The following is a 144,179-nucleotide window of genomic DNA, read 5'->3' as shown; positions in this document are numbered from 1 at the left end:
AATTATGGTTTTCTCTGGGTATATGCCCAATAGTGGGATTGCTGGGTCATATGGTAATTCTATTTTTAGGTTTTTTTTTTTGCGGTACGCGGGGCCCTCACTGCTGGGGTCTCTCCCATTGCGGAGGACAGGCTCTGGACGTGCAGGCTCAGCGGCCATGGCTCACAGGCCCAGCCGCTCCGCGGCATGTGGGATCTACCTGGACTGGGGCACGAACCCATGTCCCCTGCATCAGCAGGTGGACTCTCAACACTGCACCCCCAGGGAAGCCCTATTTTTAGTTTTTTAAGGAACCTCCATACTGTTCTCCATAGTGGCTGTATAGATTTACATTCCCACCAGCAGTGCAAGAGGGTTACCATTTCTCCACACCCTCTCCAGCATTTGTTGTTTGTAGATTTTCTGATGATGGCCATTATGACTGGTGTGAGATGATAACCTCATTGTAGTTTTGATTTGCATTTCTCTAATAATTAGTGATGTTGAGCAGCTTTTCATGTCCTTCTTGGCTGTCTGTATGTCTTCTTTGGAGAAATGTCTATTTAGGTCTTCTGCCCATTTTTGGATTGGGTTGTTTGTTTTTTTAATATTGAGCTGCATCAGCTGTTTATATATTTTGGAGATTAATCCTTTGTCTGTTGATTCATTTGCAAGTATTTTCTCCCATTCTGCGGGTTATCTTTTCGTCTTGTTTATGGTTTCCTTTGCTGTGCAAATGCTTTGAAGTTTTATTAGGGCCCATTTGTTTATTTTTATTTCCATTACTCTAGGAGGTAGATCCAAAAAAATCTTGCTGTGATTTTGGTCAAAGAGTGTTCTTCCTATGTTTTCCTGTGAGAGTTTTATAGTTTCCGCTCTTACATTTAGGTCTCTAATCCATTTTGAGTTTATTTTTGTGTATGGTGTTAGGGAGTGTTCTAATTTCATTCTTTAAAATGAGGCTGTCCAGTTTTCCCAGCACTACTTAGAGAAGAGACTGTCTTTTCTCCATTGTATAACCTTGCCTCCTTTGTCATAGATTAGTTGACCATAGGTGCGTGGGTTTATCTCTGGGCTTTCTATCCTGTTCCATTGATCTATATTTCTGTTTTTGTGCCAGTACCATATTGTCTTGATTACTGTAGCTTTGTAGTATCATCTGAAGTTAGGGAGTCTGATTCCTCCAGCTACTTTTTTTTCCCCTGAAGACTGCTTTGGCTATTCGGGGTCTTTAGTGTCTCCATACAAATTTTAAGATTTTTTGTTCTTGTTCTGTAAAAAATGCCATTGGTAATTTGATAGGGATTGCATTGAATCTGTCGATTGCTTTGGGTAGTATCGTCATTTTCACAATATTAATTCTTCCAATCCAAGACCATGGTATATCTCTCCATCTGTTTGTATCATCTTTAACTTCTTTCAACAGTTTTCTGCATACAGGTCTTTTGTCTCCCTAGATAGGTTTATTCCTAGGTATTGTATTCTTTTTGTTTCAGTGGTAAATGGGAGTGCCTCCTTAATTTCTCTTTCAGATTTTCCATCATTAGTATATAGGAATGCAAGGGATTTCTGTGCATTAATTTTGTATCCTGCAACTTTACCAGAATAGCTCTAGTAGTATTTTTTTTTTTTTTTTTTGATTAGCTCTAGTAGTTTTCTGGTGGCGTCTTTAGGATTCTCTATGTATGGTATCATGTCATCTGCAAACAGTGACAGATTTACTTCTTTTCTAATTTGGATTCCTTTTATTGCTTTTTCTTCTCTGATTACCGAGGCTAGAACTTCCAAAACTATGTTGAATAATAGTGGCAAGAGTGGACATCTTTGTCTTGTTCTTGATCTTGGAGGAAATGCTTTCAGTTTTTCACCATTGAGAATGATGCTTGCTGTGGGTTTGTCGTATATGACCTTTATTATGTTGAGGTAGGTTCCCTCTGTGCCCACTTTCTGGAGAGTTTTTATCATAAATGGGTGGTGAACTTTGTCGAAAGCTTTTTCTGCATCTATTGAGATGATCATATGGTTTTTATTCTTCAATTTGTTAATATGGTGTATCACATTGATTGATTTGTGTATATTGAAGAATCCTTGCATCCCTGGGATAAATCTCACTTGATCATGGTGTATGATCCTTTTAATGTGTTGTTGGGTTCTGTTTGCTAGTATTTTGTTGAGGATTTTTGCATCTGTATTCATCAGTGATATTGGTCTGTAATTTTCTTTTCTTGTTGTATCTTTGGTTTTGGTATCAGGGTGATGGTGGCCGCATAGAATGAGTGTTCCTTCCTCTGCAAATTTTTGGAAGAGTTTGAGAAATATAGGTGTTAGCTCTTCTCTAAATGTTTGGTAGAATTCACCTGTGAAGCCATCTGGTCCTGGACTTTTGTTTGTTGGAAGATTTTTGATCACAGTTTCAACTTCATTACCTGTGATTGGGCTGATCATATTTTCTATTTCTTCCTGGTTCAGTTTTGGAAGGTTACACCTTTCTAAGAATTTGTCCATTTCTTCCAGGTTGTCCATTTTATTATTCATAGAGTTGCTTGTAGTAGTCTCTTAGGATGGTTTGTATTTCTCCAGTGTCTGTTGTAACGTCTCCTTTTTCATTTCTAATTTTATTGATTTGAGTCCTCTCCCTCTTTTACTTGATGAGTCTGGCTAATGGTTTATCAATTTTGTTTGTCTTCTCAAAGAACCAGCTTTTAGTTTTATTGATCTTTGCTATTGTTTCCTTTGTTTCTATTTCATTAATTTCTGCTCTGATCTTATTGATTTCTTTCTTTCTGCTAACTTTGGATTTTGTTTGTTCTTCTTTCTCAAGTTCCTTTAGGTGTAAGGTTATATTGTTTATTTGAGATTTTTCTTGTTTCTTGAGGTAGGATTGTATTGCTATAAACTTCCCTCTTAGAACTGCTTTTGCTGCATCCCACAGGTTTTGGGTCGTTGTTGTTTCATTGTCATTTGTCTCTAGGTATTGTTTGATTTCTTCTTTGATTTCTTCAGTGATCTCTTGGTTATTTAGTAACATATTGTTTAACCTCCATGTTATGTGTTTTTTACTTTTTTTCCCTGTAATTGATATCTAACCTCATAGCAATGTGGTCAGAAAAGATGCTTGATATGATTTCAATTTTCTTAAATTTAATGAGGCTTGATTTGTGACCCAAGTTGTGATCTCTCCTGGAGAATGTTCTGTGCGCACTTGAGAAGAAAGTGTAATCTGCTGTTTTTGGATGGAATGTCCTATAAATATCAATTAAATCTCTCTGGTCTATTGTGTCATTTAAAGCTGTGTTTCCTTATTAATTTGCTGTTTAGATGATCTGTCCATTGGTGTAAGTGAGGTGTTAAAGTCCCCCACTATTATTGTGTTACTGTCAATTTCCTCTTATAGCTGTTAGCAGTTGCCTTATGTATTGAGGTGCTCCTATGTTGGGTGCATATATATTTATAATTGTTATATCTTCTTCTTGGATTGATCCCTTGATCATTATGTAGTGTCCTTTCTTGTCTCTTGTAACATTCTTTATTTTAAAGTCTATTTTGTCTGATATGAGAATTGCTACTCCAGCTTTCTTTTGATTTCCATTTGCATGGAATATCTTTCTCCATCCCCTCACTTTCAGTCTGTTTGTGTCCCTAGGTCAGAAGTGGGTCTCTTGTAGACAGCATATATACAGGTCTTGTTTTTGTATCCATTCAGTGACCCTGTGTCTTTTGGTTGGAGCATTTAATCCATTTACATTTAAGGTAATTATTTTTTATTTTTTTTATTTTTTTTAAGGTAATTATTGATATGTATGTTCCTTTTACTATTTCCTTAATTGTTTTGGTTTCTTTTTATAGGTCCTTTTCTTCTCTTGTTAGAGAAGTTCCTTTAGCATTTGTGGTAGAGCTGGTTTGGTGGTGCTGAATTTTCTTAGCTTTTGCTTGTCTGTAAAGCTTTTGATTTCTCTATCGAATCTGAATGAGACCCTTGCTGGGTAGAGTAATCTTGGTTGTAGGTTCTTCCCTTTCATCACTTTGAATATGTCATGCCACTACCTTCTGGCTTGTAGAGTTTCTGCTGAGAAATCAGCTGTTAACCTTATGGGAGTTCCCTTGTATGTTATTTGTCATTTTTCCCTTGCTGCTTTCAATAATTTTTCTTTGTCTTTAATTTTTGCCAATTTGATTACTATGTGTCTCAGCATGTTTCTTCTTGGGTTTATCCTGTATGGGACTGTCTGCACTTCCTGGACTTTGGTGGCTATTTCCTTTCCCATGTTAGGGAAGTTTTCGACTATAATCTCTTCAAATATTTTCTCTGGTCCTTTCTCTCTCTCTTCTCCTTCTGGGACCCCTGTAATGCGAATGTTGGTGCGTTTAATGTTGTCCAAGAGGTCTCTTTGGCTGTCTTCATTTCTTTTCATTCTTTTTTTCTTTATTCTGTTCCGCAACAGTGAATTCCACTATTCTGCCTTCCAGGTCACTTATCTGTTCTTCTGCCTCAGTTATTCTGCTATTGATTCCTTCTAGTGTATTTTTCATTTCAGTTATTGTATTGTTCATCTCTGTTTGTTTGTTCTTTAATTCTTCTAGGTCTTCGTTAAACATTTCTTGCCTCTTCTCGATCTTTGCCTCCATTCTTTTTCCGAGGTCCTGGATCATCTTCACTATCATTATTCTGAATTCTTTTTCTGGAAGGTTGCCTATCTCCACTTCATTTAGTTGTTTTTCTGGGGTTTTATCTTGTTCCTCATCTGGTACGTAGTCCTCTGCCTTTTCATCTTGTCTATCTTTCTGTGAATGTGGTTTTTGTTGCACAGGCTACAGGATTGTAGTTCTTCTTGCTTCTGCTGTCTGTCCTCTGGGGGATGAGGCTATCTAAGAGGCTTGTGCAAGTTTCCTGATGGGAGGGACTGGTGGTGGGTAGAGCTGGGTGTTGCTCTGGTGGGCAGAGCTCAGTAAAACTTTAATCCCCTTGTTTGCTGTTGGGGGGCACTGGGTTCCCTCCCTGTTGGTTGTTTGGCCTGAGGCGACCCAACACTGGAACCTACCCAGGCTCTTTGGTGGGGCTAATGGCGGACTCTGGGAGGGCTTATGCCATGGAGTACTTCCCAGAACTTCTGCTGCCAGTGTCCTTGTCCTCATGGTGAGCCACAGCCACCGCCTGCCTCTGCAGGAGACCCTCCAGCACTAGCAGGTAGGTCTGGTTCAGTCTCCTATGGGGTCACTGCTCCTTCCCCTGGGTCCCGATGTGCACACTACTTTGTGTATTCCCTCCAAGAATCGAGTCTCTGTTTCCCTCAGTCCTGTCGAATTCCTGCAATCAAATCCTGCTAGCCTTCAAAGTCTGATTCTCTAGGAATTCCTTCTCCCGTTGCCAGATCCCCAGGTTGTGAAGCCTGACGTGGGGCTCAGAACCTTCACTCCAGTGGGTGGCCTTCTGTGGTATAAGTGTTCTCCAGTTCGTGAGTCACCCACCCAGCGGTTATGGGATTTGATTGTATTGTGATTGTGCCCCTCCTACCATCTCACTGTGGCTTCTCCTTTGTCTTTGATGTGGGGTATCTTTTTTGGTGAGTTCCAGTGTCTTCCTGTTGATGACTCTTCAGCAGTTAGTTGTGACTCTGGTGCTCTTGCAAGAGGGAGTGAGAGCACATCCTTCTTCTCCGCCATCTTGAACCAATCTCCTCCATTTCAGTTTTTGAAGGAATAAATATTGTATAGCTGTTAACCAAAGATAAGACACTAATTGGCCTGACTAGTCATCTTTCATTTCTTATTTTGCCACATTTATCGGACATAAAAATGTGCTAAGCACCTTGGGAAATTAAGAAAGGAAGGTGAAGGTCTTATCCTGGAGTATAAGTGAATGGAGTTGTCTCTGGGCTTCTGTTACAGACTTTGGCCTGTCTTGGGCTCCTGGATCATAAGTTACTTGGGAAGATTGTCTCCCATCTCCACCAGCACTTACCCTGTGCTCTATAGAATGCCACTTTCCCCAGGAAAGTCAAGCTATCCATTCTTTCTTCATTGTGTAGTAGCAGCAGATATGTTTCTCCCCATTTTGCTGATAGCAAAAGTGAAGCTAATTAAATTGTAAAGGTCACTTGAGATAAATTCGTCTGACTCTGAAATTTTAAGATTTCGCTGCAGGAAGGAAAAGGGTTATAAATGTCAGGTGCAAGGTGTGTCCTATATTAGGTTCTCTCTTATCATAAGCTGTGCTTCCTGGGATAGTGTTGAGAACGTGCAGGGTGGTGTTTCTGTGCAGGTAGGAAAAATAGAAATGTTAAAGAAATTGGTGAGACCGCACATCTCTCCTGCAACAAAAGAGAGTCCCCTGACTTATCAAAGTATGTTCTAAAAAGTCATGTATGTGCTATCTTGAAGGCTGTAGTAAAAGAAAAAAAATCAGCCCCTTCAGACACTAGACATATTTGGTGGTAATTTTATAACTGAGAAAACAAACATAAACATTTAAGGAATGATAAGCTCTCCCAGTGGAAATCTCTTCCCCTTCCCAACATGGCACGCAATTGCCTGTAGGCTTTTTGAGTCAAAGAAGCCACCTGCATCTCTTACCCAGTGAATCTTCAGGAAGATTTTCAGTACTTCTGCTAATTTATGTCTGTGTGACTCAGGTCTTTATTGGAAAATTGTGCAATATCAGGATCAATACCCGGGGACTCTGGAAAGCTAGCTGGTATACACTCAGAGACTCCTCTGGTGGATGAATGTGCAATTTGAAGGGAATGCACATCCCTCTGTCAATTAGGTTTTTAGGTTCATGAAAACAATGAAATCAGCCAGGTATTTAGCAAGGGGGAATATGAGACAATAAAATCTCTCATGATGAATTTAGCGCAATTCACTTGGAAAGCAAAGGGTAGAGGCCAAGAGAAAGAGTGAATGGTTTTAAAGCTCAGATCACTCCAAGAAATGATAAATGGACTTATTGACTATGTTTCAGAACAGCTACCTAGAATAGTTCCTTCCAATTGAACCATAACCAACTTCTTCAAAAATAATTGGCAGTATTTGGATGTAAAAGGAAAAAAACCTCTCACATATATATTTACATTCATTTTTTTCAGGACATCTTTTTGTCTCTTCACTTATTTCTGGCTTATCTTGTTCTCTGAGAAAGGCTGTGTTTACCTCCAACTGGAAGAGAGGGTGAGGGAGGACTTGGAAAATGTTTTTTCGTTCCTTACACTTGAAACTGCTCTGCCTCTGAGACACTTGCAGGATAGAAGAAAATCCTTTGTATAGACTCGTAGACTAGACACTGCCTCACCTGCCTCTGACAGGCTCCCTTTTACCCTCAGCCAGTCGCTTCCCACCACCCTACTTGCACTGGCAGTAGGTCTTAAAGTGTTGCTTTGGCCTGACCCTTATAGCAGAGTCCGTTTTGTTGAGTGGCTATAAAATGGAAGTGGAGTAATGCTGGAAGGGCCCCCAGGGGAAGTTGAGATTTCTATAAGAGGTCTGCTCAGAAGCCCTAACTCTTGCTTTCTGTTGTTTCCAGTTTCTCTGTGCAGCACAAAAGCAGTTTTGAGTTTAGAGTCTTGAGGTATTTTTACTTCTAAGAGTTATATTCGTACAGGTTACCAGGTTAGAGGCTTAAAGTCACCATTTTAGCACTATGAATGGATAGAGTCAGAGTATGTGACCATCTGTGCTTCCAAGCAGATCCAAACAGAAGTTGGGGAGGTGCTATCAGGCTGACCAGCCATGGTGGCAAACAGTGTAGATGGGGCTGGTACACATTCTCTTGAGTCCAAAAGGCTGAGCAGAGGCTGATGAGATGTCCTTTCCTTTATGGAAGGGAATACTAAGACTAGACGTGGGCCAGAGAATTGCAGACAGCATGCAGGGAAATGCAGTGCTAAAAATAGGCCAAGTTCCCTATGCTGTGTATGAAGGCAGCACATCCAGTATTGATGTAGCTGCTTTGTGCTTTGTGTCAGCCCATCGCCATCTTGAAAAGCGCTGTTTGGGAGCTACTGAAATCTGGCTAAATTTAAGCAATAGGTATCAGAGGTTTTGACCCAGTGGTGTGCTTGAGCTAACTTGCAGGTGCTTGGGGAGAGTCAATTTTGTGTGTGTCTTCCAACTCTGTGTTTGGTCATAAGCTGGTAGCATGAAATGGGCCTTGGAGGGAGTACTGACACCATGGATACTGGCAAAGTCTACAAATCAGTGCTAGTTGTCCAACATGTCCCACTGCACCACTGCAGAGAGGAAAGTGACTTGAAAGGCATATTAAAATAACTTAAAGTCCGGGGGTAACACCCATTCAATATAAATGATATGGGGGAGGATTTTGCGGGTCTCTTTCTGAAGATATTCCTTCCTTCTGAGGCTCAGTTAATGATTTGCTTTAGTCATCACTATTGGTTCCCAGTCAAAACTATTCAAAGAGTAGCCTTCTCTATGGATAGGAGAGGAGACTGTGCAAGAAGTAAATGGGAGCAGGAAGCTATCAGTATGCACTTCTGCACGTGCCAGGAGGGCCTTCAGGAGAGTTCTGGAATGGAAAGGAGGAGGGAGGAGTAGCCAACTCTAACAGCTCCTGCTGTGTACCTGCCATGGGTCTGTTAGCAGGAGGCTTTCCCCTTAGCTTCTTATACGCCCCTCTCCTCTCTGTCCCACTCCTGCAGGCATTTGGGGCCTTTTCTCCCTGGTGCCCAGAGTCCTGGTCGGTTCTAGCTCCCCATTGTCTGCTTCCAGATTTTACGATCTTCTTTCCCGGGAGGCCTTCTACTGGAGAGATCCCAGATAAGGGTGACCCTTCAGAGAGGATCATACATCTAGTTTACAGAAGCAATTTCAGAGTGGGCCCTGGGCCCTTGAACCCCGATGGGGGAGGTCCAGGCAAGTACGAGATGGGCAGCAGGCCCTTTGAGTTACACTAACAGACTGTGTCAGAGTCCGGCTTTTCTGGTGGGAGGTGGGTTTTCTCAGACTGTGTGAGCATGACTGTGTAGCTGGGTGTGGGGTGGAGGAGATGTTTGGGAGAGGCGAGGGGAATACGGGTTCAGTGGCCGCCCTGGGATGGCCAGTCTTTGCTCACTACAAGCACTAGAAGAGTTTGCTGCCTTTGTTCTGCTTCCTGGTCATACTGCCTGGATTAACCAGGGATGCACTAGTTGCACTGACACGTCAGACTCTGAAGACAAGAAGATGAGTGAGGGCAAGAGTAATAATAAAAAGGTGAGGATAGAGGAGCAGGTTTATTTTAAACACATTTTTGTTTTGTCTACCTGGAACATATATCCTTGTCCTACACATGTGGTATTGGGGATTTTCAAGCAGAGCACTGACCGCTGTGCAATGTAAATGCCTTTCTACGTCACCACGTCGACATGTCAGTAAATTACATCGCTTGCCAGTGCTCTTCTGTGAGTGGAATTGTGCTTTGAAAATACTCAGAAGAGGATGAGAAGGACAGTTGACATGTGGGTTATAAACAAAGACATTTTCGTTTTTCATTGGCATCAAATCAGCTTTCCCCGCCTCCATTAAGCAGACGCTGAACACATAATAAAGGCATATTGGTGGGAGGGGTGCTGGACCCTTAGCCTGTTCAGGGGACCCACATGTTTTGAACTGACCTTGTCAGTGAATGAAGGAAGGAATGAATGAATGGTGCCTTGGAATAAATATCACTAGTGTCAGCTATTCTAGCACCAGACCTAGAAGAGAAAAATCCCTGGACTTTGAGTTAAAGAGGTAAAATTGTGTGTGTGTGTGTGTGTGTGTGTGTGTATGTGTGTGTGTGTGTGTGTGTGTAGGGGTAATAGACCTAAATAGTGGCTCCTCTCTTTTAAAAAAACCTTGGAAACTCTGCTTAATTTTGATTTAGTTTAGTCCTTTACATCTAGCTGGGCTCGTATCACCGACATACTTTTAAGTGCCATGAAATCAAGATTTGGAGGAGCCTAATTCTCCACAAACACAGATTCTCTACTCGTATTTTCCCTTTTGTCTTTGGGTGAAAGCAAATGCTATTTCAGGGGATCACAGTCCTAGGAAAACGACTAAGGGTTGTTTTGTCTTTATCCAGGCCTCTGGCTTTTAAACACTGTTAAAGCATGTCCGGAAGCTTAGGGTGTGATCAACACAGGAGTTTTTGACATCAGGACTTCCAATCCTGTTCCTGCATGCTCCCCATAATTGGACAGCAAACAATGCTCCTTTTCTTCCTTTTAACAGTCTGTAGTGCCGTGGAAATCTGTGCAAAATTGGGACGATTGCTGTGATTGTACACTTGAAATTCCCGAACTCAGCAGTGATGAGGAAAGGGTGGCAAGGTCGTTGTGGTTTTTATGAAATCAAGGAAAACCTGAGAGAGACAGTGGCCGGCTTTAGTGGTTGGTATCAATACCAGGTACAATACAGTTAAATTTTTGAGAAAACAATTTCTCCCATATTGACACATTTAAAGTATCTGTTTTATCTGCATTTGTTGGAAAGGGGCACATCAGTGCCCTTTGGGCTTCATCACTTGTGGTGTTGTCACCAGGCAGCCCACTTCTATGAGAAGAGGGTACAGGCAAAAGACGCTAACTGTAGTTTGAATGGCTGCCTCTCCCTGCCCTAAACCTAAAGCTCTGTCCACAATCAGATATGACATTTGCGGGGCTCATTGCAAAATGAAAATACAGGCTCCCTTGTTAAAAATTTTATTAACAATTTCAAGGCAGTGACAGCAAAGCAGTAAATCCAGCATGGGACCCTTCTGAGCAAGGGGCGCTGTGTGACTCACAGGTCACAGGCCCTCGAAGCCACATCTCGCTCTGAACTTCCTAAATAAGAAGATGAGATAAGAAGGAAGTACCTGATTTTTTGATGATGGCCATTCTGACCGGTGTGAGATGATATCTCATTGTAGTTTTGATTTGCATTTCTCTAATGATTAATGAATGATGTTGAGCATTATTTCATGTGTAGAAACAATAAATGCTGGAGAGGGTGTGGAGAACAGGGAACCCTCTTGCACTGTTGGTGGGAATGTAAATGGATACAGCCACTATGGAGAACAGTATGGAGGTTCCTTAAAAAACTAAAAATAGAATTACCATACGACCCAGCAATCCCACTACTGGGCATATACCCTGAGAAAACCATAATTCAAAAACAGACATGTACCACAGTGCTCATTGCAGCACTATTTACAACAGCCAGGACATGGAAGCCACCTAAATGTCCATCGACGTGGATAAAGAAGATGTGGCACATATATACAATGGAATATTACTCAGCCATAAAAAGAAACGAAATGGAGTTATTTGTAGTGAGGTGGATGGACCTAGAGTCTGTCATACAGAGTGAAGTAAGTCAGAAAGAGAAAAACAAATACCGCATGCTAACACATATATATGGAATCTAAAAAAAAAAAAAAAGAAAATGGTCAGAAGAACCTAGGGGCAAGATGGGAATAAAGACACAGACCTACTAGAGAATGGACTTGAGGATACAGGGAGGGGGATGGGTAAGCTGTGACAAAGTGAGAGAGTGGCATGGACATATATACACTACCAAACGTAAAATAGATAGCTAGTGGGAAGCAGCCACATAGCACAGGGAGAACAGCTCGGTGCTTTGTGACCACCTAGAGGGGTGGGATAGGGAGGGTTGGAGGGAGGGAGAAGCAAGAGGGAAGAGATACGGGGATACATGTATATGTATGACTGATTCACTTTGTTATAAAGCAGAAACTAAGATACCATTGTAAAGCAATTATACTCCAATAAAGATGTTAAAAAAAAAAAAGAAGGGAGTACTCGAATCCTCCCGGGCACAATTTAGAGTGTGTGCCATCTGGGGAAGAGCACAGGGATGAGGTGATGTTTCACCGAGGGCCCAGGGATCCGTCCTTCCTGCCCTTGGTGGACAGGAGACAGAGAAGCCTGGAGTGAGTGACTGGGGTGACTTTAAAGTCCCTTCTCATCTTGAGAGTCTGTAACTTTGAAGCCCTTGTCCCGAGGGGACTCTAATGCGAAGATGCTGTACTTTTCTTCATTACTCTTCACAAAGAGTAATCTTGCAGCTTTACCACTTATCAACAATGATGACCCGGGGCTGGTGCTCTGTCATCTCTGAGCTTCGGTTTCCTTGTTTGTATAACAGAGATACACTTACCTCACGGACTGGTTGTGAAGGTTGAATTCCACGATGGGTGGGGAGTGCTCAGTAAGGTTCCGGGCACATGGTCAACTCTCAGTAACTGCGATGACGATCACGGTGATTCGGGTAAGCCTTGCTTTTGGCAAAATGTGTGTGAGAGAGAAAGCCCCCCTCTGTGTACTGCCCACTACGCACTTAGGCCCCGGGTGACAACTTGGTTGAAGGGTTATGCTATCCCAGCGGGCTTCTTCTGACTCCTTTTTTCCCAGCTTCCTTCAGCTTAACTTCTTTCAAATGTAGACTCTTTTGAGTATGATGAAAGTCCACGCACTAACAAAAGCGCTGCCGGCAGCAAGGTCACCCAAGGAGAGGCAGTCTTGTCCTCTGGGCGCACAGCACAGCATGCATTTATTCGGAAACTCTGAAAGCTGGCCCGCTGTGCTGAGCCCCAGTGGCTGTTGCCTCTTGCAGCCTCTTTCCAAGCCAGGCAGAGGGAGGCTCTTCCTCTCTGGACTCAGCTTGGAGGGGTCGTCAAGGTCCATTTGCTGGTGGTGCTGGTGGCGTTAGACCCCTTCGCAGATCCTGTAGGTGGTCCCAGAAGTGGGGAGGCACTAGCTCGCCCTTTCTAGGGGCGCGTGGGGCACTTGTCGGTGTTACTCCCTCCTTTTCCCCACAGGCTGGCCTAAGTCAAGGTCAGTGCAGCAATTTAGGGCAGTGGGCCCGCTCTGTCTGAAGCCTTGCCCGTAGCCACACTTGTGCCCTCGGACTGACAGAACCTCTTAGATCTGGCAGGCCTCCTCCTGTCGCACCCCTTCAACTTCCACTGCACGTGGAAGCCTAACTCAACCCCTACCCCGGTGCTCTTTGCAGGATCTGACTTCTCTGCCACCGAAGTGTTCAGGATGCAGTCCTCCTCTCCGGGGTAGAGTGTTTTATTTCAGCAAATGGAGTGTGTTTTTCATGATCTGCACCTTTGCTTTAGTCTTGGAGCAGATGGCTGAGTATAGCCTTCTGGGTTCCCAGCATTGCATAGGGTTGCTGTTATTTATTCTTGGAAGGTGGACATGATTATCTCATTGTTTTGGCCGATGAAGAAACTGAGGCTGTTTCAGGATGGTGCCCAATTGCACGTAGCGGGTACGTGGCAGCACCAGCATTTATATCCAATTCTGATTCATGTTTCTCTCAGCAGCTGTTTGCTGCCTTACCAGACTAGCATCCTCAGATGGGAACACTCATCCTAACGCGTGGGCCTCAGCTGCGAGGCAGACACACGCTCTGCACACACAGGCAGGGCAGGGCAGGGCAGGGCTTGAGGGGGTGTCTGCTCTAGTAACATGGGCAGCATCTGGAGGACACAGAATCCCCGGGGGGCTGCCCACTGTGCCTGGCTCTCCTTAGAAGACAGAGTGAGCATGGGGCCCAGAGAACCTTGGCTACTGCCTAAATGTGTAGTTTCCCCCATGATTAGCTATAAGGAGAGGAACAACTCAAAGTAAATATCAGGATAGTAATACCCAGCTTCATGGTAGAAAGACTTCCATAGGATCCTATAGCACATGGACTCAGGGAAGGTATAAAACCCAGCTCTTTAAAGACCTGAACTTGGGCATATATCCAGAGAAAACTCTAATTCGAAAAGATGCATGCACCCCAATGTTCATTGCAGCACTATTTACAATAGCCAAGACATGGAAGCAACCTAAATGTCCATCTACAGATGAATGGGTAAAGAATATGTGGTATCTATAGACAATGGAATATTACTCAGCCATAAAAAAGAATGAAATAATGCCATTTACAGCAACATAGATGGACTTAGAGATTATCATACTAAGTGAAGTAAGTCAGACAAAGACAAATATCATGATATCACTTATATGTGGAATCTAAAAAAATGACACAAATGAACTTATTTACAAACCAGAAATAGATGCAGACATAGAAAACAAATTTATGGTTACTAAAGGGGAAAGGGGGTGAGGAGGGATAAATTAGGAGTTTGAGATTAACAGATACACACTACTATATATAAAATAGATAACCAACAAGGACCTACTGAATAGCACAGGGAATTATAGTCAGTATTTTGTAATAACTATATAGGAAAGGACTCTGAAAAAGAACGTATATATGTATGTATAACTGAATCACTTTGCTGTACACCTGAAACTAACACAACATTGTAAATCAACTATACTTCAATTTAAAAAAAAAAAGACCTGGGCAAAGAGTTGAGCCAGATACGCCACTGACATCTCTGGCAACATTACCTCTGAGGCATCCTAGTAAATGGGGCTGGGACTGCTTGGTAGAGAGACCTTGGACAACTTGACGTGGCAACAGGTAGACATCATGGAAGACCTGGATGTGTCACTGTGAAACAAGGTTCACTGTGCTTTAGAAGAAGCCCTAGACAGACTCCACATACCTGCCACTGATGGGAGTGGTTCTCCTGATATCTCAGAGGGTGGGTGGGTTTGACTGGGGACCTGACAGGGCTACTGTAGGTGGAGGTCCCTAGCACTCAGCAGCTCAGGGCTACAAGCAACAGGGCTAACGCTTTCATTTTATCTGTTCTACATTATCGCAGGGCAGGGTTGAGCTTGGTAGAGGGCGGGAGCATTAGTGCAACTTAAGGGTGACAGAAACCTATCCCTGACCTCACTGATTATCACTATCTCCCTATTATACACCCTCATATTACAAGGAAGCCGGTATCCCAGTGTGTTATATCCCATTTATTTGTGTAAATCTTTGTGTCATGTATCTTTTAGTCCATCTGTTTTTGCTCATCATTGTCCCCAGTGCTTCATACAGTGCCTGCCCCATACAGCAAATGTTCAAATAAATATTTCTTCAATGAATTCATTAATGAAAAGAAGTTCTGGAAGTAATAGAAGATAAGAAAGTGCTTCAGAGATAGTTTAGTGCTGCCTTTCTTGTCTCTGCTGATTAAATACGTGACAGATACCATAACTATCAGAGTTCCAGATAAGAATCCAGAGAATGCTATCTTTTACAGTGTCATAGAAATACAACCTTTGTTCCTTCTCAATTACTGGAAATACACTTGTCTTTGAATGAAATGAGGCATTGGGGCAGTAAATATGCCCTTTTGCCCTAGTCCTGAATTTCTCAGTTACAGTTCCCACATTGAAGGCATGAGAGTCGTCAGGGAAAAGCCAAAGAAAGGAAAATAGATCGTCAATCTCTGCCTGGGGATCCAAGGTCAAGGTAAATGTCTAGGGGAGGCTAAGAGCAGGAAGGTTTGGAGGTTGTCTGTGTGGTCTGAGGGGATCTGAAAGGCTAGCTTGACCAAAAGGACGCCCTTATTAGCTTAATTGGAGGGTCACAAACTTCTATCTTTAGGCATTTCTCTTTGGATTTAGATTTAACTATAGCGTTCTATAACTGTGTAACCATTTTCCTGGGTGAGGTGGACATGAAGCCTTTGAGCACCCTGGAAGCATGGAAGCACGAATTATTTTGATAAATAACTGCAGTTAATGACTGAGCAGAGGTCTTCCAAGGAAAGCACTAGGTAAAGTTGAAAGGAGATTGGAGTGTGGGGAGTATGGGGGCTGGTGGGAGTTGGGAGGAAAGGTCCTGAGGAGGGTGGTCTCATGGGGTATTCCCGTGTGGGCAAAGAAGAACTTGACAGAGAAACGTTGCCAGGGTCCCAGCAAATACCTGGGTACACTCCAGCTGGATATTTTGAGGGGGAGTTTAGTAAAGAGACTGTTACAGATGTGTGATCAGGGTTTGGGAAACCAGGGGTGGTGTAACACCTTGGGCAAGCACTATCAGGGAGCGAGCTGCTCCACCCCCGGCCTGAGGGAGCAAGGGAGGAGACCAGTTATTGGAACCTGGAGGGAATAGCCATAGGAGGGGCACTTATAAAATGTAGTGGATTAAAGATAGATAAAATTCTCTGATACCCTTTTCATCAAGAGTGGGGTCTATGTTCTTTCTCCTTGAATCAGAGGGGCCTCTGCAACTGCTTTGACCAATAGAACATGGCAGAAGTGGTGTTGTATCTGTTTCCAGGCCCAGGTCTTAAGAGACTGGAAACTTCCATTTCCTTTCCTTTGGACATTTGCTCTTGGAACATGGACACCTTGCTGGGAGGAAGTCTAACAGCCCCAAGTAGAGGCCGACCTAGAGAACTGAGGCCTCTGCTAACAGTCCTGACTAAGCTTGCCCAGACCATAACCTACACCAACTTGCTAGCCATCTTGGAAGTGGATTCTCCAACCCTAGTCAAGCTGTCCCAGCTTATGCCACGCGGAACAGAGATGAGTTGCCCCACCAAGCCCTGTCCAAATGATAGCTTCATCAGTAAAATAAATGTTTGCGGTTGTTTTAAGCTAGTAAGTGTTGGGGGTAGTTTATAACCACCAGTGGTTACTAGAATATATGATAGAACGTATGAGTTGTGGCCTCAGTGGCGGGACACAGATAATCCATGGTAGCCTGGCAGGAAGAGAGCCAGGGGACAACCCCCTTGGCTTCTCTCACCTCCTGCCTACTTATTTACTGCCAGTGACCTCCATCAAATGGATCCAACGAAAGCCAGAGGATAAGGAACCCATTGATGTGTCCTTGTAGGCCAGCCCCCTGGCACACACACAGAGCAGGTTGGAGAAGTGTGAAGGGAGCTCTGGAGTGACAGATGGGAGACAGCCAGCACAGGCACCAGGCGATTTAAAGTTGGGGTCATGGTGTCGATCCCATTTGATACAACTCAACCGCTCAACCTAGCAGAACATGAACCTTAAAAGACAAAGGCCAGAATCTCTTTTGGAAGGGAGCCAGCTATGTGATCAATAAGCCAGAAAGGAGAAAAATCTGCCTGAGATATTTCTTAATCAAACAGCTAAATGTTTGATTTAATCAACGTTTAATCAACGTTAATTCAAATGGAAAATGCAGTAACACCCTATGGATGCTGGCCCCTCAGAGCAGCGCTGCGGTTGAGCCAGGCTTCCCAATTTCCTGAGTGGCCGTCCAGGGGGAGCCCTGGGGAGCCTGACACCCAGTGAAGGAACTGGCTCTGCCTTTATGTCCCGTAAAATAAACATTTGTGCTTCCAAGGAAATAGGAATAATCTGGCTAAGGAGAGAGGGACACCTTCCCAGGTCTGAAGCCCCACATCGACAAACCCAGGCGACGGGGGCAGAATCAAGACTCAGGTTACTTTGCTAGTCAGCAGTGGCAATGAACCCACGGGCTCCTGGGGGGGGATCCCTGGAGCAGTGTGCGGAGGGCCAGGTGCCCCTTCACATCTGCCTCTGGGAGGGCAGGAGGGCCTCTCCCTGGGCTCTGGGTTGAGCCGCAAAGCCAGAGTGGTGCTTGCCAACATCCAGCAGGAATTTTGCAAAACCTAGTGAGTGGGAGCATTGGAAAACTGCCCTGGCTTAAAGGGAGGTGGTAGAATGTGATGATTAGAGCTGGGATCCAGGAGTCTAGCTACCTGGATTCAAATTCTGGCTCTGCCTCTTGCTAGCTGTATAACCTTCTTTAGCTCCTCTATGATTCTGTTTTCTCATCAGTAAAATGGGAGTGCTAGGACATACTATGTGCAGCTTTTATGAAGGCTCAGTGAGCTCTTAGCACATACTGGAGGAAACCACAGGGTGAAGTGGTTTAAGAGCACCAGCTCTGAAGCCAGATGGCCAGGGTTGGATCCTGACTCCACCCCTGGCAATATGCATGATGCAGATTATGTAATTTCTCTGTCTCAGTGTCCTCTTTTATGGGGGATTAGCTGTACCTCCTTCATTTGGTTGTCACGAGGACTCATGAGGTAATCTGTATGAAGGGTTTAGAGTGGGCGGCAGCTCTCCTTTAGCTGCAATGAGCACGATACCTGCTCCATCCTGCGTGTTTGGCACATAGTGACCTCGCAATAGTATTTTCATTCTGCTGGAAGCACGGGTTAGAGGGAGAAACCCACACGCTCAGTTCAGATTCAACAGGAGCTCCCCGGACTGCCCTGCCTCCGGGGTGATGGCTCTGAGTGTAGTTGAATGGTCTGTTCCCACAGATGTGGTCACACTGGGTTTTGTTTTGTTCTGTTTGTTTTTCTTGCTCTGCTCCGGTCACATCTTAGCTTCTGGGCTGCCCACCAAGGGTATTTTCCCGCCGCCCCGTGGTGCTCTCAGACCCAGCCGGGCAGAACGGGGCTGCCACCACCAGTGTGGGGTGACTGATGGCTCGTCGGGAGCTGGGCTTCCCTTGTGCCCTGGGGCCTGGTTTTGAAAGAAAGCAAATGAAAAATGGTGGCGATAAAGAAGGCTGCTCCTGGTAGACAGCACCTCTTTGTTTCCAGGTAAATGATAGGGCTTGGGCCTAAGATTGCAGAATCTGGAATCGGAGCCACCTGGTTCTCTTGCCAGCTTCTGGAACCCACTTGTGACACGGCACTTCCCTGTGCCTCAAAGTGTACCCTTCCTTAAGATCTTGCTCTTCAAAGGTCTCGTCACGGTTTGCTGGTTGAGAGTGGCTTGCTCTGATAGAGTGCGGGGCGGAGGTGACTGAGACCACGGGCTGCAGGTAAATATCAAAGCATCATAACCCGGCAGGTGAGAAAACTCCAGGCTTGGCCTGCGCTGGCAGGCTGGGTGACGTCACATTTGTCCTTAACCTCGTGGGACCTCTTTTTGCAAAATGAAGGCAACCTGAGCTGACTTTGGGGACTCTCTTGAGACTAATAAAATCCTTGGAGAAGAACGAGCTAAGGAAAATGAGGTGCGGGCATTTATCGTGTTGACAGAACAGTTATGCTCATCAGCTCCCCTGACTTGAGGGCCTGGGGCGTCATCCTCAGGTGGAGAGTTTTCCTTCCTGCCTCTCTTCCTCTACGCTCCCTCCCGTCCCTGCCCTTGCCCACAGACCAGGACGATTCTCAGGAATGGCTGCCCCTAGGACCAGCGGAGGAGTGGGAACTCTGGGAAGAATGCAGTTCACGCCTGGCCTGCTCCGGGAATGCAGTGGCTTCTCCTTCAGGGCTGAGTCCTCTGAGAGCCCAAGGAAGTGCTACCTTCATCCTCCCCACCCAGGCTGATCTGGAAAAACTGCCCCCACAAGGAGGCCCTGTGTCTTAGCTCTGCCCTTTCTATAAGGTGCCAGTCCTTCTGAGAGGGCAGAGCCACGGTTCCAGCCGTGTATCGTGTGATGAAAGAGGTGGTACAAAGTACAGCGCATAAACTCACAATGTCCACCATCCAGCCACAGAGCCTGACTGCCAGATAAAGCCTTCCCAGTTCAACTATATTTTTTGCAGGTAAAATTTTCGGTCAGCCACCAGAGGGTGCCCACAGAGCTCTCTGAAAATGACCCAAACCTGCAGAATTAGAAAAAGAAAATTTCCAGTGCATATAAGCCCAAGACCAGCTACAGCTCCCTCACACATGAATGGGACCGATGCACAGGCCAGCTAAGGAGCTGCGAGTTTGCAGGGGAAGAAGGGCCAGAGCAGGAGTGACAGAAATTACCTGAATTTTAGCTAAACAAGTTGCATCTTGATTTTAAGTTGGCAATTGCCATAGCACTTTGAGGATGGGCCCAGGGTGCATTTCCATTCCCTGGCAAAACTCCCTTCCCCACCCATTCTTTCCCCTTCCGTGTGTACAAAGGAATTGCAAATACATGTAAATATTAACCAAAGCCACAGGCTTCTTGGAAGGCAAGGCTGCTGCTGCTATTTTTTAAAAAATCCTATAATGCAAGTGAAAAGACAGAGATTTTCTGAGCTGCTGCTCCTGCACGAGGGTGAGGCCTCAGGAAGGAGAAATGGAGAAGCCGTGGTTCTCTGAAGAGCTGGCCTGGTGTGGAGCGTGCCCTGAATGAGAGGAACAGAGGGACGGCTCCCTCCCTGTCCCCAGCAGGGCTGAGAAGCAGGCTGTGTCTGGCCTCCCTGTCTCTCCAGGGCCTGGCACATTGACTGACACACAGTGGGTGCCTGTTAACGTTTGCTGAATGAGTGAGTGAATGGGAAGTGAGCTAGGGTGGGTGGGACACTGCCTGTCAGCTTTCAGCAGGGTGAGGGGAGAATTGGGAAAGGGGTGGGTGTGGTGGAAGGGTAATTTTCCAGGGAGAAGAGATCCCAGGTTCAGTGTTGGCTGCCTCTGGCTAGACCATTTCTGTGGATGTACAAGACTCCAGATGAGGTGCTTTGTCTTTGTCTTAAGGCTAGTCAAACTGCCCAGTGGCCCCATTTGTTCATAAGGTCCACGCATTCACAGTTACTGGGTACCTGATGGGGACCCTGGCACTTGTTCCCACGCCGCGGACCCCAGCGTCCCTCAGCTTTGGCTTTCCGGAAATCCAGTCGCCGTGGAATTGGGTACTGGTTGCGGGGTAATTGGGCCATTCATCTCTCTGGACAGCTGCAAGCATTTTGTGTGTGTGTGTGTGTGTGTGAATATGTGAGCATGAGTATGAGCGCCATATGCCTTGCATGTGTGGGGTCTACCATCTACACATCCTTTTTTTTTTTTTTTTTTTTGTGGTATGCTGGTCTCCCACTGTTGTGGCCTCTCCCGTTGCGGAGCACAGGCTCCGGACGCGCAGGCCCAGCGGCCATGGCTCACAGGCCCAGCTGCTCCGCTGCATGTAGGATCTTCCCGGACCGGGGCACAAACCCGTGTCCCCTGCATCGGCAGGCGGACTCTCAACCACTGCGCCACCAGGGAAGCCCCTACACAGCCTTTTAAAAAAAAATTTAATTAATTTATTTTTTATAGGGCAGGTTCTTATTAGTTATCTGTTTTATACATATTAGTGTATATATGTCAATCCCAATCTCACAATTCATCCCACCACCTCTATCCCCCTGCCCCCCGCTTTCCCCCCTTGGTGTCCATACGTTTGTTCTCTACATCTGTCTCTCTTATTTCTGCCTTGCACACCGGTTCATCTGTACCATTTTTCTAGATTGCACATACATGCGTTAATATATGATATTTGTTTTTCTCTTTCTGACTTAACTTCACTCTGTGTGACAGTCTCTAGGTCCATCCACGGCTCTACAAATGACCCGATTTTGTTCCTTTTTATGGCTGAGTAATATTCCATAGTATATATGTACCACATCTTCTTTATCCAGTTGTCTGTTGATGGGCATTTAGGTTGCTTCTGTGACCTTGCTATTGTAAATAGTGCTGCAATGAACATTGGGGTGCATGTGCCTTTTGAATTACGGTTTTCTCTGGGTATCTGCCCAGTAGTGGGATTGCTGGATCATATGGTAATTCTATTTTTAGTTTTTTAAGGAATCTTCATACTGTTCTCCACAGTGGCTGTATCAATTTACATTCCCACCAACAGTACAAGAGGGTTCCCTTTGTTTATAGATTTTCTGATGATGCCCATTCTAACTGGTGTGAGGTAATACCTCATTGTAGTTTTGATTTACATTTCTCTAATAATTAGTGATCTTGAGCACCTTTTCATGTGCCTCTTGGCCATCTGTATGTCTTCTTTGGAGAAATGTCTATTTAGGTCTTCCACCCATTTTTTGATTGAGTTGTTTGTTTTTTTGCTGTTGGGTTGCATGAGCTGTTTATATATTTTGGAGATTAATCCTTTGTTGATTTGTTTGCAAATATTTTCTTCCATTCTGAGGGTTGTCTTTTCGTCTTGTTTATAGTTTCCTTTGCTGTGCAAAAGCTTTTAAGTTTCATTGAGTCCCATTTGTTTATTTTTGTTTTTATTTCTGTTACTCTAGTAGGTGGGTCAAAAAAGATCGTGCTGTGATTTATGTCAAAGAGTGTGCTTCCTATATTTTCCTCTGAGAGTTTTATAGTGTCTGGTCTTACATTTAGGTCTCTAATCCATTTTGAGTTTATTTTTGGTATGGTGGTAGGGAGTGTTCTAATTTCATTTTTTTACATGTAGCTGTCCAGTTTTCCCAGCACCGCTTATTGAAGAGACTGTCTTTTCTCCATTGTATATCCTTGCCTCCTTTGTCATAGATTAGTTGACTATAGGTGCCTGGGTTTATCTGTGGGCTTTCCATCCTGTTCCACTGATCTATATTTCTGTTTATGTGCCAGTACCATACTGTCTTGATTACTGAAGCTTTGTAGTATAGTCTGAAGTCAGGGAGTCTGATTCCTCCAGCTCCATTTTTTCCCCTCAAGATTGCTTTGTCTATTCGGGGTCTTTTGTGTCTCCATACAAATTTTAAGATTTTTTGCTCTAGTTTTGTAAAAAATGCCATTGGTAATTTGATAGGGATTGCATTGAATCTGTATCTTGCTTTGGGTAGTATAGTCATTTTCACAATAGTGATTCTTCCAGTCCAAGAAATGGTATATCTCTCCATCTGTTTGGGTCATCTTTGATTTCTTTCATCAATGTCTTATAGTTTTCTGAGTATAGGTGTTTTACCTCCTTAAGTAGGTTTATTCCTAGGTATTTTATTCTTTCTGATGCAGTGGTGAATGGGATTGTTTCCTTAATTTCTCTTTCTGATCTTTCATTGTTAGTGTATAGGAATGCAAGAGGTTTCTGTGCATTAATTTTGTATCCTGCAACTTTACCAAATTCATCAATTAGCTCTAGTAGTTTTCTGGTGGCATCTTTAGGATCATATATGCATAGTATCATGTCATCTGCAAACAGTGACAGCTTTAGTTCTTCTTTTCCAATTTGGATTCCTTTTATTTCTTTTTCTTCTCTGATTGCCGTGGCTAGGACTGCCAAACCTTTGTTGAATAATAGTGTCGAGAGTAGACATCCCTGTCTTGTTCCTGATCTTAGTGGAAATGCTTTCAGTTTTTCACTGTTGAGAATGATGTTTGCTGTGGGTTTGTTGTATATGGCCTTTATTATTTTGAGGTAGGTTCCCTCTATGCCCACTTTCTAGAGAGTTTCTATCATAAATGGGTGTTGAATTTTGTCAAAAGCTTTTTCTGACACGCGAGCCCGTGGCAAATGCGGCAAGGACTGCGTGACTCAGCCCAGCTCCCCGCCCGCCTGCCCGAGCCCCTGTGACCCCGGCTGGGATCCCGCCTGCCAGCTGGCTGGCCCCCTCACAGGGATCGTGCTGCTGACCCACACCTGCGACCAGGAGGATGTGCAGCCATGGGCTGCCTGGCCAGGAGTGTGGCTGCGCTGCTCCTTGGGCTGCCCGTGGACTGCACAGAGGCCCAAAATCATTGCTGGTATTTTGAAGGACTCTATCCAACATATTATATGTCTTTGATCATCCAGTTACAGGGCCTCCCCAGAAGGAAACCACTGTAATTCTGCCCACAGGATGTGTAGCAAACAGATGCCGCCCTTATGAGGACTGCTGTGGCTCCAGGTGCTGTGTGCAGGCCTCTCCATACAGAGGCTGTGGTACTTTTGGTACCTCCTGATGATGGGCATGCTCTTCTGCTGTGGTGCTGGCTTCTTCATCCGGAGGTGCATGTACCCCCTGCCACTGATCGAGGAGCTGACATTCAACGTGTCTTACACCAGGCAGCCCCCGAACCCCACTCCAGGAGCCCAGAAGCTGGGGCTGCCGTTTTACACTGACCCTGGAGGACCAGGGATGGATCCTGCTGGGAATCCTGTGGCGATGGCTTTCCAGGTCCAACCCAACTCACCCCAGGGAAGCACAGCCTACCCACCGCCCCCTTCCTACTTCGACACACCCTGCCCCCATATGAACAGGTGGTGAAGGCCAAGTAGCCGGGAGCTGCCTGGCACTTGCCTGTGCAACTGGCCGGGGAGGCCGGAGAGGCTGTCACTCGCCCTCCCTGGCCCCATCACTGTTCACTTCCAGGAATGGTCTTATGAGCCACTAAAGGGCAAATTCCTTTTTGATATCTTCAAAGAAAGCATAGCTTCCTTTCAGGTTTCCCTTGGAGGACCAGTATTTGAATTCACCCCGTGTCTCCTCTGTTGCTTCTGTTTCCAATGTAATCTGTGCTCTGGCTGAGTGGAGAGTCCCAAGGGTTAACCCCCTAGGGTGGTGTGCCCAGACCCTCAGGGGAGAGACCCCGGCGGAAGGTGAGGCAGGGCACATGCAGGTGAGTACGCGTGAACGCAAGGAGGGGCCTGGGCCACCCGGAAGGCCCCGCACATGGCAGGCAGCCCATCTGAAGCAAGGCCCCACAGGGCCAGCTGTGTGAGCCCCATGCTGGACAGTCTTCCTCTTCAAAAAGCTGTCAGAGAAACAGGCATTGGTGGCACATCCTCTGAGCCTTCTCTTCTCCATCCCCTTCCTGAAGACCAGAGCTGCCCTCTGCACAGCCAGGGCTGGGAGAGCCCTGGGTATGGCTTGCACCTCAAGGAGATGGGGATCCGGAATGAGGCTAAATTGATGTCTATAGTTATCTGAAAATCACTAAAGAAAGTTATTTAAATTCATGGGAAATTGCCCCCTGCCTCAAACTGGACATTGCATTTGATGAGCTCTTGGTCTGACTTGGGGGAAAAAATGTTCGAGCCCTTTTTAGTGTGTCCTGTGGAAGGTGGTGTGGAGTCCTGTCCTGAGGTCGGACTCGGAGTCCTTCCTGGACGTCAGCAGCTCTCTGGCCTGTGATCACGGCCAGGCACCTCTGTGCCCTCCCCTGAGGTAGCTCTGATGGTGGGTTGTGATGGACACTTTCAAAGCAGAGAGGCACATCCGGCTGGGAAGCCACATCAGCCCCTGGAGAGAGGTGTCCCAGCAGGGCGCAGTCTGTGGCTTAAGCCTGGGTTGGGAAGCCCTGGGCCCTGGCTGACTGATCTCCGCAGGTGTACGCCAGGCTCTGAAGAGGAAGAGCTTGCTAAGAAAAAGACGGGAATGCAAAACCCCAGGACTGCAGAGAGATCTCTTCAGAAAGGACTGAATAGATTTCACTGAGGAGTTAATAAAAATTAGAATAAAGAAGATCTGGTTGGAAATGCAAACCCTGGCTCAGAAACCTCTCTGGCCCTGGGATCACAGGTAGTCCTGGGGTTGTTAGGGGGCCCGAGTCCTGCTCTTCTACGTGGTGAGTAATGCCCACGATCGTGTATTTAAACCCAGATTGAGACCTGACAGGTCATGTATAGGAAGGGCAAAGCCGTGTAGCCAGACATGTAGGTCCCTGTATGTGTAGTGGTGGGGGGTGGGGGTAGGGTGCTTATTTTTGAAATGAACTAAGCAGAGCCTCTTGCGAAGTTGTCACTCATTGAACTTGAGCATCAGGGCACCTCACTGGAGTGGATACTGAGGGTTTTCATTCCCTAGCCCTAGTCACCCTGTCCCTGCTCTACTGGGACATGTCTATGGAGTAGGAGTGAGGAATCAGGATGGGGCGATGGTGACTTACCTTTTCTAAGGATGGAAAGTCTGGAGGCCTCCCCGGGAATTCCACGGGATGCTCTTGGAGCCAGATGAACACCATGGAAACAGTCTGTGAACACGGATGCTGCTGCTGGTGTCTTTGACCACCGAGTGTGACCTCTGAACTCCTGTCCCCAACTTCAGTACCTCCCGCACTCAAGTCCTTGATTCGAATGAGATAACAAAGTGCAACATTTGCTGTTTACAACCCAGGACAACTACATGGGTCCAAAAGTTCCTCTTCCTCCAGGTCATTCGTTTTGCATTTTCAGGTCCAGTTTCTCCCTTTACTGTTCTGATGAGGAAGCACCCAAGAGCTGCCCCTGGAGTTGGATTGGGTGCAGCTGAGTAGGCACCCAAATGTCCATGATGAAATTTTGTTTATCTTTTTGATAGCAAATTATCTTGAGACTGAATGATTTAGGTAGCACTCAAAGATTTTATATTCATGTTTGTGTGAGATAAATTTTGTTTTCCCTTGAACCTGAGTGAGAATCCGCTACTGTGGGCACTGACACTGTGTGTGGAAATTCCACTCTCAGTGACATTTCCTGCCCACTCTGTTTCCCCCCGTGCTGTCAGTGGACAGTGCCCACCGCTTGGAGCCATTCCAGCTCCTGGTGTGTGAAGTTCCATAGAGTTCCGTTGAGTGTGTGGCTAGGAGTGAACTGGGAGCAGATTGGTGCATGCTTTTCCTCTGGTAACACTTGGCTCATTTCCCTTTTTTGTTCTTTTCATAGGGTCATGTTTCCTATGTATGCAAAATAAAAATAAATTTGGGTGTGAAAAAAAAGCTTTTTCTGCATCTATTGAGACGGTCATATAGTTTTTATTCTTCAATTTATTGATATGGTGTATCTCTTTGATTGATTTGCGTATATTGAAGAATCCTTGCATCCCTGGGATAAATCCCACTTGATCATGGTGTATGATCCTTTTAATGTGTTCTTGGATTCTGTTTGCTAGTATTTTGTTGAGGATTTTTGCATCTATATTCTTCAGTGATATTGGTCTGTAATTTTCTTTTTTTGTAGTATCCTTTTCTGGTTATGGTATCTGGGTGATGGTGGCCTTGTAGAATGAGTATGGGAGTGTTCCTTCCTCTGCAATTTTTTGGAAGAGTTTGAGAAGGATGGGTGTTAGCTCTTCTTTAAATGTTTGATAGAATTCACCTGTGAAGCCATCTGGTCCTGGACTTTTGTTTGTTGGAAGATTTTTAATCACAGTTTCAATTTCATTACTTGTGATTGGTCTGTTCATATATTCTATTTCTTCCTGGTTCAGTCTTGGAAGGTTATACCTTTCTGAGAATTTGTCCATTTCTTCCAGGTTGTCCATTTTATTGGCATAGAGTTGCTTGTAGTAGTCTCTTAGGATGCTTTGTATTTCTGCGGTGTCCGTTGTAACTTCTTCTTCTTCATTTCTAATTTTATTGATTTGAGTCCTCTGCCTTTTTTTCTTGATGAGTCTGGCTAATGGTTTATCAATTTTGTTTGTCTTCTCAAAGAACCAGCTTTTAGTTTTATTGACCTTTGCTATTGTGTTCTTTGTTTCTATTTCATTTATTTCTGCTCTGATCTTTATGATCTCTTTCCTTCTACTAACTTTGGGTTTTGTTTGTTCTTCTTTCTCTAGTTCCTTTAGGTATAAGGTTAGATTGTTTATTTGAAATTTTTCTTGTTTCTTGAGGTAGGATTGTATTGCTATAAACTTCCCTCTTAGAACTGCTTTTGCTGCATCCCATAGGTTTTGGATTGTTGTGTTTCCATTTTATCATTTGTCTCTAGGTATTTTTTGATTTCCCCTTTGATTTCTTCTGTGATCGCTTGGTTATTTAGTAACGTATTGTTTAGCCTCATTGTGTTTGTGTTTTTTACGTTTTTTTCCCTGTAATTGATTTCTAACCTCATAGTGTTGTGGTCAGAAAAGATGCTTGATATGATTTCAGTTTTCTTAAATTTACTGAGGCTTGATTTGTGACCCAAGATGTGATCTATCCTGGAGAATGTTCCATGTGCACTTGAGAAGACAGTGTAATCTGCTGTTTTTGGGTGGAATGTTCTGTAAATATCAATTAAATCTATCTGATCTTTTGTGTCACTTAAAGCTTGTGTTTCCTTATTGATTTTCTGTCTGGATGATCTGTCCATTGGTGTAGGTGAGGTGTTAAAGTCCCCCACTATCATTGTGTTAGTGTCGATTTCCTCTTTTATAGCTGTTAGCATTTGCCTTATGTATTGAGATGCTCCTAAGTTGGGTGCATATATATTTAAAATTGTTATATCTTCTTCTTGGATTGATCCCTTGATCATTATGCATTGTCATTCCTTGTCTCTTGTAACATTCTTTATTTTAAACTCTAGTTTATCTAATATGAGTATTGCTACTCCAGCTTTCTTTTGATTTCCATTTGCATAGAATATCTTTTTCCATCCCCTCACTTTCAGTGTGTATGTGTCCCTAGGTCTGAAGTGGGTCTCTTATAGACAGCATATATACAGATCTTGTTTTTGTATCCATTCAGTGAGCCTGTGTCTTTTGGTTGGAGCATTTAATCCATTCACAATTAAGGTAATTATTGATATGTATGTTCCTATTATGATTTTCTTAATTGGTTTGGGTTTGTTTTTGTAGGTCCTTTTCTTCTCTTGTGTTCCCCACTTAGAAAAGTTCCTTTAACATTTGTTGTAGAGCTGGCTTAGTGGTGCTGAATTCTCTTAGCTTTTGCTTGTCTGTAAAGCTTTTGATTTCTCTATCGAATCTGAATGAGATCCTTGCTGGGTAGAATAATCTTGATTGTAGGTTCTTCCCTTTCATCACTTTAAATATATCATGCCACTCCCTTCTGGCCTGTAGAGTTTCTGCTGAGAAATCAGCTGTTAACCTTATGGAAGTTCCCTTGTATGTTATTTGTTGTTTTTCCCTTGTTGCTTTTAATAATTTTTCTTTGTCTTTAATTCTTGTCAGTTTGATTACTATGTGTCTCAGCCTGTTTCTCCTTGGGTTTATCCTGCCTGGGACTCTGTGCTTCCTGGACTTGGGTGGCTATTTTCTTTCCCATGTTAGGGAAGTTTTTGACTGTAATCTCTTCAAATATTTTCTCTGGTCCTTTCTCTCTCTCTTCTCCTTCTGGGACCCCTATAATGCGAATGTTGGTGTGTTTAATGTTGTCCCAGAGGTCTCTTATGCTGTCTTCATTTCTTTTCATTCTTTTTTCTTTATTCTGTTCTGCAACAGTGAATTCCACCATTCTGCCTTCCAGGTCACTTATCCGTTCTGCCTCAGTTATTTTGCTATTGAGCCCTTCTAGTGTATTTTTCATTTCAGTTATTGTATTGTTCATCTCTGTTTGTTTGTTCTTTAATTCTTCTAGGTCTTTGTTAAACATTTCTTGCATCTTCTCGATCTTTGCCTCCATTCTTTTTCCAAGGTCCTGGATCATCTTCACTATCATTATTCTGAATTCCTTTTCTGGTAGGTTGCATATCTCCATTTCGTTCAGTTTCTTTTTCTGGGGTTTTATCTTGTTCCTTCATTTGCTACATAGTCCTCTGCCTTTCCATTTTGTCTATCTTTCTGCGAATGTGGTTTTCATTCCACAGGCTACAGGATGGTAGTTCTTCTTGCTTCTTCTCTGTGCCCTCTGGTGAGTGAGGCAAGAGGCTGTCTAAGAGGCTTGTGCAAGCTTTCTGATGGGAGGGACTGGTGGTGGGTAGAGCTGGGTGTTGCTCTGGTGGGCAGAGCTCAGTAAAACTTTAATCTGCTTGTCTGCTGATGGATGGGGCCGAGTTCATCCCTTTTGGTTGTTTGGCCTGAGGCAACCCAGCACTGGAGCCTACAGGCCCTTTGGTGGGGCTAATGGACTCTGGGAGGGCTCACACCAAGGAGTACTTCCCAGAACTTCTGGTGTACTTATCCCGCAAGTGAGCCACAGCCACCCCCCACCTCTGCAGGAGACCCTCCAACACCAGCAGGTAGGTCTGATTTAGTCTCCTATGGGGTCACTGCTCCTTCCCCCTGGGCCCTGATGCACACACCACTTTGTGTGTGCCCTCCAAGAGTGGAGTCTCTGTTTCCTTTAGACCTGTTGAAGTCCTACAGTCAAAATCCTGCTAGCCTTCAAAGTCTGATTCTCTGGGAATTCCTCCTCCTGTTGCCAGACCCCCAGGTTGGCAAACCTGACATGGAGCTCAGAACCTTCATTCCAGTGGGTGGACTTTTGTGGTATAATTGTTTTCTAGCTTGTGAGTCACTCACCCAGTGGTTGTGGTTAGTTGTGATTCTGGTGCTCTCGCAAGAGGGAGTGAGCGCATGTCCTTCTACTTCACCATGTTGAACCAATCTCTACGCAGTCTTTTGACAGCACCCATGGCTGCCTCTTGCTGGTACATACATGGAAGAGAAGAGATGATTGACATTTAAATTTAGAAACGGCTCCAGTTTGGGAACAAAATATTTTACTTAGTTTTCTGTACTTCTGATTCATCACAGAAGGAATCATGATGTCAATGCCTTGCAGGGTTTTAAAAGGTCCCTACATATGCTCCCTTTCCAATATTTCTCCTTTGGGGCAGCTTTAATGACAATTTGGGGGGCCTTCAGTTGAGCCAGGAGGGCTGCTGGACTTGGAAGAAAGAGAATGGTTTCAGGAATTATCCCCTTTCTCTCCTTCCCTGCCTCAGCTAAACCTGTCCATCTGATTAGCACAAGAATGATCAGCTTTTCCCCACCTGACTGAGAAGTATGGGTTCCAGGATGATGATCCTTTTGGTTTGCAAATCTCATGCAGATGACGCCCCTGAGGATTCCTGCGCCCTCTCTGGATTGGCCCAGCTGGGTGCCCCATACTTTGCGAGATCTGCAGTGACTGAGGTTATGTCTTCTTCTGGTCCTTTTTTATTTCTGATCTCCACCAGGCCCTGGCCCAGAACTGTGTACTTGGGGAAGTTTAGACCCAAGGGAGAGGCTATTAGCAAAAAGGTCTCAACAAACTAGCTGTAGCTAAAGCAAAGGAAAAGTTTCTAGAAACTAAGCAGTCTCCTGAAAGAATGTTACACCAGATTGTGTTGTCAAAATAAGATCTCTCTGTCTCTCTGTCTCTCTCTGTCTCTCTCTCTCTCTATATATATATTTTTTCTTTTTTTTGCTGACTCACTTTGCTGTACACTTCAAACGAATACAACATTGTAAATAACTATACTTAAATTTTTAAAAATTTGGGAAAAAAGATCTCTGTGGGGAAAAATCCATTTTTTTAAAAGGGAAGAAAAGAAAAGGAAAAAGAGGCAAAGGATGGCTCAAACAACCTCTTTCCCTGAGCTCTCTGTCAAGAAGGATCATAGCACCAGCCAAAAGATTAGGGAGTTTGGACGCCAATGGAGAGAGAGAAAGAGGTAAGGGAACTGTTTACCTTAGATCCACTGATCAGGGACCGCAGTGAGGTTGTGTGGCTTTGTGAGTGCCATTTTATCAAATATCCAGAGATAGTCTCTTTGCTATTTCTGAGAATGAGGTAAGGAAAGGAAGTCAGCTTTAAAATGACCACTTTGTCAAGAAAGAACAGAGAAAGCGGTATAAACATTTACCTTTTTCTTGCAGTTCTACAAAGCTCAACTAATTCCTTTGCATTTAACCGACTCACCTTGAAAATCTACCATGTCCCAGGCACTGCGACCTATATTCTTGCCCTCTAGGGGTTCATAGTCTAGTGAGGGAGGGAGAAAAATGACCAGATTGCACCAGAGGGGCCAAGTTTTGCCTGCACGACTGTGACCTCTGCAGTGGGAGTTCTGCCCAAAGGCTGGAAGGCACAGCACTCATGCCACGGGGCTCCACCTCTCATGTGCTATAACTGGGCCAGCGATGGGCACCGGATGGCTCATCGGGGGTCTAGCCCTTAGGTAACTCTAAGTTGAGCCAACCCAGTTTCTCACATGACAATTTGTAATTGGGCTGCTGAGAGACAAAGTCAGTTAGATGTGGGGAACAAACTTGAAATTTACAGAGACTGGGGCTGAAGTCACCTGGAAGAGCCACACGCACCCAGAGAGTGATGAAGCAAAGGAAGACAGCCAGGGGACAGCATGGGATGACTCCCAGAGGGAGCAATACGAGAGAGTTTATTAGATGACTTTGAGTGATGGACAGTCACTTTCCTTCCCCGCCCTGGTTCCCAGCTCCAAAAGCAGGAGGCTTAATTTCTCGTCTCTGTGTCCTGTGAGATTGCAGTTCTTTAAAATAAATTCCTCTCTTCCTGAGTTTCTTATAATCAAAAGTTACCTGATTTTAATTCAGATTGTTACGGAGTAATGTATTAGTTGCCTAGGACTGCCGTAACAAATTACTACAGCTGAGTGACTTAAAGCAACAGACATTTATTCTCTCACAGTTCTGGAGGCCAGGAGTCTCAGATCAAGGTGTCAGCATGGTTGGTTCCTTCTGGAGGCTCTGAGGGAGAATCTGTTCCATGTTTCTCTCCTAGCTTTGGGGGTTTCAGTAATTCTTGGCATTCCTTGGCTGGTAGATGCATTGCTCCAATCTCTGTCTTCATCTTCATGTGGTGTTCTCCCCACATGCCTCTGTGATTCTCTGTTTCTTTCTCTTAAATCCAAATCATTGGATTTAAGGCCCACCCTAATCCAGGATCATCTGTCTAGAGATCTTCCCCTTAATTACATCTGCAAAGGCCCTTATTCCAAATAAGGTCACATTCTGAGGTTCTGGGTGAATATATCTTTTGGGGGGGACGTCATTTAACCTACTACAAACAAGGTATGAATATCTTTATTGCTGAATTACTCAGCTGGTGGGCATATGCTTAAATAATCAACAAAGCAGGGGTCCAGAGAAAGATTTTTTTTGAAAGAATATGATTTATAAAAAAAGGAAGCCCTTATGGAAAAAATTATGATTTAGGATTGCTTTTAATTTTATACTGCAGTGGGAGAAAGAATTCATACTTTCAGTGCCCGGGGTCTCTAAATGTATTAACCAATGTAATTTGTGAATTATAAATAGTTCATGTGATTGGAAGGTAGGATGTAAGAGGGTTTATTGTTGTTGTTGTTGGTTTTATTCTATTTTGTGTCTTACAGTTTATTGAGGCCTCTGGTGACCTTAGCAGGAACAGCCATCATATTGCTAACCTCAGTGGGTTGAGGTTAAGGAATGAATGGAGGTGAGAAGAATGCTAGTATGGATATCGTTTGCAAGAAGCTTGATTGTGAAGTGAAAGGAAGATGTAGGGGTCTCTGAGAGGTGGTCTGTCACCTCAGAAAGTTGATTAATAATCTGCTCTTTGTGTTTGAATGCTGCAATTCGCTTTAACCTCTCTCAGAACTTCTTAGGGATGGTATCCACTGATGATGTCTCTTAAACAGTAAAAACCAAAGTTGCAAACCAGGCCTCTAAACTCCCCCCAGGCACCTTCATTCTTTGGGTAAAACGGTGCCTCACTGCCATGTTCACTTAATAGCTTGACATAAAGAACACATATAGTAACCTGAGCATGCCAGGCCAATGCCTTCTTGGTCCTTGGTACTAGCTAATTTCCCTGCCTGAATGTTCTTCTTCCTTGATTACCTACTTATCTTTCAAAGCTCAGCTGGAATATTCCATTTGTTTTACCATGAAGTTCCCCGTGAAGTTACTCATTCTTTAGAACTCCCATAGCGCCCTTAAGTTATGTATCAATACATAGCACCTATCACTGTACTAAGGAATTAAGGAATTCCTTAATTTTCTGCCTCTCCCATTAAATCATTGAGATCAGGATCCCTGTCTTTCCTTCTTCTAGTCCTCAGCTCCTCACACATTTTGGGCGTATAGTATGAGTTCAATGAGTCTTTATTGAATTTTTCAGTTTGCAGTTAATACATGACCAAACACTAAGTGTGTGTGAAGGGGGACATTGTTGGATGTCTTGCAAAGGAAACCAGTCAGGAGAGAGAAAGAGGGAGAGGGATGAGGCAGACTCATTATCAGCAACCATTACCCACTTCCATTACTATGAGAATCCCGGTTTTGTGCCGATGTTCACCCTCTTCAAGCAGCCATGTGCCTTGGAGGGAACTCACCCTTGCCCAGCCCAGGGGTGGGTCTGATTGGCCTTAAGCTAATCACATTCCTGTTGTCAGTGATTGATTTGGGAATGGGAATGTCACCCAATTCTGGCCAATCACACATGGGAGACTTCAGGGAAATGTTCCCTTGCTCCTAAGAAAGAGAACAAAACGAGCTGCTGTCTCTTTCTCAGGGTGTTTTCATGTCTGGAGAGGATACCTGGAAATGCCAAAGCCATCTTGCCATCGGCCTGAGAATGGACCCAATGACTGAGGATGGAGGAACACAAAATGGTAAGAGGCTGGATCTGTAATGACATGGCCAGGCTACTGACACTGCCTGTCCAACCCCCTACTCCTTGAGAACTGGTTACCGCAGTTCATGCATTTCCTTATTGTGAAAGGTTGTTTGAATCTGTTTCTATGACTTGAAGCCAAAAGCACCCTCACCGAAGCAACTTGCCGTATAGTAAATATTCATTAAGTACACAACTTTATTTTAAAGCGATGACCACAGGAATAAAAGAGCCTGTTCCTTGTGACCCTGTTATGCACCAGGATTTGGAAAAGTAAAATATGCTGTTCCTCTGGTCATCTCATAAGCCCAAGGTTATGCCATTCATTTGACTATGCCACTCAGATGGTAGAGGCTAAATTTCATTTCCTGGAAGATTAAGAAAAATCTAGTCCTGAGCTATCTGAGGGAAAGTAAACAATGTTGTAAGACACAGACAGGAAACCTTGTTTCCATGGATCACTGACCCAAAGGAAGAGTTACTTTAAGGAGATACATAAAGTTTAAAAAATTGAAGTACAATTCCTTTTAGTTATGTTCTTAAAAATCAAACTAGGATGCCACTGGCACATGAATAGAGAGATAAAACAGAATAGAAAATCAAGAAGTAGACCCCAAAACAAATAGGAATTTAGCATATGATAAAGGTCTCATTACAAATCACTGGGAACACTGGATTTTTATCAATGATGTTTGGACAACAGGGTAGTTAGCTGTAACAATAAATACATAATTAAAATTGGAGCCGTACCTCAAATCTTACCAGATAAATTCCAGATGGGTTACAGATTTTAAATAGAAAAATATGAAACCATAAAAATAGGAAAAAACCATAAAAGATTTTCTTGTTGTAATTTATGACTGAAGAAAACCTTTAAATATATGACACAAATTATAGCACTCATAAAAGAAAAGATTGAAAAACTCAATCATGTTTTTAAAAATGTATCCATGCAAAGACAATCATAGCTGAGCCAAAAGTCAATGGACAAATTAGGAAACATATTTGAAGTCATTGCTACACAATCAATAAAAAAAAATCCAATACTGCAATAGAAAAATGGGCAAAGGATGTTGTGTCAGGTGACATGTATTTGCAATTTGGCAATATCTATCAAAATTACAAATACATAATCTTTGATTTAGCAATTCTATTTACAGGAATTATTTATAATAATTCTATTAGTAGCAATTCTATTAAATTACAGACATACTCCTATATGTGGAAATCACTCATTGACAGGTTAATCATTACAGCACTGTTCGTAGTATCAAAAAATTGGAAATAATGGAAATGATCATTAATGGGAGAGTGGTTAGACAAATGAAGATACGTTAACATAATGGATTACTATTTATTATAAAAAAAGATTGAAGTGGTCTTTGTGTACTGGTGTGGAATGATCTCTAAGATATATTATGTGAGAAAAGTATAGTACAGAACAGAATAGTGAGTTATCATGTGTGTAAATAAAAGATGGTGAGGGGATGCCTTATACAAATTTGCTTATATATTTCTGCAAGGAGAAGTAGGAAGTTGATGATGCTGGTGCCTCTGAAAGGAGAACTGAGTGGCTGGAGCATGTAGGTGGGAGGGAGTCTTCACTGTATATTACTGAATGCTTTTTGAATTGTGAACTATGTGAATGTATTACCTATTCCCGTTCCAAAATAAATAAATTACACTTAAAAAGATATTTGAAAAGAGAGAGAAATAGAAAACGCTTAATGCTTTAAAAAATGAAAACTAAAAATGAATAACTGTAAATTGGATTCAATAAATGCAGTACACCCATATCCAGCATGAGTAGAGCCTAGCATCTCCGCCACCATCTTCAGCCCTCTACCAACCTCAGGTAGACTGGGCCTTGATTTGCCAACCTCAGCCCCATCTCCACCACTTCCCACTCCTCCCACCCCAGGTCAAGCTGTCTGCCTGGGATTTGCCTCTAGGCTTCTGTCTTCTTCGCACCCAGGGCAGAGCACTAAGCCGAGGGCATCCTGAATTTCTCTGATGGGAGACCACTGATGGGAGTAGTTGTTTGTCTGAAGGGTGGAAGAGTAGTTGAGACTCTTAAATTTGGCCAATTAGACTAAGGCAGAAGAAAACAAAGCAAGGGAGGAGGTTTTCACCTGTAGAGTAGTGTAATAGGGTGGGTGAGAGGAAATGGTAATAAATCACAGGAAGGAGGAGAACCACATACTTGTCACACTTCAGCTGAATTTTTCTCTTCCCAGAGCTCCATAGTTGATGCCTTATTAACATCAGAGGGGATTTGATGTCTTGTCATATTCAGTCCTGACTATTGAAATGAAAAGGAGAGAAAATGAAAAATATGGAAAATGAAAACCAATTGCATTCTTTAATTTTAGTCAGCCCATTCCTGGAGCATATTGAATACTACTTTGGGTTCTTTCATTGTTCAGGTTATAAATAACAAAGAGTGGAAGTATTTCACATTCCTAAAGAGTCTTTCATCTCAAAGGAACTAAGGTAATTCACTAATTCAGTTACCTGAACTACATTTGGTAATTATTTGAGGATCACTTCACCCAGGGGTGAATATCAACGAGTTGTGTGACACAGCCAACAGTCACTTCATTCTCCAGTCAGTGAGGAAGAAAAATGAATAGCTAATGGGGATGTCCTCCTGAAGGATTTGCCCAGTGAAAACTTCAGGGAGATGGATGCTAAAAGAATGTAATTAACTGCCCGAAATTAATACCTCCAACCTTACTCAAGGTTTCCTGACCTCTTTACTAGAGTCAGGGTGGAGAGCTCTCTAGTAGCCCGAGAGACCTGTGAACAGCAGTCACTCCATTGCTGTATTTTTTGAGTGATAATAAATGGTTTTGTGTTTTTAATTTGTTCCCGTGTATTCACTGTTAGGATATAGAAATACAATTAATTTTTCCATTGTTACAATTGATTTTTTATGTTGATCTTGTTATCAGTGAACTTGCTGAATGCACTTATTAGTTCAAGGAATTTTTTTTTAAGATTCCTTGGGATTTCTACGCAGACCATAATGGCATCTGCAAATACGGGCAGTTTTAGTTCTTCCTTTTGTATCTGTGTGCCTTTTATTTCTTTTTCTTGCCTTATTGAGTTGGCTAGATCATGGCTGAATAGTAGTGGAGGGAGCAGACATCTTTGCAGGCATCCTTACCTTGGACCTGAGCTTAGGAGGAAAGCATTCAGTCCTTTACAATTAAATATAATGTTAGCTGTAAGTTTTTTGTAAATGTTCTTTATCAAATTGAGAAAGTTTACTGCTATCTTACTTTTCTGGGAATTTTTATCATGAATGGGCATTGAATTTTGATCAAATGCTTTTTCTATATCAGTTGATACAAACAGGTGACTTTTCCTCTCGAGTTTATTAGTATGATGGGTTACATTGATTGATTTGCGAACAGCAGTCATTCTAATACAATCTCATTTTAAAGTTCATTTATAAGAAATAGTGTCTCAATCATGTGACCCTATTTTTGGGGGGAGAAAATGTGGGTGTAAGAAGCTGGAGCTCTTCCAGCCAAGGGCGTGCAACTCAGTCCACCTCACTGAATGCAGTGCCTTCCTTCTCTCTTCTGTCTACTCTCTACTATCACCCAGAGGTCAGGAAAATGCTGCCAGCATGACAGCTGCCCAATACCCATTAGGTTGGTCATCAGACAGTGTACCGTGGAGGGTGGCCACTGCAAAAGCTTGTGTTTGTGGGAGCATGCTCACCGGTCACCACTGCCCAGAGAGAATGACCCTACTTCTTTTCTGCACATGAGTGCATTTTATCAGCAGAAGCTAAATCTCATCTAGAACCCTAGCAGAAAGGGAATTGGGAAAATAGGGTTTTATGCCTTTCCAGTCCCTGTGATCCAGGGGGGAGCATAGAAAAAGGTGGAAGTAGAAGCTGAGGACCAAGGGGCAGTATCTAGCCCTCCTCTCTGCCTCACTGAATCTGATAGAAGCCAGAGACCTTCCATCGTCTCTTCACAATTACTCTCTCTTAATTTCTCTTAATTTTTTTTTTTTTCTTTTGTGGTACGCGGGCCTCTCACTGTTGTGGCCTCTCCCGTTGCGGAGCACAGGCTCCGGACATGCAGGCTCAGCGGCTATGGCTCACGGGCCCAGCCGCTCCGTGGCATGTGGCATCTTCCCGGACCAGGGCACGAACCTGTGTCCCCTGCATCGGCAGGCGGACTCTCAACCACTGCGCCACCAGGGAAGCCCTGCTCTTGCCCTATCGATCGTGTGATTCGTGTCTGGTTGTTCGTAGGAAAACCAGACAAAATCAAAATTGTCATAGGGTAAAGAACTTTTCCAAAGGAAAATACAGGATCCAGATTGCTCATTGTCTATTCATGAGTTCACTTATTAGCTCATCCAGTCAATCAAAAAACCTGGGTGCCTGTTATGTGCAAGTCACTGCATGGAAAAAGTGGGCTCCCACGCTGACCTGATCTATGTGGCCAATAAAAGTGCCCCCATGTGCTAGGCCCTGTCCCATATGCATCATATTCTTGTCTGATCTTCACAACAACCATATGGTGTAGGCATTTATCATGCGATTCTAATGCTTTCGTCTGCCCCCTCTTTTGACTGAAGAGGTTGCACAATACGCCCTCCCCAATCATTTATTTACCTAATTTGGGGGACACCTATTATGTGCTAGGCCCTAGGGTTATGGCCAAACAAAACAGAAAGGATTTATCTGACAGACCCGTCAATCTATTAATCATAGTGCCCTGCTTACTCCCAAGCACATGACCTAAGCCTGGCCCATCGAGAAACTTCGTGTCTTTTTTGACAGTGATTGGGCTGGAGGGTTGGGAGCATGACCCAAGTAGGGCCAATTAGCATCATTCTATGCCACATGATCCAATTCTGGTTGCTGAAAAAGAGAGGGCTTCTCTTTATTCATTTGAGCCTTAGATTCAGATGTTGTGTGCTACCTAGAATCACTGTTATAGTTGCCAGCTTCATAAGCCAATAAAATCGTTTTTAGCTTAAGCTGTTAGTTTGAACCACAATAAAATTGCCATTTTTGCAGATTGGATGTCAACAGTTTCATCTGGTTTAATTTAATGACTTGATTTTCTGCTGCCTGCAATTGAAGGAGTCCTGACAAATATGGTGGTATTGTTACCTCCAACTTAGATGATGAAAGTGAGGCTTGGAGTATTCATTAGCCCAAGGTCATTCAGCTACTCAGGACAGTGAGAACTGAAACCCAGGTAGCTTCAAAGTCTATGTTCTTTTTTTAAAAGCTTTTTTTAAAAAAATTAATTTTATTTTATTTTATTTATTTTTGGCTGTGTTGGGTCTTTGTTGCTGTGTGCAGGCTTTCTCTAGTTGCGGCGAGTGGGGCTACTCTTTGCTGCGGTGCGCAGCCTTCTCATTGCAGTGGCTTCTCATGTTGCAGAGCACAGGCTCTAGGTGCACGGGCTTCAGTAGTTGTGGCTTGTAGGCTCAGTAGTTGTGGCTCACGGGCTCTAGAACGCAGGCTCAGTAGTTGTAGCGCATGGGCTTAGTTGCTCCATGGCATGTGGGATCTTCCTGGGCCAGGGCTCAAACCCATGCCCCCTGCATTGGCAGGTGGATTCTTAACCACTGCGCCACCAGGGAAGCCCAAAGTCTATGTTCTTGATTGCTCTGGTATGAGTCCCATAAAGTCAGGCAAGGGCTGAAGAGAAGAGACTGCTATTCAAGGGTGGTCCACAAATTGTTCACTACTGGTCCATGAGGAGGTGAGACATGCTGCACCAGGATATAACCCAGCTTTGTCACTAGCACACTGTTTAGTTCAGCTGATGAGTTTTTAATGGCAAGATTCTCTCAATGAAGTAAGCAATGTGTTGATTTAGATTCTGGTGCCTGCTCCTTATACAGTACCCTCCTGGATTGACATCTGACATTTTTGGGGACCAGCACTTGGAGGAGCACTGGTATAGAGGACCCTTTGGTTTGCTGCCCATTTGACAACTATCCTCCAAGTCTCTGGGGACTTGCACAGAAGCCATGTCTATGCCATGTGACCCTGACCGCCCCCCTTTGTTAGTCATAACTGATTTGTTCAGGTCATTTGTTTGAGCGCAGCTGGACCAACCAGATTTACTTGTCTAAGAACATAGAAGCTTAAAAAAGAAACAAAGGAACCAGGAGATGTTAGTCTCAGAGCTACAAAAATAACAGAATAAGCCCAGAAGCTCTTGTTTTCACGTCTCCGGAATTGCTGTTGTTCTTGCGCTTCTGAGGCACAGCTATTCAAGTCATCCTTGCCTTTTATAAAATTGCTAATATCCTTTCAAGTAAATTCCCTTTTGTCTTAAGCTAGTCCAGAATTGGTTTCAAGAGAACCTTAAGTAATACTGTCGAAAAATATAGGGAAGACCACATGTTCATGGCTCAGGATTCTGTTTATAAAATCAATTATTTGCTAGATTATATGAGAGTGTCCCTAACAATTCTAGGTCTCAGTATTAGCTGAAAACGTTGGTACCTGAGTTGGGGCCCACTGTGACGTGGAGACAAAGATGTACATCATCAATTACCCCTGGTAACTAAAGACTCTGATGCAGACTGAACATCTAAATTAAAGCACATAAATAATCAACCTTTGTCGGTTTAACTGTAGATGAATAGAACTCAGATGAATGAATCGACTCATTGCTAACATTAGAAACATTACTACTTTAGGGCTACAGCACTGTCTGCCATCTAGTTGGCTTTAAAAGAAGAAAGACCATTTGCTCTGGGAAAACAAGCATCATCTCAACCAGCTAAATTCAAACAACAGGTTCTTGAATTCAACTCGGTTTCAGGGGAAAAAAATATGATGGAGACACAAGCTGAATCCTCTTATGACTTGGCCATAACTTTTTAGATATAATATTTGATTTTTTAAAAGAAATAATGTTTGGTTGTCTTCTGAGACCATCTCACTATTTGAAATTGCAAGTCCTGATAGAGGCAGCTCCTTCAAGCTTGGTGAAGGAAGCAGTGAAAATGGAAGTTTGAAGATGCATCTTTAGCAGCTGGAAGGGGTCTGCCTGGAGTGATGGCAGAAGGAGAAAGGGAGCAGGCACAACACGCCTGCTGCTTTTACCTCAGTTGAGGAAAACCAGTGCTGGATGGCGTTGGGAGAGGCTTCACAAGCTTGATACTTCCATCATTTTTTTCGGAGTCCAGACAGCTGTCTGCTACATGTTTACCTAGACCCTCTGTGATCTTGGTTTTGAATGGCTTAATCTATTTTTAAAGGGTATCCAAATGTGATTAAGATAACTCTTACATTCTTTTGCTCTTTCTATTTAAAAATTAAAGTGCTTATAGTAATAGATATCTCTGCCCGTATAGCCAAGAGGATCATCTACAAATGCTTTCTGAATAGAAAAAAAACTTGAACCTGAGATTCAAATATCTAATTCTTCACATTTAAAACCTCTTCTTAGACAGTCTCTGTTTAAAATCTAGTGATTTATGTGCAGAGTTCTTTTTTCTTAATTGTATTGCTGTACATATATTAGATATAATCTGTAAGACTCTCAACATGATATCATATATCCAGTATTTTTTATTGTACTAAATTTCAGAGCTAATTTAAGTCTAAACTCTTTATTTTAGAAAATCAGTAACAGCAACTAATTAGCACATCTCATTCTGGATGTATTTGCCAACCAATTTCAGAGACTCATTTGCCTGTTAAGGGATTTTATTGAACACCAGCACCACAGACTCTCCTTTTTTTGTAGTAAACAGCTCATGCTTATTATCTTATTACAGGAATGCCACTGGTTAAATCAGGCTCTGAATATAAATAGCCATATTACTGCCATCAGGCATCAATGTTTATTTAGTGGCTGTGAGTCATGCATACCTCTTTGATCGGGTTTGGAATGAGCCGTTGCAGTTTTTGTTCAAAGAGGTTATTTGCAAAGGCTACAGAAGTATCAGTTAGATTAAACATGAAATTAATAAGTGTGGAATTTTATCAGCCATTTCTGCCACCAAACACCAGGTGTCAAGAGCATGTGCAAATGAGGGCTGAACATAATGAAGCTGGGGGACAGCTTGGTAGGGAGATCAGAAAGGATTCCAAGAGGTCTACCATGCTCAGGGAGGAAAGATGGAGGGAGGCTGGAAGGAAGGAAGGAAGGGAACATTGAAGGCTTAGTGTATCACCTGGAACTCCTTGGCAGTTTCACATGGCATATCATATATCCCAGTATAGCAAGTCAGGTGACCTGAGTTAGCCTGAGCTCTGCCCTGCCCTTCCTAGTGATCTTTGGAAAACTACTGAATGCATACATGCATTACACAGCAAACATGCATTACAAAGCGTACATATATAACATATAACAAACTTGCACAAAAGCAGAGGAAAGCGCATTTTCCATCTCAACATGTCTTTAGACTAAAAATATCAGAGAGAGATAGACCCAAGATAGCTTTCTAATGGTTTTAGTTGATGAAACTCTGTTGGTGGAGGAGATGTGGCCCTTCAATTGGAGGGCTCACTTAAACTGGGTCCATTCATTTATTCAACATTTAGTGGATACACCAGGTTGTCAGGCACATGTGCTGAGAGAGGCCTGTGAATAATTATAACATACCATGTTTAGTACTATGATGATTGCCACTATAAATTCCTGGTGACTGCGTTCTCAACCTGGACTTCATCACTGCTCAGCAATTCTATGGCATTCCACTGGGTGGTTCTCCCAGCCACTGTCCCCACTGCCTATTTCTAACATTCCCCACTGTCTTCAAGCTTCTGACTCCCAGCTTCCAGTTCCTCTTACTCTCAGTAGATGATCTAACCTTCCCTACAGTGAAAATAAATTTTACCTATATTCACACTCATTCTCTCCTTCTCCCTCATTCTCATCACAGGGAATGCCTTTCCTCTTATAACAGACAATTGTTCTACCTGTGATTTGGATTCCATTTCTTCTCAAGGTCTTTTTATCATCCAGAATCTTCCATTCTTCCCTCTCAACTAGCTCTTTCTCATCAGCATATAAAAATGCTTAGTCTTTCCAAATTTAGAAAATCTTCCTTTGAAGAACTACAGAATCAACTGGAAAACAAGGTGAGGGGACTGAAAGTGAGGGGATGGAAAAAGATATTTCACACAAATGGAAACAACAAGAAAGTGGGGGTAGCAATACTCATATAATAAAATAGGCTTTAAAACAAAGGCCATAAAGAAAGATAATGAAAACCATAATTCAAAAAGAGTCATGTACCACAACGTTAATTGCAGCTCTATTTACAATAGCCACAACGTTAATTGCAGCTCTATTTACAATAGCCAGGACATGGAAGCAACCTAAGTGTCCACTGACAGATGAATAGATAAAGAAGATGTGGCACATATATACAGTGAGTATTACTCAGCCATAAAAAGCAACAAAATTGAGTTATTTGTAGTGAGGTGGATGGACCTAGAGACAGTCATACAGAGTGAAGTAAGAAAGAAAAACAAATACTGTATGCTAACACATATATATAGAACCTAAAAAAAATTAAAAATAAAAAAATAAAAATGGTTCTGAAGAACCTAGTGGCAGGTCAGGAATAAAGATGCAGATGTAGAGAATGGACTTGAGGACATGGGGAGGGGGCAGGGTAAGCTGGGAAGAAGTGAGAGAGTGGCATGGACTTATATATACTACCAAATGTAAAATAGATAGCTAGTGGGAAGCAGCCGCATAGCACAGGGAAATCAGCTCGGTGCTTTGTGACCACCTAGAGGGGTGGGAGGGAGATGCAAGAGGAAGGAGATATGGGGACATATGTATATGTATAGCTGATTCAATTTGTTATAAAGCAGAAACTAAAACACCATTGTAAAGCAATTATACTTCAATAAATATGTTAAAAAGAAAAAAATATAATGAAGGACAGGTTATAAGGTAAAGAAAGACAGTATATAATGATAAATGGGTCAATACAAGAAGAGGATATTAGACTTGTTAACATCTATGCACCCAATATAGGAGCACCTACATATATAAAACAAATACTAACAGACATAAAGGGAGAAATTGATAGGAATACAATAATAGTGGGAGCCTTTAATGCCTCACTGACATCAATGGACAGGTCTTCCAGACAGAAAATCAATAAGGCAAAAGAGCTTCTAAATGACACAATAGAACAGACTTAATTGATATCTACAAGACACTACATCCAAAAAAACTCAGAATACACATTCTTTTCAAGTGTGCGTGGAATGTTCTCTAGGATAGGCCACATACTAGGTTACAAAACAAGTCTCAACAAATTTAAGAGGATAGAAATTATTTCAATCATCTTTTCTGACCACAATGGTATGAAACTAGAAATCAACCACAGAAAGAAAAACGGGAAAAGAACAAACACATGAAGACTAAGCCACATGCTACTAAAAATCCAATGGGTCAACAATAAAATAAAAGGAAATCAGAGAATACCTTGAGCCAAATGAAAATGAAAACACAACCTTACAAAACCTGTGGGATGCAGCAAAAGCAATTCTAAGAGGGAAGTTCATAGCGATACAGGCCTTCCTCAAGAAACAAGAAAAACATCAAGTAAACTGCCTAACCTACTACCTACAAGAATTAGAAAAATAAGAACAAACAAAACCCAAAGTCAGCAGAAGGAAGAAGATACTAAAGATCAGAGAGGAAAAAAATAAAATAGAGGACCCCCCCAATAAAAAGGCAATAGGAAAGATCAAGAAAACCAAGAGCTGGTGTTTTGAAAAGTTAAACAAAATTGACAAACTTCTAGCCAGCCTCACCAATAAGAACAGAGAGAGGACCCAAATAAACAAAATAAGAAACAAAAGAGGAGAAATAACAACTGATACTGAAGAAATACAAAAAATCATAAGAGAACACTATCAACAGTTATATGCCAACAAATTGGACAACCTAGAAGAAATGGACAAGTTCCTGGAAACATAGAGCCTGCCAAAACTGAGTCAAGAAGAAACAGATAATTTGAATAGACCAGTCACTAGGAGTGAAATCTGCTGTAATAAAACACTCCCTGCAGACAAAAGTCTAGGACTGAATGGCTTTACTGGGGAATTTTACCAAACATACAAAGAAGAACTTACACCTATCCTTCTCAAATTCTTCCAAAAAATTGAAGAAGGGGAAACACTCCCAAATTCATTCTATGAAGCCACCACCCCCACCCTGATACCAAAACCAGACAAAGACACTACCAAAAAAGAAGATTATAGGCCAATATCTTTGATGAGTATAGATGCAGAAATCCTCAACAGAATATTAGGAAACCAAGTCCAACAATGCATAAAAAGGATCATACAATATGATTGAGTTGGATTCATTCTAGGATCACAAGGATGGTTCAACATATGCAAATCAGGGACTTCCCTGGTGGTGCAGTGCTTAAGAATCTGCCTGCCAATGCAGGGGACATGGTTTCAATCCTGCTCTGGGAAAATCCCTAATGCCACGGAACAACTAAATCTGTGAGCCACAATTACTGAGCCCACGTGCCACAACTCCTGAAGCCCACATGTCTAGAGCCTGTGCTCCACAACAAGAGAAGCCATCACAATGAGAAGGCCGTGCACCACAATGAAAAGTAGCCCCCACTTGCCGCAACTAGAGAAAGCCCACACACACCAGCAAAGACCCAATGCAGCCAAAAATAAATAAATAAATTTATTTAAAAAATACATATGCAAATCAAGCAATGTGATACACCACATTAACAAAAGGAAAGACAAAAAACACATGATCCTCTCAATAGATGCAGAAAAAGCATCTGACAAAATTCAACATCCATTCACAATAAAAACTCTCACCAAAAGGGGTATAGAGAGAACATATCTCAACATAATAAAAGTCATTTATGACATACCCACAGCCAACTGAATACTCAACAGTGAAAAGCTGAAAGCCTTCCTGCTAAATTCAGGAACAAGACAAAGATACCACTCCCACCACTTCTATTCAACAAAGTAATGGATGTCCTAGCCACAGCAATCAGATAAGAAAAAGAAAACGTATCCAAATTGGAAGAGAAGAGGTAAAACAGTCACTATTTGCAGATGACATGCAAATATATAGAGAACCTATATGGTTCTATATAGAGAACCTTAAAGTTTCAACCCCAAAACTATTAGAACTAATTAATGAATTCAGCAAGGTAGCAGGATACAAGATTAATATACAGAAATCGGTTGCATTTTTTTACACTAATGATGAAAGATCAGAAAGAGAAAGTAAGAAAAAGCAGTCCCATTTAAAATCACATCAAAAAAAGAAAATATCTAGGAATAAAGGAGGTGACAGACCTATATGCTGAAAACTCTAAAACACAGATAAAGGAAATTGAAGATGATTCAAAGAAATGGAAAGATAATCCCATACTCTTTTAACCATTGTTAAAATGGTTACACTACCCAAAGCAATCTACAGATTTAATGCAATCCCTATCAAAATACCCATGACATTTTTCACAGAACTAGAACAAATAATCCTAAAATTTATATGGAACACAAAAGACCCAGAATTGCCAAAGCTTTCCCAAGGAAAAAGCACAAAGCTGGAAGCATAACCCTTCCAGACCTCAGACTATACCACAAAGCTACAGTAATCAAAATAGCATGGTATTGGCACAAAAACAGACACACAGATCAATGAAACAGAATAAAGAGCTCAGAAATAAACCCACACACTTATGGTCAATTAATCTCTGACAAAGGAGGCAAGAATATACAATAGAGAAAAGATAGTCTCTTCAACAACTGGTGTTGGGGAAGCTGAACAGCTACATGTAAATCAATGAGATTAGAATACTCCCTCACACCATATACAAAAATAAATTCAAATATTATTTACATTACACTTTTCAGCAGGCAGTAAAGGTGAGTGACAAATCAGGAACAACCTTGCAACCATTTTGGAAGGACTATATAACTTCTACAAGGCCATAAAAAACATTGACTTGCTTGGCATGAGGTTACAGCTGTCACCATGAATGGGGTTTGGAGGAAACTTTGCCCACAGTTTGTTCATGATTTTCCTGGATTTGGGAAGGTGGATGAGGAGTCCAAAGAGGTCTTCAGCAACTTAGTGACCCTCAGCAAGAAGCTGGAGCTAGATCTGCAAGAGGACGACCTTGTTGAACTCCTTGCTGTACAACATGAGGAGCTTACTAATGAAGACCTGATGGAATTGGAGGCCCAGAGAAAGGACAAAGAGAGACAAGAGGAAGAAGAAGTAACTGAAGAACCGAAGAGATTCACGATGCAGGAAATGGCAAGGAGGTTTTCTTTATTTGAGGAGGCACAGTTAGTTTTTGAGGCACAGGACCCGAACACAGAATGGTACACAAAGGTTGCAGCAGCCATTCAGAATGCAATCCAGTGCTCCCGTGTGTCATCTGACAAGAATAAAAGAGCTACTCCACAGACATCCCTGGATCGTTTTTTCAAGTGGGTAGATAGAACTGAATCCAGCAAGGAACCAGAACCTGTGCCATCACCATCAGGCGTGAGTGAGATTGCAGCTTGCCCTCCATCTCCTATTGCTGACAATCCTTCAGCTCTACCATCTCCCACCTCCTCCCTCCTCCTCAGTACAGTCAGTAACTCTTCTTGCCTGTTCTCTCGGTGCCAAGCCCTGTACGCCATATGTTGTACTGTAGTACTGTACTTTTCAAGGTACTGTACTGTAAGATTAAGAAAGTTTTCTTTTTGTGTTTGTTTTCCATGTATTACTGGTATGAAAAATATTATAAGCCCATTACAGTACAGTATTAGATAGCCAATTGTGTTAGTTGGTACCTAGGGTAACTTTGTTGGACTTATGAACAAATTGGACTTAACGAACGTGCTCTCAGAATGGAACTCGTTCGTATGTAGGGGACTTACTGTATTAGAGAAATGCAAATTAAAACCCACAATGAGGTATCACCTCACACTGGTCAGAATAGCTATTGTCAAAAGTCTACAAATAATAAATGCTGGAGAGGGTGTGGAGAAAAGGAAACCCTCCTACACTGTGGTGGGAATGTAAATTGGTGCAGCCACTATGTAAAACAGCATGGAGTTTCCTTAAAAAACTAAAAATAGAGCTGCCTTATGATCCAGCAATCCCACTCCTGGGTATATATCCAGAACAGATGAAAACTCTAATTCAAAAAGATACATGCACCCCAATGTTCATAGCAGCACTATTTACAGTAGCCAAGATATGGAAACAACCCAAGAGCCCATCAATAGACAATTGGCTTAAGAAAATGTGGTGTATATATATACATTGTGTATATATATATATATATATATATATATATATATATATATATACAATGGAATATTACTCAGCCATAAAAATCATTGAAATATTGCCATTTCCAGCAACATGGATAAACCTAGAGAATATTATACTTAGTGAAGTAAGTCAGACAGAAAGACAGATATTATACGATATCACTTATATGTGGAATCTAAAAATTAACACAAATGAAACTATATGCAAAACAGAAACAGACTCACAGACATAGAAAATAAACTTATAGTCACTAAAGGGGAAAGTGGGGGAGGAGGAATAAATTAGGAATATGGGATTAACAGATATAAACTACCATACATAAAATAGATAAAAAACAAGGATTTACTGTATGACACAGGGAACTATATTCAATATCTTACAATAACCTATAATGGAAAATGATCTTTTATATATATATAACTGACCACTTTCCTGTACACCTGAAACTAACACAATATTATAAATCAACTATACTTAAAAAGTCCTCCTTTGACAGTACCCTTCTTCAGGAATCTTCCTTCCTTGTCACAGACAAGCTTCTGAAAGGGTGTCCACGTAGAATTCTCCCTTCCTCAGCTTCCACTCTATGTTGGCTCAGGTTCTCTGGGAGATTCTGAAACAGAGATTTGTATGCAGGTTGTGTACTGGGGGTCACTATTAGAAACCACCCCGGGAGTGGGATGAAGGAAGCAGGACTGGCAATGTAGATTCAACAGTGGCATTATCCAGTTCTAGGGAACTCTAGAGCTGAGAAGGCCTTGCAGAAATGACCTGAACTGAGGCGAAGAGGACAGGTCTTTGTAACCCCCCTGTCATTGCATGCACGCGGTAGGTGCATAGACTTGGGCAAGGCAGCTTCCTTTGATAAAGGGTCATTCCTGGAGAGGGATTTGGCCGTGGCCACCAGCAGGCAACAGTCCTGGCAGCCGGAGGAATGAGTGCTGCTTTCCCAGAGGGGGCTTCTGGGGGGCGCAGCCTAGCACACACTGTGTGCTCACTACTCAGTCTTCTCCAACCTGTCTTTCTCTCTCTTGAGCTCCAGACTCTGTCTGCATTCAACTGCCTATTGGAGATTTCCATCTGGACATCTCATAAGAGGCAATGAAACATATTCAAAATGGAACTCTCATCACCTCCTACCTCTCCACTCACTCCTTCCTTAGGGTTTTTTTTTTTTTTCTTGGTACATAGAAGATAGGAGGTAACTTGTGAGATGAAGTCCCCCTTCTTTCTCTTTCTGTGGATTGCTTCAGGATATGTTTGTTCTTGGCAGCCCTTCTAAGGAGTCCTGTGTGCTGAAAAAACATACTACTGAGTGATCCACTCTCTCTCTTTGTATGTTCTCCTGTCGTGAACCAGGAGCCAGGGTGGCCATGCAGCACACTGTCATTGCACAGCTGTCCCTGCTCGCTTCCCCTTTTCCTCATCCTCACTTCTTTGGGTTTGCATCTACCAAATCAATTGTTATGACCTTAACTCTGGCCTCAGGCCTTGTATTTTGAGGGCCTGGGAAAAGATACCACCTTTCCCCTAATGTCCTGTTTCCAATTAAGTCATATCAATTCTAACGTCTAAGTAACTCTTCAATCTATCCTTCCCTCAGCATCTCAATTGCCACGGCCCTAAACCGGGCACCATGAGGTCCACCTCGATCATGGCATCAGCCTCCTTACTGGTCTCCAGGCTTGCTCTCCGAAAAGCTGTGCGCCACTCAGTAGCCCGACACATAGTAAGAAGTTAATAAATGTTGGCTGTAAGAGTGAAAGGATAAATGAACAGGTATATTACAGGGTGCTGCATGTGGTAACCGGGCTACCTTAGAAAGCACTGACGGGCTAAGATAAGAATTTTTCCTAGATTGTGGCAACCCACACAGCACTTCCTTTCTTCTTCTACGCTGTTGTTCTAAGGTTTCATGGGGTTTTAGCAGGCTTAAATGAGTAATACATGTGAAGCTCTTTGAGCTGTGCTAGGAACATACTAAGCACAAAATAAGTTTCATTATTATTATCCTTTCATGAACCTTTTTTCTATTTCCTTTCCCCCTTCTTCTGAGGGTTAAAATAGTTTAAAAGTATTTCATTCAGAATTGAATAAATTCCTTTTTCTATATCTACTTTGTTTCCCAAAATACGATAGAAATCTAAGTGGTCAGCAACCTAAAAATTGGCACTGTGAAAGTGAGTTATTTCGTGTCTGTGTGATGTTTTTCCGGACACAGAATAGAATTTAAACCTTGAGATTTAAAAATTATTATTAAAAAATAAAAAATTTTCCTGAAGCTTTCAAGTTCAAATTACAATTCTTATTTTAAAAATAAATATAATAAATCCAGGGGGTTATTTGATTATTGTTTGATTGAGTAGCTGAACAGACCAAATTCCCTTAAACAATTTGTCCTGTTTACATCTTATGAAATTCCCTTGAACATATTAGACTGCATTTATAATTGACTATATCTGATTTTTTAAAGTATTTCTACTGCCTAACCTACCTACCCAAACCTTCCCATTCTAATAAATCTAATTAAATAAATGAATGTGGTCCATCTCAAGTTAATCATATACACTCCAATCTTGTTTACAAACTTTGCATATTTCTCTTTATCTTTCAACTAAAGATCTAAGTCTAAAATTACTCACTTATACATTTTATGTTAGAATTAAAGCCCAAATCTATCAAATTTCCTAAAATCTCTTAAAAACACCAAATACTTAAAATATAAAATGTACAGAGATCGGGACTTCCCTGGTGGCGCAGTGGTTGAGAGTCCGCCTGCCAATGCAGGGGACACGGGTTCGTGCCCTGGTCCGGGAAGATCCCACATGCCGCGGAGCGGCTGGGCCCGTGAGCCATGGCCGCTGAGCCTGCGCGTCCGGAGCCTGTGCTCCGCAACGGGAGAGGCCACAACAGTGAGAGGCCTGCGTACCACAAAAAATATATATACAGAGATCATTTCTAACTCTATGAAAAAATCATGAATAGCAATGGTTTGGTTTATTTCTTCATCTCTATATTTAATTCTAAACATTCCAGAGTTGACAGATAGTTTTTACCATCTCAAGAAAGTTGGGGTTGCTTTTGGCCAAGAGTTTTGGCTGGGATACAGTTGTAAGGTCTGAATGCCAGGATGCCCCATCTGTGCACTGAAAGAGATGCTGAGCACCTTTAAAATAGTCACAGTGATAACAAGGGACTCCTTGTTCGTGTCCTACAAACGGGGTTATTTTCACAGCTGACCTTCTGGTTTCAAATTAGACCATCATTCAATTCTTTCTTCTGACTTGAGCCTGCAGCTCTGGCTAGTTTACCTCCTGATTGGAGTTAATTAATCTATTTACCACTGGTTAATCTGAATTTTTTCCCATTTACGTCTCATGTTTGAATATTGGCCACAATCCCAAAATATTTATACTATCAGGCGCATTCTTGTCATTTGTGGGAAAGGAAAAGAAAAGAAAAATACTGAGCATAATTTATTTGCTATACACATGTCAGTATATATGTATATATATTATTTTATATACTCCTTTTCACAACTGTATGATGTAGGCATAATGGTGTCCATTTGACAGATGAGGAAACTGAGGCTCAGAAAATTAAGTAGGTATTAAGTTTTAGAGCAAGGATACAAGCCTAGTCATGGCACTGTAACCCACAGGCCATACTCTCAGGGGAACTTCATGTAAGTCCCCTGAGATTTCTAGCTAGAAAAGAAGCTAATTTTAAAGGTTACTTTCCATTTACAGTTATTACAAAATATTGGCTATGTTCCCTGTGTTGTACAGTACATCCTTAAGCCTATCTTACACCTAATAATTTGTACCTTCCATGCCCCCTACCCCTACATTGACCCCCTCCCTCCCCTCTCCCCACTGATAACCACTAGTTTGTTCTCTATATCTGTGAGTCTGTTTCTTTTTTGCTATATTCACTAGTCTGTTGTCATTTGTGGATTCTACATATAAGTGATATCATACAGTATTTTTCTTTCTCTGTCTGACTTCACTTAGCATAATGCCCTCCAAGTCCATCTATGTTACCACAAATGGAACCATTTCATTCTTTTTTTATGGCTGAGTAGTATTCCATCGCATATATGTACCACATCTTCTTTATCCATTCATCTGTTGATGGACACTTAGGTTGTTTCCATGTCTTGGCAGTTGTAAATAATGCTACTGTGAACATTAGGGTGCATGTATCTTTTTGAATTAGTGGGTTGGGTTTTTTTTTGTCAGATATATGGCGTTGTCTTTAAAAAATTGTTTTTCCTACTTTTTGTAACAAAGCAGTCATGAAAGGCTTGGGGTCGTGGCTGTGAGTTGGGCATTTGACACTTGCTCTTCCCTTCTGTGAGAGATCATATATTAGTGGGCCAACTGGTGACCTCATTGAGGCCTGAGGGCTTCAAGGTCAGAGACTAGAATTCTTTAGGACAGGCTCTTGCCTGAGGTTTTGTTTAGGTCTCAGGGCTTTCCTGTTACCCAACCAGTAATTCTCAAGCTCCACACAAAAGCCAAGAACAATACCTGACAGTTTCGACAGTTGGCTATGGGGATGCCCAGGTGATTTTTTTCTTCCCTCCCTCCCTCCCTCTCATCTTTCCCTCCCTGCCTCCTTCCTTCCTTTCTCCCTCCCTCCCTCCCTCTCTCCCTCTTTCTCTCTTTTCATTCTACCACAGTTCAATTATCAAAGCAGAACATTTTGAAATTGACTTAATGCTCTTATCTAATCTACGGACCTTCAGAACCCCCTTCAGAGACCAGAATATGATGGTTAGAGGAACCTCTATGTTCTGCAGTGGTTTGCCTCCTCTGTCTACACCCTCAGCTTGAGTCACAGGTCTTGTCTTAGGGAAGGACTGGAGGAAGTGAGGCCATGAGATTCCAGGCCAATTTCAGCAGCAGGGTCTCCTGTGTGTGCATCAGGGGAGAGATGGTTATGCCATAGAACCAACCAAAGAATCTAAGGCCTGTGGGAGAGCTTACAGATTACCTAGACTAAGAAACAGTCTAACCTCATTGTATAGGCAGGAAGCAGGCCCACAGAGGTAATCAACTTGCCCAAAGTCACAGACTTAGTTACCATCAGTCCTATATAATGTGACTTAAAAGTAATAAGCCTTTCAAAAGTAATCAGTGTTGAAACATATGCATTGAGATGGGTGTCATCCTGGCCAGCTGTCTACCTCATTCTAGCAAATGTCAATGCTAGAACTTTTCTGAAATTCTCTTATCAAAGGGGAGTTGAAAATCTGCTTTAGCTGGTCTGTGTATTCACTCATTCTTTCCTTTTAAAAATACTGACATATTTTTCTGATTTTTTTTAGACTTGAGTCCTACACATACTCTTTTATCAGCACAGGTTGCTTTTTTTTTTTTTTTAAATAGATCTCTGTATAAATAATTAGGCTGGGGACTTCCCTGGTTGCGTAGTGGTTAAGAATCCACCTGCCAAAGCGGGGGACACGGGTTCAAGCCCTGGTCTGGGAAGATCCCACAGGCTGCGGAGCAACTAAGCCCGTGCACCACAACTACTGAGCCTGCTCTCTAGAGCCCGCGAGCCACAACTACTGAGCCCATGTGCCACAACTACTGAAGCCCACATGCCTAGAGCCCGTGCTCTGCAACAAGAGAAGCCACCAAAACGAGAAGCCTGTGCACTGCAACGAAAAGTAGCCCCCGCTTTCCGCAACTAGAGAAAGCCCACACACAGCAATGAAGACCCAACGCAGCCAAAAATAAATAAGTAAGTAAGTAAGTAAGTAATAAATAGGCTGGGTTTTCTTTAGTTACATTCTAGTTTGAAGGATACACCCTAGTTAGTTTAATTGGACTCCCATGTTTCCTGAGCCTCCTCCAGCACCCATTTCTACCCAGATTAATCCAATCTATTATGTTAGTGTCTCCCAAACTAATAATCACCGAGAGCACTTGTTAGACATACATATTCAAACACACCCCAGCCTCCCAAACCAGACTCTCCACATGACTGGAAATCCAAAATTTTAGCAATTTAACAGGGATGCAAATTTTGGAAAGTGATGATTCTCTGTTAGTTTTGGGAGTTTAAACCTCTGCTGGCAGCTTCATCCCAAATCCTCTTACATGTGGATTATCCCTAGGCTCTGAGGGCAATGCCAATACAACCTCTTGGTCTACGGCTGAATCATTGAAATAAATATACAGCTTCCTAACACTGGCAATTCATCAACATGCGGGTGTCTACTTTGAGAGGGAGAGGGCACCTCAGGATGATTAGGTATGTGTGTGCCAAGTCACAGTACTTTATAGTGACAGCCGTTCTTCAGGAAATACAGGAGGCCATGGGTGGTAGGTTCTCCATGCCACCATTTCAGAGTTGGATGACAAAGACGGTCAGTCCTTCAGTCATCAAGATCTGTTGACCAGAGCACTTGGTCAGGCACCAGGGCTGATTCAGTGATACCAACAATTCCAGTGCTGTTCTGAACAAACTGACATCCTGGCCAGGGCTGCTTATCAACCCAATTGCCTTCCATTCCTACCATGAGGGCTGTCTGCTTTAGCCTCTTCTGAATTCACTCTTTTGATTTCCATCTCTTGGAACATCTTGCCCTTGCTCTTTTAACACTTAAAATTTAATAAACGTGATTATTAAAGTGAATGATTACTTTGAGCAAGGCACTGTGGTGGAGCAGGATGGAAAGCTACCGAGAAAAATAAATACTTACTCAGCCAAGTTGTCGAGGCTGTAAAAATGCTTAAGCCACAGTTCCTGCTCTAAAGGAACTTAAGTTCACTAGGGGGGTAAAACAAATAAATAACTTCTAAAACTTGGCAAAGAGAATAGCCAAGGAAAGGCAGGTATAAAGCAAGCATTTTTGTTGCAGTAATTAAAACAGTTTGGTAGTGATTTAGGAATAGATATATTAGTGAAACTGAATAGTGGGCATAGAAAGAGTCCCAAACATTAAAAATAGTTACTATTTGATAATAGCCTCATTTCAAATTGGTGAGGAAAATACTGATTACTCAATAAATTACAGTGGGACACCTGTCAAGACTTCTGGAAAATAAATTAAGCTGAATCCTTACCTCACTCCTTACACCAAATTAATTCCAAATGGATATAAATGTAAAAAATTAAACCGTAAATATATTAGAGAAAACACAGGCAAAAGGCTTTCCAATTTTTAAATATACAGGCTCTTCTAAGCATAAGAAACCCCTAGCAACGTTTTAATTTTTAAATTTTATTTATTTTTTAAACATCGTTATTGGAGTATAATTGCTTTACATTGTTGTGTTAGTTGCTGCTGTACAACAAATCAGCTATACGTATACATATGTCCCCATATCCGCTCCCTCTTGCGTCTCCCTCCCACCCTCCCTATCCCACCGCTTCAGGTGGTCACAAAGCACCGAGCTGATCTCCCTGCGCTATGCGGCTGCTTCCCACTAGCTGTCTATTTTACATTTGGTAGTGCATATATGTCCATGCCACTCTCTCACTGTGGCCCAGCTTACCCTCCCCCCACCATGTCAAGTCCATTCTCTACGTCTGCATCTAGGTTCTACCTGTCCTGCCTCTAGGTTCTTCAGAACCTTTTTTTTTTTTTTTTAGATTCCATATATTTGTGTTAGCATATGGTATTTGTTTTTCTCTTTCTGACTTACTTCACTCTGTATGACAGACTCTAGGTCCATCCACCTCACTACAAATAACTCAATTTCATTTCTTTTTATGGCTGAGTAATATTCCATTGTGTATATGTGCCACATCTTCTTTATCCATTCATCCGATGATGGACACTTAGGTTGTTTCAATCTCCGGGCTATTGTAACATTTTGGTAGATGACTCTTTTTGAATTATGGTTTTCTCAGGGTATATGCCCAGTAGTGGGATTGCTGGGTCATATGGTAGTTCTATTTTTAGTTTTTTAAGGAACCTCCTTACTGTTCTCCATAGTGGCTGTATCAAGTTACATTCCCACCAGCAGTGCAAGTGGGTTCCCTTTTCTCCACACCCTCTACAGCATTTATTATTTGTAGATTTTTTGATGATGGCCATTCTGACCAGTGTGAGGTGATACCCCGCTGTAGTTTTGATTTCCTAGCAACCTTTTTAAAAGGGTGATTTTTCACTTCATAAAAATCTAAAACACATCATAAACAAAGTCAAAGACCAATGACAATGGGTAAAATATTTGGATTACATATGACAAATAAAGGGCTGACATTCATAATATCCAAAGAACTCTTACAAGTCAATAGAAAGGTAAAGAACTCAGTAGCAGGATAAAAAGAGACATGAATTGGGAATTCATAATAGAAGAATTATTGATATAAATGGCCAATAGGCAAATAAAAAATACACTTCAATAATAAAAGAAATGCAAATTAGCGCTTTCTTTTTGCCTATTTGGTTCAAAAAAATATATATATCTATTTTTAGACTTTATTTATTTTTTACATCTTTATTGGAGTATAATTACTTTACAATGGTGTGTTAGTTTCTGCTTTATAACAAAGTGAATCAGTTATACATATACATATGTCCCCATACCTCTTCCCTCTTGCGTCTCCCTCCCGCCCACCCTCTCCATCCCACCCCTCTAGGTGCTCACAAAACAGCTAGCTGATCTCCCTGTGCTATGCGGCTGCTTCCCACTAGCTATCTACCTTACGTTTGGTAGTGTATACATGTCCATGCCACTCTCTCACCCCATCACAGCTCACCCCTCCCCCTCCCATATCCCCAAGTCCATTTCCTAGTAGGTCTGTGTCTTTATTCCCATCTTACCCCTAGGTTATTCATGACATTTTTTTTTCGTAGATTCCGTATATATGTGTTAGCATACAGTATTTGTCTTTCTCTTTCTGACTTACTTCACTCTGTATGACAGACTCTAGGTCCATCCACCTCATTACAAATGACTCAATTTTGTTTCTCTTTATGGCTGAGTAATATTCCATTGTATATATGTGCCACATCTTCTTTATCCATTCATCCGATGATGGACATTTAGGTTGCTTCCATGTCCAGGCTATTGTAAATAGAGCTGCAATGCACATTTTGGTACATGACTCTTTTTGAATTATGGTTTTCTCAGGGTATATGCCCAGTAGTGGGATTGCTGGGTCATATGGTAGTTCTATTTGTAGTTTTTTAAGGAACCTCCATACTGTTCTCCATAGTGGCTGTACCAATTCACATTCCCACCAGCAGTGCAAGGGTGTTCCCTTTTCTCCACACCCTCTCCAGCATTTATTGTTTCTAGATTTTTTGATGATGGCCATTCTGACCGGTATGAGATGATATCTCACTGTAGTTTTGATTTGCATTTCTCTAATTAATGATGTTGAGAATTCTTTCACGTGTTTGTTGGCAGTCTGTGTATCTTCTTTGGAGAAATGTCTATATAGGTCTTCTGCCCATTTTTGGATTGGGTTGTTTGTTTTTTTGGTATTGAGATGCTTATAAATTTTGGAGATTAATCCTTTATCATTTGCTTCATTTGCAAATATTTTCTCCCATTCTGAGGGTTGTCTTTTGGTCTTGCTTATGGTTTCCTTTGCTGTGCAAAAGCTTTGAAGTTTCATTAGGTCCCATTTGTTTATTTTTTTTTAATTTTTATTTTATTTATTTATATTTTTTGCAGTACGCGGGCCTCTCACTGCTGTGGCCTCTCCCGTTGCCGACCACAGGCTCCGGACGCACAGGCTCAGCGGCCATGGCTCATGGGCCCAGCTGCTCTGTGGCGTGTGGGATCTTCCCAGACCGGGGCACGAACCGGTGTCCCCTGCATCAGCAGGTGGACTCTCAACCACTGCGCCACCAGGGAAGCCCCCATTTTTTAATTTTTGTTTTTATTTCCATTTCTCTAGGAGGTGGGTCAAAAAGGATCTTGCTGTGATTTATGTCATAGAGTGTTCTGCCTATGTTTTCCTCTAAGAGTTTGATAGTTTCTGGCCTTACATTTAGGTCTTTAATCCATTTTGAGCTTATTTTTGTGTATGGTGTTAGGGAGTATTCTAATCTCATACTTTTACATGTACCTGTCCAGTTTTCCCAGCACCACTTATTGAAGAGGCTGTCCTTTCTCCACAGTACATTCCTGCCTCCTTTATCAAAGATAAGGTAACCATATGTGCGTGGGTTTATCTCTGGGCTTTCTATCCTGTTCCATTGATCTATCTTTCTGTTTTTGTGCTAGCACCATACTGTCTTGATTACTGTACCTTTGTAGTATAGTCTGAAGTCAGGGAACCTGATTCCTCCAGCTCCGTTTTTCGTTCTCAAGATTGCTTTGGCTATTCGGGGTCTTTTGTGTTTCCGTACAAATTGTGATTTTTTTGTTCTAGTTCTGTGAAAAATACCAGTAGTAGTTTGATAGGGATTGCATTGAATCTGTAGATTGCTTTGGGTAGTAGAGTCATTTTCACAATGTTGATTCTTCCAATCCAAGAACATGGTATATCTCTCCATCTATTTGTATCATCTTTAATTTCTTTCATCAGTGTCTTATAATTTTCTGCATACAGGTCTTTTGTCTCCTTAGGTAGGTTTATTCCTAGATATTTTATTCTTTTTCTTGCAGTGGTAAATGGGAGTGTTTTCTTGGTTTCACTTTCAGATTTTTCATCATTAGTGTATAGGAATGCCAGAGATTTCTGTGCATTAATTTTGTATCATGCTACTTTACCAAATTCATTGATTAGCTCTAGTAGTTTTCTGGTAGCATCTTTAGGATTCTCTATGTATAGTATCATGTCATCTGCAAACAGTGACAGCTTTACTTCTTTTCCGATTTGGATTCCTTTTATTTCCTTTTATTCTCTGATTGCTGTGGCTAAAACTTCCAAAACTATGTTGAATAAGAGTGGTGAGAGTGGGCAACCTTGTCTTGTTCCTGATCTTAGTGGAAATGCTTTCAGTTTTTCACCATTGAGGATGATGTTGGCTGTGGGTTTGTCGTATATGGCCTTTATTATGTTGAGGAAAGCTCCCTCTATGCCTACTTTCTGCAGGGTTTTTATCATAAATGAGTGTTGAATTTTGTTGAAAGCTTTCTCTGCATCTATTGAGATGATCATATGGTTTTTCTCCTTCAATTTGTTAATATGGTGTATCACATTGATTGATTTGCATATATTGAAGAATCCTTGCATTCCTGGTATAAACCCCACTTGACCATGGTGTATGATCCTTTTAATGTGCTGTTGGATTCTGTTTGCTAGTATTTTGTTGAGGATTTTTGCATCTATGTTCGTCAGTGATATTGGCGTGTAGTTTTCTTTCTTTGTGATATCCTTTTCTGGTTTTGGTATCAAGGTGATGGTGGCCTCGTAGAATGAGTTTGGGAGTGTTCCTCCCTCTGCTATATTTTGGAAGAGTTTCAGAAGGATAGGTGTTAGCTCTTCTCTAAATGTTTGATAGAATTCGCCTGTGAAGCCATCTGGTCCTGGGCTTTTGTTTGTTGGAAGATTTTTAATCACAGTTTCAATTTCAGTGCTTGTGATTGGTCTGTTCATATTTTCTATTTCTTCGTGATTCAGTCTTGGCAGGTTGTGCATTTCTAAGAATTTGTCCATTTCTTCCAGGTTGTCCATTTTATTGTCATAGAGTTGCTTATAGTAATGTCTTATGATCTTTTGTATTTCTGCAGTGTCAGTTGTTACTTCTCCTTTTTCATTTCTAATTCTGTTGATTTGAGTCTTCTCCCTTTTGTTCTTGATGAGTCTGGCTAATGATTTATCAATTTTGTTTATCTTCTCAAAGAACCAGCTTTTCGTTTTATTGACGTTTGCTATTGTTTCCTTCATTTCTTTTTCATTTATTTCTGATCTGATCTTTATGATTTCTTTCCTTCTGCTAACTTTCGGGCTTTTTTGTTCTTCTTTCTCTAATTGCTTTAGGTGCAAAGTTAGGTTGTTTATTCGAGATGTTTCCTGTTTCTTAAGGTAGGATTGTATTGCTATAAACTTCCCTCTTAGAACTGCTTTTGCTGCATCCCATAGGTTTTGGGTTATCGTGTCTCCATTGTCATTTGTTTCTAGGTATTTTTTGATTTCCTCTTTGATTTCTTCAGTGATCACTTCGTTATTAAGTAGTGTATTGTTTAGCCTCCATGTGTTTCTATTTTTTACAGATCTTTTCCTGTAATTGCTCTCTAGTCTCATAGCGTTGTGGTTGGAAAAGATACTTGATACAATTTCAATTTTCTTAAATTTACCAACGCTTGATTTGTGACCCAGGATATGATCTAGCCTGGAGAATGTTCCATGAGCAGTTGAGAAAAATGTGTATTCTGTTGTTTTTGGATGGAATGTCCTATAAATATCAATTAAGTCCATCTTGTTTAATGTATCATTTAAAGGTTGTGTTTCCTTATTTATTTTCATTTTGGATGATCTGTCCATTGGTGAAAGTGGGGTGTTAAAGTCCCCTATATGAATGTGTTACTGTCGATTTCACCTTTTATGGCTGTTAGTATTTGCCTTATGTATTGACGTGCTCCTATGTTGGGTGCATAAATATTTACAATTGTTATATCTTCTTCTTGGATCAATCCCTTGATCATTATGTAGTGTCCTTCTTTGTCTCTTGTAATAGTCTTTATTTTAAAGTCTATTTTTTCTAATATGAGAATTATTACTCCAGCTTTCTTTTGATTTCCATTTGCATGGAATATCTTTTTCCATCCCCGCACTTTCAGTCTGTATGTGTCCCTAGGTCTGAAGTGGGTCTCTTGTAGACAGCATATATATGGGTCTTGTTTTTGTATCCATTCAGCCAGTCTGTGTCTTTTGGTGGGAGCATTTAGTTCACTTACATTTAAGGTAATTATCAATATGTATGTTCCTATTCCCATTTTCTTAATTGTTTTGGGTTTGTTATTGTAGGTCTTTTCCTTCTCTTGTGTTTCTTGCCTAGAGAAGTTCCTTTAGCATTTGTTGGAAAGCTGGTTTGGTGGTGCTGAACTCTCTCAGGTTTTCCTTGTCTGTAAAGGTTTTAATTTCTCCATCAAATCTGAATGAGATCCTTGCTGGTTAGAGTAATCTTGGTTGTAGGTTTTTCTCCTTCATCACTTTAAATATGTTCTGCCACTCCCTTCTGCTTGCAGAGTTTCTGCTGAAAGATCGGCTGTTAAGCTTATGGGGATTCCCTTGTGTGTTATTTTTCCCTTGCTGCTTTTCACATGTTTTCTTTGTATTTAATTTTTGTTAGCTTGATTAATATGTGTCGTGGCATGTTTCTCCTTGGATTTATCCTGTATGGGACTCTCTGTGCTTCCTGGACTTGATTAACTATTTCTTTTCCCATATTAGGGAAGTTTTCAACTATAATCTCTTCAAATATTTTCTCAGTCCCTTTCTTTTTCTCTTTTTCTTCTGGGACCCCTACAATTCTAATGTTGGTGCCTTTAATGTTGTCCCAGAGGTCTCTGAGACTGTCCTCAGTTCTTTTCATTCTTTTTTCTTTATTCTGCTCTGCAGTAATTATTTCCACTATTTTATCTTCCAGGTCACTTATCCGTTCTTCTGCCTCAGTTGTTCTGCTATTGATCCCTTCTACATTATTTTTAATTTCATTTATTGTGTTGTTCATCATTGCTTGTTTCCTCTTTAGTTCTTCTAGGTCCTTGTTAAATGTTTCTTGCATTTTCTCTATTCTATTTCCACAATTTTGGTCATCTTTACTATCATTATTCTGAATTCTTTTTCAGGTAGACTGCCTATTTCCTCTTCATTTGTTAGGTCTGGTGGATTTTTATCTTGCTCCTTCATCTGCTGTGTGTTTTTCTGTCTTCTCATTTTGCTTATCCTACTGTGTTTGGGGTCTCCTTTTTGCAGGCTGCAGGTTCGTAGTTCCCGTTGTTTTTGGTGTCTGTCCCCAGTGGCTAAAGTTGCTTCAGTGGGTTGTGTAGGCTTCCTGGTGGAGGGTACTAGTGCCTGTGTTCTGGTGGATGAGGCTGGGTCTTGTCTTTCTGGTGGGCAGGTCTACGTCTGGTGGTGTGTTTTGGTGTGTCTGTGGCCTTATTATGATTTTAGGCAGCCTCTCTGCTAATGGGTGGGGTTGTGTTCCTGTCTTTCTAGTTGTTTGGCATAGGATGTGCAGCACTGTAGCTTGCTGGTCATTGAGTGAAGCTGGGTGTTGGTGTTGAGATGGAGATCTCTGGGAGATTTTCGCCATGTGATATTACGTGGAGCTGGGAGGTCTCTTGTGGACCAGTGTCCTGTAGTTGGTTGTCCCACGTCAGAGGCACAGCAGTGACTCCTGGCTGCAACAGCAAGCACCTTTCATCCACACGGCTCAGAATAAAAGGGAGAAAAATAAGAAAGAAAGAAAGAGAGAGAGAGAGGGAGAGAGAGAGAGAGAGAGAGAGAGAGAGAGAGAGAGGGAGGGAGGGAGGAGAAAGAAAGAAAAAAATAAAGTAAGGTAAAATAAAATAAAGTTATTAAAATAAAAAATAATTATTAAGAAAAAAAATTTTTAAATAAAAACAAACAAAAAGAACGGACGGACTGAACCCTAGGACAAATGGTGAAAGCAAAGTTATACAGACAAAATCTCACACAGAAGCATACACATACACACTCACAAAAAGAGGAAAAGGGGAAAGAATAATATATCTTGCTCTCAAAGCCCACCTGCTCAATTTGGGATGATTCATTGTCTATTCAGGTATTTCACCGATGCAGGGTACATCAAGTTGATTGTGGAGATTTAATCCGCTGCTCCTGAGGCTGCTGGGAAAGATTTCCCTTTCCCTTCTTTGTTCGCACAGCTCCCGGGGTTCAGCTTTGGATTTGGCCCCGCCTCTGCGTGTAGGTCGCAGGAGGGGGTCTTTTCTTCGCTCAGACAGGACGGGGTTAAAGGAGCAGCTGATTCGGGGGCTCTGCCTCACTCAGGCCAGGGGAGGGATGGTTACCGATGCAGGGCAAGCTTGCGGCGGCAGAGGCCAGCATGACGTTGCACCAGCCTGAGGCGCGCTGTGCATTCTCCCAGGGAAGTTGTCCCTGGATCCCAGGACCCTGGCAGTGGCGGGCTGCACAGGCTCCCGGGAGGGGAGGTGTGGATAGTGACCTGTGCTCGCACACAGGCTTCTTGGTGGCGGCAGCAGCAGCCTTAGCATCTCATGCCCGTTTCTGGGGTCCGCGTTGATAGCCGCGGCTCTCGCCCGTCTCTGGAGCTACTTTAAGCAGCGCTCTTAATCCCCTCTCCTCACCAGGAAACAAAGAGGGAAAAAAGAAGTCTCTTTCCTCCATGGCAGGTCCAGACTTTTCCCTGGTCTCCCTCCCGGCTAGCCGTGGCGCACTAACCCCCTGCAGGCTGTGTTCACGCCGCCAACCCCAGTCCTCTCCCTGCGCTCTGACCAAAGCCCGAGCCTCAGCTCCCAGCCCCGCCCGCCCCGGCGGGTGAGCAGACAAGCCTCTTGGGCTGGTGAGTGCCGGTCAGCCCTGATCCTCTGTGCGGGAGTCTCTCCGCTTTGCCCTCTGCACCCCTGTGGCTGCACTCTCCGCCGCGGCTCCGAAGCTTCCCCCCTCCGCCACCCGCAGTCTCCGCTCGCGAAGGGGCTTCCTAGTGTATGGAAACTTTTCCTCCTTCACAGCTCCCTCCCACTGGTGCAGGTCCCGTCCCTATTCTTTTGTCTCTGTTTATTCTTTTTTCTTTTGCCCTACCCAGGTACGTGGGGAGTTTCTTGCCTTTTGGGAGGTCTGAGGTCTTCTGCCAGTGTTTAGTGGGTGTCCTGTAGGAGTTGTTCCACGTGTAGATGTATTTCTGGTGTATCTGTGGGGAGGAAGGTGATCTCTGCGTCTTACTCTTCCGCCATCTTCCCCCTCTCCCCAGATATTTTATCAAATGCTTTTTCTGCATCTATTGAAATGATCATGTGGCTTTTGTCTTTTCTTTTGTTGATGTGGTGTATTACATTGATTTGCGTATGTTGAACCATCCTTGTGATCCTGGGATGAATCCAACTTGGTTGTGGTGTATAATCTTTTTTATGAGTTGTTGGATTCAGTTTGCTAATATTTTGTTGAGAATTTTTGCATCTATATTGATTACAGATATTGCCCTGTAATTTTCCTTTTTGGTAGTGGCCTTGTCTGGTTTTGGTATCAGGGTGGTGGTAGCTTCATAGAATGTCTTTGGGAGTATTCATTCCTCTTCAATCTTTTGGAAGAGTTTGGGAAGGATCAGTGTAAGTTCATCTTTGTATGTTTGGTAGAATTCACCTGTAAAGCCATCAGGCCCTGGACTTTTGTTTGTAGGGATTTTTTTTTTTTTTTTTTACAGATTCTATTTCACTTCTAGTAATCCATCTGTTCAAGTTATCTACTTCTTCTTGATTCAGTTTTGGTGGGCTGTATGTTTCTAGAAAGTTGTTCATTCTTGTAGGTTGTAGAATTTGTTGGCATATAATTATTTATAGTATTCTCTTAGGGTTTTTTGTATTTCTGCAGTATCAGTTGTGATTTCTCCTCTTTCATTTCTTGTTTTGTTTATTTGGGTCTTCTCTCTTTTCTTCCTGGTGAGCCTGGCCAGAGGTTTGTCAATTTTGTTTACCCTTTCAAAGAACCAGCTCTTGGTTTTATTGGTTTTTTTCTGTTGTTTTTTAATCTCTATTTTACTTATTTCCTTTCTGATATTTATTATCTCCTTCCTCCTGCTGACTTTAGGTTTTGTTTGTTCTTCTTTTTCTAATTCTTTTAGGTGGTGGGTTAGGTTGTTTGTTTGAGATTTTTTTGTTTCTTAAAGAAGGCCTGTATCACTATAAACTTCCCTTTAAGAACTGCTTTCGCTTCATCCCACAGATTTTGTATGGCTGTGTTTTCATTGTCATTTGCCTCAAGGTATTTTTTAATTTATTATTTGATTTCATCATTGACAGCATGGTTTTAGACTCACAGAAAACCTACAGATAGTACAGAGAGTTCCCACATACCACCACACCCAGTTTCCCCTATTATTAACATCTTATATTTGTATGGCACATTTGTCAAAATTAATAAGCCAATGTTGATACACTGTTATTAACTACTAAAGACCATACTCTATTTAGGTTTCATTAGGGTTTATATAATGTCCTTTTTCCTGTTCCAGGATCCTATCCAGGATACCACATTACAATTTAGTCATCACATCTCCTTAGTCTCCCTTTGGCTGTGACAGTTTCTCAGACTTCTCTTGGTTTTGATGACCTTAACAGTTTCAAGGAGTGCTGGTTGGATATTTTGTAGAATGTCCCTCAACTTGGATCTGTCTGATGTCTTCCTCACAATTAGACTGGGGTTATAGTTTTGAGGAGGAAGATCACAGAAGTTAACTGTCATTTTCATTACATCAGATCAAGGGCACATACTATCAACATGATTTATCACTGTTGATGTTGACCTTGATCTGGAGCCTCAGCTAGGGTAGCTGGAGAAGGAGGATGGATTTATGAAATGTGACACAGGGAGGGTTTTCAGAACTTGACATTGACTTAGATTTGGGGAGGGTGGTTGGAGTAGAAAGAAAGGGAGAGGGAGGCTCTGATGGTGGTGGCCTGTGCCTCCCTACAGGAGCCTCCCTACATACCCAGCCAGACCCTGGTAAGAGGGCAGGGAGGAGTGTCGGGCCAGGGAGGCCCAGGGAATACGTCTGGGCATCTCTGCTCAGGCCTGGGCCGAGGGCGGGGGCTTTTCTGTCTTGCTGTGGGCTGGGTTGCTGGCTTCTTAGACATGGGGCTTATCCAAGGAGATCATTTACACTCCCTGCAGCAGCATCCCCTTCCTGAAAAAACACAGGAGGGCAGTTTGGAAAAGCACGAGAATGTGATAACTGAAGCCACATTCACCCTGGCTGGGTAAACACTGCCTGGGAGTCAGACATTGTTTTCCCCAGCTTTCTTAGGTGCCAGAACCTGTGGGGAGGTGATTTCTCTCATGACAGCCACACCCCAGGTCATTCTTTATTAGTCACAGCACATGCTTCTCTCTGCTTGGTTATGTTCCCCTGACGTTCTGCACGTCCCACCATCCAGCTGTAAGTGTTTACCCCTCCCTAGGGCTAGCTGGACTGAACAGCATCTCGTGCAACTTGTTCTAAAGGAGCAGCTGGGACTCGGGTTTAAATTGTGACTTTTCAGCACAACTGAGTTAAAAGTCCCATAGACACTTTCGTTTAATGGGTGTCAGGGAGAACAAGCAACCCAGGGAGGAAAAAAGGAATTCTGGGTGTGTTTCACTTAAATCAGAAGTTTCGTCTGCTTCCTTCAGAAGTCACTGGTATCTGAGTGATATATATTTCTTTAATGTAAGAGCATCCTGTTTGGAGATGGTGCTTTCAGTGGATCATTTTGGCTCTTAAGGAACAAAACTACAACCGGTTCTTTAAGGGGGGTGGGAGTGGCGTTCTTAAAACAACTGTCCCTAGGCCTAAAACTCTCTTAGAATGTCACTATCAAGATCAGTGTCATGTGATTGAGGCAAGGGCTTTCATCCTTTCCTACACAGCTATTTAACTCTTTATTAGGGTTAAGGACAGCCATAGGATAAGAAATAATCTCCCCTTTCAAACAGGCTCTGTTATCAAAAGGCTTCTCTTCCTGATGCTACACACCCAGGGCTCCTATCCTGTCCTCCCAGCATGGCAGTTATCCCCACTTGATAAAGAGGAAACAGAGGCTCAGGGGAGTTGAGTAACTTGCCCCAAATCATAGTCCTTGGCAACTTGAGCCTAGGTGTGAGTGACTGCAAAGCCCGTAATCTTGACCACAACATTGAGCTGCTCCCAAAGAGGGCAACACCCGTAAAAGTGGCCTCAGCAGAGGCTGGGGAGAGCAGGCCCTCGCAGATGGGAGTTGGCTTCGTTTTCCATGGCCACCTTTACCATTCACTTGCTGTGTGACATTCAGTAGCTTACTGAAATGTTTGGTATCGAATGTGGCACACTTGTGGAGCACGGCACCCTCTCTCTGGGGTTCTCCGGTCACCTGGTGTTTCCCCAGCAAGCACCAGCATGCCATATTTTAGGGAGGCTAAAGATTGAAAGAGGAACTTGCAAAGCACAGGCCCCAGCAACACCACACTCAGGGAAGCCCCAGCCCAGACTGCTGGCAGCCCTGGTGTGCCAGAGGCACCCACTCCTGCCATAGGGTGCAGTTAGAATAGAGGGGGCTCGGGAAGCCGGTTCTGTCCTCTGTTGGGACCAAAGGTTCTGGGCAAGCGAGCCTAGCTTTACCCAAGACATGCCCTCCAGGCCCACCCCTTCCATAACTTTCATACCACTTCCGCTGCAAGGTTGTTAACTATTTTATTTTTTTCTTTTTACTACTGTTTATTTTGCTATATTCTCTTTACAAAATTGATATTTTGTGTTCAAATGTTTAATTTCAAAAAAAATTAGAAGACCAAAGCAACTTAGGCTATATAATAACAAAATTGCCTCACACTGGTACAGTTTCATATTTTTCAAAGCACTTTCTCATTATTGAATTTTGTCTCACAACAAATCTAGTTATTATATCCCTTTTGATATATGAGGGAAACAAGGCACCAAGAGGTTAAGTGACTTTTTTTTTAACATCTTTATTGGAGTATAATTGCTTTACAATGGTGTGTTAGTTTCTGCTTTACAACAAAGTGAATCAGCTATACATATACATACATCCCTGTATCTCTTCCCTCTTGCGTCTCCCTCTCACCCTCCCTATCCCACCCCTCTACTATTTTAAATTTGAATATGCAGAAAATACAAATGAAAAAGTAATTATCAAAAGTTATCAAATATATTTTTTGAATCTATTAAAAAAAGTAATGATCACCCATATTCCTGCAACCCAGAATTAGCCAGTGTTGACATATTTGCTTGTGGTTTTATTTTACATGTCCATAGCTTAAAAAAGCACAAACCTACAGGATATATAAGCACATTGTTCTCTGAGACAATTAGTACAATATGGAATAGAATAAATCCCTAATAACCACCATTTCAAATCCTAATCCCTCTACCTCCATCCAGAGGTACCTTTAAGTTTGTGGGTATTCATCCAGCATTTAAAAAAACACACACATATATAAAATATACAGAATTTTTTGTGTCTTTATATAAATGGCATCATACTGTGTGTATCATTTTGCAACTTACTGTTTTTCATACAGTATATTTTGGAGACATCCAGAGACATCCATTTTGATACACATAAATGTAATTTATTCCTTTTAATGGCTTTAGTAGTACTCCATTTTATGAATGTACCACATTGTAATCATGAATAAATGCATTTGAATTTTTAATGTTTTGCTATTATGAACGATATTAAAATAGACCCTTGTACTTAGGACTACCACGCCACACAGCTCTGGAAAGTTCCATTCACATCTATGTGTATGTGACTTCTCGAGTTGTGTAGTACACATCCTGCCTTGCTGTACTTGGCCCTGCCTGGGTCTCCTTCATTCGTTGTGTTGACAATATTTATTGAGCGCCTAGTGAATGCATAGCATTGTTAAAGGACTTTTCTTGTGTTAATGTATTCAGTTCTCTGAAAAGTCCTAAAAAGTACTGTTTTCACCATTCTCATTTTTCCAACGAGGAAAATGAAGTGGGGCAGTGGGGACAGTCAGTCACCTGGGTAAGGTCACATGTAAGCTGTAAGCGGCAGAACTGGCGTGGTGACAGCCTGGCTCCTGAGCCTGGGTGCTGAACCATTGCATTAAGTCTCCCTTATGTTTAACTCTCTGCTTAATTGGTGTTCCCCTCTCAACTGTGAACCCTTGACGGCAGGGACCATGGGAGCCACTTTGCATCTCCAGTTCCCAGATGTGCTGACCCCCATTAGGGGCGCAATAATGTTCTGTTAATCGCTTCATTCTTCAGTGCTCCTTTCCTAATTAACGTTTCCTCTTCCCTTCCTCATCTGTCTCTTTCCCTTCGTGAGCATGCTTCTCCTGTCGCCCTCCCCATAACATGACTACCCCCTTGCACAGGCTTTGAAAAAGTGACACAGGCACGTCCCAGCTGCATGAAGAGGAGAGCTTTATAACGCGCCTTAATTTGGGAAAGGCTCTTTTACCAAAGGGCAAAGAAGGACTTGGAATTTGTTCTGCCCTTAGGGGGCCCAGTCTTGCTTCTCTGTAAATCTACAGCGGAACAGGAGGCCCTGCTCTGTTCACACGTTCAGTCGAGAGTACTTCTAATTCCGTCCTTCAGCCGGCAGGCACGTAGGCAACTTCCTCTTATAAAGTCAGTTGTTGTAACTAAACAGGTGCAGGTTTGAGGAAATGCAAGCCGACTCGAGTAAGTTCCCGGTGCATGTGACATTAAATTGATAAGGGACTTCTCTCCCTTAATTTATTGGCCTCAGCCTCCCCTGTCTGCCCTGGACTCGACCCCTGCAGCTGGAGCCCAGAGCCCCCTTCTCCATCTACCTCCTGACCGCTGGGCGAGGGCGAGGGCGAGGGACCACCGGGTCGGGCCAAACGTGCGGCTCCAAGTGGGAAAGCACACAGGGAAAAGGGCAAAGTCGAGTTCCCGTGGAGGACCCGGCCAGGGAAAGGCGAGCCCACTCCCGCATGGCTTTCAAGCCCAGGTGCCCCTCCCGCCTGCCCACACCGGGTGCCCACGGCGAGGAGCGCCGGGCGTCCTGAGCCGGCGGTACGTGCAGGCGGGCGGCGCGGGCCAGGTCACCCACCCGGGTTTGGGCTGCGGTCGAACGCGCTGACTCACTCTCTCACTACGTGAGCGGCGGGCCGGGCTAGGCAGGGTAGAGCGCCAGGCGGGGGCAGCCGCCCGCCCGCGCGGTTATGTATTTATTCGGGGGCAGCTGCGCGCGCAGGCGCCCTGCGCCCCGAGTCAGCCCAGTCGCCGACACTTCATCCCCCGCCCGGCAGCTCGCTGGCGATTTTGAGCATCTTTACGACTTGATGGCTGCTGAGGGGCTGTGATCTTTGATCCCCTGCGATAGCACCGGAGATTTATGCTAGGCAGGGGCAGCCAGAGTCACGTTAGGGCTGCACTGGCGCACGGGCGCTTCGGGCTAGCCTCTCCTTGTTCCTGGGGGACTCCACGGGACCCCGGTCTCTGGGTTTGCATTTAATAGCATCTTACTTAAGGAAGGAGCCATCTCTTAGTCCACGTGCTCTCTCGCACCGTTTTTATCTCAATTGACCCCTAAACAACCCTGTGACATGGAAAGGATGGGAAGGGCAGGTGCCCGTCAATCCAGTTGACAGATAAGGAAATCAAAGCTTGTGTTTAGGTATTTTATCTGTTGACAAGAGAAGGATTTACCATAACTTTTATATATAGAAGTACTTAGCTCTTGGATAATAAATGTTAGTGTTGGTGTAGTCTACTTTAGTGACATCTGCATTCTCCTGTGTTCACTGGAAAGACAAGTTAAAGAGGGAAAAAGGGAAGGAAGAAGAGTTTGTATTAATAGGTGTGAGATCTCACTGTCTCTACAGCTATGGTGCCTCTTGGTAGATTTAACTGGACACAGCTGAGCTTACAGTAAGAGTAGTGTCGGTGGAATAACTGGCCAGTCCTCCTCGACTCCACCAAGTGGGTCCTTGGATGCCTGCCATGGACCAGGGTCCTGTCAGTGCCGTGGACACGACAGGGCCTGGAGCCCCTAGGCCTGCATCTGAGTCCTGATGCCCTGGTTACTGCCAGTGAGAGACTCGGGGCAGGGTCGCTGACATCTCCCAGCTTCTTCTCACGTCTCGGGGTTGCTGTGAGGCTCAAGATAAGAATGTATGTGAAGGAGTCTCCTTAACTACCGTGGCCTGTAGAAATGAGACATGGGATTTTTTTTCCTTGGTCATACAATACCAAGGGTGAGGAGTGATGGACACTGTCTACCTCTGAAAAGTCTGTGTCACTCTTGTTTGCTCCTCTTGGGGTAAACCATGGAGAGAGCAGTTTCTATAGAGTCAGTAGGAGCAAAAATGAGATTAATTCTCATGGAAATTCTGCCTTTAGACACAGAGTCCTAGGTTACAGGATCTTAACTGCAAACACACAGCTAAGCCATTTGTAGAGCACTTTTCATTTTTGCCTAGTTTGGGGGGTTGTTTTTGTTATGGTTTCTTCTTTTTTGGGAGGGGATCAGGGGCTTGCCAAACTTTCTAGATTATAAAATTAATACATGCTGTCACAAAAACAAACCAAAATATAAAGGGAAAAAACTTTCATTCATATGAAAATTCATAACATTCATATACCAATAATATTAGCACTTCAGCTATATTTCTGTCTAGGCATTTAAAATATTCATTTAATATAATTGAGACCACAATCTGTGTTATTTCATAATATTTACCTCGCTTAAAGTTATATCATGTTTTCCCATGTTATTAAGCCTTTTATAGTCAATTTTATGAATGTAGTTTTTTCAACTGTTTCCCTATTGTTGGAAGTTTAGGTTGTTTCCATTTTCTTTTTCTTTTTTTTTTTTTGCTAAGCAATACTCCAGTGAATATCTTTGTGTATAAATATTTGACCATTTTATTTATTATCTCCTTAGCATGGGTTTCCTGAAGTGGAATTTTTAGGTCAAATAACATAAACATTTTTGTGATGAGATCACATTGCTAACTGGCAGTTTCCATGAGTGCAGGGACTTTATCCACCTTCCTTACTATTTCATTAGCAGTGTCCAGCATGGAGTTGGTTCTTAATGCTCATTGTTGAATCAATGAATAGAAAGAAAAATTGTCACTTACAGCAAAACTGCCTAGGAAATATCAAAACTAAAGGTTATGTTTCATCCCAACTTGTTCTAACGTGCTGAGGCTAATAAAGGACCATGAACTTTAAGGGGACCTCCCCACCCCCGCCCCAGACCTGACTGAAGACTTTTCTCACCAGTGAGAAATGGGACTTGTTTAAACCAACTGCCTACTCAGAGTGCTAGTTTTCAGTGCTTAGTTAGAATAACCACCAGGCATTCCTCCTTCCTAGCACTTCAAAACCAAAATATAAAAAAAAATAAACCAAAAACACAAACAAATCTACCCCGCCACACACACTTTTTCCCCTTCAGGGAACGACTCTGCTAATTTCTCCATTGGTGTGTATTGGCTTGACTGGTAAATTAGTAGGCTTAGCTGTGATTTAAAACAGACAAATGAACCTCTGGTGATCTTGGTCTTTATTCTTTGACAGATGAGTATTGCCAAATTGAAATACATAGAATGTGTAGCAGTCTGCATTCTACCATGGTTCCTAAGTGTGTTTCATTGCTCCTTTGCTAACGTTGCATATTACCATTTTCATAACCTTTGTTATTTAATGGAGTGTGATGTGAGATTCTTTTTGCCTATTAAATGAGCTAGACTGAACTTTTTAATACAGATGTTGTGATTATCGATTTATATTGTTACTTATCATTTCAGATCTTAGTGATTTAAAAAATCAATTTGTATGAACCTTTTATACACCTAAGGATATGACAGAGTAAATTCTTCATAACAGTTTTAAAGTGAAACAATGCCAGAAAGATCCTGATGCAACACATTATTTTTTCCCTTTATTTTTTAAATTGAAGTATAGTTAATTTACAATGTTGTGTTAGTTTCAGTTGTACAGCAAAGTGATTCAGTTATACATACATATATATTCTTGCAGATTTTTCTCCATTATAGATTATTGCAAGATATTGAGTAGAGTTCCCTGTGCTACACAGCAGGTCCTTCTTGTTTACCTGTTTTACATATAGCAGTGTGTATATGTTAATCCCAAATTCCTAATATCTCTCCCGCCCACCCCCTGCCCCCTGCTATCTCCTTTGGTAAGCATAAGCTTGTTTTCCATGTCTGTGAGTCTATTTCTGTTTTGTAAATAAGTTCATTTGTATCATTTTTTTTAGATTCTACGTATAATATGGATTTTACATTTAGACATGTACTATATATGGACATATGATATTTGTCTTTGTCTGACTTACTTCACTTAATATGATAATCTTTAGGTCCATCCATGTTGCTGCAAATGGCATTATTTCATTCTTTTTTATGGACAACACATTATTTTGATGTATTAAATTTTTGAAGTAATTGTATGTTTAAATCACTTATTGCTGGAGGTGTTCTTAGGTGGATTGGGTGGTTTCCAGCCACTGGAATTATCTAAGTAGCAGCTGTTTGGTCCCTTGGGAGGGACTGAAACATCTAATGAGAGGTTGGACTACTGATCTTTAGGTTCCCTTAAAACCTTGAGATTTTATCATTTCATCCCTCGTCCAAGGATATAAGGCTAACAAGGTTTTGGGGGCTAGTTTTCTTTCTATTACTCTGCAAGATCAACTGGAACCTATAAGAACCAAAGGATGATTTCCTGAGTCTATTGCCTTTATTTACACTTTTTTGAGAAAAAGCCAGAGTGGTACAAGAGTGTGAATGTGCTTTGCATTGCAACTGTTCCCTGGACTTTTTAGGACTTTAAACATGCATGTCTACAGAAAGTTTTTACATGAAGAATGTTGATTTTGCAACCTTTTTCTAATTCAACTTTTGTTCTCTTCTATGTAAAAAAATCTATAAACATATTTTACATATTTATTCTTTAATAAATATTCTTTATTATTATACATTATTACATGTTTACATATACATAACTATGCATGATTGTGGATAGAAACCATGTGTACTGTATTTGATGGGTAATTTAGGGAATTGTTTTAAAAAGGTGATTGCTTATGAGGTCTTCAGTTACGTGCCAACTTTGGAACTACCTCCAACATAAAAATCAGCTTCGCTGGGATGTCTGTGTGGATTTCTATTGTGGTTGTACTTGATTGCTGAGTCCTGACACAGCCTGAATGACATAGATCTCACGTATGCATTTATTATATAATCGGAGAGCCATATGTGTTCTGACAGCTCTTGTATTTCCCTTACTGGAATGCTCATTACCATTGTAACTGCATATTTAGTTGCCAGTCTTCCCTTTAGATTACAAATTTTGGGGGAGAAGGGAACAAATAAGACTTGATCCTGTTACATCCCTAGCACTTAGTTTATAGTCTATGAAATCTATAAAATTTGGGCATTCTATAAAGTCTTTGTTGAATTGCACTTAAATGTAATAAATTACATGTAAAAGCTAGACATGAAAACGTGCAAAAGGTTATGGATTTGGCGTGTGTTGGGAAAGCTGGCTGAGTGCATTTTGGGCACGCGTTGGGTCACAGTTAGGAGGAAGCAAAACGATTTGTGCACCTACTAGGAGCTGGGCACTAAGCTGGCACATCGCCTGCGTTACTTTATTTAATCCTCACAAGTACTCTTCCGGGGTGTTTTGGTTTTTATTTTTTACAGAAGAGGATTCCATGGTTTAGAGAGGTCAATTTACTTTGTCAATGAGTAAATGGCAGAACTGGAATTTGCTCCGAGTTCATGCTGGCTTGAAAACCCAGGCTCTTTTCTGTTGACCAGGCTGACTGCAGTAAGCAGCCCAGCTGGACTGGGGTAGAGTGGGGACATGCGGGGGGAAGGTGTGTTGATTTAGAAAGGACTTGCTTCCAACATCCTAGGTGAATTTTGTCTTAGAACCTCTCCTTTCCACAGCCTTTCTTTCTCCTTCTCCATGCCTTCTACCTCAGCTCTCCTCACTCACTCAAGAGCCCAGTGCTTTCATGATACCCCCCGCCCCCTTCTGACCTTCTCTTGTGAACAAGCCACATCCTCTTTCCTGCCCCCGTCCAGCTCTAGTATTCCCCTTCCATTTAATCTGATAAATTCTTCTGGAAAAAGAATGGGACAATTGTTATAATGCTTCCCCTCCTCCTCATGTGCTCTGTTAAATACAGATGCTAGTTGTAGGGATTTTAAAGTTGGCAGGGAGACGTTTGGACAAAAGGATATTTTGTCTCTTCAAATAAAACCATAGGAGGCCGTCACTTACTCTCTGAGCAGGAGACAAAGGGCCCTCAGATCTCAGGGACAAGAATAAGAACTAACATTTCATTCGTTCAGTAAATCCACCTGAAGGCCTACCTGTACTTTTGTTCTCACTGCTACACCTATATTAACTCTCTTCATCCTCCTAACATCCCAGTGAGGTAGGTGCTAATGTTGCCCATACAGTTGGTGAGAGGAGGGTTGAGATTAGAACTCTCCAGACTTCACTCTAGAGCCCCAGGACACTCAGAGCAGTGGGAGGAGGTGGGGAGGCAGGGGGAGAAGGCAAGGGAGACGGGAAGGTGGGAAAGAGGGCAAAAGAAAAGCTGTTTTTTTAAGAGAACATATATTGCTTATAGTATGTTTTTCATTAACTCCTGCATTGTGGGCCAGGTTCTGTAAATTTTTTTAACTGAACTATAGTTGATTTACAGTGTTGTGTTAATTTCTGCTGTACATCAAAGTGATTCAGTTATACTTGTATATACATTCTTTATTAGATTCTTTTCCATTATGGTTTATCCCAGGATATTGAATATAGTTCCATGCACTATACAGCAGGACCTTGTTGTTTATCCATTCTCTATATAATAGTTTGCATCTGCTAACCCCAAAATCCCACTCCATCCCTCCCCCACCCCCTCTCTCCCTTGGCAACCACAAGTCTGTTCTCTATGTCTGTGAGTTTGTTTCTGTTTCATAGATAGGTTCATTTGTGTCATATTTTTTTTATATATGTTAATACTTGTTTCCCTTTTTATTTTTTTAATTTTATATTGGAGTACAGTTGATTAACAACCTTGTGTTAGTTTCAGGTGTACAGCAAAGTGATTCAGTTATACATATACATGTATCTATTCTTTTTCAAATACTTTTCCCATTTAGGTTACTACAAAATATTGAGCAGGGTTCCCTGTGCTATACAGTAGGTCCTTGTTGGTTATCTATTTTAAATATAGCAGTGTGCAATGTCAATCCCAAACCCCCAATTTATCCCTCACCCCCAGACTTTCCCCCCGATAACCATAAGTTCATTCTCTAAGTCTGTGAGTCTGTTTCTGTTTTGTAGATAAGTTCATTTGTATCATTTTTTTTAGATTCCACATATATGCGATATCATGTGATATCTGTCTTTCTCTGTCTGACTTTTCACTTAGTATGATAATCTCCAGGTCCATCCATGTTGCTGCAAATGGCATTATTTCATTCTTTTTAATGGCTGAGTAACATTCCATTCTCTATATATGTACCACATCACATCTTCTTTATCCATTCATCTGTCGATGGACATTTAGGTTGTTTCTGTGTCTTGGCTATTGTGACTAGTGATGCTGTGAACATAGGGGTGCATGTATCTTTTTGAATTATAGTTTTGTCTGGATATGTGCCCAGGAGTAGAATTGCTGGATCATATGGCAACTCTATTTTTAGTTTTTTGAGGAACCTTCATACTGTTCTCCATAGTGGCTCCACCAATTTACATTCCCACCAACAGCACAGGAGAGTTCCCTTTTCTCCACACCCTCTCCAGCATTTGTTATTTGTGGACTTTTTAATGATGGCCATTCTGAGCAGTGTGAGGTGGTACCTCATTATAGTTTTGATTTGCATTTCTCTAATAATTAGCGATGTTGAGCATCTTTTCACGTGCCTGTTGGCCATTCATATGTCTTCTTTGGAGAAATGTCTATTTAGGTCTTCTGTCCAGTTTTTGATTGGGTTGTTTGTTTTTTGTTGTTGTTGAGTTGTATGAGCTGTTTGTATATTTTGGAAATTAAGTGCTTGTTGATCCATCGTTTGCAAATATTTTCTCCCAGTCTGTAGGTTTTCTTGTAATTTTTTTCACTGAGGTACTGTTGATTTACAATGTTGTGTTAGTTTCAGGTGTACAGCAAAGTGATTCAGTTAAACATACATATACATATCTATTTGAAAAAAAGAATCTTTTAACAGTGGCTTAGGAATTTGACTGAAGATGAAACAGAAAATAAGATTAGCCCTTGAACTGAACTGTTTTTTTTTAAAACATCTTTATTAGAGTATAATTGCTTTACAATGGTGTGTCAGTTTCTGCTTTATAACAAAGTGAATAAGTTATACATATACATATGTCCCCATATCTCTTCCCTCTTGCATCTCCCTCCCTCCCACCCTACCTATCCCACCCCTCTAGGTGGTCACAAAGCACCGAGCTGATCTCCCTGTGCTATGGGGCTGCTTCCCACTAGCTATCTATTTTACATTTGGTAGTGTATATATGTCCATGCCACTCTCTCACTTTGTCCCAGCTTACCCGTCTCCCTCCCCGTATCCTCAAGTCCACTCTCTAGTAGGTCTGTGTCTTTATTCCCATCTTGCCCCTAGGTTCTTCTGACCATTTTCTTTTTTTTTAGATTCCATATATATGTGTTAGCATACGGTATTTGTTTTTCTCTTTCTGACTTACTTCACTCTGTATCTGAACTGTTTTGAAATCCATTAAAGAGAGAGTTTAGAGCAATTAAAGTGGGAAGAATTAGCACCTGTGCCAAGGGGCCTCCACCAATTGTTCAGGCAGGGTCTGCTTAAACGTGTTCCCCAAGGAGTGGCAATACCACCGGCCAGAGATCCGCCACTCTGTAGTTGATTACAGTCAGTTTATTGTTGAGTGGAACTCGCTGGAAGCATAGCCAGCCAGGAGGGAGCGCAGAAGGAGTCTGCTAAGAGGTATTGTGGGGGAAGTTTCCAGGCTGGGAGTGTGAACCAGAGAGAGGGAGGAAATGAGCTTTTCCTGGTGGGTGGATTCCACCCAGTGGAAATCCAAATATGGGCCTCCAAGAGCCTCATGATCACAGAGGGAGCCTGGTGTGAGTGGGAATCCCCAAGCCAGCATTGTTCCTGGGCTGAGTGCCTGTGGATGCCTGGGAAGCCTCCTCATCATTACAAAGCATTTATTAAGTTCTGAGTTGTATTAATTTCCCAAAATGTGAGTGTTTCTAGAAAAGAGATTTAGAAGGTGTGGGAGAAGCATTTTCCTGTGTAAGTGGCTGAAGACAAGAAGCAAGGCTCCCAGCAGCCTTCTGTGCTGGGTGATCAACTGTCCTGGTCTGCCTGGGACTATCCTAATTCTTGCACTGATAATCTAGCCTCCCTTTCAGAGAACTCAGTACTCTGCTCCCATGCCATCTCCCGAGAGAGGCCTTCCCTGACCATTTTCTAAAATAGCATCCACCCCGTCCCCACTAGTCACATCCTACCCCCTTATCCTGAGGACACTCATTCCCTGAAATGATCTTGCTTATTTGTTTATTATCTCTTCTTCAAAACTAGAATGGTAGCTCCAGGAAGACAGGGACTTTGGCTTGTTTGCTGCTATATTCCCACCATATAGAGTAAGGCTGGGCACAAGAAGGGGCTCATTAAACATTCATTGGATGAATGAGCACTTTTGTTAGTTTCCAGCGCTGTGCTCAGCTCTGGATATAGAACAGTGAGTGAAAGCAGAAATACTCCTTGCACTCATGATGCATGGAGTTTAGTGGAGAGGAGAGACAGTAATGACGTATTTCCACTTAAGTAAAATTACAGCTGTATGAGTGCACAGATGACTGGGGGCCCAAAGGAGAGGTACTGGTGCTTTGGGAAGGTGTGATGCTGGGCGGAGCCTGGGGCCCAGGGCTAGGGAAGGCTGGCCCAAGGAAGTGAAGACTGAGTTGAATCTGAAAGTTGGAGAAAAAGTGCTGTCCAGGAAGAGGGAACTGCACATGCGAAAGCCCTGTGGTAGAATGGAGTGGGCTTGTTTGGGGAACCACCATCAGGCCCTATGGTTGGAGTGCAGAAAGCAAGGGGACTCATGGTACACAGTGAGGCCAGACTGGAGAGGCAGGAGCAGCCAGGACACTCAGTGCCTTTGGCAGCTGGATACCTGGCTAAGGAATTGGCTATTTTTTTCCCTAAAATGGGAAATCACTGAAGGACTTCAAGAAGGATGTGTGTGTGTGTGTGTGTGTGCGCGTGAGAGAGAGAGAGAGAGAGAGAGAGAGAGAGACAATTAGTCTTTTGTATTTTTAAGTGAGGATTTGGTAGATTATCAAGGTTCCTCCATCCTAGTGGCCAAATGGTTAAAAATAGTCGGGGAGAGGACTATTAAAATATTCATAATTATAAAAGGCAGCTCATAGCCTTAGTGCTTTCCTTCTTCTGTCTGCAGATGAACTAAATTCCTGTGGCCTTAATTAGGGCAGAAAAATGGGGAATACAACTGTGGCCAAATAGTTTTTTGAGGACTCCTTCTAGAATTGGTACTCAAGAAAGAATATAAAACTGAAAAGCCACTGTAGTCGAAGCACTCTTCTAGGCTCTGTAGGAGGAGAAAAAGGAAACAACATGAATGTTCTTCCCATTTAGGCACCTTCGATGTTTAATGAGGGGTATGCAAATGAAAAAGGCATGGGGCCGACCCAGAAACAAGTTCAAGAAGAACTGCTTCCTAGAGATACCCAGGCCCACGTTAATGTACAACCTTCTCAAGAGCAAGGTCCGCGTTTGAGTCATTCATGTTCCTCCCACAGAAGTTAGCCAAATGCCTTGCCCAAGAGCATAAATGAATAAAGCCAAATGAATAAAGCTGAGCCTGATCGCCTAAGGAGAGAAGAACCATTAGTCAACACGCACACAGTCAGGCCTCTAGTGACACTTCCATTAGAAAAAAGTACTTCTAAAAGAATGTAAGCTCCATGAGGACAGAGTTTCATGCCCATTTTTTGGTTGTTCACTGCTGTGTCCCCAGTGCCTAGAATATTGCCACTCAATATTTACTGAATAAATGGATTTATTGGCTTTAGTGAGAACCTCTGGAATGATCAGATGACTTAGTGAGGAACTGGGTAAGTAAAGGAATAGTCCCTCTATGTGATGGGATATTATTCAGCATCTACAGAGTATGTCACAGAAGAAGCCTTACCGACTAGTGAGGGTAGTGAAAGCACAGGCTTTGGAGGCCAACTGCTACTCACTAGCTGTGTGTCCTTGGGAGGGTTATTTAACCTCTCTGTAATGCATTTTCCTCAACTGTAAAATGGGTATAGTAACAGTATATACCTCAGAATGCTTATGAGAATTAATGAGTCAATACATAATGAGTTAATATATATAAAGTATGTAGGGCAGTGCTTGATACATAGTAAACACTCAATGAGTATTAGTTTAAGTGCTTTACATGTATTGACTCTTAATCCTCACAACAACCCTATGAAGTAGGCACTGTGATGATTCCCACTTTATAGTAAGTGATGTGTAATAGTAATTTTTCTGAATGTGATGCGGAGAAATTGGAAAGTTTTGTGGAGAGGAATGACATGATCTAATTTATATTTTAACAAGATCAAGATGTCAACTGTGTTGAAAACAGACTGAGGAGGGCGGAAGGGGGCAAGGTCAGAACCAGGAAGACCACTTAGGAAACTAGAACAAGAATCCAGGTGAGATGTAATGTTGACTTGCATCAGGGTGGTGGCAATGGGGGTGGTAAAAAACCATCTGATTCAGGACAGCTTTTGAAGATAGGACTCAAAGGATTTGCTGATGGAATAGACAGGAGGCATGAAAGAGACGCGTAATGGATGACTGAAAAGTTTTGGATCCAGTCAACTGGAAGGATGGAATTGCCATCTACTGAACAAGGAAAGACAGCAGGAAAGTAGGGTTGGAATGGATTATTTGAGATGCCTATTTGTCACCCAAGCTGAGATGATAAGAAGGCAGGTGGAAATACAAGTCTGGACATCAAGGGAGAGTTCTAGGCTGCAGGTTGGAGTGTGGGAGTCATCAGCCTACAGCTGATATTAAAGGCCATGTGACTGGATAATATCATCAAGTAAATAAGTAGAGATGGAAAGCAGAAGTCCAAGTATTGAACCCAATCAATAGAGGCTGGGGAGATGAAGAGAAACCAGGAAAGATACTAAGGCCGGTCAGTGAGGCTGGAGGAAAACCAGGAGCATGTCAGATCCTGGTACCCAACTAAAGAGAAGACTTCAAGTGTTTTCCGTGCTCTTACATTTAATCTTGGAAACACCCTTATCACTCGCTCCTATGTCCATGTCAGTGATGCCACAGGTGAAGGAACTAACACTCATAGAAGTTGGTCCCAAGATGCAGTTTGTAGGAGAAATCAGAATGGCGACTAAGCCCTCCGACTCTGTGCCCAGTGTTCTTTCACTGCCTTGGTGGGAAGAGGGAGACCTGCCATGTCTATTTTGTTCAGTTATTCCCCTCCCACCAAAATGATCTGTTTTCAACTAGTCATTCAACTTGTCTGCCTCAGTGCAAAAACCTATTTGATATTCAGGTGAGGGTGCTGTAAAAGAAGACCAAAAAGGAAATTGGTTAGGCAGCTCCTTTGTCAATAGCTGAAGGAGATGATAGAATTAATGTAACCTGCTTAGGGGTTTCAGTTTGTAAGTGCCTGGCCTCATGATAGTTGATAGGGGAATGATTTTGAGCCTGAGTTCCAAGCAACAGAGGATCAGTTGTATAGAAGGGTGAGTGTGTGTGTGTGTGTGTGTGTGTGTGTGTGTGCGCGCGCGCACACGTGAGAGACAGAGACAGAGACAGAGAGACAGAGATATGAGCAAAATTACTTGCCGATCTGATTAGCCCTTTGGCTCTGTGAACTGACCTTGGGAGGCCTGGACCCTGGTACACCTTCAGGACTCTGCGGGGAGAATTCTGAGGTCAGGCAGATGAGCGGTGAATGAGATGACCCCACTAGGGAGAAAGAGTGCAAGGGCAATGGTACATCCCTGCTTGTTCCCTGATCCTCATAGAGAGGAGGGTGCCATGGGAGAAGCCATTCAGAAGTCTAAATATGCTTTGCCTACTCCATCTTCTCACCTCACCTTCCTCTACCCATCAATGGCATGAACTTGGAGCTGTGAAACAGAGTTGGACGAGACTGTGAGAAAGTCCATGGCATGGCACTGAAATATCTAAGAGCTGTGGTGCTCAAAGGATGACCAAGAAAAACTTCAGACTGGAATGGAGCAGAAGATAGATTGGTTGAAACTAACCAAGTGGTGAACTGGGAGAGAAAAGAATCAGGTAAGGAGTGTCCAGAATCTATGGGAGGCAGGCTGTGAGACAAGGCAACTCAGAAATAGTCCTCAACACAACAGTCAAATGGAGGCAGGAATCTGTGGTGTCACCACCAGGGGCCTCTCTGGTTATTAATAAACCCAGTCCAGCTGAGATGGTACCCTTGAAATGGCCCGGGAGGGGAACACAAGACTATTTAAGATGGTGTTGTTTCCATAGACAGTAAACATTTTTTAAAAGATTATGACTTTATATTTTTAGAGCAGTATTAGGTTTAGTTTTAGGCAGCAAAACTAAAGAGGTAGGTACAGAGATTTCCCATATACCCCCGTCCCAACACATACATAGCCTCCGCCATTATCAACATCCCCCATCAGAGTGGTACGTTTGTTACAATTGATGAACCTGCATGGACACATCATAATCACCCAAAGTTCATAGTTTACATTACAATGTCATTATACATTTGTCCAAACCCACAGAATGTACAACATCAAGAGTGAATTGTAATGTAAACTGTGGAATTGGGTATTTTTAATCCTGTAAGGATTTATAAATACATGTAGAAACGTTTAAGAGAATCACCAGACTCATAATATTTGTGTTAATTTGTACACATTTGGTATTTTAAGTCTTTGCAATAGTTAAGGGAAATTGACCTATTAGAATAATGATCACCCTTTTGATACCAGTTTAAAATACCAATCAAGAAATTGATTTAGGGACTTCCCTGGTGGTACAGTGGAAGATTCCATGCTTCCACTGCAGGCGACACCAGTTCAATCCCTGATCGGGGAACTATGATCCCGCATGCTGTGCGATGTGGCCAAAAAACAAACAAAAAAAAAGATTTGGTATTGTGATTTTAAATTAGAAGACATTCAAGAATTACAATCAATCAATATTGGAATACGGGACTTCTCTGGTGGCTCAGTGGTTAAGAATCTGCCTGCCAATGCAGGGGACATGGTTTTGACCCCTGGTCTGGGAAGATCCCACATGCCACGGAGCAACTAAGCCCATGCGCTGCAACTACTGAGCCTGCGTGCCACAACTCCTGAGCCCGCATGCCACAACTACTGAGCCCGCGCATCCTAGAGCCCGTGCTCCGCAACAAGAGAAGCCACCGCAATGAGAAGCCAGCGCACCACAATGAAGAGTAGCCCCTGCTTGCCACAACTAGAGAAAGCCCGCGTGCAGCAACAAAAACCCAACACAGCCAAAAATAAATAAATAATTTTTAAAAAATTGGAATACTTGAGAGAATGTAAGATTTGTCACATTTTAAAGTTTAATTTATTGGATCTATAAGAGGCTTTTTTTAGTCAGTTGACATACTTATGAGTGATTAAATATATTAAATATATAAACATGATTTTAAATGTTTGAATTTCATAAACTAAATTTGTGAATGGAATCAAACATTGATTAAAAGCTCCCTTAAAGGTGATTAACATTTGCTAAATAAAGAGTTTCTCTCTACATTGAACTTAAAAGTTTAAGGAAGACCTAGATTTTTATGTTGTAACTTTAACAGATTGAGGATTAAGTTTTACAACTCAAAGTAGCTTTCTACATAATCATTTTTGTGCAGATATGTGTCCTTGATATGGCCAGAAAGCCCTGATATTCTATCAAGGGCTGTGGCAGCTCCTAGGCATCTTGTCCCTCTGTGTGTTCAGTGGCTCCTACTTCCAGGTGGCTTGGAGGACCTTATCCTCTTGGAGGACAGCTCTGGGAGGCCCCCATGGGAGAAGAGGAGATCCTTGATGTCTGGGAGCTAAGGAGGCAGAGGCAGCTGGACTCTCTCTTTGCTCAAAGACAAGTTGATCGTGTGCCAGGAGATAGGGTAAAGAACTGGGAGGAAGCAAAATGCAAGAATAGAGTAAGAGAAAACTCTGGAAACCAACAGAGGAACCAAAGATGGTGGAAGCTGTGAGCACGCCTTCAGGAGAGGATTGCTACTTTAGCGTGAAACCAGTGTGGTTATTGTCTCATTGTACAGGTGAGGAAACTGAGGTGCAAAGAGCTTACATGCCTTGCCAAGATCTCATGGCTAGTCAGGGGTGGAGATGTGACTGGGGATTGGATCCTCTAACAACTCCTGGTTCAGGATTCTTTTTAGAGCATTTCTTTGTATCAAATGCAGGGCAAATGGCTTTGATGGTGAGGATGAAGGCAGAGCATGGGTTGGTGGTTCAGGTTTTATGATTTGGCTGGTGGGGCACTGCCTGACTTCCAAAGCTTTGGATGGAAGTTGATTAACTTTTAAATACTACTCACCTCCTTGCTGCAGACTTTTACATCTCTCCTGGATGCTGGGCTTGAATCCTGGGCCTTTCAGAGCAACCTTCTTCTAAGGGGAATGTCGTCAGGACTAAGTTTCTTATTCTGGTGGAAGTCTTAGGAGGAACACACCTTTGAGGCAAAGTCCCAACATGGCAGCATTCAGCTGGCATAGGTCAGGATGGGAGTAGAAGGAAGCATGGTCGGGGGGCAGTTGCAGCTGGGGGAGTGGGCCTAGTGAGAGGGACGAGTCAGTGCGTCCTGGAAAATGGAAATTCCCTGAATAAGGGGAATATAGAAGATCTGATTTGGCAAGGCTGCCCCTAAAGAGACAAGGAGAGGCACAACGGAGGTGTTCTTGAATTTTAAGCTCCAGCCAGCTCTCACGGTAAGGAGCTTTAGAGAGATTGTCCTGAGGTGGACTGAAGGAGCTCTGAGTTAGTGGACATCTCTAGGGAAGAAGGGCAGTGATGCCATCAGGGATCGGGTAAAGTACAAGGACTCCCTCATTTTGCACGTTCTTCCCATGGCCCTGACCACACCTTGTGTGTGTAATAGCAGGCTTTACATCTGGGCAGGTTTGTGCAACTATTGCAATAACCTCTCACACTAACTCCTCTAGGGAGACAGAACTGGTAGCGGTATCCCCATCTTATGACTGAGGAATCTAAAGCCCCAAAGGATGAAAATATACCTAATATAAAAAACCTAGGAAGTGGCAGGGCCTGATTTCTGAACTAGGATCCACTTTTCCCCCCTTCTTGTGTTCTTTCTCTTTTCCTTCTCTTTTTACTTTAAAGCCTTTATTTTTAAAAAATTTTTTATGGAGGCAATATATGATCCCTGTTAAATGTTATTAAATATATTAAGATAGAATAAAATACAGATAAATAAAATAAAATTTAAAAAGAAGAAAAAGCTTATAATTCTACTACTTAGATTGTTACAGTTAACACCTTGTTGTATGTCATCTTAGATTCTTTTCTATGCATACAATAGAAATAATTATAAATATTGTCTTTTTGTCTATTTTCTTTTTTGTGTGTTTTTAGTATATGTCTTATTTTTTTCTTTCTTTCTTTTTTTTTCTTTTTCTTTTTTTTTTTTTTACAGTAGGTCTTTGTTGGTTATCTATTTTAAATATAGCAGTGTGTACATGTCAATCCCAAACTCCCAATCTATCCCTCCCCCAAACCCTTCCCCCTGGTAACCATACGTTCATTCTCTTAGTCTGTGAGTCTGTTTCTGTTTTGCAAATAAGTTGATTTGTGTCATTTTTTTAAGATTCCGCATATAAGTGATATCATATGATATTTGTCTTTCTCTGTCTGACTTACTTCACTTAGTATGATAATCTCCAGGTCTATCAATGTTGCTGCAAATGGCATTATTTCATTCTTTTAATGGCTGAGTAATATTCCATTGTATATATGTACCGCATCATTTTTATTCATTCCTCTGTCAATGGTACTACTCAACTTTTAGAACGGGTTTTTCTTTTTCTTTCTTTTTTTCCCCTGATCCAAAGAGGAAAAAAAAAAAGGACCCTTTAGACTACATTCTTTCAACTTTTTTTTAAACCAAAGTAATACATGTACATAGTTGAAAAAGTCAGAGTATTGATAGTATACTCTAAGTCTTACATCAAGAAATACTTGCCATGCTCAGTGTACCCCACACTTGCTTTCACCCCAAAGAGGCAACCACTTCTAAATATTAAAATTTTCTAAATTACATGCTTATACTGCTATTCATTGATTTTTCAGGTTTAGATATTATGCATTGACTTTCTGCTGTGTAAGATGAGGGTTTAGTTTCTCACGTTTATATTCCCCGTGTCTCTCATTCCCTTCCTCTCTCTAAATACGGTTATAACACGGTTCGTGATGTGGATTAAATCAGTGTTTAGTGATCACATTTCTACAAGCATGTAAGTATCACTAAAGGAGAGTACCAGGATCGTTCTTCCCTTCTTGTTTAACTCTTTACTCCTGGAGTTATTTGATTTATTTTTGTTTTAATTGGCTTCGTTGCTTAGTTTTCTATACAGAACTCTCTTACAGATCTGTAAATCACATCTTGATCTATACACAAACCATATGGTTGGTTTTCTTCCTGAGAGAGAGCCTCATAGAAGCTCTTGTCCCCCTTTCCCTATCAGGACTGGTGTTTCTCCAGGGCTGCTGCATGTTCTCCTCCTCGTCATCATGCCGGAATTTCCTTCCACCTCTCTCCTGAGTTGGATCCCCTGAATTCTGGCTCTTATGTTTTCTTATATCTTGGTTTATTCTCCTAGTTTTGTTGTATGTATCATCTAGTAGTGGCCTGAGACCACCTATGGGCTTTTGACTCCACTGTGTATAAACCACACCCTTTTAATGGGGGATGAAATAAATGTTGGTTTTGTTTTCAGATCAATATAAACCAAGAAAAAGAATTCATCCCATGTGGGATCCAACGAGTCTCATTTTGCTTAATAGACCCAGAATGATGGTCAAGTTTGTTTTTTTTTTTTTCTAGATTTGGTAAGCTTTTTACACTTAAAAACTTTATCTGATTTACACTGACCTTAATCACAGGACAATAGAAAAGAGAAGAAGAAAAAAAACTTTATCTGAAAATTCAAGCTATGACTATTGAAGGAAACAACAGCCCAAAGTTTGCTCCTTTTAAAGAAAAGGAGAACTTGAACGCAGAATCTTCAGCCCACCCACAGGTGTGCCCTGGAGACGCAGGCAGGCGATGTGCAAATTGTCACATGTCCCTGGCTCAGCCTGGCTCCTTCTCAGGCCTCTGCCCTGCGCGTGGCCTGTGGGCTCTCAGATGTGGCTCGGTACTTTGTTTGCTACATTTTCTTCTGTACAAAGTGCAAGCCTTGGACAGGCACATGCTGGGGACTTTGTGGTGGCCTCTGAAGTTGTTTCTAAGAAGGCAGTGACTCATCACAGGAAACCCTGTTTGTTTTCTCTCTGACCTTCCCTCAGCTTCCTGCCTCACCCATCTGTGCGTGAGTTCTCACATTCCTCACTAACAGACAGCAGCTTACCTCTGACTTTAGTCAACAGTGAGAACTGGAGATGGTTCTGGGAGTGACAACGGGACACCTCTTCCTAGAGCGATGCCTGTGAGGGCAACAGGCCTTTACTCAATACCTTGGCGTCTCCCCTCTGAGATGTGTGTCAATTTCTGTTCCATGACTCCTGCAGAATCCTTTTTCCCATGTCCCTAACCAGAATGAATTATCACGTTATACAAGAGGTAGATTTGCTCTCTTAGCCTTTGCTCTAATCAGAGACCGCTTTGCACAACTCTTTTTCTAGAAAAATACATCACTGTACATTTATTAATAGGTGTTCAGTTGTTTCTGATTGATGTGAGCTAAACTGAAGAGATGTTTGTGGTTGTCCACACACAGTGCTTCAGACATGGAAGGTCTTCAGTGGATAGACGTTGAAATGAATCAGACAATTCAGATTCCTACACATTTAGAGTTAGAAGGGACCTTAAAGCTTATCCAGTCCTGCTTTTCCATTTACAGACAAGGATCCTGAGGCCCGAAGAAAATACTTTCTCACGGTCACCCAGCCAGGTCCTGGTCCTGTGAGGGCCGTGTGTGCCTGGCTCCGCACTGCTCTCAGCCGGGCTGCAGTCCCCACTTCCATCTGAATCCCTTCGTCACTCTCTACACCTCAGGGTAGAACCCTCAGGCTGGCTAAGCCCCTTTGCAAGGTCTCACCCTTCCTCTGTCACTGGTTTCCCCAAAGTCCCTCCCTGGTTCCAGGCTCCTCTCCAGACTGCAGGCAAATGCAGACCATTGACTTTGGTTTCCTTTGGCTGAGAATCCATGACTTCCCCCAAAGACCATGTTTCAGAGCAATTCTTCAAAACTTGAATAGCAAAATACTCACTAAAGGAAATTTGATGAAGACACAAACAAGTGGTTTTTTCACATTTTTGGTGTTTTCTTTGGACATTTCCCTACTATACTTCCTTTCCAAGGACGAGGTTGCTTATTTGATTTATTACAGTCATAATCTTATTCAGTTTTGTATCCTGCTATTTTCCACTTGTGCTCCTTTAATGTAACTTTATGACAGAAGGATTGGGAACAAATACTGGTCTGCTTTTTAAAGAAATCTGTTAGAACACCGCGTCACCTAGTTAGAAAAGTAGATTGCTCTACTTTTTGGTGGGGCGAACAGCAATGTGCACATCCAGAGCTGGTTTTTGGAGACAGGAGACACGCCACGTCTTCCGCCACCGCCCCATATGGGGGAGTTGGGTTTGCATTCTCTGTCACTGTCAGTGGGGCACTGTGCTTCCTGATAGTCTGTGAACCAGAACCCTGCTTCTGCCATCACATCCACATTCAGTCCTGTATTCTAGTCTCCACGATCGTATCAGCTTGGCCCCAACCACCATGTTGACCTGTGTGCCATCTCTGATCTCTCATTTATTGTGAAGGAGTCTGTTGTAAAACTAGCTAGGCATGAAGCCTGCACACCCTATAACTCTGTGAAAGCAGAAACCAAGTCTTTCTGTACGTCTTTGGTGTTTCTCTATATCCCCAGCATGATGCCCAGCCTACAGATGACACCTTGTACATGTTATGGTAAGCAAGTGAATGAATGAACAAATGCGAATAACTCTAATTGTGGATGCATTTGTGGTTGCCAGAGTAGTCTTCCTTTTTTTTCTTTTTTCTTTTTTAAAATTTTTATTGGAGTATAGTTGCTTTACGAATAGTCTTCCCTTATAGCAGTTCCAAATGCAAAATCATAACTGTGGTGGGAACATTCTCTTCAGAGCATTTCCCACCACAAGGGAAGAAACAAACCAAATAGGAAATGGAGAGTCAGGGTGGTCTGAGCATTATGTTGAGTAATGTCCCAGATCTCTCAGGTCCCTTTCTCCTTACAGCCCCCAGACCTTGGATATTGCACAATCCTTTTTGTCATTTAAGAATCTTAAGTGGCTGATGTTTTTGTTCTCTCCTTAATTTTGAGGCAAAAAAGGTTTACTTTCCAAGATAGTAGTCGCAATCTCCACTCTAAGGAAAGCCCAAGTCATCATAAACTTCCCTTAACACCTCAGAATCTTAGTCCCAAGATAATCTTGCTTGAGATATAAAATTGCTTCTAAGTGGAGGATTACTCAACTGTAAAAATAATTAACAACAATGATAGGTAGAACAACATTAACAAATCTCAAAATAATTGTTTTTTCAAAATAGTTTTGCTGCATGAAAGAAGTCAGACCAAGCATGAGTATATCCTGTATGCTTTCATTTACATAAAATTCTAGAAAATGCAAACTAATCTGTAGTGACAGTGTTGCCTGGTAGGTGGGGTGGGAAGCAGTGAGAAGCAGGCATTACAAAAGGCCCCAGGAAACTTTGGGTCATGATGGATACGTTCCTTATTGTGAAGTTGTGGTAGTTGCACAGCTTTATATGTGTGTCAGAGCTTGTCAAATTGTGGGGCTTCCCTGGTGGCTCAGTGGTTGAGAATCTGCCTGCCAATGCAGGGGACACGGGTTCGAGCCCTGGTCTGGGAAGATCCCACATGCCGTGGAGCAACTAGGCCCGTGAGCCATAACTACTGAGCCTGCGTGTCTGGAGCCTGTGCTCCCAATAAGAGAGGCCGCGATAGTGAGAGGCCCGCGCACTGTGATTAAGAGTGGCCCCCGCTTGCCGCAACTAGAGAAAGCCCTTACACAGAAATGAAGACCCAGCACAGCCATAAACAAACAAACAAACAAACAAACAAACAAATAAATATTTTTTTAAAAAAGCTTGTCAAAGTGTGCACTGCAAGTATGTGAAGTGTATTGGATGCCAATTATATACCAATAAAGCTGCTTTTGAAATTGTTTCTAGGAAATGGAGTCCTATCCCCCAGGCTCCATGTCCTACCTCACTTTCCAGCTTCTCCTACTAAAGGACGATCACACCCAATCTTGTGTCTGCAGTGCAACCAGTCCTTTGGTATGGTAGATCCTGAGCTTTCTTTGCTTCTTCTGGAAGCAAAGAAAGTATTTTAACTGGGCCACCATTCCCTCTCAGTTAATTGCCAGATGCTCTCGAGTACTGTGGACAAGCTTGCCCTCTTTTCCTGTCCTTAGCCATTTAGGGCATGACCCCCTCATGGTTCCAGTGGCAGCCACCCATAGTGTAGCTGGCATTTGCATTACTGCCAGGCTGAGCCATGACTCACACAATTCTTAGACCTTTGACGTGTTTTCAGGATGCTTTTCAAAACACCCATTGCTTCCACACAGGAAAGGCTGAGACAGTGACCTGCCATTGTTTGCCCCATCCTCTCTCAGACGTTTCTTTCACTGACATTGTTCTCCAAGGAGCTTTAGAGCTGCGTAGCCCTAGATCAGCTGTATGAAGCGCAGACAGATCCCCTTCTCCGGAAGTCGGCATTATTCTAATGATGAAGTGAGAGAGTTGCATTGATATATATACACTACCAAATGTAAAATAGGTAGCTATTTTGAAATATAGGAAGTGGGAAGCAGCTGCAGAGCACAGGGAGATCAGCTAGGTGCCTTGTGTCCACCTAGAGGGGTGGGATATGGAGGGTGGGAGGGAGACTCAAGAGGGAGGGGTTATGCGGATATATGTATACTTATAGCTGATTCCTTTTGTTATACAGCAGAAACTAACACAACATTGTAAAGCAATTATACTCCAATAACGATGTTTAAAAAAAAAAAAACCTCTAAAACCTAAGGAAGAATCAGGAATGAGTCCCTGGAATATACAGATGTGGGACCTGCTGAGATGTTGCCTGTTCTCCCATCTTACAAGGGCTCCATGCTCTAAGTGGTTAGGTAAATAGCAAAGGCCATTAGAGCAGGGCTACTCCAACCTCCGCTGGCCTAGGAATCAGGTAAGAAATCGAGAGCAATGGTTTAGAAACTTTTATAGCAAAATGCTACAATTGCGTTAGGACTCCTGAATCTAATAACAAGAAAAGTTAGGCTTGTATTTTATATTCCTTTTACTTAAGATTCTTTTTTAGTAATTCATTTTTATTTTACAAATGGTTTGGTTCATAATGGATTGGAAATTATAAAAATAAATAAATAAAGTGGCCCTTTATCACAGATCGTTTGAAAAGCGCTGAGCTATTTTTCACAGCCTCTGAAGGGTGTTTCTGGGCACCTTCCTTCCCACAGAGATGGCGGGTGACCTGTGGAGAGATGGGGACAGAGCCAGGGAGGGGGAGGGCAAGGGGCCTCCCCTTTGCCTCTAGTTCCTTTTCCTTTTTTGACCCAAGAACACACACATCCCTAGGGAAGCGACACAGCAAGAGTAACCAGAGTAGAGACAAAATCGGAGGGGACTGCACTTAGAGGAGAGGCTGGGAATGGCAGGAGAAACTTGTGTTTATCACACACAACTCCTGACGTCGGCAAATGTCCTTCACAGTGGACCTTAGGAGCAGGTGGTGGAGGAGCTGACAAATAAGGATTTGAGGGGAGCCACAGCTGGAATGAAGCTGGAGTTGTGAGTCCCACTGAAGACAATCACCTACACAAAAGATGCTCATATAACCTAGGAGGGGGAGGGGAGAGGCTGGCAATCATTGCCCTGTAATACGTGAGAATACACTGCATATTCCTACAGAGTCACTGACTGGAGGAACTGTCCCTCTAGGAAGCATAGAGAAGGGCTGAACATAAGACGGACTCATTATCTATCTTAAAATAGGGAAATCAAGGGCTTCCCTGGTGGCGCAGTGGTTGAGAGTCCGCCTGCCGATGCAGGGGACACGGGTTCGTGCCCCGGTCCGGGAAGATCCCACATGCCACGAAGCGGCTGGGCCCGTGAGCCATGGCTGCTGAGCCTGCGCGTCCGGAGCCTGTGCTCCGCAACGGGAGAGGCCACGACAGTGAGAGGCCCGTGTACCGCAAAAAAAAAAAATAGGGAGATCAAGTAGCTGAGAGGCATTGGGAAGGACCTATAACTGAAGTCTTTGCCACCGCATTTTAGAGCTGTCTCTGCTGTCCCAGCTCTATTTTTGTAGTAGATCGTGGTGTGGGGTGATATTCCGGTTCCCAGGGGACATGGAAGAGCCTTCGGCCCTGCTTGCCTTTGAAGCAGTCAGCTGACAGCCCCCTTGCTGTCCCATATTCCTGAGAGGTGGCGGGGCAGGATGACACCTTCCTCTCATTGCCTTTCTGAGGTGACTCAGTATGCTCTAGTTGCCATTGTTGACATTGAAGTACTTGACTGAGAGGAGAGAATCAGGTTGGGTGGGTTCGGGCTCTTTCATATGAGAAGAGCTTTTGTGTCTTGGCTGTGGGAAAGAAAGGAATACCCAGCCCTCTTGCTTTTTTGTTAAATTAGAGGGTGCTTTCGGCCTTACAAATTCTCCTGAAATATATCTTGGCTTTGACCGGGTGACGGCGCATGCGTGCCTGAGTGTGGCTGCCATGTGGCATTATTTCTCGTCTGACGGACTGGAGGTTCAGGAAGGGCTGTAGTTAGACCCGGGGTCTCCTGTAGGTCGGAGCCACACCGGGAGGTGCGGCCTGCAGCCTGGTGGGCTGTAGCAAAGCAGAGGCAGGATCAAAAACGCAGTTACCTTTCCTCTTGGGCCAAACCCAAGTTAATGCCAATGTAGTCATAGTTGCCTGCTTTGGGGGATGCTTTGCAAAGTCTGGACCCAGATGCAAGGAGTTTTAAAGAGACTGACAAAGGAGGGCAAGAGTAACATGAATGCCTTTCCCAGCTTATGCTTCAGAAACTCATAAGCCACATGGTACCTTCTGGGAATGAAGTAACTGACTCCCCTGACCCAGGAGACCCGACTGTGGTTCTAGGTCTTTACCTCTCCTGCTTTTCCTGCCCTGAAATACCCAGAAACAGCCTGAAGTAAAATTCAACCCGTAGTCACTGCCCACCGCCCGCCCACCCCCAAACTTGTAACTTGGTTGGCTAACAAAACTGGCCCAGTATGAAACAGCACTAGATTATGGCAAAGATCATAGGTAATACAGGTATTTCAGAAAGAGGGACTGATGTGGGTCTGAGGAGTCAGGGAAGGCTGCTGGAAAAATGAGGCTTGGACTGGCACTGAGTCCTTCCCTCCTTTGGAATCAGATAAGGTTTGAGTCCCGGATTTACCAGGACTTGTGTTGGACAAGTACGTAAGGTCTCTGGGCCCCGGTATCCTCATCTACAAGATGGGGAAAATAACAACCACGTCCTAGGCTTTCTGGGAGCACTGAGTAAATGCTCACAGTGTTTGATCCCTTCCTTCATTTTCATGGCTGCAAGGAGTTCCTTCTGGGATTAATACCTGGGAATGGCTCACCAATTTGGACGCAGAACTAAGATTTGCAAGGCTGCCATTTCTCCCTGTGGGGAAGCAGTACTATAAACAAACCATGAGTCAGTGGCTGCTTTTCCTAACTATGCACCGAGTTTCCCTGACTGGGCTAAGTTACATCTCCCTTAAACCAGACACTCCAAGACATAGCTTGTACCAAGAGAGATACTTTCCCCAAGTACTCACTTGGCTAAAACACTAGAGCTCTTAGTATTAATGCTGCTATCAAGTTCTGGAGCAGTTCAGCTTGCCTTCCTAGCCTCTCCTAATTTGTCAGCACTTCCCAATTTTACTATACACAAAATAGGAAGTTATAAAATCCTAGCTCTGCACTGGAGCGCAGTTCGTTCTGGAAAAACAGGCCTTGGAATAGGATGTCTTAAAAAAATTTTTATCAGTAAGAAATTGGTCATGGAGAGGGAGAATATAGAGCATAATGGATAGGAGCAGGGACTCTGCATCCAAACGACCTGGACTTGCTTCCCTGCTCTGCCATTTTTCTAGCTATGTGACTTCGGGTAAATTATTTAACCACCCTGTGCCTTAGTTTACTCATCGGTTAAATGGGGAAATAATTGTACATATCTCATAGGGTTGCTGCGATGAGTAAAATATTTGTAAAGCAGTAAGTGGCCAGTGTAAGCAGTAAATATGTGTTGGCCATAATTAATATTATGTCCTAGTGAAATGGGGAGGGGGAAGGTTTCAGACCTTGAGGGATGCTGTGCCCTAAAGAAGAGCGTACAAAGAGAGCCAGCAGTCCCAGGGCCTGGTGACAATGGGCGGCATAGAAAAGAGTACTCTCAGGAAGTTATAAGCCCAAGTGCCAAATCCTAATGAGACGGCCCAGGTTCAACCATTGACATTGAAATGGCCATCAGAGAGCCGTTTTAGAATGTGACTCCATTCTAGACTCTGGGGTGCCTGGATACAGCCTCTCTGCCAGCCTGGTTCAAGACTTGTTTTGGTGCGGATGACATGCTTACACAGGACTAGTCAATAACAGGTCCTTTGTTCTGTCTCCTGGACCTCTGGGTGCCACTGTACAGACATGTCCAGCTTGGCAGGCAGCTGGCATCTTAAGGATCCAGGTTGTTATCAGATGGACACTCACTAAACAGAGTCCCTCCCGGCCCGCTGGCGTGTGCTACAGCGCACGTAGGCCAGCATACCTCGTATCTCTGCCCAGGCAATTACATCCCAACCACCCTGCCCCATATTCCAACACAGCCGGAGCCAGCTGGGACACCATGCTTGGGGTGGCAGCCAGGTATTTTTCCTCCTTTCGTCTGTTGATTCCCAAAGTATTTTCTTTTAAGCTTGGGCTCTAATTGTAATGTCCAATGTGGGAAAACAAACCCGAAAGGCAGGAACTGAGCTGCATCTGCTCGTAGCGCTGCCTTTGCTGTTCTGAAATGAAGCCAAAAGGCACAGCCTCTGACCTCCAGAACAGGAAGCCTGGAAGCTGTGTGTCCTTTCTCCAGTGCTGCCTGCCCTGTGAGTGTATTGCATATACCTACACATTAGTGGTGTGCTATCTGGTCTGATGTGCAGATCCAGATTTAAATACTAGCGTGGGATTCAGAGTTTGAGTAAAATGCATGTCTGGGCCTGTCCCTTGGCCAGGCCCCAGGGTCTTCAGCCCACCCAGCTGGTCACCAAAGCTGGCCTCTTGCGTCAGAAGTGATCCCACGCAGTTCTGATGACTGACAGTTTATGACAACTCACCCTGGTTTGGGAAATCTCCTTGCTAATGTTTTCTTATCTCGTCGGAAAGAACCATGTTTGAGTACTGAAAATTGGTATCATTTATTGATCACATGCTACGCCCCAGGCAGCCTTCTAGGGGCTTTACATAGTGATTTCTCACTGTCCCACCACCAGCACTCCAATGGAGTAGTATGATCAGCTCTGCCTAACCCTGAGGACACTGAAATGTGCTGACATTAGGAAACTTGCTCAAGGCCACCCAGGTAGGTGGTAGCACCAGTATTTGAACCAGGCAGCCTGATCCAGGGCACACTTCTAGCCACTCTAGTGCCTGCTACTTTGGTGTCTCTCTGACCCTCTCCAAGCATTAGACCAATGCCTGATAATGACCTTCCTCATTGTTATCCGTCTCATCAGCTTATGGGGCACAGAAGCTTCTCCTGGTTGACGCTTTCGGCTGACTTGCTGCATCCTTGATGTTAGGGATAATAATGCAAACGTTGAATTATTTCCTCATTGATATCTAGTACTTTGATTCAATAAATATTTAGTGAACAATGACTTTGTGCCTGGCGTTATACTAGACCTGACAAAGAGGGCCACTGCAGGGTACTTGCTTTCAAAGAATTTTCACTCTAGAAAGATAAATAATCTTCCCACATTCCCAGGATGTCCCACAGGGCCTTCTGAGGTGGGCGCTGTGTTCCTCTTCAGTCTCATTGCTCTGCATTCCCTGCCTCTGTGTCCTTTGGTTTGGTGAGCTTCCTACCACCTCAGGGCCTTTGCACCTTCTGTTCCATCAGCCTGAAATACTCCACACTTTGCCTAGACGACTCTTCCTCATTCTTCAGGTCTCATCTTAAATCACTCTTCTTTGGGATTCTCTCTAAATCCCATAGATTAGGTCAGGTTCTCCCTGTTACATCTCATCATAGTTCCCTGTGCTCTTAATTTTTGTAATTATTTGATTCATCCACCAGCTCCTTAAGGGCATGAGTAATGCTGTTCTTGTTCACCACTGTATTCCTGGCATACAGTAGGCGCTCACTAAATATTCTGAAGTGAATGAAGATTATCAGTTATTTATTAAAGCAAAAACTGGGGTATATTAGTCTCCAGTCCTCCAAGAAGCAGACATCAAGACAGGATTAAACGTGCCAGGTTTTATTAGGGGGAAGGCATATGAAAAAACATGGGGAGGGAGCTGGAGGAAGCCTAGAGACTCATCAGACGGTGATGCAAGTCTGTCTGATCCTCGAGAGAAGAAGGGATGTAAGGAGGGTGGAGAGGACCATACTATACGTTCCAGTGCCTGCAGCCTGGGTAAGGTTCAGGCCATGGAGGAGATCATTGGTCAGAGGAATACCCCGGCTCCCGGGACAGCACTCTCACTCATTGGCTGGGAGCGCCGTAGGAGGCGTGGCCTGGCAGCGGCAAGGCGGCCGCTGTGGCGCTCGTCTGTTAAGCTTCTGGGAGGTGTGTGTCTGGGGCCTCCACGTGGCAGTTCAGAGGTGAGAGGAGATGATTTCTGGTTTACAGAGAGTATTAAAATTACCAAAGGCACGTCTTCCTCAGAAGGGCGGTAAATCTTAATTCTGAGGCTCAGCAAGTATTTACTGAGCGCATACTATTCTTTGACGCCGTGGAAGACACTGTCGGATCAACTATACATGGTCTCTCCTCCAGAAGCTTATCGGCTAGCTAAGAGATAAGTAAACTCACATGCATTCTCCTCAGTGACCTCATTTCTAAAATGAAGATAACTCCTCCTACCTTGGGTGACATGTAACGATTAGATCCAGTGGCTTCCCTGAACAGGGTAGGTGCTCAACAATAAGATTTGAATATGAGTTTAAAAAATAACAGTTCGTTGTCTTCCCCATTGTTTCAGCTTCTCTAGTCACTTCAGTTGAGCTGATGTTTTTTTAAGTTTTCGAAGAAACTTTTGACTTAGGATGTGTGCTTTCCTTGTAATTACGCTCATCAACAGTCCCCTGAGGCTTTTTCTTTAAACATATTTCAAGTAAAAGAACCTCAGTTTAAATGTGCGATCCGCACCAAGGGAAGATTTGCCACATTTAAGGACATCTCAGGGGGAAGGCTCAGTGCTGTGTGCTTGGCCCAGTGAGCTCACTGCCAGGGTTGATTTCTTACCTCTTAACCCCAAGGCCACGTTCAGTTTGTTCTTTGTTACAGCACAGGCGTTGGGACATTGCTTGGTCAGGGTTCTTTCTGTAGATGAGGGCTCCCACCTGCAACCCTTTTCTCTGGTATTACTCTTTCAGTACACTTCCCCCCTTCCATGTTGCCTTGTGAAGCTCATCTTATCCTAGTTTCCCCCGGTGAGTTGGCCTGTTCTCTCTAGGAACTGGTTTTAATTCAACCACTATTCCCCGAGCAATTTACTAGTAAATGTGGATATTATGCTTCAGTATTCTGATGTATAGAATGATGGGGGGGTGGACTGGCTAAGGCATAAGATGACATGAAACATAAACTACTCTTAAAAAATAATCTGTATCTATATTTATGTCTGTATCTCAAAGAATCATGGGAATGAAGAGGAAACAGGTTTTCCAGGTGAGAAGGCAACCTTTGGTCTGGGGCTCAAGGTTAATCATCAGAGAAAGGGGTGAAAGAGATTCCATGCTGGGGAAGTAGTACAAGCAACAGCGGGTGTGTTTGCCATGCTCTAAGGAGACAAGGAGTTTGTAATGGCTGGAAGATTGGGAGGGATTCAAGTGTTACCGAGTCTAAGCTCATACTGCTCGCTGCACGACAGGCCAATAATTGAGAGACGAGTTGTTGGGGCCAGGAATAACGACTTTATTCGGAAAGCCGGCAGACCAAGAAGATGGTGGACTCATGCCCCAAAGAACCATCTCGCCTGAGTTAGAATTCAGGCTCCTTTTATACTAAAAGGGGAGGGAGTAAAGTCAAACACTTCCTGGTTCCCATCAGCCTCTGGAGGGGATGTGTTAATTTCTTCCTCCCTGCAGTCATTCACAGGTGGGCCTGGTCAGGATGTTTCCTGTGAGCTAAACAAAGGTATTTTAGCTTAGTGCTCATTACCTGGGAAGCAGGGCTCCCAGAGATGGGCCATTATGTATAATTTAAGCTTACAGGCAACATCCCTTTAGTGGTTAACTTGTAATAGAATACAAAATGTTCTTCCCTATTACCCAAGGACAGATGAGAAAGGTGGGGTGGTAGGTAAACCATGGTGATCCTTGAAAAACTTGTTCAGGAGCATCATAGGTCAAGGAGAGCCGTTGGTGTTTTATAAGCAGGGGACAAAGTTTGAGCTGTTTTTAGAAAACAGTGTCTAGTTAAGGACAGAAATGAGACAGGGTGAGCAGCGGCCAGAGTAGTGGAGTGATTTAGGTGAGAGAGAATCGTTTCTGTAGAAATGAATGTGAGGGGCAGATCTGAGAGATAGAAGGGATGTGGGAATGGAGAAGAAGAGGGCTTTGAAGGTGACCCGAGGTTTCCAGCCTGGGCATACTGGGGACAGGGGGTTGGGGAGAGGATGCCACTGAGATGGGGAACCCAGGAGGAGGGTCCACTAGGCTGGGAATGGGGATCTTCATGGAGATCGCAGTGCATTTGAGGGGCTGGCAGGATGTTCGTTGGGACCTGACACTGGAACTTCAGATCTGGAGCTCAAGAATGTAGTCAGGGCTGAAGATGAAGATTTGGGAGTTGTCATCACAGCGTCATAGTTGAAATGACACATTGTTTAGCTTCCTCCGCCACCTAAAGAAGGGCTTGGGTTTCCGGCTGCATGGTTGAAGACAGGTGGACGGGTGTTTTCTGGGGCTTGAATGGCTGGACCTGATCCCCACAACACAGTCCTTGGATCCCTGAGATTCCAAGAAAGGAGTAGGTTAACCCCGTCCTTCTTTACGTAGCATAGCTTCGCCTCTTCTCCCTCAGTTGTCCAGCTTCTCATTCTGCAAACAACAGCCGGAGAGGGTGAGTGAGGGCCAATTCAACAGCTGTGCACTGGAAACCAAGAAGGCATCCAGGATGAAGATACTGTCTGGCTACAGCTGCTGCTGAGATGAGTGTGTGTGTGTGTGTGTGTGTGTGTGTGTGTGTGAGTGAGAGAGAGAGAGAGAGAGAGAAAGGGAGAGAGAAAGGGAGAGAGAAACTCATAGCAGGGAGTGGGTAAAAATTGGTGGCCAGCTAAAAAAAAACACACACACAAAATAACAGGTTTAATTTACTTTATTTTTCTTGTATAAAACTCTGTGGAGTCTGCACAGAGGCTCTGGTGTGGGTCTTTAAAAGATGGTCAGTGAATTCCTGATAGGGAGACTTGGTGAATGTGATCTCTTTCCAGAGGTCAAGGGCAAGACAGCTGTGGGTCTTAGGGACAGCATCAGAGGCAGCTCCCTTGGCCTCCCATTCCAGGGTCCCCGGGGTCTCCAGGGACCTCCAGGCCCTCCCGCAGCATCACCCACCATTTGGGGTTTTCTAGAAGCAGCACTGGCCAACCTTTTAAAAGGTGGTAAATTCGTTTTTAAAAAGTTTTAATTCTGTACCAAAGATGATCTCACTTCATATTTTATTCCAAATCCTGGTGACTAGAACCTTTCAGGGTCCCCCGGTTGCAGGTGATTAGCTTTTGCTGACATACACTGGCCACGGTGTCGGTGGAGGGTGTTCAGAGAGTCTGAGTTTGGCTGGAAACTGCCTCCAGGCTAATGCCTCAGGGAGAAGCACAGGGATCTAGAAATACGTGAAAAGATTAAAAGTTCAAGAAAAGGCTGTTGTCCCCAATCCCAGTGGAAGAGAGGCCTCTTCCTGGAAAGTGATTAGGGATTTGTGTGTGTGGTTTTGTTCTTGGCCAAACAAAAGTAATCTGTTTCTAATCATAATTTGGATTACCCCTCATACTAACCAGATGTTTGTTGTCTGAGGAGGCCATTCCTCAGGTCCCAAAGAGCATGACAGACCTCCCCCCGAGAGCCAGGAAACTCCCAGCTAGTAGGCTCTTTCTAACTGCTGCCTCTTCCTGCTGGGAAAGGGCTGGAAGGAGCCCTTCCCCAGTATCTGGGCTTCTTCAGCCTGTGGCTGTCTCCTTTGGTCCCTGTTGGTTCTCAGAAGAGCAATTGCCCCCCTACTCCCCGGACACTTGACAATGTTTGGTCACTTTGGGTTGTCACCATTGAGGGGAGGGATGGTGCTAGTGTCATCTAAGGTCAGCGATGCTGCTAAACATCCCACAATGCACGTGACAGCCGCCCCCCACGGCAAAGAGTCATCTGGTCCCAAATGTCAGTTGTACCCTGCAGCACAGCCAGATCTAAAACTGTACCCTCCCCAATGATGTTCGTTCCCAAACAGAGAGTTGACAAACCTTCCAGTAGGTAGATGCTGGTAAACCACCATCAACTTTGCCAGTTTCCCTGCTGCAAATGTTCTCACCATATTTGATATCAACCAACCAAGGTGGTGTCCTTAACGTGGAGTTGGGAAGAGCTGCACAGAGCTCGGGTCCCAAAGGGGATGACAAACCTCCACCTGAGAGCCAGGAAACTCCGGGCTAGTTCCAGTAGGGAGGAACTAGCCACCGCAAGCCAGCTCCATTCACTCACTCGGGGCCACACGATTCTCAAACCTCGGGAAGAACAAGCAAACCAGCACACTTTCCTGAGAAGGAGTGTGGCTTTCAGAGTTGTGTCAAACCACATTGGAGCCTTAGGCAAAAGGAAGAATCAGTGACACTAATCATGCCTTCACTTAACAGTTTGAAATCTTGCTCATGGATGTTTTGCATTAATTTTGACTTTGAGAAACTATTGCATTAGATTTATTTTATTTATTTATTTTTTTTGGCCGTGCCACGTGGCCTGCGGGATCTTAGTTCCCTGACCAGGGATTGAATCCGCGCCCCCTGCAGTGGAAGCGCGGAGTCTTAACCACTGGACCGCCAGGGAGGTCCCTAGATTTTGTATTACCTTTATTCCCTCTCTTCCTCCTCCTCCTTTTTATTCTTCCCCTTCTCTTTTTCCTCTGCCATCCCCTCTCCTTTTTTTGCTATTTGTAGCAGAATGTTTAAGCTGCCAGAGACAGACCATATAGGTTCCGAGTAGCAAATGGCTCTGTCGCTTAATGACCATATGACTCAGCACCTGACTTATGAGTCATTGCCGTTTTATATCTGTATACTTTTTTGGCTAATATATAATATGTATACACACATACATATATACATATATATTTGCTAGTAAATACTGAGCGTTTACTTTGTGTTGGGCACTTTGCTAATTATTTTATATACATTATCTCATTTAACCTATACACATAGAACATGAGGTTTATGAATGAGGAAACTGAGGCCCAAAGAGGTTAAATAACCCTCCCAGAGTCACACAGCTAACCAGTGGTGGAGTTGGGATACGTACTAAAGCCTGTCTGATTCTAGAGCCTGCCCTTTAAACCTCCTGTTGTACACGATTTGGGGGTCAAGCCCCTGCACAGCTTCCTTACGGGAAGTGCGGTGGGTCTGTTTTAGGGCCCCTGTCCCCGTGAAGGCCTCTAGGAACCCCCGGTGAACTCCTGTGAGCCACACCCAGGCATCGTACGCAGGCCTGGGGTTCCCATTCGGGCCAGCGCCCACCATCGCAAGGCAAAGCTAGAAAGCCTGGGATTAATTAGGGGATTTATGCTTCCTGCGGAGAGTTCTTGGGGAGAGATGAAATCCATCTGCCAGTGTCCTTTTTTCTTTTTAAAATTTTTATTTTTTATACAGGTTTAAAGGTTACACTCCATTTACAGTCATTACAAAATGTTGGCTACATTGCCCGTGTTGTATGACACATCCTTGTGCCTGTCTTACACCCAGTAGTTTGTACCTCCCACCCCCCCACCCCTATATCGCAGAAATGGGAGAGAAGTGGTGACAGGTGCTCTGGAAGATCCACAGTTGCTCGCATTTTCTTCCACCAAATTAGAAACCTTACTTAGAAGATTCGGGCTCTGTCATTAACTAGCTGTGTGTGCAGCCCAGGAGTTGTGTGACAGGTGATCCTGCTTCTCGCAGGCTCCTCTAGCTCTTTGCGTCTCAAAGCAAACAAGGATGCCAAGTCAGGTTTCTCTCTGAGGCAAACCCTGAATGACAGCTGCTTTTCTTTTAAGGAATCCTCACCCGACAGGGAAGGCGAGGAGAAGCACACTCTGCCTGTGGCCCACACCCGTGGGGGCTACTGCTCACAACAGATGGGCTGACAAATGCTCGTGCACAATATCCTCCGCTAGATCTGTCTGTAATGCCCCTTCCTGGCATCCTGTACTTTTCCAGAAATCACGTATCACAACTCTGCAATAATGCAGCTATTTGCGTGATTGTTTATTATCTGTCTGCCCTCCGGACTGTAGCTTCAAGAGAGCAGGGCCTGTGTTTACTTTGTTCATTACTTTGTCTCCAACCTGAAGCCTGGTACACGCTAGGTTAGTCCTATGTTAGTAGGATGAATGAATGAAGGAAAAACAATGAGACATAATGCATATCCAGATGGGTGGAGGGACATCCAGAAGCATAAAGTCAGGCTGGGCAAGGTCTCAAAGTCCCACTCCCCTTCCCTGAAAAGTTGAAGGCAGGGATTCTAATATGATGCCCAAAACAGGGTAGGAATAACATTCAGCCATGACTTTCCTAGAAAGGGAACTGTGAAATACAGAGGAGATTTTAAATCGTACAGATCACACCTGAAGGAGTTAAAATCTGCCTTCCAGAATATTCTGCTCACTGTAAGGACAACAAGCTATATAACGGTTTCTTGAGAAGGGTGATGCGAAGTCATGGGCCTCAAGGGGCTTTCCTGGCCCTTGGTCTGCCCCATAGGAAACACAGCTCCGTCTCTCAGGGACCACCTTGAAATGGACTGGAGCTGCCCTTCGGGCTGGGTGGAGCCTCTGGGGCTAGATGTTGGATTTGGGGGTGTGGCTCCTAGAAAGAAGCCACAGCGAATATTGAGACAGGAGCAGCCCCTGGTTTCTCCAAGGTCTTGTTTTGACTCAACACTCCAGGTGGGAGAGAAACCAGAGAGGTAGCACTAGCTAAGCAAAAGTTCATTTAAAACTTAGCCTCTTAATTGTCCATATCCATTAAGACAGTGACCATGAGCTTATAGTTCACTCTCCAGGGCCAAGCAAGTTGCACTGATTTTGAAAGTAGCCAGCTTTGAAGAACCAATTCACCCAATTCTAAAATGAACCATTCTTTATGGAAGCAGTGCCGCACTTCAGGACCACAAAATGGGCTTAGGAGATGAGAAAAGGGCACTTCTGTGAAGTCAGGATATGGGGTGTCTCAGAGGAGATAGGTTAATAAAAGGAGACAGGCAACTTCACAGAAGGAAATGGATTCTCCTTTGATTAATGATGTGCAGGAAAACTTGACGTCATTATTAACGCTTATAGTATACAGATAAAATGGGCCCCACCCTAATGTGAGCACAGGGCAGGATGTGAAGAATTCCACGGCTTTGTCACCATTTAAAAAAGTCTCTCTCTCTCTGCATTTGCATGTGCGTGTGTGTGTGTGTGTGTGTGTGTGTGTGTGTTAAGGGTTTCAAGAGAAATGGTGGTGGTAGTTTACAGAGTAAGACAGAATTGTTGTGTTTCTACTTTCAGCTCTTAGGGGGAAGATACATAATGATTCATTACTGTTTGAAAAGTGCTCTGAGATCCTCTGATGAAAGGTAATTAGAAGTCAGAGATGTGAGTCCTGGATGTGTGATGACAGCCTGTGATTATCTTTTGGAGTGGTGCTAGACTATCTAGAATGCACTTCTCTCCTCCATCTCCGCCAAACAGGAAAATGGGTGCAGGGAGGGCAGGGCTGGCAGGAACAGGAGGTGTCAGGCAAAGCCCGTAGTATTTCATATTAACCGGGAGGAAGACAGCCTGGGGACCTGGGGTCTGCGCTGAAGCTGCATGTCTGAGTGTGACCAGGGCCTGCCTTCCTTCCCCAGGGGAGTTTGCCCCCGCCCTCCACTGCCCCTTGCAATCTGAACTCTGTTGCTTTTTAGGGTGGTCTATTTGGTCAAGTTCTCCCAAAGGATTTAATGATCACTGTCTTGTCGCAGTGGAGACAACCTTCTGATTTGCAGGAGAACTGCAGCATTGTTTTCTGTTGTATTGATATCTGGGTAACAATCGTCAGCCATTAAAACCTTTATCATTCTACGCATTTATGGATCTGCTTTTCTTAGATCATCTTTTCTTCAACGAAGTCTTATTTTGAGAGGAAAAAGCTCTGTCTACTATCCAGGACATAGCTAGAGCGACGCCACCTTGCAGTCAGGCAGCATCTCTGACTGCAGGTGTCAGGGGCAGCCGTGTGTGGTGGTCAAACCTCAACTCCAGAGGTGGCTCCAGTTCTGGATCTGCTGCCCCTACTCACAGGATTTTAGGCAAGTTATTCAACCCCTCAGAGTCATGGTTTCCTCATTTGTGAAACAGAATAAGAAAGTATCTCCCTCTTTGTGTTACTGTAAGCATTTAAAGAGTAATTATGTATAACACATAACAAGCCCTCATATATAGGAAGCACCAAATAAGTGCTTGCTGCTGCTGCTTCTATTACTACCACTATTATTATTATTTCCTAAAAAACTATAGGCTGATTTAGAGCACATTATTATGAGTATTATTTCCATCATAATTACAGTCTCCTAAAGAAACTAAGGATTTAAAGCAAAATGCTCAAGTAGATAAAATTATTTTTGGTATTCTCCCACTTCTATTCTTAGTTTCTCCCTTTTTCTTTTGGCTCTTCCGAATTGCTGACACATTACCATGTGTCTGATCAGTATCATGGCTTAAGGTTTTAGAGATGTGTTAAACATATGCCCTATGAGTGTAAGCTACTTAAGGTACAAATACCTACGAGGGTGAATTCACGCTTTCAAAGGAGACTGAAAGCTTGATGCTTTTCTGAAAGATGCAGTAATAAACTCTGTAGACTTCCAGAACTTTAAATCTGGACTGCAGGGGCCATCAAGTTCAAGCCCAGAGTAGGCAAATGATTCACCCTTGGAGACAGGCATAGTTGGTTAGTGACAGAGTGGGTCTAGAGTCTTGGGTTAAATTAGTCAATAAATGAACATGGTATGATTCCTTATAAAGCTGCTTTTACTGAACTGCACTGTGGCAATATGCCATCAGTCTCCAGGAAAGGATGTTATAAGATTGCTTGTAAAACTTCTTTTATGCACTGACGGGGGTGTTGCTGAGGATGTCATCCTGATACTTTTTATGAGGACACTTGAGGGGCCGTATCTTTCACTTCGAAGTACTGGGAATAGCTGGTGCTTATGAGACAATTGTTTTCATCTGATGAATGCCCTGAACTTTTTATGTGATCATTGATCCGGTGATCAATGCTTTTTGCATTGGCCACTGGGAAGCTCAAGAACAAATGTACATTCTATCTCTGTGAATAAAAGCCAATAGCTACTACAAGTTACAGATGTTCATTACAGCTGAAAACTTTGTAGGCAGTTTTTCTAAGCTGTGTTCTACTGATCACTGGCATCCTCTGACACTATGGGTATTTCCTGGGAGGAAGAGGAGTTTTGGGGTCGTTCACATTGCATACTTTACCTCCTTCTTGGATATTCATGATGTACGTATTGGTATCTTAAAGACTCTGAGAAGTCTGACAGTTTAGAATCAAAACAAAAAGAACTTTTAAAACTGTGTTTAGCCCTGTACTTGTAAAACGTATTTGATCACAGAATCTTCTTTAAAAATTATCTTAGAAGTCTCTAATTTTATATGGAACACGTTTGGGGAATACTGTCTTCAGTAATCTGTAACCTAATCCTGTTTATTGGATTTGTGTCAGTACAAAAGTTGGCTCTTGACGGGGTAAAATGTGATTCTTTCTGCTCTTACAGAGCAGATTGAGAGTCCAGGTGTGCATATTGGACCACATGACTGATGAGGTCCCTTTGAGCTCTAAAATTCGATGATTTCTGATTGTAAAAATGAAGAAAAGCGTCTCAAGAGTATCTGCTCATAGAATAAGAATTTAAGTTTACTAACATGAAGACTAAAGTTAGAGATCAAAACATTGTATGTAACATTTCTGGTGCTATTTATCCACGTCTAATCTAAAAGATTGCTTTAAAAATCATATTTATAAAAACAACTCTCAGGAGAGTTTACAAAGATGCACATTTCCTTTGAAAAGCCTCTAAGTCGAAAGATATAAGATTTTTCATCTGAACTCCTGTTTGGTTATAGAATTTACAGCCCCCCTTCCTGCTTTGATAAAGGCTTTTCTAATGGGGGTGGTGCAGCTTCATGGTGTATCTCCAGGGGGTTGTGCAGCTAGATTTACTGCTGAAGCATGTGGCCCACGCAGAGACTGCATTGTTCATTCACAGGCACCTTTGCCGTTAAGACCCTTCCCTTCCACTCTCCATTAAAACTCAACAAACAAAAACCAACAGCAAGGTCCTCAAACCCCAGCCACGTAGGTATTACTTGGGTGGGAGCCTGGGACTTGCCTCAGACAACACACCCATCTTCTGGAATTGTTCCATCCTCTTGACCAGTGAGCCAGACCCAAGGGGAAATAGCAAGGCAGAATCCCCTTCAAAGAGAGGCGACGGGCTGCGGGCAGCAAGGACAGGCTCTCATGCCTGGGTCCTTGGTTGGCATCCAGCTTCTCCCACAGCCTCCTGGACGTGGCACCATAACTCCAGTGGCTTTCATTGCCTCTCTGTGTATGACCAGAGAGGGTGTGATTTCATTATTTCTCTGGGCCACATGTCTCTCTGAATGTATTTCTGAGTTTTTCTCCCTCTTTGACTATGCCTACTATGTATCAGGCATTATGTCACAAAAATGCATATGCCCCAGGACTTCCCTGGTGGCACAGTGGTTAAGAGTCTGCCTGCCAATGCAGGGGACACGGGTCCGAGCCCTGGTCCAGGAAGATCCCACATGCCGCGGAGCAACTAAGCCTGTGCGCCACAACTACTGAGCCTGTGCTCTAGAGCCCGCGAGCCACAACTACTGAGCCCGCGTGCCTAGAGCCCCTGCTCTGCAACAGGAGAGGCCACCGCGATGAGAAGCCCGTGCACCACAACCAAGAGTAGCCCCCGCTCGCCGCAACTAGAGAAAGCCCACACGCAGCAACGAAGACCCAACACAGCCAAAAATAAATAAAGAAATTTATTTTAAAAAATGTGCATGCCCCTGTCCTTGCCCTTGAGGAAGTCACCATGTTGAAGAGCAGATGGGCACTAGAAAAAATTTTTCATCCAATGTGACGGAGACTCCAAACAAGCCGTGTATAAAGAGCAGGGAGGTAGTGATGGAGGTGACATTTGAGTCAGGTCTTAGACAATGTGCTGGACACTGATTTTTCCATTAATGGAATTACTTTTTCTGCTTAATGGCAACCAGCCTGCTAGAAGGGGAAGTATAAACCAATAACTTATTTTGGATTAAGTCAGCAGACTAGCTGACCAAGCCTATTAACTAAAGGCTAGACTCTGATGTCCAGCAATTCAGTGAATATTCAGGCTTTAATTCAATTACTGGAGGATGAGACCATCTGGAAAGTGGACTCTCTAGAACTTACTCTCAAGTTTCCTATTGTAGAGATGTTCTAGGGATAGTTTTGATTTTGGAAACTCCTGGAGTTAGCTTTGCTTTATGTTTAATAAAGTCTAGTTTCCCAATTTCATGGCAGACAGAAAATAAATGACATGTTTAAATTGCTGTACAGGTGAAAAGGAAGATCACTGCTGAAGAACGAGTTTTAATGTAAATTTCAGAAGACATTTTACAAAGTGCATGAACATATCAGGTAAGCTGGCTGCTGGAGTTTGCTGTTCTTTAGAGAGCTGACACTGGAAGGTGAGTAGCAGACCTAGTGCTGGGCAGAATTCTGTGGAGTTTTTTCAAGTTCCTTTTACAAGGAAAAACCATGGGTGTCAACCATGTGACGTGATATCCATCACTTCCCTGGCTGTACAAATAGTTCTCTAATTTGATGTTAGTAGATCTTTCACTTTAGCAAATACTCTTTTTCTTTAGATTTAGCATTTCAGATCTCCTCCCACACCCCAAAATTCAATTTAATTATGATTTTCGGCTATCTGTGTTTATTATATTTAGAACCAATAGTAGCTTTGTCTTCTGTTCTGTCATGGGGTTGAGATAGAATCCATCCAGCTGTTTTTCCAGACCCCAAACTTAAATTGTACCCTTCACCACCAAAACCATGGGACTGGCTTAACATTTGAAAGCAGCACTTATACATCCGTTTCCGATTTGAAACTTAGGTTCTACTATTTCCAGACTGGAGAGTTTTGCTTCTTACTATTTGTTATCATACACTTCCTCTTGGCATTGCAGTGGGTACGTGTGACTCCTACCAAACCTCAGACTACTTAAGAACAAGGAATGGGTTTCATTTGTCTTTATATTCCATAACTTATTACATAAAGGCGGTGCTTAATAAAAATTTGTTAAACATATATTATACATTTATCCTAAAAGTTCATAAATTGGACCATCAGGTGCAGGTTTCCCTGGGTAAGAGGTGAAAAAGCGAAAGTACCATGTATACAAGTGTCAGAACTTGACTTCTCTTAATAACTTTTTTTAAAAGGGCAGATAAAGGAATCTCCTTTTAAATAAATGTGAATTCCTCCCCAGCGTGATCCAAGGATCGTGATTTACTTTGTGGTCAAATGAGACACTTTGCTTTAAGATCTTGTATGTATGGATCATATATTGTCTCAAGAAAGATGCCATCTGAACTGTGAAGTGAAAGGTGTTCCCTCTGTGGAAGGGCTGAGGCAGAGCTGCTTCAGTATTTCTCATCTGAAGTCCCAGTTGCACACTAGCTACCATTTCCTGAGCATCTGCCCTGTGCCAGGCATTCAGGCATATGATCTCAATTAATCCTCACAAGGATTCCGAGACTTAAAGGGGTTAAATGGCTTCCCCAAAGCCCCACAGGTAAATATCTTGGAAGCCAAACCTATGAACAAGCCTCCCCCAAGTTGGCGTTCTCTCAGCACTCCCTGTCTTGGTGAGTGAAAATTTTAGCATCCACTTCCTCCAGCGAGAAATCCTCTTTCTATATCCAACTTCTGAGTCCTGCGGAGGTAACATCCACCCATCTGTAGACTCCCTGCCCGGCTTCCGTTCCAGCCCAGCTGCCATCTGCCCTCCGTGGACAGCACAGTAGCCTCTGTAGTAGTCTCCCTTGCCCTCCTCAAATCTCGTCCCAATACTAAGCTTAAGTGGTCTTCTCAAAAGTCACATGATTTTCCTGATTAAAAATCCTCCAGTGATTTTTCTGTTCACTCTTAGAGACCAGAGTCCTTAGCCAGGCTCACCGTGCCCTCCTGGCCTGGCCCGTGTGACCACCCAGTCTCTCATTTTCTGGGCCTCCACCCAACCAGCTGGTCCCTCAGCCTGGAATATTCTTCCTGTCCCTTTCAGAGTCTAGGTTGATGCCTGCTCAGCTGACAGAGCTCAGCTCAACTGTGTCTTCCTCAAGGGACTTCTATGTACTTTTTTGGCATCGTGTGCTTCTCCTTCATAGTGTTTTTTTTTTATATTTACTTGCTTTATTATTGGATTACTGTCTGGCTCTCTCATGAGTCCGTAAGCTGCGTGAGGGCAGGGACCATGTCTGTTTTCATTCACCAGATCTTAGCCCAGAACCTGAAGGGAGCAAACAGTTGATGAGTATTTGTTGCATAAACAAATACTTGTTGCATAAATGCACTAACCACTGGCAAGTGACAGAAGGGAGATTTGAACTTAAAAGTTCAGTGTCCCCCGGGACTTCCCTGGTGGTCCAGTGGTTAAGACTCCATGCTTCCACTGCAGGGGGCACTGGTTCGATCCCTGGTTGGGGAACTAAGTTCCCACACGCTGCCTGGCGCGGCCAAAAAAAAAAAAGAAAAAAATAGTTCAGTGTCACCTGTCTTTAGGATGTGGCCAGAGCTCCAAATGGTGATGACTGAATGACGTGTGGGGACAGAGGAAGGTTGAGGTTGGGAGTCCGGCTCACTCCTCCCTCTGGGACAGGAAGGGGCTGTCGACTGAGCTTGTGGTCATCGAAGATTCCCTGAGCTCCAGCCCCATTCCAGGTACTTTACGTACGTTCTCGAAATTAGTCTCTCTCAACAAGCCTTCAGGAGGTTAAGTAACTTGCCAAATCACCCAGAAATCAAGTATGGAGTCTAGGTTCAAGCCTAGGCCGTTTGGCTATTGACCCATGTTTGTAACCCCGTTGCTATCTGTCCTTGCCTTACCTTGTTCCATGTTTTCCCCCTCACTATGAGTCCCTCTCTGATCTTGGTTTCTGTTCTTTTTCTTGCAAATCTGCACTTATTTCTTCTTTAACTTATCATCCATATCTCTTCTCTTCCCCCACTTCTTTTCTCCCTTCCTCCGTCTTCCCTTCCTCTCTCCCTCCTAATTCCATTAGAGATGAGAACCATGACGTTATTTACCTGAAATTTATATTTCAGGAAGCTTTCTACCAGCAGCCAGATGCTTCTTGCACACTTTGCAACTTGGTAGAACAAAATGCAGTTGAGAATTATAAATGTGTAAGCCTGTGTCCTCTTACTTTTATGATTGGTTAAGGTTCAGTTTTAAAATCACCTCCGATTTTGAATCTGAACTACTAAAGGTAGTAAAAGCAATATAAAGAAAAGGAAATAAACTTCAAAACTGGCCTTTTTTTTTTTTTCCTGTGAGAAGTCCACTATAAATTGCGGAGATGCTTCTCTAATAAAATTAGATTCCGCCGCTGCCTGCTGCTTCCCTCCGCATTTCATCTCTTTTCTCTAAATCGCTGCAGCCTCTCTTGGGACACTAGGTAATCTGAAGAAAGAATAGGGTGTTCTGGCACCACGAGTTCTACAGAGAGCTAAGGCACATTGATTTGCATTTCTGGGTCAGCATGATTTCACTTTCACTTAACCCTTGTTTTTCAGCACTTTGGCTCTTTCTGTGGTCCATCCGGGAGCATGCAATGTCCTTGACCCACAGATGGTAAGTGTCCCCTGGCAACCAAAAACCTGCAAACTGCGCCAAACTCCCCTCTTCAATGTTCCCAGCATCACTTAGGTCCTTTCAGTGAGGAATTGACCAATATCTTAGGTGTCTGTGAATGCAGATTTTATTTACATTTGTGAAGGTAGTTTTGTGTGTTAATGGAAGATGAAATAAACATTAGAAATCACATTATTCACATGTGTCCACGGCTGCCCGAGTTTTGCACCTCTTGTGTGGTTGTTAATCCTTGATGTAATGAGAAGAGTAATGGAGGACGATGGATGTTGTATTCTGTCTCTCTTGGTACAAGTCATGCTGGGGATTCTATGAACACCCACAGCGTGTCGGAAAGAGCGACATGACATATATCTAGGGCTTCAGAATAAGGCTGTTTCTGCTGTCTTATTCACAGTGTAATTTCTCGTAAGAGGGAGCAAAGACCCTAACAAGATTTAATTACTTGCACTGTGACAGGAACGGGTTATTAGTTGTCCACCTGTAGTGAGGTCCACTTGGCCAGAAGACCCTGTGTGAAGGTAAAGATGCACTAAGATACAATGTGCTATACAAATGTGGGACGGGAGCTCAATGTCAAAATAATTGAGATGGAATATTAATGAAATATTTGCCTGCCAAAGCTTTAACTCAGTTGGTAAGAATAATTTTATGGCTTTTTTCTTAATTATAGAAGTAAAATCATAATTGTATGATATGTGAATTATATCTCAAACAACTGTATTAAAAAAGTAGTAACAAGAACATTATAGAAGAGACAGGTAAACAATGAGAATAAAATAAAAATACCAGTAATTCCAGTTCCCAGAGATAACCACAGATAGCATGATATGTTTTCTATTATTTTTGGTATGTGAAGACAAAACTGTGAAATAGTGTAACAAGTAGTGTTGAAATCTTTTAATGCGTTATGATCATTAAATATTCTTCTCCCTCTGCACAGTGTTCTGTCATTTGAGTGTTTTATAAAATTTGAAGCAGTTCTCTATTATCGGACATCTGGGCTGAATCCAAGTTTTTGACAGTGTGTGTAGCTCCGTAATGAACATCCTTGTAACTATATCTTTGGGCACTATGATGATTTCTTAGATACATTTCTAGATATCTAGTTGCTCTAAGAAAACGTACTCTTTTAAGGCTTTAAAACCCACACGTACACATGTATTCCTTCAGAAAAGTTGAATCAATTTATACTAGCAGTGTATGCCATTGTACTTATTTTTATATACATTCCCTAACATTAGATATTATTTAAATTTTTTTCCTGTTTGACAAGTGAAAAATGGTATCTTATACTAGTAATTTTGACTCCTTAGGTTCTTAATGAAGTTAAACATTCTTTTGTATAACTATTGGTCATTTAAAAATCACTTATTTATTTATTTATTTATTTATTTATTTATTTATTTTGCTGTACACGGGCCTCTCACTGTTGTGGCCTCTCCTGTTGCGGAGCACAGGCTCCGGACGCGCAGGCTCAGTGGCCATGGCTCACGGGTCCAGCCGCTCCACGGCATGTGGGATCTTCCTGGACCAGGGCACGAACCTGTGTCCCCTGCATCGGCAGGCGGACTCTCAACCACTGTGCCACCAGGGAAGCCCTTATTTATAATTTTAAAATCATTTTTCATATATGTTGCTTATCTTTTTGTTATTTTGTAAGATTTTTCAAACAATCTAATGAGGCTATTCTTTGTCATCCTTTGATTTAAGTTAAAAAAACAAACAAACTCTACTGAAATGAAAGTGGTGCAGATTTTTCCTTAGAAAAAGAGCAGTTTAGCTGAAATCGATGGTAGAGACACAGCCTACTCCTGGCTACATTCACCGGGTACGTGGATGGGTTTGTTAACTTAGTGTATATACCTCAGCTGTTTTCTGGCAAATACTCCTAAATCAAGAGCCAGAAAGCATCATCTTTACAAATAACTGTGGTTTCATTTTGAGATACATAAATTATTATTTGAAGTGAAATAAAAATTATAAACAATTTTCAGCATTAGACAGTCTTATATTTATATCATCCATTTCCAAAGATTTTAATTCAAAATATTTTTAAAGGTCAATTTATGTTTTCTTTTAATTCAGCTGCTTCATGGGTGGGGTAGTTATTTTCTCTATTTTAGGAGTAATCTAAGTGGCGACAAACATGGGTCAGAACTTCAAGATAGACAAAAGGAACTTCTAAGATTGGATGATGTCTTGGACTGGATTCTTAAAGAGAATTTAAGATGTTTGATGATATTGTGTTCCTCTCTCTCTCTCTCTCTCCCTAATTGGCTGCATGACCTTAAATAACCCTCGTCTTTGCCTCTACCTGCCTGAGGCAAGGGGGTGGGCAGGGATGGTCGAGCCACCAATGAGATGGCTTAAGCATGCAGTATTTTCCAAAATTAAGATGCTTAATCATTTCAAAGTATCATTTTTTCCCTGCTACGTAAAAATGTAAATACGCTGGGTGTGCGCGCACTCACGTCTGTGAGTTTGCACACGCATTTTGTTGCCTGATCACTCATCATTGAAAAACATTTTCTCCATTTTGCCTTTCAGAATTGTCAAATGTGTACATAGTTTTTCAAATTTCTAATAAGATTGCTATGTTTTAATGATTGGCGGTCACTACTCTTATTAACTAATGGAGATAGTGATGGTTACATCTTAACCCAAAGAGGTGTGTAAGGATAAGTAAAGGGGTCTGTTAAGTCGCCCCTCACCTAGAAAAGGACTGCTGTCTTTAAACAGCAACATCATCACTCTTTTCCAGATTGTGGGGTGGGAGTGAGGATAATACTTTAAATGATGAAGTTGGCATTTCCCATCTGTTGTACTTCAAACACAGGCCTCTTTCTCTCTACCAATCACAAATATAAAAACTCTGCCGATGGTTTGACCATCTGGATTTCCCATCATACCTGTTTTCACACCTGGAGATTCAGTGCAGGTCTTTTTTTTTTTTTTTTTTGCGGTACGCAGGCCTCTCACTGTTGTGGCCTCTCCCGTTGCGGAGCACAGGCTCCGGACGCGCAGGCTCAGTGGCCATGGCTCACGGGCCTAGCCGCTCCGCAGCATGTGGGATCCTCCCGGACTGGGGCACGAACCCGCGTCCCCTGCATCGGCAGGCGGACTCTCAACCACTGTGCCAACCAGGGAAGCCCAGTGCAGGTCTTTGACTGATGTTTTTCAAAATTGTCTCATAAAATCAAAGGACAGACAAACAATATTTTTCTAGAATTGTGAACCAACGTTCACAACTTTTGTTACTGCTCTTAGAATTGTTAATAATCTTAGCCTCAGGTGATTTCAAAAATGCTTTTTTGTTGTTGTTTTAAAGCAAACCATGACATTCTTACTAGCTGCTCGTGTTTACCAGTGTCATAGCTTAAGGTTAAAGCAGTGGGTGATAGTAGTCCCAAATTCAATATTAAGCACAGAGTTCCATATTCAACTTTAATTAAAATATTTACATGCTCATGGTTTGCCTTCTCTTAGGGTTACGTTTGTCAGCTGTCAGGCTCTGCTAACTGAATAGGTATTTAAAATGCCACTTTGAATCTGTCTAAGGCTGTAACATTATTCTGAATTATTACTAAATTAGCCATTTCCGCAGACCTGTCTGCCTCTGTCTGGCTTGGTACCAAGCCCAGCTTGGGATCCAAGGGCTGCCTTAACACAATGCAGTAGGCCCCAAGTTTCCTTTTTTCCTTAGTCACTACTCAAGCAGCAATTTGCTTACTTTTGCTGTTTCCTAATTTTTCAGAGGAATGACAGACAAGCTATTAAGCTTCGGTTTCTCTCTAGATCCTATCAGTTTCCTCAAACACAGTTACCTCCCCTGTTAGCCCCTGGTGTTCTGCTGGGGATTAGTGGGTCCCACTGGCCAGCTGCTGCCTCTCCCCTGCAGCTCTATTTGCTTTTACGGAGCAGGGAACTGATTCCACTAAATGTTATACACATGGAGACCCTTTAGCAGGAACAGCAGTGCAGAAACAGGAGCTCTCATTGCTTTCCTGACATCAGACGAAAGGACCTGGCCACTTAAATATCACATTTTTTACTTCCTTTTTAGTTCAGGTGAGGGAGGAGGTGCAATCTTGGGGCAGAATGAAGCTGGCCCTGGCTAGGGTCATTTTTGTCTGTTAACCCTACCCCAATGAGATTTTAAATAATTATTAATAACTTTGGAAGGTCCAGGGCACAAGGAGATGATTAAATACAAGATTTGGACCATCCACTCTGAACCATGTAGCATTACTAATGAATATGATAAAAGAAACTTTCATCAGGTTAAGAATGTTGCTGCCTTCTTGGTAGGTTTACTTCCTTCTTTCTTTGTAAAGCTTCACAGTAAGTAACCCAGAGTGAAACTAGAACTTGGTGTGGGGAAAGAGGATGGGGTGGAGGAACGGTCATGTTATTAAGTTATTGCAAATGTAGTGACTGGTGATTTTACACGTACGCATTCCACATTACAGGAAGCTCACACATCTAAGAGACCGTGCCCTGATGGCCCCTCACCACCAAATTTTCCATTCTCTGCCTCTAAAATCTCAGCTTCCCGAAGGCTTGCTTATTTTATCACGTCAATTACTTTTCTATAGTGAAGGAGGAACAGGTCACTTGAATTTCAAGAATAAGAAAGCAAGCTAGGAGAATCAACCAAATCTAAAGGACAAAAGAGATTTTTGTCCAGTCATTTGCAGACTATAGTGTGTTCCTCCTTCACTCCACAATGCTTCCTTTGAGATGGCTTTTTTTTTTTTTTTAAATAATGGAAACAAAATAATCTTGCCAGTAGGGTCATGGAAAATTTTACCAACTCCATTTGTTCACAGTTGCCCATCCCTTCTCATTTCTTCTCCTTCTTTATATGTAAAAACTTCCTTTTGAACTTCTTTGATTTATTTTTCTATTATAAAAAGCAATTTATAATAAAAGCTTATAACAATTTGAACAATGTTAAGGCATATAAATGAAAACACATGCTCCCTGCCCCAGTGCCATTCCTTCCAGCCACATTCAGTTTTTACCTGTTCATAGAGCCAGAGTCCATTAGGGTTTCTGTGAAGCCTTGGCAAAGGCAGTACAGAAATACGGAGAAGGAAGGAACTGAGTGCCAACAAGCCTGCTTCCCAAAGATGCACAAAGTAAAGGGAGGAAAGAGAGCATGAACTAGACCAAGGAGAGATGAGAAGAGGCAGCTCCTTGAAGGTAGAGTTTCTGCCGTAACCATCTTTATAACCTTATCAGACTAGGAAAATGCCTACTGGGTAGTGGTGCTGAAGAATGAATGAGAACGAAGAGCAGGAACTAACCGGCTAAGGTTAAGCAGAGTTGAAGTAATTTAGGCCTTTGCAGTCTATCAAAGGCTTTCTTGCTTGAATTTTACATCTCTGCCTTGGGTTTTTCATCTGTAAGCAGCCAGTGGGTGCTACTTTGAGGTTGAGTACTACAGGTAGTTGCTGCTAAATTGAACCAATAGTAAAGATAAAAACCTGTTTGGAACAAATCCATACTTGGAAGAGGACGTTTCTGAACCATTTTTATCATTTTTTACACACTAAATATAAAGTTTTTATTTGAAAAGTGCTCTTTAAAAATCCAATGTTTATTAATAGAACAACTGTTTAAATAACTTTCTGATTGTCTGAGAAATTCCTTATAAAATCTGAATAAAGTTCTAATACTTAACACAATATCAGTCATGGGAGAAGTTACACTGTGCAAAACTGTTCTCTAGGGCTTCCCTGGTGGCGCAGTGGTTGAGAATCTGCCTGCCAATGCAGGGGACACGGGTTCGAGCCCTGGTCTGGGAAGATCCCACATGCCACGGAGCAACTGGACCCGTGAGCCACAATTACTGAGCCTGCGCGTCTGGAGCCTGTGCTCCGCAGAGAACAAGAGAGGCAGCGATAGTGAGAGGCCCGTGCACCGCGATGAAGAGTGGCCCCCGCTTGCCACAACTAGAGAAAGCCCTCGCACAGAAACGAAGACCCAACACAGCCATAAATAAATTAAAAAAAACAAAACAAAACAAAAAACTGTTCTCTAAGTAGTAGTGCATTTACTGAACCATTTTTATCATTAACTCTTTGGGAGATTTGCACTCCAAAGGTCATTAAGACTCAAAGTAGCTTCTGGGTCCACTGCCTCCTTTTGGGAAAAAGAGACCACAGGGAATTCTCTAGGCTTAGTGCCTGTCTCCCCCACTCCCTTGGCCACAGCTGGTTGAGCCAGGAACCAACACCTGAACAAAAGACAGCCTGCTTAAAGGCTCTCCAGCCCCAGTGAGGTGGCCTGAAGTGGCACTGGATTGTGACTGAACCAATCAAAGCCTCTCTCTTGGAAAGTCTGAACTTGAGACAAGCGGAGAGAAAGACCCAGAAAGAAAAGAGAGAAAAGAGACTGACGAACAAACAAGGTAGCCCAGTGTCAGCACAGAAAGCTAGAGATGTGGAAGGAGAAGGCAATACGCAGAAACTAGGAGGCAATAGACAACTAAAGTAAATAGAGGCTGTAAAAGAAGGCATAGAAAGCCATCAGTTAGTGGATTGACAGGAAGCAGCAAGTAGAGAGGCAGAGCGTGCAGGAGAGGCGTCCGAAATAAAAGGCTGCTGGAGAAACTGCTGTTCCATTCTGAGCGATGTTCTGGTTCTCCAGGAGGCCTGATAAGTGTTCTAGAAACCATTCCCTTTTGCTTCGTCAACCCTCCCAAGTATCCTTGCAGTGGAAACTCTTACCCTGAGGTAAAGGAGGAGGCCTCCGTATTTTGCAACCTGAAAAATTCCCATTTGTAAAAAGAGTAGGTTTGGATGCAATCATCATGAACATTCTTCTGCTGCGGCTTGAGAGAGAGAGAGATGCCCGGGGGAGAACTTTACATGGTGGAAAGTGCTTTGCCATGTAAACAACACAAGGTCTTGTTTTCCATACTGTAGATCTAGACGTTTGATTTCGTCCATGCAGCCAGTGTTGACTTATGCCAACTAGGATTTGGGTAATCCAGTGAGCAGATTTACAATGTGAGGTAGAACTTCCAGGGATTGGGATCGATTTTTCTGGTCCTTGGCACTGTTGAATGTCTTCTCCTTATCAGATCTCTCTTTGGTGTCTTCGCCTTTTTCCCTGGGCATTACTTCTCTTTTTCCTCTTTTGGGTCCGTAAATGTATATGCTTCCTGTGGTTTGCCTTTCATCCGTCTTTATTGTCTCTCCTTGCTCTCCATGGAAATGCCTTCCACTGCCAAGGCTCTCCTCTGCCCAGATGACTTCCATCAATGGAGCCCTCACCACTCTACCACCTTCCCATATTTCCACATCTCTGTGGGACTCTGGCACCTGGAAATCTCACCAGTATCTCAAATTCACCGAGTTCAAAATGGAAATTATTTTCTTTCCCCTTCAAAATTCGTCCTCCCATGTTCCTTCCCCTTCTCTAAAATGGAACCTCGGTGAGCCAGGCCCAAAGCTCAGAATCCCTTTTAGTTCTTTTTTTCCCTGATGCCCAACAGCTATCATTGCAAAGTCCTAACAGTTCTACCAACGTGACACCAATTTCATCCATGGCCCTCTATGTTCATTATCTAATGCTGGAGAATGAATTATGCCAAAGTTTAGCTTAAAACAACACATTTAAATTCCCTGGAGGAGGGGCTTTCCTGGTAGTGCAGTGGTTAAGAATCTGCCTGCCAATGCAGGGGACATGGGTTCGAGGCCTGGTCCGGGAAGATCCCACATGCCGTGAAGCAACTAAGCCCGTGTGCCACAACTACTGAGCCTGCGCTGTAGAGCCCGCGTACCACAACTACTGAAGCCCGTGCACCCTAGAGCCCGTGCTCCACGACAAGAGAAGCCACCGCAATGAGATGCCCGCACACTGCAACGAAAGTAGCCCCCTCTCGCTGCAATTAGTGAAAGCCGCACACAGCAACGAAGAACCAAAGCAGCCAAAAGTAAATAAATAAATTTACTTAAAAAAAAAAAAGAAAAGGGCTTCCCTGGTGGCTCAGTGGTTAAGAATCCGCCTGCCAATGCAGGGGACACGGCTTTGAGCCCTGGTCCGGGAAGATACCACATGCCACGGAGCAACTAAGCCTGTGTGCCACAACTACTGAGCCTGCGAGCCACAACCACTGAACCCGTGAGCCTAGAGCCCATGCTCCGCAACAAGAGAAGTCACCACAATGAGATGCCTGCACAGCGTAACGAAGAGTAACCCCTGCTCGCCGCAACTAGAGAAAGCCCGCACGCAGCAACAAAGACGCGACACAGCCAAAAAGAAATAAAATAAGTAAATAAAAATTTAAAAAGTAAATAAATTCCCCAGCGGTCTAGTGCTTAGGACTCAGCGCTTTCACTGCTGTGGCCTGGGTTCAGACCCTGGTCGGGGAAAAGAAAACAACACATTTATTACGTCACACAGTTTCTGAGGTTTAGGTGGCTTAGATAAGCTGGGCTCTCCTAAGGTTGCTGGCAGCTGTGGGCCAGGGCTGCAGTCATCACAAGGCTTGACGAGGGCCGCAGAATCCATATCTAGGAGCACTCATGTGGTGCTTAGCCAGTCTCCGTTCCTTGCTGGCTGTTGGCTGAAGGCTTCAGTTCCTCATCGTGTAGGTCTTTCCATTGGGTTGCTGACATCAACAGCTTGCTTCTCTCCAAAGGCAGAGAGAGGGATGGGGGAGGGTGTAGGTGGGGGAAAGGGAGAGGGAAGGGGGGGAAGAGAGGGAGAGAGAAAGAGGGAGAGGGGAGTCAGGATGGAAGCTGAAGGCTCTTTATAACCATGTTACCATATTTGCCATATTCTGTGTGTTAGAAGCAAATCACTAAGTACAGCCCACACCCATCGGGAAGGGAATTGAGGGAGAAATGCCAAGGGATTTGTGGACATATTTCTAAAGCTCCCCCCCCACACCCCAATTCATCTCTTCTTCACAGTCCTAGGTCAGGCTCCTGTCATTCCTCACCAGTGTTTGTTCTTAAGATGAAGACCATGATCCTTAATGAGGTCTACCTGGCCCATGTCTTTGTATCTGTGCTGCCACTTAACTGCATTCTATTTATCTCTCAGTCAGCTTTTCTCTCTTTCTGGGTCTTTCTCTCTCTCCCCCTCCCAAGTTCAAACTCTGCAAGAGAGGAGCTCTAATTGACTCAGGTACTTGATGTCTGACCTCATTCCAGGCCACCTTGTAGCGGGCTAGAGAGCCTGGCAGAGGCTTTCTCTTGGTCAGATGTTGGTTTCTGACTCAACCAGTTGTGGCCTGGTTGGGGGGGGTGACTTGACCCTGCCTAACGCTCCTTATTTCAAGCCCCATTTCCCACCCCCCTGCAACACTCTGCCTCCATTGGCCTTTTTTGGAAGGTCTGGAGGGCCCTTCCCTCTCCTCGCAGAGCCCCGCTTGTCCTGCTTCTCTGCCCGGCAAGCTCTTCTCTCCTGCACCCCGGCTTGGCCGATTCCTGTGCATCTGTACATCTCGGCTGGATATCCACCCTTCACGTCAGTGCTCTCACCCCTCCACTACCTTAGGATCCTTACGAGCTGTCAGAAAACCCTGTACGTTTCCTTTTTAACTCTTGTGTGGTTATTTATATAACATCTTGGTCCTCTGCTAGACTGCAGCCTCCATGAGGGCAGGGGCCTTTTTGCTCACAATGTCTGATACTGGCTTTGAACACAGACATTCTTTATTATATCAAGTCCCCAGCCTCCAGGCTCCTCTGTAATATACACAGTGGCATAATCCTTTCCCAACATCCACGCTTCTCCCTTGCTCACTTTTGGTGGTCCTTGGATACCTGTGGGGCAGATGACATGCAGGGCAAGTCATCTTTGTATCTCCCATAGGGACTCATACTCAGTGGGTTCTGACTAATGCTTTAAAAATTAATGAAGAGAAGCCAGGGGTTCAGGCAGAAAGTGATAAGGGAAAACTTCTCCTTTGAGGACTGTCCACAGATAACAATCTCACGTACTTACTTCTTTGGTCACAAATCCTCAGTCATTCCTCCCTGGCCCAAAGGCTCTCATCGAATTCGTTAACCCAGTGTCCTGCCTCATGGGTCAGAGACATTTGGGGAATGAGTAATTTGAGTGCACTGTTTTCTCCTTTCCTGCGATCTGGCTTTTCCCATCTGTGCATTTGTCCTTCATTCATTCCTGTGTAGGGTTGTTAGGTTTAGAAAACAGAGAGAGAGGGAAAAAGAGAGAGAGAGAGCAGGGGGTGGGGGAGAAAGAGAGGAGAGAGGAAGGAAAGAGAAAAAGAAAGAAAGAAAAGAAGAAAGGGAGGAAGGGAAGAAGGGAGGGAGTGAGGGAGGAAGGAAGGAAAGAAGGAAGGAAGGAAGGAAGGAAGGAAGGAAGGAAGGAAGGAAGGAAGGAAGGAAGGGAGGGAGGGAAGGAAGGAAGGAAGCCCTGGGCATCCTTTACGGGATGCCCAGGTAAATTTGAATTTCAGATAAACAACAATTTTTTTAGTTTAAGTATGTCCTAAATATTGCGTGAGGCATACTTATACTAAAAAATTATTCTTTGTTTATCTGAAGTTCAAATTTACCTGGGCATCATGTGTTTTATCTGACAACCCCATTCCTGTGGCCTGAATGCTCTGGGGCTCTCAGGCTCCCCAGTCTGTGTTTGCAGAACAGTGACCTCATGTTTAGAGCCTGTGGGCACTTCGTGCTTGGTTACTGTTCTGCCCCATCCAAGCCCCTTCCACTGTGAGTGAATTGTTTGCCAGTCTTGGAATAAAGAATCAGTTGACATCAAGATAACCAGAGAGTATAAATCGAATATCCTCTCCCCTAGCTTTAGTTCTCCAAGGCGTGGGAATGCCCCAGTAAAATTGATACAATTACTAATATGGAGAGTCAATACAAATACTAGTTTTCAGAGGTTGAAACCAATCAACTTTTTATTTATTTATTTTATTGAAGTATAGTTTATTTACAATGTTGTGTTAATTTCTGCTGCACAGCAAAGTGGTTCAGATATATATTCTTTTTTAGATTCTTTTCCATTATGGTTTATCACAAGATATTGACTATAGTTCCCTGTGCTATACAGTGGGACCTTGTTGTTTATCCATTCATACATACTGGTTTGCATCTGCTAACTCCAAACTCCCAATCCTTCTCTCCCCTACCCCCCCCCGCCCCCCGTGGCAACCACAAGTCTGTTCTCCACACATCTGCGAGTTTGTTTCTGTTTTGTAGATAGGTTCATTTGTGCCATGTTTTAGATTCCACAGATAAGTGATATCACACGGTATTTGTCTTTCTCTTTCTGACTTAATTTACTTAGTATAATAATCTCTAGGTCCATTCATGTCGCTGCAAATGGTATTATTTCATTTTTTTTATGGCTGAGTAGTATTCCATTGTATATATGTACCCCATCTTCTTTATCCATTCATCTGTCAGGACATTTAGGTTGCTTCCATGTCTCAGCTATTGTGAATAGTGCTGCTATGAATGTAGATGCGTGTATCTTTTTGAATTATAGTTTTGTCTGGATATATGCCCAGGAGTGGGATTGCTGGATCGTATGGCAACTCTATTTTTAGTTTTTTGAGGAACCTCCCCACACTGTTTTCCATAGTGGCTGCACTAATTTACATTCCCACTAACAGTGTTGAAGGGTTCCCTTTTCTCCATACCCTCTCCAGCATTTGTTATTTGTAGGCTTTTTGATGATGGCCATTCTGACCAGTGTGAGGTGGTACCTCATTGTAGTTTTGATTTGAATTTGTCTAATAATTAGCGCAAGTCAACTTTTAAATGCTCTGTGCTGAATAGAGTCTCTAAGTAATGAACCCTCACCTAGCACAAGCAGGTTGTGCAAGGAAAGGGGTCATCACAGATGCATGGTAGGTGCTCAATTATGTGGTTGAATAAAGAAGCACTTATTCTCACTTTCAAGAGCTTTATTAGTATAAACTGAATTTTCACAGACCAATAAACAAGAGACATAAAAAAGAAATTTAAAAAGAAAATGCATGTTCTTTATTCACGTACTTTGCCTTTGGCAAGATGGTTAGTTCTAGGCTTACTTTTCCGCAGGACAATATGACTGATCCAGCTTGATGACCAATGGTATCTTTTTTTCCTTTTCATGTTTTTAACTTTTTATTATGAACATTTTCAAGCAAAATAGAAGAGAATAGTATAACCAGCTCCCATACATGCATCACCTGGCAGAGTAACTACTAATATTTTGCCATATATACCTCCTGAAAATTTCGCTGAAGTAATTTAATTTAAATCATAGACATCATGATATTTCACTCTTAAATATGCTAAGAAAAAGGGGACATTTTCTTACTCAACCACAATACCACTTTTGTACCTTCAAATTAACAATAATTCCTTTATATCATCTAATAATTAATTAATCTGCACTATAGTTGACCCTTCAACAATGCAGGGGTTAGGGGCACCAACCCTCACCCCCAACCCGTGCAGTGGAAAATCCAAGTATAACTTTTGACTCCCCTGAAACTTAACTACTTATAGCCTACTGTTAACTGGAAGGCTTACTGATGACACAAATAGTTGATTAACCCATATTTTGTATGTTTATATGTATTATATACTGTATTCTTACAATATAGTAAGCTAGAGAAAAGACAACATTATTAAGAAAAAGAATAGGAAATACATTTACAGTATAGTACTGTATTTATTGGTACCGTAAGTTTATATAGTCTGTTTACAAGATGAATCATCTGACAGTACCTACATCGTCTTGTATGATACAAAACACTGTAGATATTATACGTATTACTAACACTAGACATTAAAAATGAAAAGATAATGTGAACAAGAAATTCATATTTATTTACAGGTATTATTACGTGCATTGATTACAAAGAAGCAGCAATATGATTGCTTTATGGTAAACTAGTATAATTGATACGATTGCTTCACTGTAGCCTAGCCTATAAGCTAAGAATGAATCATTATAAAATTTTTATGACATACAATACTATAGTCATACTTGTAATACAGTATTGGAAACATTATTACTGAAAAAAAACACTTACCTGAAATGATAGGCTGATACACAGTTTCTCCAATAAGGAGAGAGAGAGAGGGAGGGAGGGAGGGAAGGAAGGAGGGAGGGAGGAAAAGAGAGAGGGAGGGAGAGGGAGAGAGAAGGAGGGAGAGGGAGAGAGAGGGAGGGAGAGGGAGAGAGAGGGAGAGAGAGGTGCGGGGAGTGGCATACTGTATGGTAATGTAATTCTTTGGAAGCAAAGTTATAAAACATTAAAAAAAACTAACACATTATTAATTTTATATTAAATATCACCCATCTTATGCCTGTGTAAGGATAGGCTATCCACTTCAATACAAGTCTTGCACACGATGCTCTACATGTGTATTTTTGTATATTTATTGAAAAAAATCTGCATGTAAGTGGACCTGCACAGTTCAAACCCATGTTATTCAAGGGTCAACTGTATATTTCCTCAGTGTCGCCAAATGTCTATTTACAGTTGATTTAGTTGAATCAGAATTCAAACCAGGTCCACACACTGTGTTTGGTGTTTATGCCCTTGGCTGACTGTTCATCACTCATGCCTTTGGCCCAGTGTCAGTTAGCCTGGCCTCAGGGATGCTGGTCTGATGAGTTTAGGGCACACCCAGCTTGAGAACCCCAAGAAGGCGTGAGTTCAGAACTTTGACTGCTCTGAGGACGAGCTAAGATGACAACTATTTCTTCCTAAGCTCTTCCAAGGGTAGAATCTGGCCTGATCTTCTGCTTCCCTTCCCCTGCTGGCCGTGCTCCAAACACAGCAACCTGCTCACTGTAGTCACTGAGGGCCTTCATACATCAGGGCCCTCCTATTGGCTTATCTGGCTGCCTAGATTCTTTTCCCCCCACCCTCCTGCCCACCTTCCCCCATACACCTTTTGCTCGATGAACTCCTGCTCATCCTTTAAGAATCGGCACAAATGTTACTGCCTCAGAGAAGCTTTCTTGGCCTCCCCCATCTCCACATCCAGACTAGGCCAGAAACCTCTGTTAAGTTCTCTCGTTGTACCATACTTTTCTTCTAAAGCCCTTATCCAATTGCAATTAAATAATTATTTGTGAAATTACCTTTTGAATGTGTGTCTTTCTATTCTGGATTTAAAACCCTATGAGGAAAAGAGCCATAGTCATCTTGCCCACAGTTACATCCCAGAATCTAGGAGGGCCTCACAGACACAGGCGATCAATAGAATGTTACTGAGTAGATGGATGGATGGATGGAAACAGATTGGAAACTCTTCAAGTTTCTGGGGGGCTTTAGCAGCATATTGGCTGGGCCAATTGGATACTCTAGGGCCTCCTGTGAATCTGGAGGGGTATCCTGGAGACTGGTCAGAGATAGACAGACTGCTTTCCAATGAGAGAAGGTGAAAGGAAAGTTGTAGAGGAATTTGAGAAGTTTGTTGCATGGCATCAGCTTGGCCAAGGGTGTCTCTCCTTTCTTTGCACTCATTCCTGAGATGTAGAGAGAGTTCTCAAATCCACTCATCCTTGATGAGTGTTCTTACAAGGAAATTGGAAAGTCTCTGGGATTTCTGGCTTCCAGACATTTTTCTTTTTAGATGAGCAGCTTAGAAACTGATGTTAAAGAAAGACAAAGCCTTGGATTCCACAGATTTCCTTGAATAATTCTAGGCTTAACACAATGAAAAGCCTGTTACAAAGCAATGTTAATCTTCTGTAGAATTTCACTAAATAATTTCCTGCAGAGATCTCAGCAGTTCCTTCCGTAATGTTCTGAGCAAATGTGTTGGATCCACTTAAGCACAGTACTCTCCTCATGATGGCAGGGCCCACAGACACTATTTACATGTGCCAGTGCCATTTAGACCTTAACTATAAATTACTGCATAAGGGTTAATAGAACTGAGCCAAGCTTTAGGAAAGGCCTTTTGTGCAAAATTGCTTTGTGTATGATAATAGAAGTAAACATTGGAAAGAATAAGAGGTGTGACAGAGATAGAAGAGCAAAGTTCTTTGAATACCACTGGAAATCCCAGCTAGTGGAACAGCAGGGCAGAGTTGTTCATTTCTAGGGAACTCTTGTGTTCCAGCAGCAGAAAATTCATTTTATGGTCATTTGTTTCCTATTTCCCTTTTGGCCTTCAGTTGGTAAAATAGCCCACTTAAAATGTCTCCTGAATTAGCTCCAAGATTTTCCTCTGGTGCTGATAAGGTCTACCTCCTGAAAGAGTGATAGCCCATCATGTTGGATAGAGAAGCCCTCCACCCACCCCCCTCCCCAATTTTATAAATGTCCAGTGACATCTTTTTTTTTTAAAAGGTATTTTTTAAAATTAATTTATTTTATTTATTTTTGGCTGTGTTGGGTCTTTGTTGCTGCACGCGGGCTTTCTCTAGTTGCAGTGAGCGGGGGCTACTCTTTGTTGCGGTGTGTGGGCTTCTCACTGCGGTGGCTTCTCTTATTGCAGAGCACAGGCTCTGGAGCGCAGGCTCAGTAGTTGTGGCGCACGGGCTTAGTTTCTCCGCGGCATGTGGGATCTTCCCGGACCAGGGATCGAACCTGTGTCCCCTGCATTGGCAGGTGGATTCTTAACCACTGTGCCACCAGGGAAGCCCCCAGTGACATCTTTAAGGGAAAAAAGGCACACCTGCCTTATAAGACAGTCATGTGATGGTCAAATGGTTTTATTTCAGTGCCGTGTGTGTTGATTTGTATTCCTTATCTGCTTTTGAACAACTGCTGGGAACCTAAAACATTTCTAAGTCTGTCATTCTTTGAAAGGAAGCATGACAGGTACATGTCTGGGTTTGAAGTGAGTTACAACTGTTTTGGAGTCCCTCTGACAATTTCTACAGGAAGGCAAATGGATGAGGTTGGTAGCTTAAGCTCTCTTTTTTGAGTCTCGACGGACTCCAGATCAGAAGGCATCCACCATATCCAGTTCCCAAATCTCACTGGTTTAAAGACCTAAGTGAACTTGCAGGCTTTTAGCAGATGATCACATGTCTGCCCAGCAGTCTGAACGGGTGAGGAATGCTCAGCGTCTGGTCTCTGAGTCTCATCCCTTAAGTGTAAGAGCAGATGAAGCGATGCCTTCACCGAGCCTGTCTTCCTCAATGCCCCAGCGTCAGGCCTCATGGCTGGTAGGGTCAGTTTCCTCCTGCAGCGGGTCCCCACGGATCCAGTGTACTCCATCCATGCAAGTGTGGGCTGTGGTTCTGGAGCATACAAGAGCCAGCTAGACCTGGCAGATTTCACTTGTGTTACTTCACTCCCCATCGTCTGGTAGCTCGACCGAGGAGTGGAGTGCTATTCAATAGCTCAGAGAAATGCCTTCCAGTAGGAAATAGCGAATGGAATCTGAAAAGGGGAGAAGAATTCTTGGAGGAGGAGAGTGATTGTGTGTCTGTGAAGCAAGAGGACAGCTGTGTATGTCCTCATAGTTAGAAACGATGCTTCCAGATGCTCAAGACCTAAGCTTTCAAGTCTGTGTGAAAGAGCACATGAGGACCCTTCTTTTTTGTTGTTTTTAGACCAGAAAAACAGACACATGATAGTGTGAAGGGAGAGGAACACTTAAGCCAACTTTGTTATTTTCCTAGGAATCCTCACCAGGGATAAGAACAGAAATTGCCATATTGTGTGAGCTCAGAGTGTCTGGAAGCTGAGACTGTCTCTGGCAGGATTTGGTAATTCCAGCCTGGGGAAAGCAAATTATCTATATGACAAAGGCTTGAATTTCACCCCAACATCTTGGTTTCTCTGATGTCATTTTATCTGAAAATTTTAAAGCTTTTTATATTTTCAGCCCCTGTTTCCTCTAAGAATGAAAGAGTCTCACATTGCATGAAGCAGCAGTTTCTCTTTCTGTCTCTTTCTTTCTCTCTGTCTCCATCTATCCGTCTGTCTATCTAGCTGTCCATCAATCCATCCATCCTAAAGCTACCTCTTTCAGGTTTCAAGGAATTGCTTTCTGGTTCTGGTAATCTGAGATTTGGTAAACAAATCAATGCTCCTTTTTGGCTTTTGTAGATGTGACATAAATCCCTTCTCAGCTTTTGTGTTTTACATTCATCCTATAAACTCTGAAAAGAGCATTCTCAAATCCCACTCACTCAAAGTCATTTTTCCTAATAACTTTAGTCAGCATTGCTCTCTCTCCCCTTTCTATTTTATTTTCCGATAATAGTAATGTAGAATTTGATTATGTGTTGTATTAGTTTCCTATTGCTGCTGTAGTGAATTACCACCAACTTAGTGGCTTAAAACAGCACACATTTATTATCTTGCCGTTCTGTAGGTTAGAAGTCCAACAGGGTCTCACTGGGCTAAAATTGAGACGTTGGCAGGGCTTTATTCCTCGCAAAAGCTCTAGAGGATGTCGATGGAAATAATAAACAATCTATTAATAGGAATAGAACAGTTTTATTTGAGCCAAACTGAGGACTATAGCCCAGGAGACACAGATTCAAGAAGCACATAAATTGTGTTCTGCTGGACTACAAAGTAGGGGGAGGCTTATAAAGGCAAAACCCACAAAGTTACATAAGTTGTTTGTCAAGAATTAGAGTTGAAGCTGGCAAGAAGTAAGAGTGCTTGTTAAGCAAGGATTGGTTGGCGTCCAAAATGGTTGCGTAGTTACAAGGGGAGACCTCAAGACCAGAAGATGCTGGATGCTACTAGCAGATGTTTTGAGTCTGTCCTCGAGTCTGATACGGTTCAGAAAATTCAGGTTCTCAGTGAGGCAGGAACGTGTCTGAAGCCACATCCACAATGCCCGCCCCCCCATTTTGAAGCCTGAATCACAGTTACCTCATTTTGATTTTTAAATGCATTCTTTTCTTTAATGGTTAAAACAGATGTACAATGCATGTTTGACAGTCCATAAGACAAGTTCTAGTTAGCACAAAGTTGAAGTCAAATCATGTATAAGCCAGAATGACTTACCCACACCTCAATATGTGAAAATTTCTATCAAGGAGAATCTGTTTCCTTACTTCTTCCAGCGTCTAGCAGCTGCCTGCATTCCTTGGTTCATGTTCCCCTCCCTTCATTTTCAAAGCCAGCAACACAGCCTCTCTCTGACCCTACTTTCGTCACCATGTATCTTTCTCCAACACTCTTTTGCTTCTCTCTTCCACTTTTAAGTACCCTTGTGATTACATTGGACCCACCTGGATAATCTAGAATACTCTCCCTATTTGAAGGTCAGAAGATGAGCAATTTCAATTATGTCTGAGACTTTAATTCCCCTTTGCCATGTAACCTAGAACATTCACAGGTCCTGGAATTAGGATGTGGACATCTTTGGGGGTGGGGCTCATTATTCTGCCTACCATATATTGTATTCCTTTATAAACGTTTTCCTGTTTTGATGTATGGAGATTTTGATCTAAATAGACTGTGGACTGCTTGAAGGCAAATCTGTGACAAACGACTCTGCTTTTCTGTATTTTTGGTCATCCCCATAAGGATCTTCAAAAGTGCCAGAGCTTAGCAGGATCATGGTAAATACCTCCCAGCAGCTCCCAATTGCTTTGATTACTTTCGTCCACCTTCTTCCATTTTTTAAATTTCTTTCCTGGAAGTATGTACGTATGGAATACTCAGAGCTGATGCACTGCATTTATACATTTGTTGGCTAATGTTTACTGGAAGGAGTTGTTGGGAATGCCATCCAGAGTGGTTAGTAGTTAGCCTCTTCACAGCTCTGTTTTGGTTTTATATAGATGGAAACATCAAATTAGAAATTGTGGCTATATCTAAGGAGAATAGGACAGGAGAAGCAGATGACAAATACAGAGGTATCTCTGTGATCCCTTCACCAGCTCCTGGAGACAGGTGGTTTGTTTCATGTGACCCTGGAAGCCAGATTGTGGACAAAGCCGGATGCTGATAGCTCTTCCTTCCTGGAAAGTCCCAGAACCTTCCCTGGTAGAAAACAACCACAATATTTCTAGCAGATTCAAAAGAGAATGCTTCCACTGGCTTGGAATTGACCAAGAATGTCACATTCTATCTAAGACCAAAGAATTTGTCTCAACAGAGAGTTCAAGCATGAAAGGGGGCATTTTGTTGTTGCTGATCTACTCTCTCCTTATGTTTTGGCCCAATTACAGACATAAGTTTAACCACAGGCACCACAATTTATTAATTCATTTAACTAAAACCACCGAGTTGTCATGTACAGTATTGGCCCAGTAATCAAAAAACATTACTTTAATAAACATTTGTATAGAGCTTAGTATGGGTCAAGTATTTTTCCAACAGTTACCAAAGTAACTAAATTCTACTATGTATTTAGTTCTCGTAACAACCCCCCCCAAGAAGGTACTATTATTATGCCTATTTTACAGATGGGGTAACTGAGGTTCAGAGCAATTAAGTAATTTGATCAAGTGGGAGAGCCAGGATTCTGTCCTAGTTCTCAGGCTCTGGAGCTGTGCTCTTGATCACCACATCATACTGCCTCCCTTTTGGCCAGTCCCTGCTAACAAAGAGGTTACAGTTTGCTTACAAAGAATGTGCAAAAAACAACAAATATGAATTGAGTTACTATTTGTTTTGTACATTGCTATATCCCCAGCACCTAAAGCAGTGCCTGGTACATAACTAGGGACTGAATAAATATTTTTTGAGTGGTTTCTACTATGAAGTAAACAACTTGGATGAGATGACAGACTCTCACTGGAACCCACTTAATTAATATGGGGTGGTGAGGGAGGACCTCTTTGAGGAGGTAACATTTTAGCTGAGACCTGAAGGATGAAAGGAGGTTATGAAAAGAACATGGAAGAGTGTTCAGGCAGAAGGACCAGCAGGTCCCAGACTATAAGGTCCCAGACTATAAGGTCCCAGACTATAAGGTCCCAGACTATAAGGTGGGAGGGAGCCTGGCAGATAGGAGAACTAGAGGGAGCCAGGTGTGGGAAACAGGTGAGCACAGGGGGCTGAGCGTGGCCAGAAGCTGGGTAACATGGGGCCTTACGTCACTGGAATTCCCTCTGGCAGAACCCTGTGTAAGCGCCATGGAGGCACTCAAAAGGAGGGCATATGGACCCTGCCCTTGGGAGTTTTCAATCCTGTTAGGAAGACAAGGCAAGCAGGAAAAAAAAAGGAAAAACTGTGTCGGTCACTACACCTTTTTCTCTGGTGAACATCTTTTTTTAATATATATATAAATTTATTTATTTATTTTTGGCTGCGTTGGGTCTTCATCGCTGCACACGGGCTTTCTCTAGTTGCGGCGAGTAGGAGCTACTCTTCGTTGTGGTGCGTGGTCTTCTCATTGCAGTGGCTTCTCTTGTTGCGGAGCATGGGCTCTAGCCACGCGGGCTTTAGTAGTTGTGGCTCACGGGCTCAGTAGTTGTGGCACATGGGCTCAGTAGTTGTGGCTCGCAGGCTCTAGAGCGCAGGCTCAATAGTTGTGGCGCACGGGCTTAGTTGCTCCGTGGCATGTGGGATCTTTCCAGACCAGGGATTGAACCTGTGTCCCCTGCATTAGCAGGAGGATTCTAAACCACTGTGCCACCAGGGAAGTCCCATGGTGAACATCTTAATTTGTGGTTTTTGCTTGTTTCTTTCTTGGTTACTTGGTGACTTATTTACTCTTGTATCCTCTTCTGATCTTTAGAAGACTTTGACTCAAATTGGAGAGTCTTTTCATCTGTGCACACCTTGAAACATTGGAACTTCTACTTTGTTGTCTGGTTAGATTTTGGTCTGTGCCACAGAGCTCTGATCTACAGTGAATTTAACTGGGTCCCAATAGCTCCTGAGGCCCTAAAGCTAATATTTCACTTTTGCAGTATTTTTTCACAAGGTCTAAATTTGGTTTGCTAGTTTGTTCTACCTTCTGGCCTTTGTTTTAAAGCTGTGACCCACAGCTGAACACTGGACTAGAAGACCACACACTATTTCTGCAGTGGTGTCTTGGTTATGAAGCTATATCTAGGAAATATTACAACATGCTAGATTTCAGCCAGAGAAATTCAGGAAGTGGAAATGGAGTTGTGAAAGTTTAACTTTATTTCTTTTTTAAAAACAGTGTTATTGAAATATAATTTACGTAACATATAATTCACCCATTTAAAGTGTACAGTGCAGCGGATTTTAGTGTGTTCAGAGTTGTATAACTATCACCGCAATTAATTTTAGAACATTGCACAATCCCCGAAAGAAACCGTGTTCCCACTAGCAATCACTCTCATGTTCCCTCCCACAGACTCCCAGCCCTAGGCAACCATTAATCTACTTTCCGTTTCTATAAATTCGCCTCTTCTGAGCACATCACATAAATGGAATCATGCAATATGTACTCTCTTGTGATTGACTTCTTTCACTTAGAATTACATTTTCAAATTTCATCTACATTGTAGCACATGTCCATACTTCATTCCTTTTTGTTGCTGAACACTATTCCACTGTATGAATGCTATATTTTAATTTATCCGTTGATGGGTATTTGAATTATTTCTAATACTTGGCTGTATGAATTATGCTGCTATGAATGTTCATGGACAAGTTTTTATGTGGACATAAGTTTTCATTTCTCTTGAGTATGTACCTACAAGTGGAATTGTTGGGTCATGTGATAACTCTGTGTTTAACATTTGAGGAACTACCAAACTGTTTTTCAGAATGGTTGAATCATTGTACATTCCCACCAGCAGTGCCTGAGGGGTCCAGTTTCTCGACATCCTCACCAACATTTCTTATCATGTCTTTCTGATTATAGTCATCTTAGGGGGTATAAAGTGGTATATTATTGTGGCATTGATTTGCTTTTATAATTCTCTTTTTTCTTTTACTTTTTAAAAAAAATGCCCAAATCTCCAAAATTTTTTCTGAGTCATTGTGGTATGAGCAATGCCAGTGTAAAGAAAATCATATTGTGACATAACTGAGTTGTGAAAGTGTGGAAATCATAGGTGAGCAATGAGCCCCATGTGTAGAACCAGCGTTTTTTAAAGTAGTATTTTCAATTCTGGCTTGAGTTTCAGACGTTCATTAAGGATTTTAATATTGTAGATGATGCTGTAGCCCTGAGGATTGCATTAGATAATTTACACCAATGCCTTCATTATCTACTAAATATAATCTAAGGACTTCAGAAACGTTCTCTAACTGTCATCTGTCAAGTTTACATTGGTTTAAGTCAATGTTATTTCTCCTATTTTAGAAAGGTGTATCAGAAGAGAATTGAGTTTCCCAATATTATATGGTGGATGAGTGGTGAGGATTTATCTCCTGATCCTTAATGTGAATTTAGAAAGTAATAGATTCTCCGAATCAGAAGTGGTCTTGGCAGTCATGTGTCTATCGTTCAGTTTAAGAATTTCCACAGTCGCATACGTGATTGAATACTTCCAATGACATGGAAGCTCTTGCCTGTATAAAGCCACGCACTCTGTTGTTGGCGGTTCTGATATTATCCTTTTATACTGAACCGCCTTCTGCTTCCATGCCCCTTCCACCCACTGTGACTTGCTCTGTCCTTTAGAACCATGAAGAATAAAAGTACACAATAGGTAGTCAATGACTATTTGTTGGATGATTGAAATTGTATCTGAATTATTTGTCATAAGTGTTCATGTATTGCTTTTATAGTTTAAAATAAAAATGAAAAGAGAAAAAAACACTAACCTCTGTATATAAACACACACACACACACACTCACATCATCTGGACTTTTGTTTCCTCTTTCTCTTTCTTCTGTCTATATATTTTTTGGGTTTTAATATGATTACAGAAGTAGTGTGTTTATAGTCAAAAAATTCAAAAACATAAAAGAAGAAAAATTGTGTTTTTAAGCAGTCTTGTTTCAACTCTCACTTTGTCACATTATTTGTTCTCTGAATGTGAGATTTCTGATGGCTGTACAGTATTCCATAATGCAGACACACCTTATTTATTTATTAACCATTTAAAAAAATTGAAGTATAGTTAATTTACAACATTGTGTTAGTTTCAGGTGTACAGCAAAGTGATTCAGTTATACACACACACACACACACACACACACACACACGTATTCTTTTTCAGATTCTTTCCCATTATAGGTTATTACAAGATTATAGTTCCCTGTGCTATACAGTAGGTCCTTGTTGGTTATCTATTTTATGTGTAGTAGTGTATATATGTTAACCCCAAACTCCTAAATATTTTCCTTTTGATAGCCATTTAGGTGCTTTCAAATTTTAAGGAGGGTAAATCCTCTCTTTTCTCCAAATGACCCACACCTGTTACCTTAAAACCTCCTCATGTGCCCTTTCGCCTCTGGTTTGTTTTGCTGTTGGACACTCCCTCATTTGCCAATCTCTCTCTTCAAATAAGGTTCCCAGAACTGAGCGACTGATCCAAGCAGAGATTGATGAATGTGGAGTTCAGGTGAACCGTTACGTATTTTTGAACATTGCACTTTTATTCATGCAGACCAAAATTGCAATCGTTTTTCTTTTTGTGGTCTTTAATTGGGCTTCTAGGAGCACAGAACTGTCCAGCCTTACATGGCTTAACTTCTGTTCTTTATTTCCGGCGTCTCTGGCTATTCCTTTGTGGCCTCTCCATTTGGATTCTTAGGTATCTCCATTTCAACTCAGCTGTGGATGGTTTGTCTCCACGCAGTGGCCAGCCCCTTCACTCGGTCTGGCAGATCCTCTTTTACACCAACAATTTGCATCACCTTAAAAATACTCTCGTTATAAGTCTAAGCGATTAAATGCAAACAACTTTTCTTACTTGGAAAGACTTGACTTCCCAATGGATGAAAGTCAGGAAGCTCAGTGATAAATGAGGTTCTAGAACTCATTTGTCTTCCTCCCATTTTGCAACTTGGGAGCTAATATCGGAGATTAAATAATGGAGTTCGTTGACTTTGGTGTACCTGCTACTGAACGTGTAAATTCATCCTTTCTCATACAGTCAGACATGACTCACTAAGCAGCTTCCAAAGTAAAAGTGGTGACATGAATAATTCTGCCTGGAAATAAGGTCAACCTTGTTCTCCTGAGAGCTGCACTGGGAGCAAAGCACTACATAAACCTGTACCTCGAAGAACTACGAAGCTCTGCCCTCCTCCCTTCCCCCAATGCCTACATACCCAGGGAATGAAACACAGGACTAGTGATGAAAAAAATCTGGGTTTTGTGGAAAGAAGGAGCATAGTGTATTAAGTAAAAGATGATTTCCAGGTAAAACTAGTCTTGCAAAAACTAGGAATTCTTTAAATGCATAAAATCAGGATATATACAAACAAAAGTGTTAACAGTGATTTTTTAAAAAATTAGTGATTGGGTGGGTTCCATTTTTTGCCTTTTTTAATCTAGATTAAAAGTTTTTTTCTATGGTGTACAGCTATTATAAAAATTTAATTCTTGGGTTATTTTTCTTGTACTTTTTTTTTTCCGTTGAAAGGCACAGATTTTTTTCTACTTGTGTTAAATTATTTGGATGAAAAGTAAATTTGGGTGGGAAACAGGACGAAATGACTTCAAAGTTTGTTCCAGCCCCTAAGACTTTCTGAAGTTATCATCAAATTCAGTCAGCAAAATAGATGGCAAATCATGACACAGCACAAATCATATTTTTTAGGAGTTAAAATTGTGAGTGACAGAAACCACTTAAACCAGCTGAAGCTGAAAAAGTAACATTTCTTATGAGGATACAGACAGGGCTGATAGTCAGCTGGTTGTACTTGTATGGAGATGTTGGTTGTTTACATTGTAAAATACTTCTGTTCCTGTTGCCTTGAGACCCCAGCATACCTCCTCACTGCCTCAGCCACCCTAGCCTGTCCCCTGGGGATTTCTCAGGACTTTGTGCTCTGTAACAAAGCAGGTAATGCCTGCAATGACAGCAGACTGCCAGGACTGTGTACCGGCTGTCTGTCCCTGTCCTGAGTTTTGTTTTCCTGTGCCATCGTTAAGTATTTTGAAGGTCACGCCTAGAACACATGGGTGCCTCACGGAACCCAAGGACCGAGGTTTAGCTGGGCCTCAGGAAGGCACTAGACCCAGGCTCTTGGAAGCTGTTGGGCTTTTCCCACCACATCTCATCTGTGCCTCCCCCCATCCTTTCTTACTGCCTTCTTGGCTTTCAGGTTCATGTGTCAGATATATGACCTTTAACAGCTCTCAGAATTTTCATTTGGTGGGTCTGGACACTTGAAGAGAGACAGATCTTTCTCCCTCTCTCCCTCCTTTCCTTCCAAGTTCAAATGTCAAGGGAGGGAACTGAACTAAGCTATAGAATGGCCAGTCTTCAGTCATGTGCCCAGCGCTGTGCCAAACATTTAGGCCCTAAGTGGGGAGGGGATCAGAATGTCTAACCATGGCTTTTCCCATTAAAACCACATGGATGGAGGGGCGGGTACTTCCAGGTAAAATGTGGGAATTTTCCAGAAATCAAGGAGTAAGGCATAAAACACAAGGTCCCTGGCACATAGTTAGTTTTCAACCTGCCCCTAATTTGGGGCTTCTTTATCCAACAATCTCATGTCTCCATAAAAGACTCTCTTATTAACCATATACCATAGCTTATAATTTTACATATATAAAACTCAAAAATTTTTAGCTCTTATTTTATACACATTTTAAATAGACTTGCTTACTAGTTTCTATGTCCAAGACAAATTAGAAGCGGAAATCAAGAAGAGGCAGTGAGAAAATAGGCAGGCTTGCCAGGATGGAATATGAATGTGTGTGTGTGTGTGTGTGTGTGTGTGTGTGTGTGTGTGTGTGTGTACACATACAAATATTCAGGAATAATGATTCAGGAATGCAAAAGGTAAAACTATATCTGGGGCCATTTTTCCATAAAAAGTATTATACATTTAAATAACCCAAAAAGTCATCACTACAAAAAAGTTAGTGTATAATTATTGATATTCATTTTAATAACTAGAATCCTTGATTTTAAAAGGCTAAATTATGTTCAATATATCCTGTTTAAGAAGGCAGAGAAAATTTTAATGCACTGATGAAAGTGAATAATCCTAAATGTAGGAATGGGGGTCCTTGATATCTAAAGACACAGGCTTCAGTTAGCTGGAAAATTATCATTCAGCAATGCCAGATGAGCACAGAATGCTGGGTATTTGATATAATCAATTAAGTAGCCCAAAAGCTAATCAATTCAGTAGCCCAAAAGCTAACTATATTTTTCACTTGAATATTTGAGCCGTGGGTTACCTTGGACATGTAAAGACAATTCTTCCTTTAGACAATTCTTTGTTCATTCAGTTGTCGCACTCTATCTATGCCAGGTTACTTTGCCATCCCTATAGACACTAATGGGCCAATTCCTCCTCCATAACTTGGGACTGATAATTACTATCCTATCATCAGGGTAGAAAAGCTTATTATATGTGAAAATCCTTTGAGAACTTTAAAGAAGTCAACATGTTACTAAGTAGAAGTCACATAAAAATCTGTCTTGGTCTTTGCAACAGCCATTGTACTGGTAACAAGTTTACTTCTGATGAAAGAAACAGGAAGGTAAACGGATCATTCTGCTTTGAGGTCTTTTACATGAGTCCATTTCAAAGCATTATTTACTTGGATCAGATCTTGATTGGTCACTCCTCATATAATTTCTATTTATTATTTCATTTTTTAGTAGTTTGCAACTCTAGATTGTGTATCTTTTATGAAGTTGGATTGGTGGCTTTATTTCATAAGCTGTAGTCGTTCAAATAACGTTTTCTTCTACTTCTGGTTGTAAAATAATAATGCCTCACAAAATTCAAATTACAGAGAAAATGGTCACTTATAATCCCATTCCATAAACAGCTATGATTATTTTCCATATAAACATATATGTTTTATGAAGTTTCACTGGTAGTTAACGTTCAATGTTGCATTCCCTCTTTTCCATATTGCTCCTTGTGATTCTTGTTATTCATAATCTGCATCTCTAAATGTGAATAAAATTATATTGAGTGAATATACTAAAATAATGAAATAACCATTTCAATTTTTTTGGGGGGTATTTATATAGCTGTCTCTCTTTTCTGTAATAAAAGGTACATCCCTTCCTCCCTTTCCAAATTGTGTAGATCTGGGTAGTCCGTGAAATCCTCAGTGCCTGTGTGGCCATGGCATGCCTGTGAGGAAAGTAGCCACAGACAATTCTTTGTTCATTCAGTTGTCACACTCTATCTATGCCAGGTTACTTTGCCATCCCTATAGATCCTAATGGGCCAGGGGCCTGTACATGGGCCAAAAGGCAGGCATATCATGTCAGAAAGGCCCACGAAATTGCTCTGCAAGAGTCTCTGCCCGATAGCAGGGCACCATGTTGGAGGGTGTCAAACTGATTTTATTATCTCCTCTCTCTCAGTAAGTCTAAGTGTGAGATTATACAGAGAAGTCGGGATGGTCTGTATACCCATTTGGAGAGGGGAAAAAAGAGTTCCAGGACACAAAAGTCATCGGCTCACCAAAGCTACTACTGTTTTCCGAATACTGATAAACTGTGTTTCTCGTTTAGCATGAAATGTGGGGAACTTGACAGTGTCAGAGGGCTGGGACTCAGGGTCACAGTCCAGCTTCTGAGACTGTAGTCCAGCCCCATCTCACGTCCTCATGGAAGTAAACTCCCACTACCGAGTATAATTATTTTTTCTTCCTTTAGATGACTTTCTTGGGAGGAATTACCCCAAATGGGGTTAAGGAATATAAATATTTTTATGGCTCTAGATATATAATGCCACTTAGTACTACTATTTCTGATAAATTTTCCCTGGATCTTCTCTTCTTGTTCTATATTCTTTCTCTGAATCATCTATCATCTCACTCATCTCCATGGTTATGAAGACTGTCAAGTTTAAGACACCATTCAATTGTAAGGTTCACTGTTATTTTATGAATGGTGGAAGTACAACATGTTAATTAGGTTGACATGATGCTTTCTTATCACTTAAAATTTTTGTTTTGTAACTTTTGGAAAAGCTCTCTTAGACCTTTGTGCATGTATTAAAAGGAAATACAAGCACAGTGTATTACTTAATGTATTACTTAAGATTTTTCAGAGTCCAGTTCTTTCAGAGCTACTTTTTGACTCAGATTCATCTTTAGCTTTGTTTTCCATCACAATGCTGTCCCTCGTTCCATCAAGAGTATTGATAAATCAGCATTACTTAAGAGAATTCTTTGCTAATGTCTGTAAGATTTTGTTCAAAGTCATTGACACCCATTCTGAAAGTTTTGATGTTGGCCCTTTCTTGATCTTATTAAAACGTGTTAACAGAAAGCCTTCAGACAACAACTAGGACTCATACCTTTCTCAAATAGTCCTTGTGTTTTGTGGGGGTTTTTAATAATTTTTTTTTAATTTATTATTTTTTTTTGCTCCACTGGGTCTCAGTTGTGGCACGCGGGATCTTTAGTTGCAGCATGCGGGATATTTTAGTTGTGGCATGGGGACTCTTAATTGTGGCCGGTGGGCTCTTAGTTGCAGCAGGCATGCGGGATCTAGTTCCCTGACCAGGGATTGAACCCGGACCCCCTGCATTTGGGGCGCAGAGTCTTGCCTACTGGACCACCAGGGAAGTCCCTCCTTGTGTTTTGTTGACTAAAATATTCAGGGGTCACACTTGTCCAGTTTGGCCACGTAGACATGCATAGGCATGTTGCCTGACAATACAATTATATGATCAATTATAAGACACACCCTGATTTCAGAGATGTTAGAATACTATATATATGTATAGTATACATGCCATACATACATATATATATATATAGTAATGACTCCCAAATCTATAATTCCATCCCAGACCCCTCTATAAAACTGTCTCAGATCTCTACTTGGATGATTCCTATGTACCTCAGATTCAAATGTGTCTATATTGGTTTCCCATTGCTGCTGTAAAAAATTTCCACAGACTTAGTGGCCTAGAACAACAGAAATGTATTATTTTACAGTCTGGAGGTCAGGAGTCCAACACAGGTTTCACTAGGCTAAGATCAATGTTTCAGGAGGCTGTGTTCATTCTGGAAGCTCTAGGGGAGAATCCATTTTTGCCTTTTCCAGCTTGTGGAGGCCAACCACATTCCTTGGCTTGTAGCCCCTTCCGTCTTTAAAGCCAGCAATGTCCCATCTTTCTCACATCACATTACGGTCACTCTCACTTTCCTGCCTCCACCTTGCACTTAAAAGGAGATTTGTGATTCCATTGGACCCACCCAGACAGTCCAGGATGATCTCATCTCAAAAACCTTAATTTAATCACATTTGCGAAGTCCCTTTTGCGTGGAAGGTAACACATTCACAGGGAGTTAGGATGTGAACATCTTTGGGAGGCCATTAACCTGCCTACGACAATGTCCAAGACTAAAATCATATTCCTCCCCGGTCAGATTTGCTCCTTCTCCCATCTTTTCCATCTCAGTGATTTAAACCACAGTCTAACAGTTGCCTCTACCGTAAGCCTAGACATCATTGTATAATCCTCCCTCTTACTCATTTCCCACATCCAATCAGTAAGTTCTGTCATTCCTTCCTTCTAAAAAACACGTGAGTCTACTTGGTTCATCTTGTGCCATCACTACCCCGCACCAGATCCTTATCACCGTCTCTCACCTGTTTCACTGCCCAGGCCTCCCAACCAGTCTCACTTCCACCAGAAGCGATATATCTCAAAACATACCCGAGTGAAATTTATGAGCAGAAATTTTACATCCGCTTCAGCATCACATGCAGCTGGGGAGGAGACGCACACATAGGAAAGTGTTGAAGGCATACACTGGATAGAGCGTTACAGAACACTCTCGCATTCTTACCAGTTAATCAGCTCCAGGGCTGCGTGAGTCAGGGACTATTCTCCTTGTTAGTGAAGTTAAATGACTCAGATTCAGGTTTTGAAACAAGGCTTCCTCACTTCCTCCAGTCAGACTCCTACAGTGTTACCGCCTACCCTGCTCAGTGTCATTTCAAATTCCACACGTTGTTCAAAGACAATTCCTCCTCCGACTCCCCTGGTTCTGTCTCGGAGCTTCCTCCCCTCTCATTCACCCACCTTCAGATTTACCCCTGACTGCCTCCATTCTTACCCCACATCTAGCCAGACACCAAGACAGGTTGGATTTTCTTTTGAAATATCTCTGGCCTCTGTTCCCACAGTCCCCACCATAGCCAGAATGTCCTGTTTTTACCTTCCTGCCAAGCCAATTCAGCTGCCTTGTTTCTAGTCTTACTTCATCCTATATGTCACTGCAAGAAATAGAGTGTGAAAACATCATGTTATAATGTCACTCTCCAGGTCAAAATCCTTCAGTGGCTCCTTACTGTCTATCATATTAACCACAAACCTCTCAACAGAGCTTTAAAGGCCTGCCTTAAGTGGAGCCCCTCCCCCCTCAAGTTTATGTAATTCCCAAAGTTGTCCAGTCTCCTGTTGTAGACAGGCGTCTGCCTCATGGACCACGCTGGTTACTCTTTTCGTGCGTTTGCCCCCATCAACGCCTTGCCCGGAAAGCCTGCCCTTCTCCCTCCTGCCTTTCCAAAACTTGTTCTCCTTTAACACCTGACTTAATCTGCCTCGTACCCGATACCTTCACTCATAACCAACCCTCAGGGATCACGATCCTCTAACTTACAGAGCATGTGAGGACTTAGCAACCAAACGCCTCACGTGCATGTGTTCTCCCTCTCAAATTACTCTCGTCTCCTCCAAACAAACTGCAACCAACTTGAGAGCAAGGCCTAAGTTATGTTTTCTTCTTTCCATAAGTAAATAACAAATTCTATTTTTACTGATTCCTTTAATTATCCCCAAACTGGAGACATATGTCTGGTTTCGGAATAATTCCTTAGTTCAATTACTTTCAGTTATTTCAGACCATTAAGTTATTGAATTCTGCTTGGATCCAAGCATTTATATTGAATTTTAGGATCTAATTCAAGGATTTATATTGATTGATCGATAACTGGTGATAGTTGAACTGCACCATCCCCAGTTTCTGAAGAGGGATTCAGTATAAATAACCAACACAAACTACACATGACCATCATGAAAACTCATAGACTGTTCAGTGAGGGCTTCTTTGTGTGTCAAGTGCGGTGCAAGACTATAAAGTTGGAGAAGGTGGAAGAAATTGAAAGAGGGCCTGACCCACCCCTTCAATCTCAGGGAATTTAGCAAGCTTAGGAAGGGTGGTGTGCAAAACATGGTCTAATGATCAAATCTAGATAACAGGCATTAAGGGAAGGCATAGGGGAACGGTGTAAAAGGACAATCTTTTGATCAAGAAAATAGGTGGATAATTTATAAGCCAAGTTGTTGCTCTGAAGAGAGTTTTCAGAACACTGGTTTACAAACAGTAACAGCACTACCAAAACCAACATGGAAGTAGGCAAATCTGTACCTGGAGCTCCTGAGTGTAAGAGCCTTCGCTCTGAAAAGATGTATCCTGTAGAGATGCCTCTTGGCAAACACACGTTCAGACACATTATCAGTTTACTAATTTTGAAATTCAGTTCTACAGTCTGGTCAAATAAGGGTTTTTCAGGTCTTTGCAGTGAGAAGAGACAGCTTTCTTATCCATACAGTAATTCTCAAGACACTGCTGTCCACCCACCCCCCCCACACACGCACATTACAGAATGTCAAAGTCATTAGCTTTTTGTACCCTAAATGTGGAACAAGGAATTCCCCAGATAATTTTTAAATTCTGGGGCAATTACTACATAGAGTTTCAAGAGCCAGAAGGAAGAATCAGTCTTCCAGGCAACTATTAGGGATGGAATCACTTCTGCTTCAAAGTATATGCTGGATTAACTTCTAAAGTTGTTAATTACTTTTCAGAGCATGCTGTGGTGTCACACGGCCTAAAGAGAAAACCACAGCCATCCAGACCTAAGGAGGTGGAAGAGAAGAAAGGTCATGATTTCTTTTATCTTTTAGACTGTGTCTAATGGAACTGGCATAAAAGCAAAAGAATCAAAAAGCATTTTTTGTTTTAGCCAAAACAACATTAAATACAAGGGTTTTTTTCCCCTTTAAATAGATTAGTTGTTTAAGTGAGTCAACTGATGGTTGTTTGATCATTATAAAGATTTGGGATTAACAGATACACACTATTATATATAAAATAAACAACAGGGATCTACTGTATAGCACAGGGAACTATACTGAATATCTTGTAATAAACTATAATGGAAAAGAATCTGAAAAAGAAAAATTATGTATATGTATAACTGAATCACTTTGCTTTACACCTGAAACATTATAAATCAACTATACTTCAATTAAAAAAAAAAGATGTAGCCTAAATTGAAGCTGCTTATCAAAGACTCAGTAGCTAAATGTTTTGGTTGAATTACCTTAAGATTTATTGCCACTTTAACAATGGACTAAATTTTCCTGGTGGAAAGTGGGGGAATACAGAATGCCAACAGTCATTTCACTTCAGAAGTACTTAATGGGAGATGAAGGAAACACTGGTGTTAATGAAAAGACCAGGAACAGGGAAGGGACATGGGGCACATGTATTGCCATTTCCCCCATTTCAGACCCAAGACAATCACTTATCAATCACAGCACTCTTAACTCCCACCAGGCTTGGACCTGGCTTCAGAAACCTCAACACAGTGTTTTGGTAGGCCACTACTGGTCAAATGGGACTGGACCTGGAGACAAAGTGTATTTGCAGCGTCTTATTTAGAAGGAATGTAAACTCACAAAAAAGGAATCTGGACATATACATTCATTCTCAGAGTTTATTAATGTCTGTGAAATTTGGGG

General features: G+C 42.5%; 1 pseudogene across 1 annotated transcript; it reads left to right on the top strand.

Moving 5' to 3' along the window:
• Positions 1 to 23,282: 23,282 nt before the first annotated feature.
• LOC149750264 (WW domain binding protein VOPP1 pseudogene) lies at positions 23,283 to 124,517 on the top strand (annotated as a pseudogene). The gene is made up of 4 exons (XR_016391682.1): positions 23,283 to 32,588; positions 33,666 to 33,765; positions 108,128 to 108,208; positions 111,369 to 124,517. The product of XR_016391682.1 is annotated as a WW domain binding protein VOPP1 pseudogene (transcript).
• The last annotated feature ends 19,662 nt before the right edge of the window (positions 124,518 to 144,179 follow it).

This window comes from Delphinapterus leucas, chromosome 2 (genome assembly GCF_059928025.1).
Source record: "Delphinapterus leucas isolate spDelLeu-1000000601 "Yukka" chromosome 2, BTC_Dleu_Yukka2, whole genome shotgun sequence".
NCBI classification, from domain to species: domain Eukaryota; kingdom Metazoa; phylum Chordata; class Mammalia; order Artiodactyla; family Monodontidae; genus Delphinapterus; species Delphinapterus leucas.
Note: the sequence above shows the minus strand (reverse complement) of the source record. Positions and strands in the feature narration are given on the sequence as shown.